Source organism: Puccinia triticina, chromosome 7A (assembly GCF_026914185.1).
Source record: "Puccinia triticina chromosome 7A, complete sequence".
In the NCBI taxonomy this organism is placed as follows: domain Eukaryota; kingdom Fungi; phylum Basidiomycota; class Pucciniomycetes; order Pucciniales; family Pucciniaceae; genus Puccinia; species Puccinia triticina.
Genome location: NC_070564.1, coordinates 4,728,829 through 4,873,007, shown reverse-complemented (window position 1 = coordinate 4,873,007; position 144,179 = coordinate 4,728,829). Strand labels below are relative to the sequence as shown.

Genomic DNA, 144,179 nt, shown 5'->3' with positions numbered 1-144,179 from the left:
AGTAAACTGAGAAGGGGTCTAACTTCTAGGGGGTTACATGAGTTTCATATGTATGCAATATCAAAACAGTGGCCAACTTGTGGTTGAGTGGAATCAAAGGAAGGAAATAAAAAAAACAAAGGAATTCAATATGAGGTATTCAATATCCTATGCAAAGTATCCTAGAGCTGATTTGTGTGTGAAATCATATGTGAAATACTCTGTGAACTGTCCCGGACTAGCATGTGAAAGGTGTGATCCGTGTATCTTCTGATCCAGTAGAGATATGAAAGTGGTTCCAGTTGGTGACTAGGGGTTATTTTGGCCGTAGATTCCATTTCTGCAGTCAATTTGTTGCTATCTTGAGGCGTTTAGAGAGTAAAAATAAAAGTTTTAATTTTTTCTCCTACAAACACAGGAATAACGACTACACCGTGATGCGTTCCGTTGGCCGAGTTCCCTTGTTAGTGTTTGGACCTTTCTGTTCTTGTTAGTGTTTGGACCTTTCTGTTTGTCAGCAGCAACCAAATCTCAAGTCGGACGAAACGGGATAGGAGCTGGGATGGGTTGTCTTTTGATACAATCTAAACGGTCTAGGATTTTCTGCAGGGTGTGTCAGCCGGGCTACTAGAATAAGTTAGAGCCCAGCTAACAATTCTACATGTGTTGCTAACTGTGCATACTATTCGCGGCGCAGAGCGCCAAGTAGTCGCAAAACCTACACAGCTTTAGCGACTACGACTTTTTGAGCACTGAGTGCGGCGCAGAGCGCCGCAAATAAGAATAAGAATATGCAAAAACCCTCCCCTTGAACAATTGATAGAATCAAGGAGAGAGTATACAAACTCCAGCCGCAGGTATCGTCCGGAGAAAGAATGTAGTTATGAGTGAAACCCGTTCTTATAACAAGAGAACGGGATACAAAAGCGTTCTCAAGCCAAGAGAACGAGTGCTAGACATTCTCCTGTCCTATTGTTCTAAGGAGTGACAATAGAACTGATCGAGTGGAGCCGGCCGGAGGAGAATAGCAATAAAGTGAACAGTCTACTCTCCCCCAGCCCAAAGTTCTCAACCGAGAATAGACGTCCTGAATGAAAAACTCTTCCTTGGACCAAGGAAGAGCTACACTCAATAATGAGAACAGTGAACAGGAGTGGTCAGAGTAATAGAACTCGAGATCACTCCTGTCTGAACTAGCTATGTCCCCGGCCAAGAAGCCGCGAGTAATTTGCAATAGGAACAGCAACCCTACCGGTCGCCGCAAGAATATATAAAGGGAGGCTTCTGAGCAAGAAGAAGCCTCCCCAGATTCATACCAACCACCTCGTCGCCATACCTGCCCCGCCCCGTCTACCCGACCGGTCGCTTGCCAGTATAGTTACAATTTCGGTTCTTTGAGTCGTCTGCCGTCTTCTTTTGCGGACCCTCTTTAAGAGTAAGTCCGCTGTTTCCCTCTTTCTTTATCGGGATCATATCCCTTGCCCTGGGAACGTTAGTACGTTCAAAAAACACCCTTAATTGGGCCCCAGAAGTCACAGGTTCCATAACCACCCCTGCGCATATTGTGCGCAGGCCCTGTAAGACCACCGGAGGGCACTTAAATACCCCAGGCGCTCCTGGCCCCTCCGTTACAACCCTTTTGGGTTTTCTCTTAAAAATAACTTTGAGTTATTTTTTACCCTTCTCACCGCGCTCTTATCGCGCTTACCACCGCACCGTGCTCTGTCGCCGGTGTAGCTAGAGGAGCTATATTGCTCTTGGCATCACCGAGCCTGACAGGGTGTTTGTGTCTGTTGTTGCTGAGTTGCTGTTGCCAATGATAGCTGATCTCAGTTTGGCAAGGGAGATGATGAGATTGATGATTTGGCCTTGATCGAGGGATTGCGTTGGGTTTTTGTCTGAAATTGCATCCGTCAGGAATCTTGTGATGCTATCTAGAATTGGAAGGGGTGTCTCCGGTTTTTGTCTTGTTGATAGAGGAGGGGGATCCGGGAGAGGTGGAGGAGACATGAGAAGTGCTGAGTTTGTCGAGTTGAGTGTATTTTGAAAAATTTGTAGTGGTTGTGATTCAATCTCCGGCCAAGAACTCGCGGGTACATATGTTGCTTTAAGATTTTTGCAATTCACAAAACTCTTACCTAAGCCCCATGTATCTACATAGCTGTACATGGGCTATGTAGATACATGGGATATATTAAAAGTTGTACGTAAGAGTTTTGCAAATCACAAAACTTTTATGTCATCGAGTTCCCATACATACCTCTTCAACCGGAGGAATGGAGGAGGTATGTACTCCTCAACCGGAGGAATGCCTCCGGTTGAGGAGGTATGTACTCCTCAACCGGAGGAATGCCTCCGGTTGAGGAGGTATGTACTCCTCAACCGGAGGAATGCCTCCGGTTGAGGAGGTATGTACTCCTCAACCAGAGGAATGCCTCCGGTTGAGGAGGTATGTACTCCTCAACCGGAGGAATGCCTCCGGTTGAGGAGGTATGTACTCCTCAACCGGAGGAATGCCTCCAGTTGAGAAGGTATACATACCTCTTCGACCGGAGGCATTCCTTCGGTTGAGGATTTGCCGAGCAATGCCTGGTAAACGCCTGGCAAATGCCTGGCAATGCCTGGCAAATGCCTGGCAATGCCTGGCAAATGCCTGGCAATGCCTGGCAAATGCCTGGCAATGCCTGGCAAATGCCTGGCAATGCCTGGCAAATGCCTGGCAATGCCTGGCAAATGCCTGGCAATGCCTGGCAAATGCCTGGCAATGCCTGGCAAATGCCTGGCAATGCCTGGCAAATGCCTGGCAATGCCTGGCAAATGCCTGGCAATGCCTGGCAAATGCCTGGCAATGCCTGGCAAATGCCTGGCAATGCCTGGCAAATGCCTGGCAATGCCTGGCAAATGCCTGGCAATGCCTGGCAAATGCCTGGCAATGCCTGGCAAATGCCTGGCAATGCCTGGAAAATGCCTGGCAATGCCTGGCAAATGCCTGGCAAATGCCTGGCAATGCCTGGCAATGCCTGGCAAATGCCTGGCAAATGCCTGGCAATGCCTGGCAATGCCTTGCAAATGCCTGGCAATGCCTGGCAATGCCTGGCAATGCCTGGCAATGCCTGGCAAATGCCTGGCAAATGCCTAACAAATGTCATAATGACATGTTGCAAGATTTATCCAAGAACGCGCAGTGGTTATTTCTACCAAAGGTAGCAGATCAAAGGAAGACTGGCAGTTGCCAGTGTGAGATAAATAAAAAATCCTTTACCAAGGATGTGAGCAAAGTAAACAACTTCAAATAGCAATTAAGCAACTTAACTCTGTGGTTGAGAGTAAAGATCATAAGCTGGTCCATGTAGTACAAACCCTGGACGCCAAAATTGAGAGTTTGGCGGCGGAGATATCCATTTTTGTAAGACAGACCGGAGGATAAACTGCAACCAGATCAGAAGGATCAGAATGTATTAGCAAGCAAAAGGGAACCTAAAGATAGCAATGTCATGCTCAAGAGATCAAGAACCTCACTGCGGCAATCCAGTCTAAAAACAAAGACACAACCGCAGCAAAGGAAGTTAAAGGAATTTTAAGAGAATTAGATGAAGCCCATCTCCGGGACATAAGTGCAATAAGCCCTAAACTGGACAGACTCCTCAGCCAATTCAGAGAGGATGGAGCGGAAGTGCAAGCAAAAGTGCAGGAGATTAACCAACACCTTGATGAGGCATTGGTTGGATCAGAGACCTTGTCAAGACAACACTCCCCTAGGAGAGGAAGGCCTCAACCGCCAAGTCCAGAGGTAATAGACTTGCCACAAGAAAGAAGACAGCCGGAACATCATATCACACACCATACAGGCGGGATGTCTGAGATGCAGAAACAGCTGTGGGGAGCAATTAACAAGATGGACTGGCCCAAACTCTCTGGGCAAGGAGAATACGACCACTCTGAATTTTTCAAGTGGATTGATACTTGCTGTGCAGAAACATCAGTACCTGACGAATACATACAGGTTAAACTCCTATCATGCCTTACGGGAGTAGCTGGATTGTGGTACAAATCCATTAGAAAAAATCACCAAGATAAGAAGTGGGACTTCCGGAAAGAAGCCATTACAGCTCAGTACGGAACATCTAATTGGATGTGTAAAAAGCAAGAGGCCTTTGATAAAGACTGCTTCTCAGCGGGAGAAACTCAGGTTTCAGCATGGGTTATGGGGCAATATAAGAGACTTTGTGCGTTTGAACAGCAACTGTCCCAACAGTCCATTAACTTTGGACTATTGGGTTTAATGAACAGGGAAGTTGAGTACACAGCCAAGAAGGCAATGAATTTGACGAGACATGATATGAGCTCTTTAATCAATGTACTTGAGGACATTGCAGACAAGACCTGTCTAGGCCGTAGAAAATTCACGTCTAAACCACTGCTATCCAAAAATTTGGTCACTAAAGCAACAGATGGGAAGGATAAGGGCCAGTCGGGAGTAGGGGAAATTAAATGCTATACTTGTCAAAAAACAGGGCACACCTCGAGGAGCTTCCCTAAGAAAATTAATAATGTAGGGGAAATAGATGAGCCTTTAGAAGAAGAGTCACAAGAAAGCAAAGTGTATGATGATAATAATTTGGTTATTGGTTCTAAACCTTCCTGTGCAGTCATAGCACCCAAAGGGAAAAATAATCTAGTTATTATGTCTTGCGCGGGGAGTACCTGTACTGTTTTGCTCAACAGTGGAGCAGTCAAATCAGTGGTTAGCAAAAAGTACCTAGAGTAGAGCGGTTTTGCAGACTGGAGGAAATATATTCTCCCGGCAAAACCGGGCAAATTTCATAGCTGCACCGGGGCTCTGAAACTGCTAGGAATAGTTAAGGTAAATCTATGCTTTGATTCATTTGAGTTTACCATCAGATTCGTGGTGATGGATGATATGCCTGTTAGGTATTTTATTCTAGGCAATGACTACTTATCACATTATAATACATCACTTCTCAAAAATGTAGGCAGAAAATTCTACATGAAGGGGAAGACCTTTGAGTTTGATAACTCTATCAACTCCATTTTAGCAGTCAGAAAAGAAGCACAAACATTTAGGAGAATATTAGATCTCCTCTGGGTTTTTTAGCAAACCAAACCTGGAAACAGTCCCCCGCTGCTTCAGGCACCCTAAAGTAAACACCCCTGCTCCGCAGGCCCTGGAAACTTACCGGAGGGCAATTAAACACCCTTGGCTCCTAGAGTTAAGCCCCTCCGTGAATAAAATAAATATACCTTTTATCTTTGCCAGTGTTCTAATCCAGAAACCGCGCCACTGTTCCTTCCCCATCAGCCAGTGTAGCTAGAAGAGCGCGGCTCTTAGTATCACCACGGCTGACAGAATTCCTGCTTGGAATGAATATCCGGCGCTTCTCCGATGTAAGACTCAAAAGTGGTTGTGGAACCCTTTTGCTGAATGGAGGAAGGTATGGATGAGGTGCAAACTCTGCCTTTCTATGTATCAGAAAACAAGACCACCAAGGTAAGCTTGGCAATTTTATTTAGTGATAAGGATGTGTTCGAAGATGAAAGGTATAGTTGGATGATATATGATATGTTGACTGGTCAGAAAAGACTTGATGACTTAGGTGGGGCTTGAACCCAGGTCCTTGGGCTGAGGGTATATAAGGCTGAAAAGATGAAGCCAAGGTTTGAGAGCTGTGCTTTGGCTAGGATTGGAACAGAGGGCTTTAGAACTTGTGAAAGGTTCGTGAAACTAAGTATGACTGTGAATTGCAAGTAAATACCTGTGATATGTATGTGGAATAAATAACTGTGACAGGTGGATAAAAAATATGTGGGTGCCAGATGGCATGAGGGAGGAAACAACTGGCAGGCAGAGGCCTCCTTATATAGTAAACTGAAAAGGGGTCTAACTTCTAGGGGGTTACATTAGTTTCATATGTATGCATGGTCAAAACAATGGCCAACTTGTGGTTGAGTGAAATAAAAGGAAGGAAATAAAAGAAACAAAGGAATTCAATATGAGGTATTCAATATCCTATGCAATGTATCCTAGAGCTGAGTTGTGTGTGAAACCATGTGTGAAATACTATGTGAACTGTCCCAGATTGGTGCGTGAAAGGTGTGATCCGTGTATCTTCTGATCCAGTAGAGATATGGTGGTGGTCTGAGTTGGTGACTAAGGGTTGTTTTGGCCGTAGATTCCATTTCTGCAGTCCATGTGGTGATATCTTGAGGCATTTAGAGAGTACAAATAAAAGTTTGAATTTTTCACCTGCAAACACAGGAATAACGACTACACCAATGGCCTTCAAATCAATCAGACGCAATACATTGAATGTAAGACTTAACCCCAGAGAGCCACTCAAGAAAGCCACTGCTCCCAAAATCAACCTGTTCAGCAAAATTGACATTAATTATTGAGCGCTAGTGGGATCCCAAAACTACCTCAGTATCCTGACACATCCGGACATATTCTTTGCAGTCAGCTCCCTATCACAGTATCTTGAAAGCCCCAGAATCAAACATTATCAAGCAGCAGTTCAAGTCTTTCAATACTTGTTGGGTACTAGGCACGTCGGATTGACCTTCAACAGGTCAGAGAAGGCTCAACTTCATGCATTCTCCAATGCTGACTGGGGCAATTGTCTGGACACTAGATGTTCCACCTCTGGCTTCCTAGTGGCGACCTAATAAACTGGAAGTCATGCAGACAGCCAACTGTCTTGCTATCGACGGCGGAGGCCAAATACAAGGCAATGTTGGACTTGGGGCGGGATCTTGCCTGGTTCGCAAGCCTCATCACCAAAGTTCAGCTGCAGAAATCTGTCAGCAACATAGCAGTATTGGTCGACAATCAGGGCGCAATCAATCTAGCAAACAGAGAAATGACACAGAACAGCTTCAGAACAAAGCATATGAACATTTGTCTTCACTTTGTGCGCGAGCTAATCACACTCCGCCTCATCAAGCTTCATTATGTCAAGACCAAATCAAACACGGCCGACTTCCTCACCAAGGCGATTGGAAGATCAATCATTCGGCGCTCCCTCAGCCAACTAGGAGTCATCCAAGTCTCAGAAGCTGCTTCTAATCTTACGACTAGAAGCATGCCAGGCTGTAAGAATACAGCTCCAGACCCCCCAGACCACCCGCAGCATTCAACTAGAAAGCGTGCGAGGTTAAGCCAAGCTGCGCAAATAGGTATGTCCATTTGCCGCAGTCCAGACCAGAAACCTAACCCAAGTCGTTGCTGATGTATCGCATGCTGTTTACAGAAGCAAATGCAGAAGATCAAACCTTAGTGGTCAACGCGCGGGAATCGGAATCAACAGACTCAGACAGAACCTTGTGCGTACCAAGTGATGATAAAGTCTGCCTTCAACAAAGCTGACTGATTTGCAATTCTTAACAGAATCCTCACAGAGCGCCTTGGCCCCAAGACAACTAGCAAACTGCTAAGCATGATCACTGAAGACTTTGACATTTGTGGGTCTTCAGGTCCTAGAAACCACAGACCAAAACAACAAGCTAACAGATATTTGATTCTCATTTGTCATTCAGAACCAGACCTTGCTGATTTATTCAGGCAAGATAAAACAAAGCTATTCAAATAGCATTTGTATATTTTTGCAAGTCCCAGACATTCAAAGCAACAGAGCCAGAACAGACAGAACTAACAAACACCTTGTGTCATAGTTCTCAAATTAGTCACATTGACTATAGCGCCAAACGCTTAATCAATTCTCAGCGCAAAAGCAAAGTAAGGGAGAGCTAGTCCTGTGAGACAGATAGAAGCACGACTGACCCCGATTGTGCAGATTCTTCTCTTCTCTCAATTCTCAGATCAAAGCTTTCTTTCTTCTCTCTATCCAGCCGTTAGGCAAAAGACAAAGCTAGCGCGTTCCTGCTTTCAGGTGATTTCTATTCACTATTCAGAAGTTTCTCTTCATCATCAAAGGTTTTCATTAGCTAGGGGAGTCTTTAATTAGAATTATTATTTTCAGTTGCTCCTATTTTTTCAGTTTGCCTGTGGAGTTTTGCTCCCAGGAAGACTGCTTTAGCAGTTTGCCTGTGGAGTTTTGCTCCCAGGAAGACTGCTTTAGCAGTTTGCCTGTGGAGTTTTGCTCCCAGGAAGACTGCTTTAGCAGTTTGCCTGTGGAGTTTTGCTCCCAGGAAGACTGCTACAGCAGTTTGCCTGTGGAGTTTTGCTCCCAGGAAGACTGCTACAGCAGTTTGCCTGTGGAGTTTTGCTCCCAGGAAAACTGCTTTAGCAGTTTGCCTGTGGAGTTTTGCTCCCAGGAAAACTGCTTTAGCAGTTTGCCTGTAGAGTTTTGCTCCCAGGAAAACTGCTTTAGCAGTTTGCCTGTGGAGTTTTGCTCCCAGGAAAACTGCTTTAGCAGTTTGCCTGTGGAGTTTTGCTCCCAGGAAAACTGCTTTAGCAGTTTGCCTGTGGAGTTTTGCTCCCAGGAAAACTGCTTTAGCAGTTTGCCTGTGGAGTTTTGCTCCCAGGAAAACTGCTTTAGCAGTTTGCCTGTGGAGTTTTGCTCCCAGGAAAACTGCTTTAGCAGTTTGCCTGTGGAGTTTTGCTCCCAGGAAAACTGCTTTAGCAGTTTTCCTGTGGAGTTTTGCTCCCAGGAAAACTGCTTTAGCAGTTTGCCTGTGGAGTTTTGCTCCCAGGAAAACTGCTTTAGCAGTTTGCCTGTGGAGTTTTGCTCCCAGGAAAACTGCTTTAGCAGTTTGCCTGTGGAGTTTTGCTCCCAGGAAAACTGCTTTAGCAGTTTGCCTGTGGAGTTTTGCTCCCAGGAAAACTGCTTTAGCAGTTTGCCTGTGGAGTTTTGCTCCCAGGAAAACTGCTTTAGCAGTTTGCCTGTGGAGTTTTGCTCCCAGGAAAACTGCTTTAGCAGTTTGCCTGTGGAGTTTTGCTCCCAGGAAAACTGCTTTAGCAGTTTTCCTGTGGAGTTTTGCTCCCAGGAAAACTGCTTTAGCAGTTTGCCTGTGGAGTTTTGCTCCCAGGAAAACTGCTTTAGCAGTTTGCCTGTGGAGTTTTGCTCCCAGGAAAACTGCTTTAGCAGTTTGCCTGTGGAGTTTTGCTCCCAGGAAAACTGCTTTAGCAGTTTGCCTGTGGAGTTTTGCTCCCAGGAAAACTGCTTTAGCAGTTTGCCTGTGGAGTTTTGCTCCCAGGAAAACTGCTTTAGCAGTTTGCCTGTGGAGTTTTGCTCCCAGGAAAACTGCTTTAGCACCTGCTCAGCGAGCAGGTTGACCTACTTGCCGAGCAGGTAAAAGCTCTCCGAGCAGGTACTTTTACCTGCTCGGCCATCGGGATGACCTGCTTGCTGAGCAGGTACAGTTACAGGTACCTGCTCCGGCTCGGCCAGCGGGTCATCCTACTGGCCAAGCAGGTAACAGCTCGCCGAGCAGGTATTTTTACCTACTCGGCCATCAACCTGGTCGCCGGGCAGGTACAGTTACACGTACCTTCTCCGGCTCGGCCAGCGGGTCATCCTGCTGGCCAAGCAGGTAACAGTACCTGCTTGGTGAGCTTTTCCCTGCTCGCCGAGTAGGTCAACCTGCTCGCCGAGTAGGTCAACCTGCTCGCCGAGCAGGTATTTTTACTTTTACCTGCTCGGCCATCAGGATGACCTGCCCACCAAGCAGGTGCTTTTACCTGCTTGGTAAGCAGGTTGACCTGATCTTCAAGCAGATACCTGTAGGCGCTTCGAAGCGGGAACAAGTACCTGCTTGCCCAGCAGGTACTGTTACCTGCTTGGCCAGTTGACCTGCTGGCCGCGCCGGAGCAGGTACCTGTAACTGTACCTGCTCAGCGAGCAGGTCATCCCGATGGCCGAGCAGGTAAAAGTACCTGCTTGGCGAGCTTTTACCTGCTCGGCAAGTAGGTCAACCTGCTCGCCGAGCAGGTACTATTTCCTGGCCAGCAGGTTGAACTGCTGGCCGAGTCGGAGCAAGTACCTGTAACCGTACATGCTCAACAAGCAGGTTATGCTAATGGCCGAGCAGGTAAAAGTACCTGCTCGACAAGCTTTTACCTGCTCGGCGAGTAGGTCAGCCTGCTCGCCAACCAGGTACTGTTACCTGCTTGGCCAGCAGGTTGACCTGCTCGCTGGCCAGGTACCTGAACCTGCTTCGCCTGCAGGTTGACCTGCTCGGCCAGCAGCTTGACAGGTTAACCTGCTGGCGAAGCGGGTATAGTACCTGTACGTGATCGGGCAGCACTGCTCGCTAGTCTGAGCAGTCTGCTTGGACCGGCGAGTCGAGTTCTTGGACCAGCGAGCAGACTGCTCCGGCCACTGTGGCTCGACGTGCTAACTGCCGGAGGGCTCCTCCCCGGGAAAGTTCTCCGAGGAGGGTGGAACAGCCGATGATTCAAAATCATCGGCTGTTGACTCACCGATGATTCGAAATCATCGGTGATTTACCCACCAATGATTCGAAATCATCGGTGATTTACCCACCGATGATTTGAAATCATCGGTGATTTACCCACCGATCATTTGAAATCCTCGGTGATTGACCCACCAATGTTCATTTTACTCGGTGGGTCCGTAACCGAGCTTTCATATCAGATGAAAGCTCGCTTGAGCTGTCAACCGAGCTTCCATTGCTTGGTTGGTGGCGGCCGAGGTTAACTCGGCTGGCCACTGATCGAGGAATTTACTTCGTCGGTCAGACAGCCTGCCGATTTTGGCTCGGCCGCGGACCAGCCCAGTTTGAATCGGGTGGCAAAACCCTTGGGTTACTGTCCCCCAATGTCAACTCGGATGCGGATTGCATTGGATACGCGCAACCAATGTTAAATCGGTTGCGTGCATCCCAGATTAACGGGGATGCGCGCATCCGAGGCTTAAATGCTGGCAGTGTTTAGATTTCACGTTTGGCCAGTTGGCGAGAGTGTGTCCCCTGTATCGTTGGATCGCCTCACTAATTGAGCTGACATTTTCTTTCGTTATTGTACGATGGCTCAACATATGGACGATGTGAACTAGTTTTACCAAGTTGTCTGATAATATCTTGTGATCCTTGTTTGCATTGCACAGGTTCCACAAAGGCAATAATACAAGTGGGTAGAAAACGGCGTACAAGATCCCCCATCCGGCTGCTTTAAGGGAGCCTGCACTTGCGGCGCCTAACTGGTGAGGTAGACGGTCCACCCAAGATGGTAGTGAGGTTTGCTCAATTGCCCTCCGCACACTGAGAAGCTCCTCCGGGAGTAGACTAGGCATCAGATCATCTAAATCCCGGTCCGCAACACTGTCCTCCTCGTCGTTGGTTTCCGCTTTGCTCGCCATGCTTTGAGATTGTCTGGATCCTTGGCTTTGTGCTCTGCGCGGATGGGCTGTTGCTTTACTTGACTGACTGTTATTTTGGTTACTTAGGCAAGCTCTTAGACTGTATTGATGCACTGTTGCCACGGACGCTCGCGATCCTCGCGATGAATTTGCTTGTTGTGCATCGGCTGAAATCGCCTCCTGCTGAGATGTGGCGGCCAACGCTTGAAGATTTGCTGTAGTCAATCGGCGCTTTGCAGGGTGTTCGTCCTCCTCGGCAGGACGTTTCTTGCTCGCAGTTTTCCTCTCTAGTAACACCTCAAACACGGTGGCTTTGGCGCTTGGCTGTTTGTTTGCAAGCTTCTTCAGATCGGCCTCAAGTTTCTTGCCTGTGACAGCTAATCCAAAGTAGGACAGGGAATGGTCTTTCAGCACGCCTAGCATTAGGGCATGCATAACATCAATAGTTGAGTGTTCTAAGGGCTTCCAATACGGAAGTTCGTTCAATGGGCTATAGCGGACACCTTGTTCCTTGACTATGGCCGTCTTGCGCGTACGGTCTGGGCTATCCAGCCATTTTTTGGCCCATTCGATGTGATCTTCATGCTTTTGTGGAGGAAACTGCTGTGGATCTACGATGTCGATCTTCGACCGAAGGAGCTTACAGAAAGAGCAAAATAAGGTTGCTGAATGAGAAGCAAATCCGGCCACCTTACGCAGTGCTGGGAGATCAGCGATCAGGGGTAGCATAATCGCGCGTATGGTTTGTCCAGTGGGAAATTGTGATGTTTCATCAAAGTGTACCCCAGTAGAAAATGCCAAGAACTCGTCCACAAGCGGTTGCAGGACATTGTATATGTGATCGGCTGGGGGCTGGCCTGGAGTAATCCCAAACAGAAAAATGTTTTCCTCTAGATAGCGTTCGCCTGGAGGCAAGTTTAGACACACCAGGGTTATAGCGCCGGCCTCCAAGCACTTGCCACCTATCTTGTTGCAGTGAGGGTTGAACCAGTGTGGTGCTCCATTCCAAACCATAAGTAGTATTTTATTGCTTTCTTTTACATATATTCATCATTACATTGAACATTTCTCCATAAACCTTCACAAATACCTCATTATTATTGCATATTCAGATTCTACATCAAATTTCACATATAGTCCCTCATACATAGTATACCCTTATCTTCAATGGTTCAATAGTTATAGAGGATATAAGACTTACAGATAATCTACAGTCTTCATTAGTTACAATACTCAATTCATTAGTAACTTACTGGAATCATTACAGTACATCCCTTTTACATAATTACTTTCACATACTAAACCCTTTACATACATTCTTCATTATGTACTATGGCTATTGTACACATTACATCATTAGATCTGTGCTTACCTCTTTCAGTAGTGCTCATCATTACAAGTTGTTACTATGTTCTCATCACTTTTCCCCATTAGTACATTCTTTTATTCCCATAACCAGCATTCCCTTTTCAGCATTGCTCATCACTACATACTGTTACTATGTTCACATCACTCTTCCTCATTTGTACAACCTTCATTCTCATAGCCAGAACTCTTCATTGTCTGTGCTCATCCCTCCTTACTATAAGAATTGTCTTCCCCCCCCTCACTTGTACCTCATGCAGAGAAATATATACAGAATTTATAGATAATTTTGGATACAGAAATTATAAGTTCCCCACTCTCATCAATCCTCCATCTCTCTTACCCTCAGTAGTCAGTAGTTAAAGCTCATAGTACTAGCTCCTAAGATCAAGCAGAAATCAGCCACACCTTTTCTTCTTTTTTCTTAGTGTTACTCTCATCCCCTCAGCATTAGTCAGGAAGGCAGCCTCATCAGCACCCTTGCATAGCTTACATTAGTACTAGTGTTGCTATCCATTTACCTTCCAAGCTCTATTCTCCCCTTTGAGTAGTTCCACACCAGTCGACGTACAGACTGAATACGAGGTTGCCGGATTTGCTTGCGTACAGTTCCGAATCGGTGCTGGAGAATCGGAGAGTAGTCCATACGCTGCCATCCCAAAGATCCCTCATTACACCATCTTGCCGTGCGTAACGCAACGGTGCATCGATCAGGTCCTCAAAGTTGGGGCAGATAAGCTTCCTCTGCAGCCAATCTTTCAGGTTCTGGTAGCAGAAACCCTTAATTGGCCGCCAAGCAGGTTTCCCAGACGCTGTGAATTCCTTGAAAACCGGCTCTTCACACTTCCTGATTTGCTCATTTGATGTCGATAGGCTCCTTGCGGTTGTGAAGAATCGAGCCGTACAATGAGTTGTCACGGTAAGGTGGATCTTTTGTTTAGCCCAACTTTTGGTATCTGGAATTGCTTCGTATAGCGTCCAACATTTTGGGCAAGCTGCACGCTCTTGAAAACTACAATCTAGCCCCAGACGCCGTGTGACCGTTCTCATTTTGGCCGGTATGTTCTTCAGCATGATTGCCATTTGAAAACCAAACCTGTTCCCCAGCGTGTTAACTTCTGCTTCTTGTCTGCCAGGAATCTCTTGCAAGCCGCTTCGCTCACGTAATCCTCGAAGTGGAACCGGCAGGCTTGAAGCAAAACATGCAGAACATGTCAATCAAGGAAGCGAAACTCCTTGTCCAGACGCTGTGAATTCCTTGAAAACCGGCTCTTCACACTTCCTGATTTGCTCATTTGATGTCGATAGGCTCCTTGCGGTTGTGAAGAATCGAGCCGTACAATGAGTTGTCACGGTAAGGTGGATCTTTTGTTTGGCCCAACTTTTGGTATCTGGAATTGCTTCGTATAGCGTCCAACATTTTGGGCAAGCTGCACGCTCTTGAAAACTACAATCTAGCCCCAGACGCCGTGTGACCGTTCTCATTTTGGCCGGTATGTTCTTCAGCATGATTGCCGTTTGAAAACCAAACCTGTTCCCCAGCCGTGTTAACTTCTGCTTCTCGTCTGCCAGGAATCTCTCGCAAGCCGCTTCGCTCACGTAATCCTCGAAGTGGAACCGGCAGGCTTGAAGCAAAACATGCAGAACATGTCGATTGAGGAAGCAAAACTCCTTGTCTAGATCTCCACTTTGCACCGCGGGGGGATTATTGTCGGTAGGGTGAAGGCCGCGGCTCGGACCAGCAGTGGTGGATTGCAATATAACAGCCACGTCGTTAGTGTTCAGTCCCATTGGGCGGTTATCCTGTGTGACGGCAGCTTGGTGTTGTGGATTTCCTGATCCTGTTGAACACATTTCGGGTTCGACGACCAGGGACCTGCGCTGTGGGGTAGGATCTTGGTTATTGGCAGGTCTCGTTCCAAGTAAGACGTTCAATTCTGCAATTCTTTGGTGCTTTCGAAAAGACACGTCCAATAACGGGACCCCCATTTGTTTGACACCACTTTGGTCCCGGTAAACCTTTTGCCGGCACCCCGATTCTTCGCAGCTACACACCCTCATTGACTAGGATGCAAACAGTCAGCATTCTTACCACGCACATTTCAGCTAAGGGGAGATGTGGGTATACTTACGAGCGGTGGTGTCGTTTTTGTTCTGTGGTTGACTTGGCCAATGGCGTTCAAAGTTTTCCGGAGATATACTGCAAATATTCTGGGCAGTCAGGCTGCACAAGCACTTTGTGCGAATTTGAGTGTGGGTTAGTCAGCATACATTGGCCCCAAATTACCCCGGCCCAGCCGGGCCCTCGACAAATACCTCACACACGTACACTGCCAAGAACCCGACCAGCAAACCATCCAATCAACATCATGGACTTCGATTCTGGCCATCCGTCTTCTGATACCAAATGGATCTTAGAGATACTACCACCAATGGCCTTGGCGGAAGATCATGTTGTAAGTGGTTGGGGAACAGTTCTCTAGAAATCAGACTAATGCTTGGTGACTTGTGCCTTACGGCAGAATTCCTTGCCTCGTCAACCAACTCTTCCAGGAGACCATCCGCGCAGTTCAGCCACCGTAGTTTACAACAGAACTGTACTTTTGGAAAACCGCCAGTCTGGTACTGATGGGCCTCCTTCTACGTTCTGCCGCCGTACAATCTTTTGGAACAAGCGCTTGTGCGTTGATCTGGTTAAGTTCTTTGCCGATTGGTTTTTGAGACACCAGGAGCTCGTCAAGAAATCCTCCGCATTCCTTGTGAAGGCCACCTACTCCGCCAACTTTGCAGACGTCTTGCAAGCATACCCACAACTCAATGGGTTTGTTCAAATCGTGGAGATGAAGGGTCAATACACTCATCTTTGTCAGATGCGGAAGGTAAGTGGCTGCTTTCCATGGATCATTCACGTAATCAACAGACCCAAGCCTCTAATCAGCCACATACTTTGCCAGACCATTACAGAGCAAATGGAGGTCTCTGCGGGGGATCCCATTCCCGTTGAATTTGCAGATTGCGTCTTGAGAGCTGGAATGAGCCCTCTAGTGAGTAGTCAACCACACGACCAATGTGCCATGTTCCCCTCCGCCTCTAATGCCATCATTCTGTCCAGGTTTATGTCTTGCTCAAGGATGCCATTGGCAAACATCGACACATTGAAACTGCTTGCATAATCGCGGAGGCCCCTGCAGACAAAATCTCAAAATCTACAGCCGCATGCGCATCATTCTTGATCAAAGGACTTCAGGCCGAATTATCAGCCTCCCAGTAGTATTCAGAGGTTCATTTCTTTATCTCACCGTTTCAGATCTACCCAGCGTAACTTAGGACCATCACCAGATGCGCGAGTTTGAAGGTGGCTCCGACCAGTTGCTTGTTTCCTACACTTTTCCCATGTACTTTTCCCCTTTGTATCAATGTGGAATGAATCTGGAAGTTTTTTCTCACTTGGACGATCGTCCAACTGATGTGTTTCACACGTCCCAGTCAAACGCTCCTCTTCAGGTCTTACTTCAGAAAGAACCATTGTGATGTACATCCCAGTATCTCCGGCAAACAATAATCTGTTGGTTTGTCTTCCCAGCCATCTGATGTTACCTATCCTCACGTCACCTACCATCACTCGACACATCCTGTTGAGTCGAGTTACCTTGTCAACTTGGACAATCGTCCAAGTCCATCAGAGACGTAGGCAGAGCCAAGACGCTCCTACTACCAATGTTGCTGCCACAAAACACACAAAATGTAGTTCTGTAAGGCGTAGGGATTAAAATTGCCCCCTATAGCTGCTGGAAGACTTGGACGATCGTCCAAGTGACAATAATGTCTTGATTTGCGCAAACATGCCAGCCTCCCACATCCAATTGGGCATGGTGCATTTTGGAGGTGCCTACAGAATCAATGGGGATCTTCACGCATCAATGGAAAACCACTTTCCAAACTACCCATTGTCTGGTCAGGCCACCGCCGCCAGCCGGCACACATTGCCCACCGCAACAGTATTTGTCTTCTGCTGCCCCCGCCGAGTTCCCCATTACAGTAAATATTACTCCGACTTGTCACACCCTCCGATATGGCCAACCCGACTGGCCTCCAGAATGGCTTGATGCCAACGACTGTCTCTAACCTCTGTTCAAAACTGCGCACAAGCGGCATTCCAACTGGCAATTCCGCATTCGCTCGGTCCATCCACGACTTCACCAGGGTTGTCCTTGGGGTCGAAGCTGCCAAGAGTGACCTTCCTCCTGCGCCACCACAATCACAACTTTTGACTTTCAAGACTCCATCAAACGAGGCATCCGCTAGTAGTGTTATCCTTGCCCGCTTCCGTTCATACCTCTCAGAACACAATGTTGCAGACCTCGAAGTTGGAGGGAGAATCAAGTGTATCCCTATAGTTTGTCGCCAATTTTTCGTGCAAGATATGGCCCACTTCAATGTTCAACATGTTAGCTTTGCATGGGATCAATCGCCAGATTCGCCTTTTAACGCGTGGTTCGCCAGTATGATATTGAAGCATTGGACTTTTGCAAAGAATACCGGCCTCTTGTACAAATACGCCATCTCACCCAACGACGACACAGCTGCTCACGGTCAAAAGGTTCTGTTCCGTTGGATTCACGGGCGTCAAGCTGATCTTCGACAATTGACTCGAAACGTCAACTGGCGTCAACTCAAGGCCGCCCGTGAAAAACGTAGCAAAAGGAAGAATCAGGTCTGTCTCAAATCTAGGTTTCTCACAACAGCCGCAATCTTTCTGACTGCTAATCTCTTTTGTTGTCACTCGCGCATCTTTGCAGTTAAGTGATCATCGCGTGGACACTTGTGTGGCATTGGCTCTCCCAGCAACTTTAACCCGGATCTTCATGGACCCCGCTTGCACATCTGACACGGAAGAAGATGAAGCAGGGAACCTCCATCGCATGCACGTGCCGTGGCGCTCTCAAGAAATGACTCAATTTGCTCACAAGTTGGACGAGGCCACGGTGGATCGTTTGCGCAAGGAAAAAGGCGTTCAATACGTACAAAGGGCCAAATTACTTGAACTGCGTCGACGCGATCCTATCCACATACCCGAAGTCTTCCCAGTACCTATCGGTCTCCCGCAAAATTGCTACGCTCCCATCTTCCTCCAATCCCAAGGCCAGGTTTCCCACAAAGTCTTGCACACAGACAATCAACCTTGTGAATTTCCTGCTATCTGATGCTGTTTCTGTTGTTGTAGATGAATGGATTCCATCATGATCCTGACCGCCTTCTTTGTGCTCTCACCTGCTTGATCCAACGCTAAGCTGTTTGTCCGCTCTCATCAGTTTGAGATGTGTTTGCCCATATGTAAAAAGAAATGTCTTACTGTGCTAGCTCCTTTTTCCTTTTCTGTATCTACAAATGTTGACAAGTACATATTCATTCAATCATTTTGAACCTAAGATGTGAAGAGTCATGTATATAGCGCACCTCGATCATATTTGCTTCAATGCTTCCCTTTATGAAGTAACAAACAATCTGTGTAGTGCGGTGTTGGCCTAGCCGATAGGCGCGATCTGTTGCCTGGTCTTCCACACTTGGATTCCAGCAGGGGTCCTGCAGCCGTGTAGGCGTCAATATAAGTGTGCCAATGGCCTTTGCTTTGTATCCTGGACTCACCATCAAGTAAACCTTCTGCGTACACGTCAGGTCAATCCCCACTCCACCTGCCCCGATGGTGGCCAAAAGCACTTGAACATTAGGCTCATGCCTAATTCTGTCTAAGCTCTTTTTCCTCTGCTGTAATGAGCGGCTCCCATCTAGTTGTTCAAAGGCAATCTTTTCTGCACCGAGTGCATTGCCCACACTGGAAAGAATCCTCAGCAACATAGACATATTTCTATAATCAGGTAAAATGTTCACATCAGTCAACTCACATCTGCAGGAAGGATGTCCACTGAGAGAAAACAACCGCCTTGGGAACTTCGCCACCTTGCTCCGAGTATAAGTGCCTCTTCAGATCCGTCATCAAATGTAAAATTTTTGGACTGTCACGCCACGTTGTCTCCTTCTTTGGTAGATCGTATTGCCGTCCATCAATCAACCCTGGGTGATCACAATATAGTCGCAGCATCGTTAATTCTTGAAAAAACTCAGATGAATCCCAGCTTCCACCGCCTCTGTCCACTCCGAATTTGGCGGCAAAATCGTGATATTGGTTGTGGTAGTCTTCTTGCCAAGGTTCCGGGAGTGGAAGGCCTACATATTCTTCGACTTTAGGCGGGAGGTGGAGAACTTCTTTTTTCAGTCTCCTCAACAACACAGTGGCCAGTAGCTGTTGAAGCAACTCGATGGCCTTTGCAGATTTACGTTGTATGTTTGGTTCGATAAATGTCTGCCACACTTCTTCCCTCGACCACAGGTCCACTCGTATGAATTTTAGTAAGGTGTACAGGTCACTCAAGTGATTCTGCAAGGGTGTTCCGGTCAAGCAGAGTGTTCTTTGCGCTTCCAAAGCTATAATGGCTCGGCTTTGCTTGGTTGCTGCGTCACGTATCAGACTAGGAAGTAAAAAACAATCAGCAGTGTCTTCCATAAAATTCCAAGGATCAGAATTAACTCACTGGGCCTTGTCCAATATGGTGCGAAACCAGGTCACTTCAAACAACGCCTCACACCTGGAATCATAAAGATTTGCTACAGTGTCATAAGTGACTAGAACGATATTGTTGGCCCACAGGTTTGGAGCTGTCCACTTTTTTCGCTCCTCTCCATGATACACCGCGTATTTTGTGAAACTCAGGTCAAGGTGCTTGCGGATCTCCGCATCCCAATTGGGTAACGTTGATAATGGGCATATCACTAAAGTCGCCCTCACTTCAAGGATAATTAAATTTCCCAAAAAAAATACTCAAAGTTTGAGGTTGGGAAAATCATTGAAAAAAATCACTCCGTACTGAAAAAAAATGCAAACTGAGCGTGCTCAGCCAAAAAAATAAAAATGTGTCAGACTGAGTAAAAAACAATGGGGCACATTTTTGGGTTGATTTGTTGGACGGGCCTGCACAAGGCCCGCATGGGCCCCTAACAGGCCTGTTGGGCCCATTGAAAAAGTAGTATTTGTTTGGAATTCCCATGCTCTGCTAAAATGTGAAATGGGTTGAAATGAATGAAAAATGAGGGGGTACATTTTTGGGAAGATGTTTTGGACGGGCCTGAATGAGGCCCACATGGCCCCCACAAAGCCCACTGGGCCCATTGAAAGAGTAGCCTTGGTCAAGAATGCCTATGCTCAGCTACAAAACAAAGATGTGTCAACCTGAGGAAAAAACATGGGGCCACACTTTTGGGGAGGGCTTATTGACAGACCTGCATCAGGCCCGTCAGGGCCCACCCAAAGCTGGTTTGGCCAACTCAGAAGTAGTATTGCTTAAGAATGCCCATATGATGTTTGAGAACAGCACCAATTGACCACTAATCAACAGAAGATATTGAAGGGCTTCTGACATCTGTGTGACATTTGTGCATTCACAGAATGTATGTCCAGGCCCTTTCCTTCCCTTGGAAATCTGTTGGCCCATACGGGCCTGATGCAGGCCCGTCCAGAAAGCCTCCCCAACAATGTGCCCCTAGGGTTTTTACTCAGTCTGACACATTTTTATTTCTTAGCTGAGCATGTGCTTTCTTAACCAAGGCTACTCTTTAAATGGGCCCAGTGGGCTTTGTGGGGGCCATGTGGGCCTCATTCAGGCCCGTCCAAAAAATCTCCTCAAAAATGTACCCCCATGTTTTTTATTCAGTTTGACCCATTTCACGTTTTAGTAGAGCATTGGAATTCCAAACAATTACTACTTTTTCAATGGGCCCAACAGGCCTGTTAGGGGCCCATGCGGGCCTTGTGCAGGCCCGTCCAACAAATCACCCTAAAAATGTGCCCGTTGTTTTTTACTCAGTCTGACACATTTTTATTTTTTTGGCTGAGCACGCTCAGTTCCCATTTTTTTTCAGTATGGAGTGATTTTTTTTCAATGATTTTACCAACCTCAAACTTTGAGTATTTTTTTTGGGAAATTTAATTATCCTTGAAGTGCCTTGTGTTGCGCTCTTTCATTGTAGCAAAGGATTCGGCGGCATTCATTGATGTTAAAATTAGCGCTAGGGAAGTTAAAGTCTTTCCAAGCCCCATATCGTCAGCAAGGATTGATCCTTGACTGTTGTGATTAATTTGCTTGGTCGTTCTCCCGGTAGTTGCTGTATGGTGAAATGCTTGCCTCAGCCACTGACAGGTCGATGAACGCCAAAACGTTGACAGTGTTGTTGATTCGGGGGATTCCAACTTCAGAATGAACTCCATGGCTTGTAGCTGGTGCGTCAAGAGCCGTGTTTTGCAGCCAGGTACCGATTTCCCAGGTGCCGCACGTTGCCCAACCTCGGCATGCAAAGCATGGGGAACCCCTAAGCATTTTTCGGGGCAGTAACTTTCGATGATTTCGACTTTCAGATCGCTCTCTTCAAATGTCCGGAGTACCTCGGCGGAGTGTTCAGAAGCTGAGAACAGCATCAACATTACGGTCAGAGTTGGTGTCGGTGAGGGAGAAGCGAAAACGGTGGCATCCATAATGACTGTGGGGTACGATGTCTTTGGGGGGTTCTCAAGACCTAAAAAGGTATTCAGCTCCATTGAAACCGTGCCGGTAGGGCCCACAAGCAACTTGTTCAAAACGTCCGATAGTGGTCGGCTGACATGACCGACCTCTGCGCCAGGCCAGGTAAAAACTTTGATGGTTTCTGGTCCTTTTTGAAGGAGCGCTTGTGTTCTGCTGGGGTATTTGATGGATCCTCAAAGGCGATCGACCATGATGCAATCACCGGATATCGTGCCAAGGCATTCGAGGTTTTGCGAGTTGGTGTGTTGGGTGTCTTGCTCTGGGTTCATTTGTTTCAAGAAGAAAGTGGAAAAGGTTACTGTTTAGTAATTATAACGGATACATAGATGACAAGAGTGTAGCAAAGCACAGCGGATATATACTTACCTCTACTGTCTGGCAATCCAAATCAAGTTTATGCATTGGCTGTGTGGCAAGTGGCATCAAGCACTCGGATCGGCTGTCTCGGAAGGGCACTGAACTTTGGTTGAGCGTAGTCTTGTAGATTTGTGTTGAAAATTGATGCTTGGATCTTTTTGCTTGGCTGAATCAATCTCGACCCTTACTTGTGTGTGTGAGCTCAGCATGTACTCCCAGAGTAAACAAGTCAAGCATTCTCATGAACTTGAAAGTATATGCATACACTTTGTACATTTGCTTGAAAAAGACCGCTAGGTACAAACTAAACACTGACCCAATCTAGGAAAGCTTGTTGCAATCCTCCCTCAACTTCGACATCCAGATTCAGTAGTGCATTATGCTTGAGAAGTTTAGATGTAACTCAAATTTATCCCTCTCTTATCTCGACTTTGAAAAAAAGGAAGATCAAAGGCATTCATCTTGCTGCATCTCTGTCACCCACACAGTGTCTTGTGGGTTCCGCACCAAAATCCCCAGTTGAATTCAATGGGAAGAGGAGTCGAGTCTTTGATCTGCTCTTGTATTCATCCATTAGTCCTCCAGGATTCTAAGTCAAATAACACATCCTCTGTATTTATTTATTTATACTTTTTTTTAAAAATCTGAGCAATTAAAACAAGTGATTACTTTAATTTGGAAAATGATAACTTTGCACTCAATGTTTACAATTAAAGAAATTGATTGATATATATACATATATCCCCTCAGATCAATTGCTAATTGCTGAGGGATACTTGAAAGTTTTATTTTTTGAAGGTAACGTGTACTTTTTGAGAAGTTGATATTATTTGTGATTTTAGCTGATTTTGTTGAGTTTCTTGGTTTCATTAATTCCTTCCTGCTTGTAATTTTTTTTACTTCAACTATCTTATAATTTATTTGATAGTCTATATATTCCATTTTGTCATTGTCATTATTATTTTGTTTCATTGTATTATTTATTTTATTACTTATTTTACTATTTATTCTTTTTTCATTGTTATGTTTTGCTTTTTTGTGAGAATGTCTTCTATGTGTTATTTATGTTTTGGAAGCAGGCTGTCTTGATGATATATTCACCTAGAAGTCCCAGCATTTTAGGCCAGTCAATCATTGATTGGATTGGATTGGATTGGATTGTCATTTTTTTGCTTGTTCATGTCAATTTGATTTACACCATCACTTGGCTTCAAATTTTTGTATTGTAGTAAATCAATATGTATTTACAAAAAAAAAATAAAGGGAATTCAAGCCTTAAGGCATGTCTACTTTGCCTACATAATCTACCAGTTTATAGAGTAAAGGCAACAATTTACTTTTCTAAAAATTATTCTTTAGTGCTCAAAATAAGCAGTGGAATTTCAAGAACACATTGATGGATTGTAACCTTGTGCTACACTGAACATATCAACAGAATTCAAATGTAGTGATATCAGTGCAACTCAAGGCTATCATACAAGTGATTCTTAGCTAATATCAATGTTTTGATCATGGCAATGAGCCCACATTGCCTTGCTTTTGGGGGTGGTGGAGGGGGTTTTGATTTACGACGGTGTTGAGTGCGCGTCGGCGGGGTTGTGAGTTGAGGGGAGGACGGGAGAAAAACTGGGATGGATGAGGAAGGTTTTGGATGTGGGGGGGATTGTCGAAGGGCGCCGGAAGGCGGGGTCAGAAAGGATGAGGATCTACAAGGAAAACGCCATGTGCGTGATCAAATAGTATCCCGATTGTTGGGATGGATAAAGCTCAGAAGGCGCCCAGGGAGCGCTGATAAAGTGATTGATAAAATTTTGATGTGATTTTCTGGTTCAGAGTCAATCCCATGCCGCCCCATCATCTGAGTTCAAACTGAACTCAGACTCCGGGGTTGTGACATGCTGCGGGACAGCTCATTATGCCCCGCGCGCGCAACAAACAAGAAGAGGAAGAAGCAGACAAAAAAAAAGAAACAAAACCAAAACAAAACCAAAACAGGACAAACAAACTCAGACAAAACCCACCCACCACATAGCCAAACCATCCAACACGCGCAGATAAGAAAAAAAAACAGGAGACAAGGGTAGAAATAGAGGATAGAAAGAAACTGAGAAAGTGGACACCAAACTACATAGAGGAAAAGAAAACCTGCACGCCAAACCGTGCGTCATCGCGAATTTTGATCTTGATACTGTGTGTACCGGATAGCGCACCACACCGTGCAATATGACCCTTGTTGCCGCAATGGAAGAACAGTCCAGCCCACATCATAGTGGCCTTGTCCAAGCTTGATAGCGCTCCCCTCATTGCCGAGATGTCCATGGCGTTAGGGTTGGTTGAGGTAGGGTTATGGTCACCCGTGTAGTGGTTGGCGCCGTTGATTTTGTTATTGATCTTCAGGGCCAGCTTTCTGAGGTTGGTGAGGGCTGTGAAGTGGGCCCGCGCGATGACAAGCACCAATCTAACGTGCTTCTTGAGCCCCTGCTGGTACTGGCTCATGAGTTTCAACATTTCCCACCCCATGTTAGAGGCGTGTTGGTTGAACTGGAACGTGTAGTGCGCTACCAATTTCCTGCTTCAGCTGTTGAAGTGCTTTCCGTTTGGTGTTGTAATACATCATCTGGAATGCTGTGGCAAATTTGAGGTACAAGACTGGTTGCCCGGCAAAGAGCTTTGTTGTGAACGGTTGGGCCCACTTGCTAGCTTGGCCGGTCAAATAAGAGATGGAGAAAATTACTTTGCTACGGTTGTTGGGAAACATTTGGGGATTGGAGAGCACGTATAAGCCAATCTGGGTCACATAAACCTCCGCCTTTTGCCCCTTTGTGCTGTTGTACTTGTCTGGGAGGCCAACCTTGGGTTCTTTTGCAGGGGCGTCATCTGGAGCCTGTGGAGCGTTCTGTGGTTGTCCTGGGAGGATGGGCACTACCGCCGGGACAAACATGCCTGCCCTAGCCGCTGCGAGTTTGGCCTTGGCCCTTTGTTGAAGGCTCTGTTCTTCTTGGATGGAGGCCTCAAGCTCTTCAACTCGGGCCCGGAGAGCTGCAGCGTTGTTGTCCATTGTGGGGGTTTGTTTGTGTTTGGGTTTGGTAGTCTTTCTGTTTTGTTCTTTTGTTGTTTGTTGGTTCAGTTTTTCTTTGTCGGCCTTGTTCCCTGTGTATGGATCTAGCAAGATGTAATGGGCTGTCTGTCGGGGTGGGGAGGCTGTCCAGTGATCCTAGCTAGATGGGGAAATAGATGGGATCTTCCCCCTGCTCCTCTTTATGGTGAGGAGCGTGAGATGTATGTGTAACTACAAGACATGTCCTGGAATGAGTCTGGCGCGCGGGCGCAGCTCATAACAAGGAGGAGTGATATCATGAGGGGAGAATAGCCTGTGGATTCATATGTTTCATGTGGGATGTTTAAGGTCATTTTTTACCATCTGGAAAGGGGAGGGGGATTTACTATTATCCTGTGACTGGGTGTGCTTTTCTGGGGGCCTGGTGCTGATTGACATGTTGCTGGGGGAGGGGCTTGAGGGCTTTTGAGGTGTGTGATACTGCAGTGATTGATGCTTGCTGATTTTCTGATGTGATCAGGATTGGCTTACCACAACATCTATACAGCTCATGACCCTTCCTTCCCACCACTCATCTTCCCTCTCCTGTGGTGTCCCTTTTCTATTCTGCTCGCTATCCCGCCAGCCCTATGTCCTTCCATTTCATCCTCCACTCTGGCACCCACCCTCCCAGTTCTCAGATTTCCTGTACCCTCTCCTCCACATCCCATGTTCTATCCTTGTTATGCTTTCTTTTCTTTTATAGGAGGGGAGACTGTAAACCCCCCTCCTCTTTTGGGGTTCACAAGGTTGTTGAGTTGTCTGTTAGTCTGCTACCATGATGTATCACCACAGTATGGAGGGCTGTTGGATCAACCCATGAGCACTACCAACCAACCACCCAGCTGGCAGCCACAAGCGTCTGTAGCCTAGTTGGTAAAGGCAGCACTCCAGTATGTGTCTCAGCATAGCTGAGGTCGTGAGATTGACTCTCACCAGACACATCTTCATTTTACAGTCTCTACAAAGGTTTCATCAATGGAAACCTGCCCTGTCACAGCCTTGTATGTAGTCTGAGCTCCTTTCTTCCCTGGCTCAGCAGAGATCTGTTTCTCTCCTCTCTGAGTCAGGTAAGTCCTTTCCCCTTTCTTCTTGTCTCTCCTCTCTCTCTTCCTCAACTGAGAGATCTGTTTCTCTCCTCTCTTAGTCAGTCCTAGCAATCAAAGCCCCCAGTTTGGTCCTAGAACTCCTCCTCTGTGCCCCATTCCACCACTCCTCTGTCATCAGCTCAGTGAAGGGATTCAACCCCTACAAGAGGCTCATAGAAACAACGGATCAATCAGTTCCTGATCACCTTTAGATGATTTGAGTGCTCATGAAAGGTCCCCAAAAAGTTACATCATAGCCTAAAAAATACATCATAGATTAGCAAGGCATTTTGGCATTTCCAAGGAGGACTTCCCGTTGCCCGCTTGTCTCTAAACCTTGTTGGCTGGTCAAATCGTGATCAAAATTTCTCAACTTGTACCTGCTTGATGCTTACCTTCACCTTTCTGCTAATGCAGGACTTCCCGTCACCTGAATGGCTTAATGTAGAGGGAGGCACTAAACCTTGTTGGATGGTAAAATCTCAATTAATTTTCACCAGCAAGTAAGGTTTAGCCTTTCTATCTCAATTGGTGGGTCTAGCCGACGGGAAGTTCTAGGAAGTTCTTCAATCTGTCATATAGGTTTGCCTCGTCCTGCCGTTGTCACCGCTCTCGCTTGCTTGTGCCTAACGGATCACATCATCAACGACTCGCTGTCTTATGATGGAAAATTCAATCTTATCCAAAGCCTGGTCCCTGTTGCTGGGTTCTTATGCTCTCAAAGTTTTGCCACTGGGTAGGTTGCGTCGGCATTGCCCACACGAAAAGAGTGAAGCTTCTTGGGCGCAGTCAAAAGTATCAAACAAGTCCTATCCAGTCGATGCGGCGCGTTTCTGGTCGTCAAGAAAAAGAGGAGCCCGATGGCACTCCTTTGGAATTTTTCGGCAAGAGAACTCATTCGAATATAATGTTGAAACTTATTCCGTATAATTATCGTAAAAAAAGGATTGCTGCTCGCCTTTCGATGGTCAGATCTCGTGATTGCATTGTTTGACAGCCATGAGGCAAAGTGTTTCGTCGAGCTTTCATCCTCCAATCCGACAGCATGAGTCCCAGTTGAGATTACTTCGGTGAATCTCAGAGCCATGTCAAATAATTTGGAGCAGGAAAGCTTCGAGCCTGACTCGTTCCTCTAAATTTAAAGCTACTTTCTGCACGCAAAATTTGGTGTGGCTCAACTCGTCGTGATCAGAGTGTTCAACAGACAGATAAATTCACTGCATTCAAATCATGCTCGTCCCACGTGCAGGGAAACGAGCCCTACTTTCTCTTTTAATATTAACTAGGGAGTTATCCTGTGAAAAGCGACTCAACGTTACACAGAATAGGATACGAACTTGGGGTGCTCGCGGTGGGCAGATCTCATCTAAGTTCTCGCCAACATTGGTTTCTACTAGTTTCTGCGCAGAAAAGCTGAGGTTCAATTTCAATTTTGATTGTGACCGCCAGCATTCGACATTGACAACGAGCCTTGCCATAAGATTCCCTTGACACCTGCTTTGTGGTCTCAACTTCGAATGAATGATTATCTGGACAATTACCCCGGCGGATCAAAGATAACTTTGCAGGTAAAAAAAGAACACTCCCCTCATACCTGACAAAATCCATGCAAGAACATCACTTCGTTACTCCGAAAAAGCTAACCAATTGATTAATACGACTTTCTTATGCACTCCGATGTGGGGTAACTTCTCAGGAGTACGCCAGTCATGTGGGCGCGACAGATTTCTCAGCTGGGATTGGCGAGCATCCACATAGTGGCCAGGTCAGTTTCTGTCCAGAATTGTCAACGCAGATGAGAAAAAAATATTTAGAAAATCACATGAGGCTGAATGAAGCTTACTTATTCGTGGGGGGGGAACTACCTCCAGCTGTGTGAAGCCGTGAAAGGTCGAGATTGGTATGCGCTTGTGGCAGCTCAGAATTGGAACTCATTTGTCAACAGTCTGTATGATTCTGCCGGTTACGCGTCAGTGGGTTTCAGCTTCCTCAATCTGCGCGTGTATGCAAACGGTGGCAGCTTCTCTTGATTTATTTTCTAACATCTTCAAATATCTGCTGTTAAACTACAATTCATCATCCCTCAGCTTTGGAACAATGTCAGGTATGAGCCATCTTTGCGGATTTTTACAGAATTAAAAGCTGAAATGGTATGTGTTATAGGTATCATACCTGAGATGGTAAATCCAATTATTCAATGCCATTATAAAACCCGCCTATAGTTTAACTTGATTATTATCTTTGAATGTGGCTCAGTTGATCGACTTCGAAAAAGATCCGACTAGGGTGTATAAGACTGCGGTAATTTTTTTTTTGTATCCTCTTCATTTCAACAAATTTTGATTGGAAGTACCATCATTTTTCCCACTCTTCCAGGCGTCTTATGTGGGGCTTGTCACCACTTGGGTGACCTGCTTCCCGGGATGTATATTTAATTCCTGGGCTCCGATTACCAGTACAATGTTTGCCTCCTGGGGAGAAATTGCATGGGTTTCATTTGCAGGGGGGTTGTATGTCTCTACTTCGTTTGCTTTTATAAACTCGGTCATATTTGTTGGAACTGGTGAGGATCGTTTCACAAGGGTAAGTATCCAGCTCGCTGGTGTTATTTAGCATCAAAGATTCACGCTTATGTATGTTCCGCATTCTACTACAGGGAGCAAACATAGCGACGATGATGGCTCAAGCTCAACGAGCGGTCCATTCAACTATCTCCAATATCACCCAAAATGTCATAAATTCACCAATCAGTAATCTTGAGGGTCTTGCCGGGATAAATCGCGATGGAAGTTTTCTCAACGAGGTACCGTCTAATTTCCAGAACAAATTACAAAGAGAGTTGGAGCTTGCTTTGAAATTGAAATCATTGGCGAAGTTCTGGAGAGTCCAGGTGAGGAGAAATTTGCCAATTTTGAGGGACATGTTTCTTAATTTGATGAAAGGGGCATGCTTTTGATCTCTTCAGAATGCCTTCATTGTCCGCGGTAGTGTATGTAGTAATTCTTCTAGAGAAATATTCTAGGAGATTAGATTGGTCAATCCGCTTACAAAACTACTGATTAATTCTGCCTCGTCAGGATCCTTGTATCTACTCAGGAGTCAATGGGGCCTTTGATGATGCTGACAAGCTATCATACTGTGGGGAAGATGACATGTGAGTATGAATGTTCATTTGCACTAATCACTGCCTCAAATCACCTAAAACAAGAGTATCTATCCCATGAACTAAACCAAAAAAAACATGAAATATTATAGAATGATGAACATTGTCAGGGCAGAGAAAAATGGAAATGGATATGATCCAACCATCTATCATGCTTCTTTGGTTGAATCAAAGTATGGATATTCTTCAAAGTTTTTGACAACTTTGGCCTGGGAATGTCAGTCAAAATATGGTGTATTTGAGTATGATTGGAGTTCTTACCACAACAGCAGGTAAGTGTTCATTTTGAAAAAATTGCAATTTGATGCTACTGCATGCTAAACTTGATGATTTGTCCTACCATGAAGTACCACCAACCAATCAGAGCTGAGGAATCTTTCCCAGGCAGGAGACTGCTATTTCAATCTTCCTGTATGTGACTTAACCCGCCCCAGTAAGTTTTTGATTACCATTTTTCTACTACCTGTGCCAATCCTCTGAAATTTTACAAGTGAGTTAATGGAACAAATACCTCCCATCAAAATATTGTCTATCATATGTTGATCAAAAAAATAAAGACCTCAAAATTCTAAGATCTACCACCAACAAAACTTTGACTCAGATCTGCCGGGAGGCAGGAGGATTGCCAATATGACTGCTACTGGATATGATAATAAAAAGATCTATGATTCATTATATGACATCATCAAATATAGCATAAATTTTTGTAACAAGTTATCCATTGTGGAAGAATACTTCATGAGAATACTTCAAGTTTATAAAGGTGACAAGAAACTGAATAAACTTGAAACTTCAAAATATTTTTTAAATTTGCTAAAAAAAAGTGAAATCAATTAAGGAAGGTTTAAAGATCCTTATTAAAACCATTATTTTTCAAATATATAAAGCAAGAAAATTAAGAAAACTCAAGAAGATGGAACAAGTTGACCACATGTGTCATGCATGAGAAACCTCAGCTGAAACAATGATGGGGTGAATAATGGTTATGTCAAGTGAAAAATTGGATGAACATTAATGAATTTCAACTCAAGTTCAGAGTGTATTCACTAAAAGAAAACCTATAAAAGCTGCCAGCAGTTGATATGTGGCACACTCCAGTGTAGCTGCCATTTTAACTCCACATGATTACATCATACCCTTTCATGCACCATCAATGTGCAATGTGCAAAGTAACTGTGTATTGAAGCTTGATTGAAATAACCATTGAAAAAGGCTGGAGTATCACTGGCTGAAAATAGAAATGTGGAAAACCACCAGTGGCATTCTGGAGACTTCCTAGAATTCAGCTCACATAAAATGTAAATACATTAATACAGGTGTATTGCAATTTCATGAATTTGAACTAGGATACTCCCAATCTTACCAGTTTTGCTGTCAGTGCTTTACACATTAGGACATTCACTGTATAAACTAACTGCTTGGACAGTCTTTTCCAAGCAGTTGTCAGACAGAGTTTGTTGGGCAAATTAAGCATTTGGCCCTCCAGGCCAATCAGATTGCTGAGCTTTTGTCAGCAGCTGTCATGGCAAGAGAATAAATCTTCTAGCTACACCGGCTGCAATCTTTGCCGTGTTAGTGGGTAAATTTGAGAGACTGCACGGTATGAGAACCCTCAGAAGTAATAGATATACGGATTTAATTTTCAAACTGCAAAAAACTCGTCGCACACTGCAGGGGGCGTCCACTGATCTGAAGAAAGAAGCTGCAGTCCCATTTGCTCCTTGACGCAATGCGGCGAAATCAGCGGCCACTGCCGTACAATTCAAAAAATCAGAGCATCCGCATCGGGTGCTAGGATTAGGCTAGGTTAAACCTCCAGGTTTAGCCCGGACTAGCGCTAATCCAGATGGTCAACCGCATTGGCTGAGATCATCTCCACAAATCAAAAAGCTAATCTAGTCTAACACTTGCACCCGCATCAATCAATTCCACCGGCTCCCTACCTCCATGGACAAAAGAGAAGAAAGCTCATCAATACAACATCATCTCCAGCTTGTTTGGCAGATGATTCAAGATCTCCTCAATGACGCAGAAACAGTCTGAACCCTCATTGATGAACTTGATTCTGACTTGGATGGAGAAGTTGAAGAAGTTGAAGAAACCACCAGACAAAGGCCAAACATTGACCGTGACTGATATGATTTCCACAATAAGCTCATGGCTGATTACACTTCAAGGATAATTAAATTTCCCAAAAAAAATACTCAAAGTTTAAGTTTGGGAAAATCATTGAAAAAAAATCACTCTGTACTGAAAAAAAATGCAAACTGAGCGCGCTCAGCCAAAAAATAAAAATGTGTCAGACTGAGTAAAAAACAATGGGGCACATTTTTGGGGTGACTTGTTGGACAGGCCTGCACAAGGCCCACATGGGCCCCTAAAAGGCCCGTTGGGCCCATTGAAAAAGTAGTATTTGTTTGGAATTCCAATGCTCTGCTAAAATGTGAAATGGGTCAAACTGAATAAAAAACATGGGGGTACATTTTTGGGGAGATTTTTTGGACGGGCCTGAATGAGGCCCACATGGCCCCCACAAAGCCCACTGGGCCCATTTAAAGAGTAGCCTTGGCTAAGAAAGCATATGCTCAGCTAAGAAATAAAATGTGTCCGACTGAGTAAAAACCCTAGGGGCACATTGTTGGGGAGGCTTTTTGGACAGGCCTGCAGCAGGCCCGTACGGGCCAAAAGGGTTCCAAGGAAAAGGAAAGGGCCTGGAAATACATTCTGTGAGTGCACAAATGTCATACAGATGTCAGAAACCCTTCAATATCTTCTGTTCATTAGTGGTCAATTGGTGCTGTTCTGAAACATCATATGGGCATTCTTAACCAAGAATACTTCTGGGTTGGCCTAACCAGCTTTGGGTGGGCCCTGACGGGCCTGATGCAGGTCTGTCAATAAGACCTCCCCAAAAGTGTGGCCCCATGTTTTTTACTCAGGTTGACACATTTTTGTTTCTTCACTGAGCATAGGCATTCTTGACCAAGGCTACTCTTTCCATGGGCCCAGTGGGCTTTGCGGGGGCCATGTGGGCCTCATTCAGGCCCGTCCAAAAAGTCTCCCCAAAAATTTACCCCCATGTTTTTTATTCAGTTTGACCCATTTCACATTTTAGCAGAGCATTGGAATTCCAAACAAATACTACTTTTTCAATGGGCCCAACAGGCCTGTTAGGGGCCCATGTGGGCCTTGTGCAGGTCCATCCAACAAATCACCCCAAAAATGTGCCCCATTGCTTTTGGGTCAGCCTAAATGCACTCCAAAAAAATCCCAAAAGCACTCCAAAAGTGAGTGTATGGAGTGTGCACTCCAATGATTGTTGGAGTACAGACTAGAGTACTCCAACTTGATTGGAGTGCAGAACCGGGGACTCAAGAATCTTTGGAGTGCACCACAAAGGACTCCAGTGGCCAGGAAATGTAATGAGTGCCCATGAGTCTCACTCCATCAGATTGGAGTGCATTCCCCTAGCACTCCATTCCTGATATTTCTCCTCCTCAAAAGGGGAGTGCAGTACTGTGCACTCCAGCCAGAGCTGGAGTGCCTACAACTTCAACTGGGCTATGTACAAACACACCCCACTTGATCCTCCTGATATCCATGACCGGTACAGACCGGCATTGAGCGGATTAACATCTCCTCTCAATGACCGGTCTGTACCGGACCGCCAGTCATTGAGGGAAATCACACCTCTCGATGACCGGTCTGTGCCGGTCATTGAGGGGAGTAACATCTCCTCTTGATGACCGGTCTGTGCCGGTCATCCAGGGGAGTAACATCTCCTCTTGATGACCGGTCTGTGCCGGTCACCGAGGGGACTCACACCTCTTGATGACCGGCGCGGACCGGTCACACCTCCCGATGACCGGCACAGACCGGTCATCAAGGGGACTCACACCTTGATGATTGGTCACCACCGGTCATTGAGGCTAATAACACCTCCTCTCAATGACCGGTCATCACCGGTCATGGAGAGGGCTCACACCTCTCAATGATCGGTCAGTCCGGTCATTGAGGGTAACAACACCTCTTGATGACCAGTCATCACCGGCCATCGAGGTGAGTCCCATCTCACAATGACCGGTCAGACCGGTCATCAAGGGTAATAACACCTCTCAATGACCGGTGATGACCGGTCATCAAGGTGAGTCACATTCCTTGATGACCGGTCAGACCGGTCATTGAGGGGACTCACACCTCTTGATGACCGGTCAGACCGGTCATCGAGAGTAGCACCTCCCCTCAATGACCGGTACACACCGGTCATCGAGAGGTGTGACTGATGACCGGTCCGCGCTGGTCATCAAGAGGTATGAGTCCTCTGGATGACCGGTTGTGTGCCCCTTGATGACCGGTCCAGACCGGTCATTGAGAGGTGTGATTGTGGGCACTCCAAAAAAAGGAGACATTGGAGTGCACCCCAATGCACTCCATTTGGTATTTGCCAGCTGGAGTGCAAAGCCAAAATCCTCCACTGAAAAGGTGGAGTGCTTGGGCTTGCACTCCATTTTTTTTGGAGTGCATCTAGCTGCACTCCCCTATTTTGGTCAATTTTGGAGTACCCAGTTGTGTACTCCAATAAACATGGAGTGCCCATCTGGGAACTCCATGTTTTGGGAGTACAAAATCAAGGCACTCCAACTTTTTTGGAGTGCTGGCCCCCCAAAGCCAAAAATTTGGAGTGCATGAAGTAAAAGTTTGGAGTGCATTTAGGCTGACCCTTGTTTTTTACTCAGTCTGACACATTTTTATTTTTTTGGCTGAGCACGCTCAGTTTGCATTTTTTATCAGTACGGAGTGATTTTTTTTCAATGATTTTCCCAACCTCAAACTTTGAGTATTTTTTTTGGGAAATTTAATTCTTGTTGAAGTGTTACCTTAACAAGAATGCAAGGTATGATAATGAAATTTTTTTCATGTTCATTGTATGGAAGACAATGCTGATCATTATTGACACTGCTGCTAGGTATAGCGACAAGGACTTTTCTTGACGGTTTCAACTCAACAAGGAAGTCTTCAGGCGGATTCTTTACAACCTGACCTCGCATTACCCGTACTTTGTCCAGGAAGCAGACTGTACCGGAAAGCTCGGACTCAGCCCAGAACAGAAAATCACTGCTGTTGACAGCTCTGTTTATGAAGCTTAGGGCAAAAAACCCGTCAAAATAAGGGTTTTGGGCCCTAGCACTATAACTGTGCTGATGTAAACATCCAAGTTTACTAAAGACAGCCAATCACGAAAAAAAAGATCAAGGGTTTCCCCTGCAAGCATTACAAAATCCAAACAATGGGTCTCCTTCCAAAACCAAGCCTCCATAGACACAAGCCCAGCACCCATCCCCGGCTAGCAAGGCTTAAAGTACTGGGCGGTTGAACCCCAGCGCGCCGCAAGAGCAATTGCAAAGGGGGGCCAACAAATGTATAGACCCTCAAACCGCGCAAACGCAACGGCGGAGGGGTTTTGAGCATGACCCCCTGCTGGAAATGCGGCAAGGGCAATCTCCTCAAACCGGGCAAATGCAACGGAGGAGGGGCTTGAGCATGACCCCCTGCTGGAAATGCAGCAAGGGAAAGCCCCTCAAACCGCGCAATTGCGACGGCGGAGGGGCTTGAGCATGAACCCCTGCTGGAAATGCAGAGAGGGAAAGCCCCTCAAGCCGCGCAATTGCGACGGCGGAGGGGCTTGAGCATGACCCACTGCTGGAAATGCAGCGAGGGAGTCACCTGCCGAAGCTACCCAACACAACCAACGACCTTTTATATCTGCCAACCACCCAGTCTCACCGTCCCCACATTATCACACCCCCAAACACTGCCAAGGCAACCATTCCTGCTGCGAATACCCCGCCCTCAAAATACCAATATACCCTGGCGACGCAATCCAATCCCCAGGTTGGCCGCGTTCAACACCAGGTACAATACACAAGCAAACTTGACTACACAACACCCAACTCAAAGTCATGCAACCACACCGGCCATCAAATCAAGCGTCTGATCATTCTGCACGGTTCCCGCATGCCCGTAACAGCTACAATAAATTCTACCGCCTCGGCCGCCGTCTTCCATTGAGTTCTGGCCTGGTACGTTGAGTTGACTATGACCTATACCAACCAAATTGGCCCAAATAGACAACATGCACCCTTCATTTGCCTGAACCGCCAGCCATTCCCAACTCGCCAAACGCCCTAACCAACCAAACTCCAGCCAGAACCAGGCAAGTCATGTCAGCCCAGCGAGTTTCAGTAACAAGCAAAGTAGCCAAGCGCACGACTAATGCTGGAGGTGTAACCATGATTTAAGGTACAAATACACCCCCGCCCCTCACCTCGCACTCCTACTCATCTGCTTATAAAACTTCCTTCTCATCATTGGAGCTATCACACTTGACCTCAATTTGACCGGTCGTGCTCCGGCCTCCATCTCACCCATGGGGGTATATATGGGGTTTTCCTCCGCGTGGCATCTGAGACTAAGCCAAAAATGAAGGCGCGCAGGACGTACGCTATATCAGGTGAAATTGCCTGTTATACCGGTCAAGTACTACCCAACTTCATGTGCGTTGACATTGCGTATGCAAATACCCAAATGGAATATGAGTGTCAAATTGGCCTCCGGTCATCATCAAGGCGGTTGGTACGGTGCTTTCTGTACGAGCTTATCAATTGAAGTGGGAAGGCGGGGGGTTCATCCGCGATGTTACTATGTCTCATCAGTCAACTGTGAGTCATTGCGTTAACTTGGCGTGACAAAGTCATCTAACTTGCTGTTTAGTCCGGTGATAATCACTTTCTGCAAGCGCGTTATTTGATTGAAACTACGCAATGTGATTTGTCAACGATGGACAATTTGGGAACAGGCTCTTGGGCTTCTTTTGCTGGCGAGCTCGACGGAATAAGTTGGACTACTGGCGAACTCGTGATAAATGTGAGCTCCCTGTTGTAGTTGATTGTTTTCACCACTTATACTCATGCCAGCTGTTAGTTTTTGACCGGACAAATCAATAAACCATGAATTCAATGAACTTGTTTACTAATTGGTGGCCGGTCACATTTTATACTGTTATCCACGACGGTGATTTCTGAGCAGAGCTTGCTCTCTTCCTGTTGACTGTAATACAGTACTGAATAGTTTCTTGGAGGGAATTCTCCGCAGCGTCTGAATCATTTGACGTCTACAATTATAAATTTAACATCCCAGAAATTCTACCGTTGAGTCTTGGGAGGTTGGCGAATCCATTATCATGTTAATCTTTTCGTGATATCAAACTAAATCCGCAACCTGAGTTTGCGGCGATGGCTGTTACTTGCCCTTGTTAGTACTCAATAGGCGGTTAGTGACATTTGACCTGCGAGTTGTGACGCAGCTGGTGTGGGAAATCTTTTGGATAGTGGTCAGTAATGTAGCAAACTGTAAGATTATTTGGGTTTCAGTGAGACTGAAAGCAAGTGTTACTCATCAAATCTTGAGGTCATGATGGGCCCCGTATCCAAAAATGGGTATTAATATTTACTCGAAACAGTGTTGACCTCCGACTTATCATGCATTTGGGATTTATATGAGTTAAGATGAATTTCCTTTTTCAATGGAGATTCAGGATTTTCCGGCAAGTCGGTGAACCCGCCAAATGTGAATTTGGGAATTGACATTCTTATGGTAGACCATATGGAGCACTTCCCTCAATTGCCAGTTTTTGCCTTGCTGGAAGCTGGTTGGCTTTTGGGGCACGAAGCGCGTTGGGTTAGCAGACTGCGTTGGTAAGAACTGCGTCACTGGGCTTCCGGATGTTTGCGCTCCGGTGGTGGAGCGGCCTGGAGGGATGCTGGGCTGGAGCTGATACCATGGCTCTGCAGCGGCGCAGCCGCCTTGGCCTCTAGTTGGTGATTTAAATTACCAAGCTTGTTACGTGGCAAATATGGCCACTACAAGGGTTTAAACTCTCTGTAACAGAGGAAGGATTAATTATGTAATTATTAATTACATGGAAATCAATTTGGCGTAAAAGTAGGTGGTAAGCGCTTAAACTGATTGGATGCTTGACAGAGGTGGAGGTCTTACGGCAACTACTTATAAGGATAAATCTTTAAATATGCTAATGAGGGATTTTTGATGATTTAAAGGCTTTAATCCAGTGGATTTTACGTGCTGGGGATGGTTTTAAAGGAAAAGGGGCTACAGTAGTAGCAGAGGAGAATATTCACGGCAAACTTACAGTTTATGGGCGGTGAATGGTCTTGGGGATCTTTTCCTGAGGGCCAAATAGGCCTCTATTTATAGAGGGGACTTCAGTGGACGCAACCACTAAGTCCTTTTCTCCCTATGGGAGTATCCTGAGGTGTACACGTGAACCAGGCTTGGCTGTGGGCAATTTATTTGTATTACTAGAGGCCAAGGCGGCTTCGCCGCTGCAAGTGTATAGGCACCAGTGAATTGAAAGTTTTTTACCAGAATGAAGTATGTCAATTTCAAGGTGTAGAATTAGATTTGTGCCATGTGGCAAAGCATTTAAAATGGTCAGGAAGCATTCACTGCTTTGCATGTAGGGTTGGGTTCTGGATTTCTTCATATCTATTTAACTTACACTCCAAGCATTTGCAAATCTCTTAAGATACCTTTTACAGCATTCAAGTTTGTGAAACCTGCAATTCCAATTTAGCTGAATCATAACTGTTGCAGTGTCTTTCTATGTACCTAATTGATGTTCTGTTAGCAGAGCATCCTGTTGATATTTCAGCACATGCCATTTTAATAATCAATATGTATGGCATTTGTTCCCAGTTTTCCATTAAAAGCAAAGGGAACAGTAGTGAAAGAAACTTTGACAGTAAAATTCAAGAAACAAAACAAAATCTGCAATGTGCATGTTGGTATTTATCTTGTCTCAAACTAATGGCCTTGGCCCTGGGCTAGGTGTGAATTCAAAGATGGAGAATGGAAAATTGTGCTGACCTGCACATGCAGGGAATCTTGCTTTTCCACTATCATATCATGTTCATCTGCCAAGCATATTCCCAATTGTCCAATTCTACCTTGTGGCTCCCTGGGTGCTCCCTTGATATGATTCTTATTCTTTGTTATTAAAGATTATGAAACCAATATAAGGTGTTGGAACACTATTTTTACAAACCACAGGGCTCAAGCAACACTTGTTGAAGAGGACGTGCTTGGAAGTCCAAGGGGTCAAGTTTAAGACCTTGGTGCCAATGATTAGTGTTTCTGATCAGCCACAGCCAGGCCTCAAGAATTGAAAAAGACAGGGAATACCAAGGGATGACCAAGGCTATAGCTCCATGATCATCCAACACATTGATTTTAAGTTCTAAGCTCTTAGATTGGCCATGAAAATCAATTTGTTCAGCTGCTCCTGTTGACATTTTAAGCCTTACTGGGCTTGCTGTTCCACATCAAAAATATCTCAAGCATATTTTTCCAGTTTGAGAGACACCTTTGAAAATCAGAATTCAAGACTGCCCCATCTGTATCCCAACCACCCTCAGTCATCTCTACAGGAGAATGACAGACAAGCTCAATTGCAGAACTGATTGGGGCCTAAAGTATTCCCTATGCATCCCCATCTCTGTAGTCAAACTCCAATACATGTGTGTGAGCTTGGTCAGACTGGGCTGTCGGTGGCGGCGGCGCCTGTGGAGAGCAGGAGGCAGAAATCACGCAACCACTCCTTCTTCTACTGCTGTTGGCCTACTGCTTTGGCTAGGAATGGGAAATTGTCCGTCAACAAGCGCAACTGAAGCGCCTTCTGCTTCTCCAAGGCTGCTGGGCACATGATGTCCAAGCTCAATTCAAGGATCAAGTGTAGGATTTCAAACTTGCTCACGCCCTTCAAATAGTGTTTCACAAACCTACTCAAATGAAACAGATGGTGTTTTTGTTGCAGGATGGTCTGTCAACAAGCGCAACTCAAGCGCCTTCTGCTTCTCCAAGGCTGCTGGGAACATGTTGTCCAAGCTCAGTTCAAGGATCAAGTGCAGGATTTCAGACTTGCTCACGCCCTTCAAATAGTGTTTCAAAAAACTACTCAAATGAAACAGATGGTATTTTTGTTGCGGGATGCGGTGGGATGAGGGGACAGAAGGCACGCACAAGAACTGCTAGATTTGTGGTCGCTGAATTTGCATTCCAAAGTAAGACAAAAACCCTGCAAATAAAGCTGTATACAAACCAGGACAACAGGGATATCAGAAAAAAGGGGGGCAGAAAGAAAAAGTCAGCGGGCAGTTATCAGACAAGGTGGGATGGCTAGGCTTGAGGCTGCGTCCTCGCCAATGGAGCAGTTTGTCTGCAAAGAAGGTTTGGTCTTCCTCGGTTTAGTGCGCTCAGAGGATATATTAAGGTACATGAGTCTGGGGCTGAAGGAGGGGCTTGAGGAGGGGAACAAGGGCATGCAGTTAGGCCCGCGGGAGAAAGGGCGGAGGTTGGCGAGCAAGACTGAATCTGTAGAGCCAGAGGAGGGGAAGCCTTCAGCGGAGCATTGAATGGCCTTGGCAGTGTCAAAGGCTGCCTGGCCCATCGCCTCTTCAATCAGGGGTCCCAGGACGCCCGTGCTCGCAGGCGCGGCACACATCTTGTTGTAGGTGCCATCCGTCTTCCGTTATCTTTTTAGTCTTATGTATTCTGCGGGAGGAGGTTGGACGACGGCAGGCTGGTCAGTATCCGAGTTGGAGAAGTTGGCACCCCAGACCAGGAACTGGACCATCTCCAGACTTGGCCTCAATCAAAGACCAACGGAGAGGAGGGCGCTTTGGTGTCTTCTGCGGGCGGAGGTCGGACAATGACAGGCTGGTCAGTATCAGAGTTGGAAAGGTCGGCACTCCAGACCAAGAACTGGGGTATCTCGGGACTCAGCCCCACTCAAACACTGACAGACAGGATGTCAGATTACGGATTCGGAAGCAACCCGATTCCTCAGCTGTGAGTGTTCCTCTTTGGGAAATACCAAGCTCTGAACAAACCAGTTTGAAGTCCCAAACTAATGTGATGCAACTCGTATCCCTTGTTACCGCAGCTTTAGCAGGCGTTGTTTCAGCCCAAAACGCCGTTGTTTTACCGGATGTGGCGCAATCAAACCCTGAACCCTGATTTATCAGTGAGAAAGGAAGCTCGTCCTTGCGGACTTTGTACCTGTAAGCACAGAGAATCTTGGCTATAAAAGCAGCCTCTTGGTTCGGCCAATGAACTAACTTCAACCACCATTTGCTATTTTGAATTCATCAGACAGCACCAAGCCAATCCCCTAATCGCCTAAAAAACTCTGTCTGCGTCTATCAGCAATCACAATCTATCCCCCACTCTTTGTTCTAAACCAAGACTTGTCCGAATTCTATTTTCCTTTTTAATACTTGCGCACTCACTAGCAATAATCTCCCTCTTCAGAGTTCCTCTTAAAATACTTAAAAACTCCAAAAACATTTCATTTACATTCTGCTCTTTCTTCATTTACTCTCACTCGTAACCTCTTGCTGTTTCCATCACAGTCTAGTAACCTATCTACCCCTGCTCTTAGGTAAGAGCTAAAACTGTTTCTACTCTCTTGATAAATCACCAGTTTCTTTGTAAACCGAATTCTGACGAAATAATACTCTTAGTCAATTGAAATCTCACACAGGAGGTGTCAGCCTGTATGTAACTAACCGTGTCTGAGAGGGTTGTTACTATCAAGATGATGGTGTAAGATGCCAAGGATGGGCCAATGGGTTCGTGGTAAGACCTGTAAAAGGTTTCACTCTATCAGTAATCTTGACTGAGAGGCTTGCTCAATTAAGGCGCATCCAGATCAACACAGAGTGTTAATAGGCATCCAAGGAATAACTCAACTTGGGTTTGTGGTTTTACCTACAGAAAGGTAAGGGTAATCAAGAGTTGAGAGTATTCCTGAATTGAATGATGGGTGAGAATGAAAGCACTGTTTAACTATAGTATGGGTTAAACTTTGCTGTAATAATATTCTGAGGGATAAACAGTCCTGGGGGGCGTGTTTATATAGAAGGGAATGAGCAGGAGGGAACATGAGGCGCTTGGAGGTGCTTCAGGACCAGGGGGGAACTGGAAGCGCTCAAGGGAAGCAGATCCTCATGAGGATCAACATTGGAAATGATCAGGGCAGTGTAATGATCAGTACTGATCCTGGATCAGTAGCTGTGTACACTAGCTGATCATAACCAATCATTGATTCCATTCAGTGCTCTTTGAATAGGATTACATCATGTATTGTTTATGTATTTATATTATAACCAATATGTTATGTAAATAGGTACTGAGGCGTAACAGGGGATAAATGAGTGATACCTGTCTTGGTGTATTTCACGTGTACAGTAATATTACAATGTATTGTAATCTTACTGTTGCACGTAACTTAACTCTCATAACAGCAGTACATTATGGTAACTGTATTTAACTATGGTTATCTGTAATGTAATGTATAACAGGAGTACATTCTTAAGCTTGTATCTAATGATATACATATGTAATAAAGGCGTAAAAGGTAATGTACTATATGTAATGTGAACAATTGCAGGTACTTGGTACGTGTAAGGTACTGTGACATGTACTCTGTGGCTGACACTTCCTCCCTCCAAAAAAGGCTGATCAAAAGAATTAAAGATTTCTTTTATCAGCTCTGTATTGTCTGAGGACTTTTTCAGAGTCTGGAATTTGGTCAGTAGTGAGCCATTCATCTTATTTAGAACCACTATATCTAACTAGATATTGTTTAATGTCCACATTGTTTTTTCTGATTTTTCTGTGTTGTAAAACCTTCTTTATTTTCACAACTTCTTTCTCCAGTCTTGGAATTACAACTTTAATGTTGTCTTTCCTTAAAGGGAAATTTTCATTGTTACTAGGCACGTAAGGTTTGATTAAACTAACAGGAAAAGTACAATGTTTTCTTTCTAATTCACCTGTCAGTATGACTTCAACAGCATTCTTTCCGTGTAAGGCTTTAATAACAAATGGTCCTACAAATGAGTCTCTCAATTTCTTAGGGCCAGTTAGGTTGGTGAAGTTAAATGTAGAAATAAGAACTTCTTCTCCAACTTTAAACTGATGAGGTTTATGAGTCTTGTCCCATCTAGTTTTGTTGTATTCAAAGGATTTTTTAATGCATTCTGCTGCGTAATTAGCTGTCTTAGTCATCATTTGATGGAAGTCTGTTGCATTAGGATGTATTGTTACCAATTTAGATAAAACTAAGTCTTTGGGGAACCATGGAATCCATCCTCTTTCTAATTCAAAAGGAGTCATATTGGTAGAGCTATGTTTGCTGGAATTGTAGGCAAACTCAAGGGCTGGTAAGAGTGAGCACCAATCATGAGTATAATTATCTTTGTCTTTAAATTCCAATCCATAGGCACAATATCTTCTGATCATGTCTTCGAGAGTTTGAATCATCCTTTCAGCTAATCCATCAGGCTGTGGGTGATAAGCTGTGGAGAACTTTAATTGTGTACCACATAGATCATAAAGTCCTCTCCAGAATTCTGACGTAAATTTAGGATCTCTGTCTGTAATAATGTATCTTGGGCATCCTACATCAGCAATTATCTTTTGCCAAAACAACATAGCTATATCAAAGGCTGTATTCTCTTTATGACATGGAAGGAATTTGGTTCTTTTGGAAAATCTGTCTACTACCACTAGTACTGAGTTATAGTTATCTTGTCCTGCAGGAAGTAATCCTGTAACAAAATCTATATTAATGACAGACCATCTTTCAGTAGGTTCTTCAATTTCCTGTAATAGTCCATATCTCTTTCCTGTAGCTTTGTTGGCTTTTTGGCACCTTTTACAAGATTCACAGTAGTCCTTGGTTTCATTCTTAAAGTTTGGCCACCATGCAATGTGCTTTACTCTCTCTGTAGTGCGCTCTACGGAGAAATGCCCAGCAGTGATATTATCATGGCATTCTCTAAGAAATAAATTGATATGTTCTCTTTGCACCAGTACTACCACACTAGTATGTTTGGTTCTATGGTAAAGTAATCCATCAAGAAGGGAAAATTTGTCTTCTTTAAAAGCTGTAGCCCAGGGTTCTTCTAATGAGTTAATTAAATCCATATTCTTATACTTACTCTGTAGTATTTCTTTGATGGTAGAAGTATTCTTATTGGTATCATAGGATTTTCTGATTTCATCCCAGAATTCTTCTTCCATTTCAAATACATGTAAACCAAGGATATCATAATTTTCTGAAGGAGCATCATATGCAGGATTATCTTCATCATTCTCCAGGGGAAATAAAGCCATGATTTTTGCAGCAACTTCTCCGTCCCATGCTGGGTTCTCTGGTAAATTTTCTAGAGACCATCTGCTAAGACCATCCGCATTTTTATGGACATTTCCAGCTCTGTGGATAATAGTCATGCTTCCCCTCCAGATCTGAATAGCAATTTGCCATCTAAGCATATGTCTATTGGGAGTTTTCATACCTAAGAGACTTTTAAGGGCTATACAATCAGTAATGACTTCAAAGTCACATCCATCCAAGTAGTAATACAATTTTTCAAGTGCCCATACTAGACAAAGACATTCTAGCTGGCTGGCTCCATATCTTTTTTCACTGTCTTTCAAGGTGCGTGAGATGTAGCATATGACTCCTTCTCTGGGGACTTCAAAATCCTGTATCTGATGTAATGCAGCGCCTAAACCTTCCATGCTGGCATCTACATATAATCTGTAAGGTTTATGGGGATCAGGCATGAACAGTATTGGTGCTGATGTAAGTTTTTCTCTCATTACATTAAAGGCTTCAACTCTAGTAGTTGTCATCTCAAAGGCAGTGTTGGGACTACTGAGTTGATAAAGTGGGCCACTTATTTTTGCAAAATCCTTAATGTGTTGTCTATAGTAACTTGCAAAACCTAAGAATGACTGTACTTCCTTCAGGTTAGTTGGCATAGGTTTGAGCAAAACAGCTGCTACTTTATTCATGTCTATAGCTATACTGAGTCCTGATACTATATGTCCTAGAGCTTTAAGTTCTTGAAATCCAAATTGGCATTTACTCATTGATATTTTCATGTTCATTTTAATTACTCTTTCTAAGACTATGGTCAACTTCTTGAGGTGTTCTTCCCAGTCTTGGCTGAATATGATAATGTCATCAATGTAAATTATAAGCCACCCCTCACGTAATTCTCTGTGGAATTCAGTATCCATCATTCTCTGGAAGTGAGATGGTGCATTTTTAATTCCAAAGGGCATTCTGAGATATTCATAAATACCCATATGTAATATGATGCGCAACAAATGTCTACTGTCTTCATGAATTACATTTTGATGAAATCCTTTTAGTACATCCATGCAGGTAATAAATTTTGCATTCTTGAGTTGCGTGATTGCTTCACTAATCTTGGGCATAGGATACCTATCAGGGATAATGTAGGTATTGAGGGCTCTAAAATCACCAACCATCCTGGACTTATCATTATGCCACGCAATGATTACAGGTGTTGTAACTTCCACATTCTCATTTGCGCCAACCTTGCGCAGAACTTTCATTCTAACTAATTCATTTACATGTTGTTGCAAGGCTTCTCTGCTTCTAGGGGATGCTGGGTAGGAGGCTTTTCTCAAAGCTGGTGGATAAGGTCTGGAAGTATTAAGATTGATTCTTACTTCATGTCTTTTAATGCATCCAAAGGGTTCATCAGCTGTAGCAAAGGCCAATTTATGGTTATGTAGTAATGAGACTAATTTGTCTGTTTGTTCTGGTGTCAGATTTGGTGAAATTCTGGCGTCAGATATGGTGTTAGAGAATTTTGAGGCTTCCACAGCATTACATTCTAGTTGCTCTAATGTAAATGTTTCCGTAATTCCTAGTTCAAATTTAGTCAAGAGATCTCCATTAATTGTAAAGTATCTGCCATTACTGTTAATGACGTCAATACCATAATTAATAATGTAATCATTACCAAGGATAATGTATTTCATCTTGAAATCTGCCATTACTACTAGCTCAACTGTAATTTGTACACTAGATCTTGTGTGAGGGAAAATAATATCTAGAGTAATGATACCTAGTGGGGACAATTTGCTATTGCAGCTGTAGAATTTCTCCTTCTTGACTGGGGATAGCTTGGTCTTCCAGTCAGGCATAATAGTGTCTAATAATTTGGGGCTAATTATTGAACAGAATGCTCCGCCATCAATGAGACATTTGAGTTTATACTTGTTACATAGTATATTAGTAGTGTTGGTTCCTCCTGTAGTGTGCATATTACCTATTTGGTCAGGTTTAACTACTGGTAACTTCCTAATATTATGTGGGGCTTTATCCTCTGGGATCTTGGAAATATTAGATATAAGCCTGTCTGCTTTACATGTAATGGCGTGATTAGAATTGCTTGCTGATTCATCATCTGAGTCATCAGAATCACTAGGAAGGGATTCTCCTGAGGAAATGCTAATAGTGTCACATGGTAATTGGTTATCCTCACTCTGAATCACTGATATCTTCTTGCTGATCTTCTTGGGAAATTTGGTAGACTTATGCCCAGTCTTACCACATTCATAGCATGTAATTTCTTTAGGAGCTGCTGGTTCTTTGGTCTCAGGTCTCTTATCTTTGTAATTGTCTCTTCTGCTTGTTTTGCTTCTAGCTTTGTCTTTCTTACAAACATTCACTATACTTTCAAGTTGGTTAATGAATTCTGAAGTGTCATCATTAGTTCTGATAGCTAGGCGCATTTTGTACTCAGTTTTGGGGTCAAGTTGAGACAGTAATTTATCATTGATAGATTGGTTATCCAAGTGTCTTTCCACAGCTTGTATCCTGTTAACTTGGCTGGTAACCCATTCAGAAGGCTCAGTCTCACCATACACGTCAAATTTAGATCTTCTAAAAGCATCTCTGACTTTTCTTTTCCATTCAGGGGAGCTATATTTCTTAATGATTTCTGCTTTCCAGAAAGCCCAATCTTTTGGTCCTTGAACTTCTTTCTTTCTATTGTTGTACCATATGTTTGCTGGTCCTGTAAATATTGAATTAAGTTTGGAACAAATGATTTGATCTGGTGCATTTGTATCATCCTGTAAACTGTCAATCCATTCTATAAATTTGTAATGGTCATATTCTCCTTTGCCAGAAAATGTGGCCCATTCACTTATTTTGGGTAAATTGGCTAATACTAATTTATGAATGGCTTTGTCCTCTTCATTTGTTGGAAAATTACGTGGAGTAGAAGATGTTGTTCTTCTGTTGGGAGTTGGTAGTGGAATTTCTACATCACTATCATCTGAATCTGAATTTTCTGCTTTGTGAGATGGGGAGTTCACATTAGGTGCTCTGTCAGATTTCACTCTTGTTGAACTGCTGCTGGCCTGCATATGGGGTGGAGTATCTTTATTCACGCTCTCTTTCACCGGGGGATTAGGTGATGAGTGTCCAATATTGTTAATAGAATTTATTACTTGTAAAATTATAGTTTCCAATTTATCTTGTTTTGATGCTGTGTCCGTGGTTTGCTTCTCAAACCTGTTTACTACATCTTCAAATGTGGTAAATTGTGATGTAATTTTATCTTTAGTATCATTCTGCAGGGTTCTGAAGCGTGATTCCAACAAATTCAATTTTTGTAATATTTCTTGGTTGGTATTTTCTTGATCTTCAACCAGTTCTTCAGTTCTAGCCAGGGATCTAGTAACTTGGGTACTCAATATTTCAAGAGCAGAGGGCGCTTCATCAAGCTTCTTATCCATACTCTCCAATTTATTCAAGATGACAGTGAAGGCATCATCTTCAGAATTTACTTGCTCATCTACACGCTGTGTAACTTTGTGGCACAATTTCTTAAGATCTGATGACAGTTCTTTGTTACTTTGCGTAATTCTTTCTACAACAAAGTTAAGATTCTCTGTGTACACATGTAGAGCAGTTTTGAAAGGAGTATTTGGATTGTTAACAACATTTAGAATTTCTGGGACATGTGATGTGTGTTCAGAACCAGAGTTACTATTACTACTAAAAAATTGGGAACTATTTAAGGATCTAGGTCCATCTGACGCTCTTGGCGGGCTATTTTGCCCTGCTCCAGATGTTGATAAGTGCCTTGGAGGGATCTGCCCAGGCGTATCATTTCTTCGTAGATTTGACTGCGCCATTGTTGATTGCGCCCAGTATTCCGCGGGTGTCTGGAATTCACATTTCTCCCCCTGCGTGATTGGGGTCTTGAAGCTGGTCTGCGGCGCGGCGGGCTTCTTAATGGAGAGTGGTTTTGTCTGCGGGACGGCTGGTGGATTAGGAGGGATTCTGAACTGATCTCCATTGGGTTCCAATCCTTCGTCCTCTTCAAGGTGGATGTTAATCCTTTGAGATCTATCATCGCCTGGAAATCCGCCCGGCAATACTTGAGATGCAATATTATTGCCGCGTGGCTGCTGCGGTTGCGCACGTCCTTGAGCCACGTCTTGTAGCCTTTCATCCTGTAATAGTAGCGCTCGAACTTCTCTTCCGTCGAGACTGTTAGGAGAAGATAGATTCTTAGTTTTTCCTTTCTTTGTAGCGTATATAATTTTATCTGATACAGGTTGTTTAGCAGGTGGAAGAACTGACGCAGGTGGAAATCCTCTGCCTGGGTCTGATGAGCGTGTTCTTCCATTATAACCTCGAGTTCTGAGAGAAGGAGGAGACATAATAGAAGTATTTTGGTTCAGTAGGTATTTTTGTTTTTATTTAGAGAATTTCTTCCGGTGTAATGTACCTGAAGATTTATCAGAGATGGCTGGGGAATCTGCGCGCTGATTAGTATCAGTGGTTTCCTCTCTAGCCTCACGGGGTTGCGTGTTTTTGTCCGTAACTCCAAGGGATTGAAGTTCTGGGGTGAGGGTGTCAACGTTGGTGGACACTGTACACAATGAAAAACACAAAAATATTAGTATTAAAAAATACCAATCTGACGGGAAAAGGGTAAGGAAAAATATGTACTTTTCAGATTTTGGATTTTCTGAGTACTTTTAAAGTTATAGTGATTTTGCCGGAAAATCAGTGTAGGAATTTTTTCCTGTCGATGGAAAGGTCTGAATTTTTGTTGAATGAAAGCTGAGATGGTGGCGCAGAAGTGTATCAACTTGGTTTGTTGATTGCTCAAACGGCGTGGAGTGGAGGTCCTTTTAAACTCTTGGAACAGCGGTTCTACAAGAGGAGGGAAAGTATTGATGCGCTTGTACAGCGCTTTTGGGATCTGAAGGCTAGGTATGTTACTTCTAGTCTGATCCGCTAGGTTTGCGCGGTTTGATCGGCGGTCCAAGATCGTCTGTAGCTGCTCTAGATCAGGAGCTACAGGTGTTACAGTGATCCTGCTCGAGGGTTGCGGCTCGAGGGGGGTATGTACGGTAGGTATGCGCCTGTATGCGCTCTCTAATTGAGTTAGGTGGAGTGCGTCTAGCGTGTAAATCCCTGTAGATCCTTGCAGATCCGGGGTAATACAGTAGTACAGTATAATTGAAATGTAATTGAGTTATGTAGATCCTGTATACACAGGATGCGCACGGTGTATGTAGTACCACTTAGTCCCGCGACCTAATGCGCTCTCGAGTGGGAATGCAGTACAAAATGCTTTCCTGCCGTAGGAATGGTAGAGTTTGGAGTCTCACGCAAAAAACCTAGTAGTGTAAATCGACCCTTGCGGTTCGATTGGTGTACTCAGAATTTTCGTATCTATTCTCCTTTTGGGGGGAACAAGAGTTCCGGTGTGTTTTCCGCAGAGAAAATGAATGAAATTCACTAGAATTTCAATGTGTAGAGTCAACCAAGTGTGTATGATTCAATTTCTATGGGTTTTTGCCGAAATAGAGACAATTTTTCCAGTACAAAAAGAGAGAGATAGTCAACAATAGGATGATTTTTTATGGATTTTTCCGGTTTTATAGAAGGAAACAGGGTGAAGAGTCTAGGAAAATGATGAGAAAATAAGGGAGAATCTAAGACACAATCACGGGAAATCTAGTTAATGATTTGACTTCTCTTTCTGCGCGTAAGTTGCGGAGGAGGGCCGTCAGAAGTGAAGGGGGGAAGCGTGGAGTAGGAGGTATGTTCTGTATAAGAGCAGTATTCCTTGTCAAAGGGAGGATATCCAAATGGAAAAGCTGTAAGTTGTGGTTTTCTAACAAGTTTAGTTTGTTCTTCTTCCACAAATTCTGATTCTTCAGTAGTATCAATAAGTTTACCGTCAGGATGATAGATACAAGTTATCCAAAGAGTACTGTAAGTAATCCAGGTACAGGTGTAGAATTGGTCCTCTCCAATCAGTGTATGGGTTTTTCTGACGTGTTCTTGGACTTCAAGGTTATTAGGGTCTTCCTTCGTGTATTTCTGTAATTTCAGGAGGTTGGAGTTGGGTTTGAAATCACAGATAATGGTGGTCATTTGTCTTTTAACAAGACATTTTGACGTAAAAATGGTAAGGAAATAGGTATGTTAGTATGATTTTCACAGTCTGGGAGTGAGAATCACGGATAAATAATAGGCCAGACCCCCAATTGTCAGCCTGTATGTAACTAACCGTGTCTGAGAGGGTTGTTACTATCAAGATGATGGTGTAAGATGCCAAGGATGGGCCAATGGGTTCGTGGTAAGACCTGTAAAAGGTTTCACTCTATCAGTAATCTTGACTGAGAGGCTTGCTCAATTAAGGCGCATCCAGATCAACACAGAGTGTTAATAGGCATCCAAGGAATAACTCAACTTGGGTTTGTGGTTTTACCTACAGAAAGGTAAGGGTAATCAAGAGTTGAGAGTATTCCTGAATTGAATGATGGGTGAGAATGAAAGCACTGTTTAACTATAGTATGGGTTAAACTTTGCTGTAATAATATTCTGAGGGATAAACAGTCCTGGGGGGCGTGTTTATATAGAAGGGAATGAGCAGGAGGGAACATGAGGCGCTTGGAGGTGCTTCAGGACCAGGGGGGAACTGGAAGCGCTCAAGGGAAGCAGATCCTCATGAGGATCAACATTGGAAATGATCAGGGCAGTGTAATGATCAGTACTGATCCTGGATCAGTAGCTGTGTACACTAGCTGATCATAACCAATCATTGATTCCATTCAGTGCTCTTTGAATAGGATTACATCATGTATTGTTTATGTATTTATATTATAACCAATATGTTATGTAAATAGGTACTGAGGCGTAACAGGGGATAAATGAGTGATACCTGTCTTGGTGTATTTCACGTGTACAGTAATATTACAATGTATTGTAATCTTACTGTTGCACGTAACTTAACTCTCATAACAGCAGTACATTATGGTAACTGTATTTAACTATGGTTATCTGTAATGTAATGTATAACAGGAGTACATTCTTAAGCTTGTATCTAATGATATACATATGTAATAAAGGCGTAAAAGGTAATGTACTATATGTAATGTGAACAATTGCAGGTACTTGGTACGTGTAAGGTACTGTGACATGTACTCTGTGGCTGACAGGAGGGCGCGTCGGCGTTGACGGTTGGAAGGCGGGAAGGCTGTGCAATGAACTCCAGGAGCAGGGATTTGATCTAGAGCCATGGCGATTCCTGGTTTGTTGGGGTCAGTCAAGGGTTGATCTATGAATGTGGGTCTTCTACAAGGATCTCTTACTGTGGCTAGGGTGTTGAAGAGGCCTGGGTCAATGAGTGGCGCCGCGGTCGTCAACAAAAGATTCCAATACATTTGCGGCCAAGACTCAATGCATGGCAATGAGGAGCGGCCGCGAGATGGTCTGCAACGGTTTCGAGGGTTTGGCGAGGCAGTTTTCAGTTTCCAAATGGAGATGCCGAGGGGACCAGGGGAGCTGTATGATAAGTGCGATAGCCAAACGTTCCAGGAGTGCTCATTATAAAAGGGGTGGTATTTTCCAGCAGCATTGTCCCCCCAGGGGTTCTGGTTTTGTCCTGGCCCCTCCCTGCAGGCCCCCTACTTCGCTTGGATAGGCCCCTGCTTAATATTAAAAAATGCTGGCTCTTTTTTGCTTGTTGCACTGTCACAAGCTGGAGAGTCTATCCATGGCACATAGTGTTCGGGGATAATCTATTCAACAGTGTGTCAGTGGCCATTATTTGGCTGCACACCAAAACTTAGATCTTTTTTGCTATGTTTTTGTGAATTTAATAAACTTGGATAATAGACTAATTTCCCTGACTCTGTCACATGACATGTTTATAACCAATTGTCATGTGAAAGAGCTTCAGTAGAAGTCTACATAATACTTTCACGGGGTATTTTTACACAAGTAATATTATTCTTTAATGTAAAAAAGTTTCTTTTTATGTACTTTGTTTATTTTTACTAATTTTTGTATGTAAAACTATTTTTGGGCGCTTTCTGGGGCCAATTCTTATTTATACAATTAGTACATGAAGGAATAGGAATAAGGGGTTACTTTGAGTGGGAGGCCCCCTTAATTTATGATGAGGAATCTGATTCTGCAACAATAATTCACTAATTATTATTATTTACTAAGTTATTGCAGTCTTTTGGATACTTGATGTATCTCTAGTGCTGACAGCTGTCCTCCAACAGTTAGGCTATGCGATCCCATTTGATGCAACCAACAAATATTTCTGCCTGGGCGAAACAACAGCTTGACAAAATATTTCTGTCTCCTGCGGTGCGATCCAAGAACTCTACAGCCCGGTGTACTTGTGAAGCCCAACAGAGGAGGATCTGAAGAGGATTCTCAGTCAAAATGCTGCAGGAGGCTTTCCAGGATGCCTGGGAAGCCTTGATTGCATGCATTAACCACCACCAAAAGCAAGGGAATGGGTGCACATTGCCATGATTAAAACATTGGTGTTAAGTAAGAATCACTTGTATGATAGCTTTGGGTTGAAACAACACTGCAAGAGCTATGCTTCGCTACAAAAAGCGGCGCTTTTGCGTAGCGAAGCGGAAACACGCTACTCTGGATCCAGAATAGCGTTAGCGCTAGCGGAAAATCGCTACTTTGAGCGGTAGCGAAGCGCCAGAACCGCTACTGCAGTTTTGGCCTGCGCGTAGCGAAGCGCTTTTTTTGCCGCTTCGCTACAGTATAGCGCAGCGGAAAAATTGACGCTTTTTGGCGCTAATAGCGCTTTTTAGCGCCAAAAGCGTAGCAAACCGGGTCGCTTCTGTGTCAAAAGTGTAGCGGGCATCTCTGCCTTTTGGTGGAAAATGCCAGAAATAGTACACAAACATCAATCCTCCATCATTTTATGATGTGCAGTATTGATGTTTGACTGGTGCTATGGTAGCGCAGCAAAATCGCTACAGTAGCGTTTTTTCCGCTACTATAGCGAGAAGCGTAGCAAATTGCCGCTACTCTGCGCTAAAAAAAGCGTGCTATTTTCTTTAATTTTTTCCCCTTAAAAAATGTAGCGAATAGCGAAGCGCCAAGTCCGCTACAAAAAGCTTAGCAAAGCGAGGCTAAAACCGCTACGCTTTCGCTACGCTGCCGCTTTTTGTAGCGTAGCTCTTGCACTGTTGGTTGAAATAATATCAATACCTTTTAATTCTGATGTGATTTCCAGTTTAGCTCAATTTTACAATTCACAAACACATTCTGAAAATTCCTGAGCTTTTTTTGAGTACTCAAGAGCAGCTTTCAGCAAATTTATTGTGATACAAGTATTTTTCTTTTCTGCCCTTACTCTGAAAACTGGTAGAAATTTTGTAGGCAAAGCAGGCATGTCCTGAGGCCTGGAGGTCACCTTTTTTTTCTTTTACAATTTGTATTGATCTCAAGACCAAAACACAAAAAACTGTTATAATCCAAAGACATATTGAGGCAGGATGCCTAGAATGACTATTGTACTTTGATTGAGATGAGATGCTTGTCAGGATTGCAGATCTGAGGGATGATTTGATCTGTGCTCAAGAAACCGGGTAATTCTATCTTCACAGATGATGTTGAAAAAACATTCAGTTGTAAACACATTCAAAACTCTCCTATAAACTTTTCACCCAAAATGTACAAGTTAACCCAGATGTCAAAGTTAAGGGAGAACTGCAATGAGCTCCCAGATTGGGTGATTGTTCTATATCACATCAAGTATTTGAGAGTTGTTTTCAACCAAACTATCCATGTGTATGTATTGTGTGTACACCTTCATGTTCATGAACTCAAATACTTTGCTTTTTGCTTTGGGGGTACAGGTCGCTGACCAATGCTTACGGAGGCGGCACACACAGATGTGTTGATAACAATTCAGCCAAACAACGCAATCATTGGATGGAGTTTTGGCACCAATCCACAAGATTTTGCTCAACCAAAGGTGGTGTTTACGTTCGCAAGCAGCCGATTGGAAAGCTTGGTGCCACACAGCCAATCCGAAAGCTTGACTTAACTTGCCACACAGCAGACGTAACTAGGTATCCGCTCTGTTTTGCTCATCTTCTGTCATCTATCTATCCACTATTTTTGGTAAATACTAACTGTCCATTTTCTTCTAAAACAAAATGACCCCAGAGCAGCAAGATACCCGAACCAAAAACGTGCAAAACTTTGAATCACTACCAAGATGGATGAATTTGCGATGTCGTATATTGATCAATATAGCGTATATTGATCAATTTTTTTTTTTATTCCTCTTGATACCTTTGTCTGTTTTCCATGTCTCCTTGATACTATTCTATAATCTCTCTCTTTCTGCCTGTGTTAGCTTCAAGCCACAGGAATTTTTTTTTTCCTTTGCCTGATAACATTCATAAATTTCTACATACACCACTCAATTCTTCCTGAAAAAAAGACGTTGCAAGTTTTAGGATTAATCCAGGGTAGCTGGGGGTCTCAAATTCTTTTTCTTTTATTTTTTTACTTCAACAATTGATGTTATCAGAAGTCTCCAAATCGACTTTTTTTCAAAAGAGGAAAAACATTGACCCCTGACCTCTCTCATGATACCATCCTGCACACATTTTTAATTTGGTTGGTTGAACTTGCTCAAGATATTGCATATCATACTTGAAGCGCTACATGCATAGAAGGCCTTTTTGAAATTAGTTTACCATGGTTTAGCATATTTTTGTCAGGTTCTTTTTATTATCTACTTTTGTTATCAACCACGGATTAATGAGGAATATTTCCACATGAAATTTCATTGGACAATTTTTCTGCATATAAAACCCAGAAATATTTTAAAATATAATTTATTTGAGGTTGCATCCATTATGCAGCAGCAACAATGTGATCAGTTCCCAAATATCACTAATTTGGTAGTTTCTGGCCCTTTCTGCCACTATATATCAACACAGCGTGGGATTTCTTCCATGATATTGGTATCAAAATGATCAATAGCCCCCAAGGATTCATTTTGTACCTTAAATTACCAGATAACCCAAATGTAGCAGCTACAATCTGATCAGTTGCCAAATGTCACTAATTTGGTAGTTTCTTGGTGTTGCTGCCACTATATCTCAACACAGCCTGGGAATTCTTCCACGATATTGCGATCCAAATGATTAATAGCCCCCAAGGATTCATTGTGTACCTTAAATGACCACGAAACCCCCTAATGTAGCCCCTACAATCTGATCAGTTGCCAAATATCACTGATTTGGTAGTTTCTTGGTGTTTCTGCCACTATATCTCAACACAGCCTGGGAGTTGTTCCATGATATTGGTATCATAATGATCAATAGCCACCAAGGATTCATTGTGTACCTTAAATGACCACAAAACCTCCAAATGTAGCAGCTACAATCTGACCAGTTGCCAAATCTCACTAATTTGGTAGTTTCTTGGTGTTTCTGCCACTATATCTCAGTGCAGCATGGGAGTTCTTCCATGATATTGGTACCAAGATGATTAAATGCCCTCAAAGATTGATTGAGTACCTCCAATGACCACAAAACCCCCAATTGTAGTAGGCACAATGTGATCAGTTGCCAAATATCACTAATTTGGTAGTTTCTTGGTGTTTCTGCCACTATATCTCATCACAGCATGGGAGTTCTTCCATGATATTGGTACCAAAATGATCACATGCCCTGAAAGGTTCATTGGGTACCTTGTGTGACCACAAAACCCCTGAATGTAGCAGCCACAATGTGATCAGTTGCCAAATATCACTAATTTGGTGTTTCTGCCACTATATCCCAGCGCAGCATGGGAGTTCATCCATGATATTGGTAACAAAATTATCACATGCCCCTGAAGATTCATTGTGTACCTTGAATGACCACAATACCCCCAATTGTAGCAGCCACACTGTGATCAGTTGCAAAATATCACTAATTTGGTAGTTCCTTGGTGTTTCTGCCACTATATCTCAGTGCAGCATGGGAGTTCTCCCATGATATTGGTACCAAAATGATCACATGCCCTCAAAAATTCATTGTGTACCTTGAATGACCACAAAAACCCCAAATGTGGCAGCTACAAAGTGATCAGTTGCCAAATATCACTAATTTGGTAGTTTCTTGGTGTTTCTGCCACTTTATCTCAGCGCAGCGTGGGAGTCCTTCCATTATATTGGTACCAAAATGATCAAACGCCCTCAAAGATTCATTGTGTACCTTGAATGACCACAAAACCCCCAAATGTAGCAGCCACAATGTGATTGGTTGCCAAATGTCACTAATTTGGTAGTTTCTTGGTGTTGCCGCCACTATATCCCAGCACAGCGTGGGAGTTCTTCCATGATATTGGAACCAAAATGATCAAACACCCTCAAAGATTCATCGAGTACCTTGGACAACCACAAAACCCCCAAATGTAGCAGCCACACTGTGATCAGTTGCAAAATATCACTAATTTGGTAGTTTCTTGGTGTTTCTGCCACTATATCTCAGCACAGCATGGGAGTTCTTCCATGATATTGGTACCAAAATGTTCGCATGCCCTCAGGAAATTCATTGAGTACCTTGGGTGACCACGAAACCCCCAAATGTAGCAGCCACAATGTGATCAGTAGCCAAATATCACTAATTTGGTGTTTCTGCCACTATATCTCAGCGCAGCATGGGAGTTCTTCCATGATATTGGTAAAAAATGCTCACATGCCCCTGAAGATTCATTGTGTACCTTGGATGACCACAATACCCCCAAATGTAGCAGCCACACTGTGATCAATTGCAAAATATCACTAATTTGGTAGTTTCTTGGTGTTTCTGCCACTATATCTCAGTGCAGCATGGAAGTTCTCCCATGATATTGGTACCAAAATCATCACATGCCCTCAAGAATTCATTGTGTACCTTGAATGACCACAAAAACCCGAAATGTAGCAGCCACAATGTGATTGGTTGCCAAATATCACTAATTTGGTAGTTTCTTGATGTTTCGGCCACTATATCTCAGCACAGCCTGGGAGGTCTTCCATGATATTGGTACCAAAATTATCAAATGCCCCTGGGGATTCATTGTGTACCTTGAATGACCACAAAACCCCCAAATGTAGCAGCCACAATGTGATCAGTTGCCAAATATCACTAATTTGGTAGTTTCTTGGTGTTTCTGCCACTATATCTCAGCACAGCGTGGGAGTTCTTCAATGGTATTTGTACTAAAATGATCACATGCCCTCAAAGATCCATTGAGTACCTTGGATGACCACAAAACCCCCAAATGTAGCAGCCACAATGTGATCAGTTGACAAATATCTTTAATTTGGTAGTTTCTTGGTGTTTCCGCCACTATATCTCAGCACAGCGTGGGAGTTCTTCCATGATATTGGTACCAAAATGGTTAATCACCCCTGAAGATTCATTTTTTACCTTGAATGACCACAAAACCCCCAAATGTAGCAGCCACACTGTGATCAGTTGCCAAGTATCGCTAATTTGGTAGTTTCTTGGTGTTTTTGCCACTATATCTCAGCGCAGCATGGTAGTTCTTCCATGATAGAAAGATTCATTGAGTACCTTGGATGACCAGCAAACCCTCAAATGTAGCAGCCACAATGTGATCAGTTGACAAATATCACTAATTCGGTAGTTTCTTGATGTTTTGGCCACTATATCTCAGCACAGCCTGGGAGTTCTTCCATGATATTGGGACCAAAATGATCAAATGCCCCTGAAGATTCATTTTGTTCCTTGAATTACCACAAAACCCCCAAATGTAGCAGCCACAATGTGATCAGTTGCCAAATATCACTAATTTGGTAGTTTCTTGGTGTTTCTGCCACTATATCTCAGCGCAGTGTGGGAGTTCTTCCATGATATTGGTACCAAAATGATCAAATGCCCCTGAAGATTCCTTTTGTACCTAGAATGTCCACAAAACCCCCACATTTAGCAGCCACAAGGTGATCAGTTGCCAAATATCACTAATTTGGTAGTTCTTTGGTGTTTCTGCCACTATATCTCAGCGCAGCATGGGAGTTCTTCCATGATATTGGTACCAAAATGATCACATGCCCTCCGAAACCTATTTAGTACCTTGGATGACCACAAAACCCCCAAATGTAGCAGCCACAATGTGATCAGTTGACGAATATCACTAATTTGGTAGTTTCTTGATGTTTCTGCCACTATATCTCAAAGCAGCCTGGGAGTTCTTCCATGATATTGGTACCAAAATGTTTAATCTGCCCTGAAGATTCATTGAGTACCTTGGATGACCACAAAACCCTCAAATGTAGCAGCCACAATGTGATCAGTTGACAAATATCACTAATTTGGTAGTTTCTTGATGTTTCCGCCACTATATCTCAGCAGAGCGTGGGACACCATGAAAAATATGAGGGGACTAGGTGTCAGGTGATGTGACACTATTTCCAGCCTTTATTCCAACCTTACTCCGAGGAACAATTGTTGAAACCCCCTGATAATGACAAGGGGACCATTGTTATTCAAGGGGTGTTTTGTTGGACTACCACTGGACTTTCAACACATGTTACTGCATGTCACCTGACACCTTTTCACATCAATTTTTTCATGGTGGGAGTTCTTCCTTGATATTGGTACCAAAATTATCAAATGCCCCTGGGGATTCATTCTGCACCTTGAATGACCACAAAACCCCCAAATGTAGCAGCCACAATGTGATCAGTTGCCAAATATCACTAATTTGGTAGTTTCTTGATGTTTCTGCCACTATATCTCAGCACAGTGTGGGAGTTCTTCCATGATATTGGTACCAAAATGATCTTATGCCCTCAAACATTCATTGGGTACCTTGGATGACCACAAAACTCCCAAATGCCCCAGCCACAATGTCATCAGTTGCCAAATATCACTAATTTGGTAGTTTCTTGATGTTTCTACCACTATATCTCAGTACAGCGTAGGTGTTCTTCCATGATATTGGTACCAAAATGATTAATCACCCCTGAAGATTCATTGTGTACCTTGAATGACCACAATACCCCCAAATGTAGCAGCCACACTGTGATCAGTTGCCAAATTAGTGATATTCGGCAACCATTCACATTGTAGCTGCTACATTTGGGGGTTTTGTGGTCATTCAAGGTACACAATTCATCTTTGAGGGCATTTAATCATTTTGGTACCAATATCATTGAAGAATTCCCACTCTGCGCTGAGATATAGTGTCAGAAACACCAAGAAGCTACCAAATTGGTGATATTTGGCAACTGATCACATTGTGGCTGCTACATATGGGGGTTTTGTGGTCATTCCAGGTACTCAATGAATCTTTGAGGGAATTTGATCATTTTGATACCAATATTATGGAAGAAATCCCACGCTGCGCTGAGATATAGTGGCAGAAACACCAGAAACTACCAAATTAGTGATATTTTGCAACTGATCACATCCTAGCTGCTACATTTGGGGGTATTGTGGTCATTCAAGGTACACAATTAATCTTCAGGGGAATTTGATCATTTTGGTACCAATATCATGGAAGAACTCCCACGCTGCGCTGAGATATAGTGGCAGAAACACCAAGAAACTACCAAATTAGTGATATTTGGTAAATGATCACATTGTGGCTGCTACATTCAGGGGTTTTGTGGTCATCAAAGGTACTCAATGAATGTTTGAGGGCATGTGATTATTTTGGTACCAATGTCATGGAATAACTCCCAGGCTGCATTGAGATATAGTGGCAGAAACACCAAGAAACTACCAAATTAGTGATACTAGAGGCCAAGGCGGCTTTGCCGCTGCAGATTTCAGGTTCAGTCCTATAGTCTTGTGCTTAATCTCCCTGCAAGTATGTAGTGTGAAGTTCACACCACATACTTGGCCCATGCAGCCCCCAAATCTCTCAGACTTCCCACTCTTAATCTCCCTTGAGACACCTCCCCTGAGTTTCCCTCCCTGGGGAGGACCACCCTACCCAGTACCCACCCACCCACCTGAATCAAGTTCAATAAAAATCAACATTTTTTTCTACACCTCTTTATAGATTGGTCTTGAACTTCCTACTATCATCAACTCTCTGATTTAGGATTGCTTGTGACCTAGCTATTCATGGCATGAGGGAATATGAGGCCTCAATTATGTGTTGGTAGCTTAGTTTCCTTAGGTGCTACAATATGTTTATTGCAACTTCACATGGAGTTGAGCTGGTTCCTTGAAAATTAATGCTTGATCCCAAGGAACATGCTCTTGAGGAATTGCTTTCAAATTAAACAATACAGAATTTATTTAACCACAAAAGAGCCTACCTGCATACAATTTGTTTGTGATTTACATGCTATTGGCTCAAATTTATATGCAAACATAGCCAGTTTGGATACCAAACTATGTTTGGAGATGATACTTTTGTGCTTAGTCTTGAGCCTTGATGGATGCTGTCCTCAAGAAGTCAAGTGCAAGCTGACATGTATGTTGTTAAATTGCATAAAATGATTGTACAGCTTTCATGACTAATCTGGAATTAATGGGCCTGTAGGTACAAGCATTGGCAGCGGTGGAGGCAACCAAGTCGTTTCGAGCCGTTTGATGCTCCACATGAAGAGGTGGTTTGGCTGAATGAGGATGTTGAGTCTGCGGGAGCGGACCATGAGGTACGCGGACGTGAGGTCGAGCCAGCAATGTTTCATGACGTGTGCGATGACGATGGAGGCGCTGCGACTGACGCCGACAAGGCAATGCACGAGCACCTTTCCCCCGGCAACGCGACAGGCCTTGATGAACGCCATGGCGCGCTCAATGTGCGGCCGGATCAAGTCCATCCCGTCGTCCGCCACGCCCTTCATGTCCAACATCTCCATAGGTCCGCTCTTCCATTCGTGCCACAGCGAGTTCACGACACGCGGCGTCGGCTGCAAACGGCGCCCCAAAGCGGCCGTTCTGTTGGTGCTGGTGGTGTGGGGCGACCAGCGCGGACTCGCCCATTGAGACCACATGGGTGATCCCCAACGCATTCGATGCATGGTTCAGGTTGCCCAGATAGACAAAGGGCAGGATGCGCGAGGGGAAGTGGCCGTCGAAGCGGGGGTCGTAGAACCAGGGATGGTGTGCCCGGGTCGTCCGCGGGGGGGAGGGCGTTGGGGCGGAGGGGAGGGGTGGGTGGCGGCGGACTTGGCGCTGTGGACAGAGGAGACGCCGAAGGAGACCTAGCTTAACACAAGCCCCTCGTTTCAGAGGGAGGCGGGTGAAACACCGCCGGGCGCCTCTCGCGGAGCGAGCCTCTGAAAGAGGAGCTTGTGGGGTATCCCTGACTTTTGGCGTGAGCGGTTTTCAAATTTAGGTGGGAGGAATTTGCCTCTGCTTGTTCCCTATCTTGCAGAGGGAATTTCCCGAGGCCTGTTACACCAATTGAAAGGCCTACATCCGGCCCTTCCCATGCCCAAGCATGGATAAAATCCAGCAAACCATCCGGTGGCCATGGCCCTTTGAAGTTTTACATTTTTGAGACGAGTGACCGGCAGATTGTTCAGGGCTTGCACTGTATGAAGCCCGCCAGTCGGATGCATTCCATCCTTGCATGAATTGCGGCCGTCAATGATCTGAAAAAAAAAACTGATGGGCTGTATCTTCTAGAGTACAGCTCCATGTGGATTCCCATTCCTTCCTGCTCCGAGCTGAGCTCCAGCTTTCAAGAGCTTTCAAGTCTCAGGAAAGTGATATTTTTCTAAAGAATGTTTAATAAAAAAAATACCAGCAGGAAGGCAAGATGCCCGCCTGCTGGGAAATGTGCATCTCATCCGAGGGGGAGCTCAGATGAAGACGCCATCCACGGTTGAAGTGAATATTACCCAAAATACAGCGAAAATGGGAAATCTCTCACCCCAGGACGGGCACTTAAGTTGCAAGCCCCTCTTCCAGAGGCTCGCTTCGCGAGGCGCCCCCGGCGCGCCGGTCCCTCGGCCCCTGGAACGAGGGGATTGTGTTAGGCTAGGAAGGAGACGCATCCGCGCAGGAACAAGCTGCGGCTTGGCTCATCGACAGCCATCCGGTGCATCTGCTGTGCCTTGCGTTGCTCGTGCAGCTCCTGCTCAATCCAGCTCTCCACCCGGCGCAACAGCTGGACGTCCGCTGGATAGACAAAGAACGAGCGGTTCTGGTCGTTCTGCAGATGCAGATAGGCGTCTGGAAGGGTGTATCCCAGGTCGTACATGATGTACGACGGCGCAAAGAGGGACGTCTCTGTACTCAAAGTAGAGACAAGATTAAAAAAAATGAGCTTTTTTTGGATGATGCGCTGGAGAGGAGAGGATAGAACGTACTATCCATCGTGACAGTGAATCAACACTTTTCGGCCAGCCCTGCCTTTGCCGGGTTTCGCGATCTTCTTGACCCATGTGCACAGGTCAACCAAGTAGCGCACAAGCTTATCGCGGGACATGGCCCCTGAGCAGCTTTGGCCGGTGCTCGGGACTTCCATGTGGATGATCTCGGCAAGCTCGGCAGACAGGCTGCTGTTCTTGGCGCGTTGCTTGATGCTGTCGAGATAGTTTTGGTTGAGATGGAATTCGAGCGACGAGGTGATCACGGCCTGGTTGTGCGCTTCCACACACACATTGTACGGCGCATTTCCATACTCGTCTGTCATGGCAAAGTGGGAGGTCACCATTGGTGGGCGCTCATCAAACGCAGCGCGCTGAGGTGAGGACGATAGATCCTCTTTGGTAAGCGGGACATCTGCAGAATTGCCGAGCTGTTGCGACAATGTTATCAGAAATTGATCTAGGAAGGAAGAAAGAAGAAAGGATGGACGCACCCAAACGTTCTGGGAAATCTCCGAGGCTCTCGTTAGAGCCGCCATCTATTCTCGCTCGCGCTCCAAGAAGTCGATCTTGTTGCGACGATAGCCCCAGCTGTCGACAGCAACAACATGGCTGAACTGGCGTTCAAAGACCTCGAAGGGATCAGAGGCGCGGCCACTTGGTTGGGGAGACTGGGAGGAGGACTTGGTAGTAGTGGTGTTGGTGGTGGTTCAGGTGGTAGAGCAAGGGGCAGGCTCGGAGTTGGCCAAGACAATGGTAAAGGCCTCTGTAGCGCGGGAAGTACCGCGCATGGACACTTGCAGAAGTAGGAGGCTTGAGGAGTGCCGGGTATAAGTGGGGCCAGGGGAAGACAAGGGACTCTTCAACCCGGGAGACCGAGGTCATGTACGTGTCGTGGATCTCAGCGAATTCGGTGGAGCTGATCATCTGGATGGTCTGTTGAGGGGTTTGGATGGATGAGAGCAGGGGTAAGTGTTTCACATTGAGCTGGAGACCTGGTTGTTGGCATGGTTCTCAATGGTGAGCCCAGCACCATCGGATCCCGGGCTTCCCAGCGCCGCGGTAGATTGTGGCTGGGGTGAAGTGTATTTAAGGGTGCTTGTCGGTAGGAGTCCTAGTTTGCCGAGTATCTCGCAACGGTCGGGAGGCTTGCGGTGGCAGTCTTGGTGTTTTCTTGCAATGGGTGACGGTCAGGAAAGAGAAGTGAGGGTGGAGGGTGCGCCTATAAATAGAGCGGCCTCTGGCAAAGTGGAATCGCCAGTCGACTCGCTGTGCTGCACTTCCAGCCAGTGAGTTGACTCAAGCCCCTCCGCTGCTGCGTTTGCACAGTTTGAGGGTGAAAGGTGATGACTCCCCTTTGCAACTTGCCTTAAATGCGGCGCGCTGGGGGTCATCTGCCCAATACTTGCACCCTCTCTAGAAGAGGATGGGTATTGGGCTGTTTTTTATTTTATTTTTTATTTTTGATTATTTTGTAGGGGAAACCCTTGATTTTTGTTTTTGTGATTGTCTGTCTTTAATAAACTCAGATTTGGCAACTGATCAGGTTGTAGGGCTACATTAGGGAGTTTCATGGTAATTTAAGGTACACAATAAATCCTTGGGGACTATTGATCATTTTGAAACCAATATCATGGAAGAACTCCCAGGTTTTGTTGAGATATAGTGGCAGAAACACCAAGAACCTACCAAATTAGTGAGACTTGGCAACTGATGAGATTGTAGCTGCCACATTTGGGGGTTTAGTGGTCATTTAAGGTACACAATGGATCCTTGGGGGCTACTGAACATCTTGATACCAATATCATGGAAGAACCCCCAGGCTGTGTTGAGATATAGTGGCAGAAACACCAAGAAACTACCAAATTAGTGATATTTGGCAACTGATCAGGTCGTAGGGGCTACATTAGGGAGTTTTGTGGTCATTTAAGGTACACAATGAATCCTTGGGGACTATTGATCATTTTGAAACCAATATCATGGAAGAACTCCTGGGCTGTGTTGAGATATAGTGGCAGAAACACCAAGAAACTACCAAATTAGTGATATTTGGCCACTGATCAGATTGTAGCAGCTACATTTGGGGATTTTGTGGTCACTCAAGGTACACAATGAATCTATGGGGGCTTTTCAAAATTTTGGTACCAGTTTCATGGAAGAATTCACAGGCTGTGTTGAGATATAGTTGCAGAAATACCAAGAAACTAACAAAGTAGTGAGATTTGGCAACTGATCAGATTGCAGCTGCTGCATAATGGATGTGACCCCAAAAACACTATTTCTGGGTTTTATATCCAGAAAAATTGTCCAACAAAATTTTATGTGAAAATATTCCTCATTAATCTGTGGTTGATAACAAAAGTAGATAAAAAAAAGAACCTGACAAAAATATGCTAAACCATGGTAAACTAATTTCAAAAAGGACTTCTATGCATGTAGCACTTCAAGTATGATATGCAATATCTTGAGCAAGTTCAACCAACCAAATTAAAAATGTGTGCAGGATGGTATCATGAGAGAGGTCAGGGGTCAATGTTTTTCCTTTTTTGAAAAAAAAGTCAATTTGCAGACTTCTGATAACAGATCAATTGTTGAAGTAAAAAAAAAAAGAAAAAAAAAATGAGACCCCTCAGCCACCCTGGATTAATCCTAAAACTTGCAATGTTTATTTTTCAGGAAGAATTGAATGGTGTATGTAGAAATTTATAAATGTTATCAGGCAAAAAAAAAGATTCCTGTGGCTTGAAGCTAACACAAGGGGAAGTAGAGAGATTGTAGAATGGTATTAAGGAGACATGGAAAACAGACAAAGGTATCAAGAAGAATAATAATAAAAAATTGATCAATATACGCTATATTGATCAATATACGCTATATTGATCAATATACAACATCACAAATTCATCCATCTTGGTAGTGAATGCCTAGGAACGATATCTAGCAATTGCATCATGGTTGATTGCCTTCGAGGGTCAATCAAATACCCAAGCCAAACACAAGCGCTCCTTCAAAAAGGACCAGAAGCCATCAAAGTTTTTACCTGGCCAGGGGCGGAGATTGGTCATGTCAGCAAACCCCTATCCCAAGTTTTGAGGAAGTTGCTCGTAGGCCCTATTGGCACATTCTCAACGGAGCTGAATACCTTTCTAACTGGTCAAAAATCCGCAACATCACACCCAACGGTCATTGTGGATGCCTCCGTTTTCGCGTCCCCCACACCAACACCAACGCTCACCGTAATCTTAATACTTTTCTCACCTTCTGAACATGCTGCCGAGGTACTCGGGATGTTTGAAGAAAGTAATCTGAAACTCAAAGTTGTTGAAGGCTACCGTCCAGAAAAATTCTTGGGCATTCCCCATTCTTTGCATGCCAAGGTTGGGCAACAGTCGGCGCCAACGAAATTGGTCCATGGCTGCAAAACACCCCTCTTGACGCACCAGCAACAAGCCGTGGAATTCATTACAAAGTTAGAATACCCGGAATCAACAATACTGTCTGAATTTTGGAATTCTTCAACCTGCAAGTGGCTGAAGCAAGCGTTTTACCACAAAGTGAATACGGGGAGAACCCAGGAGCAGATTAATCATAACAATCAAGGATCAATTCTGGCTGACAATATGGGGCTTGGAAAGACTTCAACTTTGCTAGCACTGATTCTAACTTTGAAGAATGCGGCTGAATCCTTTGCTAATAGGAAAGAGGAAAACGCAAGGGCAACCTTAGTGATATGCCCATTATTGACCTTGGCAAATTGGGAGGCGGAGATCAAAAAGCACCTTGACCTGAGTCACACTAAATACGTGGTTTATCATGGAGAAGAGCAAAAAAAGTGGACGGCACTAACTCTTGGGGCCAACGATATTGTTCTAGTAACTTACAACACTGTAGTAAATTATTATGAGTCCAGGTGTGATGCGTTGTTTGCAGCAACCTGGTTTTGCACCATATTGGACGAGGCCCAGTGAGTTAATTATGCTCTTTGGGATTATGTAGAACACACCGCTGATTAGAGTTTTTTTGACTAGTGTGATCCGTGACCCCGCAACAAAGCGAAGCAGGGCTATTCTGGCTTTGAGGACGCAACAAAAACTATGCTTGACGGGAATGCCTCTGCAGAATCACTTGAGTGACCTGTACACCTTACTAAAATTTTTAGGAGTGGACCCGTGGTCAAGGGAAGAAGTATGGCAGCCATTCATCAAACTAAATATACAACGTAAATCAGCAAAGGCCATTGAATTGCTTCAACAACTGCTGGAAAATGTGTCGTTGAGGAGACTGAAAACCAATGTGCTCCAGCTCCCGCCTAAAGTCAAGGAATATGTAGGCCTATTGCTGCCGGAACCTTGGCAAGAAGACTACCGCAACCAATATCACGATTTTTCCGACAGGTTTGGAGTCAACCAAGGCAGTGGTAGCTGGGATTCTTTGGAATTTTTTCAAGAATTAACAATACTGCGACTGTATTGTGATCACCCAGGTTTGATTGATGGACGCCAAATATATGACCTGCCAAAGAAGGAAACAGCTTGGCGTGATAGTCCAAAAATCATACATTTGATGACAGATTCAAAGGGACACTTGTACTTGGAGCAAGGTGGAAAAGTTCCAAAGGCGGTCATTTTCTCTCAGTGGACATCTTTCCTAGAGATGTGAATGTTTCAATTGGTGTGAAATTTTTATGTGAAATATATAAACAAGTTGCTGAAGATTGTTTCCAGTGTGGGTGTCGCACTGGTTGCAGAAGGGATTGCCTTTGAACAACTAGATGTCAGCCGCTCATTACAGCAGAGGGAACATAGCTTAGCCACAATTAGGCATGATCCTAATGTTTGAGTCCTTCTGGCAACGATTGGGGCAGGTGGGGTGGGGATTGACCTGACATGTACACAGAAAGTCTACTTGATGGTGAGTACAGTGAGTGTGAATGCAGGGCATTCAGGCACTTATAAAGACGCACTCCAGGACCCGTGTTGGAATCCGAGCCTAGAAAGTCAGGCAAAGGATTGTGCCTATTGGCTAGGCCAAACCTGCACTACTCAGATAGTTTGTTACTTCATACAAGGGAGCATTGAAGTAAATATAATCAAGGTGCGCTATATACAGGACTCTTCCAAATTCAGGTCTAAAATATATAAACTGATGAATATCTACGTGTCAAACTTCATACACAGATCCAAAAAAGGAAAACGGAGCTAGCACAGTAAGAAATTTCGATGCACGTCCAGGAAGATACCAAGCTGATTTGAGTGAATAAACAGTTTAGCGTTAAATCAAAACAGTGACATCACAAAGCAGGTTGTAAAGATAATGATGGAATTGATTCATTGACAACGGCAGGAAGAAGATCAGATAGCCGGAAATTCACACGGTTCCTCCTGAGTGTTCAAGACTTGCTGTGGGACGTGGCCTCTGGATTGGAGGAAGGTAGGAGTGTAGCAGTTGCAATGAAGACCAATGGGGACTGGCACAACGGAGGATGTGTTGATAGGATCACGTTGACGCAGTTCAAGTAATTTAACCCTGTTCACATATTGAGTTCCTTTTCCCTTGCGCAAAGGTTCCACAGTGGCGACGTCCAGTTTGTGAGCAAATTGAGTTAATTCTTGAGAGCGCCACGGCAAGTGCATCCGATAGAGGTTGCCTTCGTCGTCTTCTTCTGTGTCAGAGGTGCAAGCCGGATCCATGAAGATCTGCGTTAAACTTGCTGGGAGAGACAAGGCCACACAAGTGTTGACACGATGATCACTTATCTGCAGATATGCGTGCGTCAAGGGTAGGGGAAGAGCAGGAGTAAGAGAGATTGTGTGTTTTGTGAGCAAGCTAGCTTGGAGACGGACATGCTTCCTCCTTTTGCTTTGTTTTTCACGGGCGGACTTGAGTTGACGCCAGTGGAGGTTATGAGCTGATTGTCGAATTTCATCCTGGCGCCCGTGAATCCAACAGAAGATAACCTTGTGACAGTTGGCAGCGGTATTGTCAGTCGGTGAGATGGCATATTTGTGCAAGAGGCCGTTGTTTTTTGCAAAAGTCCAATGCTTCCATAGCATACTGGCAAACCATGCGTTATAAGGTGAGTCTGGGGAGTCATCCCATGCAAAGTTAATATGATGGACATTGAAGTGGGCCATATCTTCAACAAAAAATTGGCAACATATTACCGGGATACATTGGATTCTCCCTCCCACTTTGAGGTCAAAAGATTGTGTTCTGAAAGGTATGTGCGGTGTGGAACTACTCAAAGGGGAGAATAGAGCTTGGAAGGGAAATGGATAGCAACACTAGTACTAATGTAAGCTATGCAAGGGTGCTGATGAGGCTGCCTTCCTGACTAATGCTGAGGGGATGAGAGTAACACTAAGAAAAAGAAGAAAAGGCGTGGCTGATTTCTACTTGATCTTAGGAGCTAGTACTATGAGCTGACTACTGACTACTGAGGATGAGAGGGTTGGGGCAATGGTTGAAGGGGGGAAAGCAATGGCAATGATTCACTGGCAATGGGTTGATGAGATTGGGCACTACAATTTCTGTATCTAATAATTTCCATAAATTCTGCATAAGGTACAAGTGATGAGGGAAAGACAGTTCTTATAGTAAGGAGGGATGAGCACAGGCAGTGGAGGCATTCTGGCTATGAGAATAAAGGAATGTAAAAATGGGGAAGAGTGATGTGAAAATAGTAACAGTATGTAATGATGAGCAATGCTGAAAGGGGAATGCTGGTTATGGGAATAAAAGAATTTACTAATGGGGAAGAGTGATGAGAACATAGTAACAGTATGTAATGATGAGCACTACTGAAAGAGGTAAGCACAGATCCAATGATGTAATGTGTACAATAGGTATAGTACATAATGAGAAATGTATGGAAAAGGTTTAGTATGTGAGAATAAATATGTAAAAGGAATGTACTGTAATCATTCAAGTAGGTTACTAATGAAATGAGTATTGTAACTAATGAAGACTGTAGGTTATCAGTAAGTCTTATATCCTCTATAACTACTGAACCATTGAAGATAAGGGTATACTATGTGTGAGTGACCATAGGTGAAATTTGATGTAGAATCTGAATATTTAATAATAATGAGGTATTTGTGAAGGGGTATGGGGAAATTTTCAATGTAATGATGAATATATGTAAAGGAAAGCAATAAAGTACTACTTATGGTTTGGAATGGAGCACCACATCCTCCCCCAACTTATTGTCTGTCCCCAGGCAATACACCAAAGAGAAAGGTGATCCAGAATGAGTTGAAGAGTGTTGAGTCCAAGGGTCCAAAGTCCAAAGTCCAGTGTTCTTCCTCCAAAAGGTGAAATACAAAGTCCTGAGTAGTAGCCCAAATCCAGAGTCCAGTGTCCAAAGTCAAGGAGAAAGAGTCCAGTGTCCAAAGAAAAATAGAATCCAAGTATAATCCAAGTCCAGTATATCTGAGCCCAAGGTATCCAAGTCCAATCCAAAGTCCAATAGTCCTATGTATCCAGAGTATCCATAGTCCAGTATCCAATCCAAAGAGTCCAGTATCCAAAAGAAGGTCCAATTATCAATGAGGGTTGAATGTATAAGAAGATCTCACTCTTCTGAAGGCAATATCCTTGAGACAGACACATATTAGACTAAATTCCACTCTGATGAATACAATAATTTTCCCGCCTAACTGAGGCTAAGGAAGAGCAATGCAATGATGATGATGATTGATGGGGTTGATAATTGTAGTTTCTGAAGGTTGTGAATGATTTGGGGTTGAATAACTGAGTTTCTGAGTGTCTGAATATATAATGTAAAGTCCTTTGACAAGAATTTGAAATCCAGGGAGGTTGATAAGCTGTCCAAAGAATGTTATTGATCCAATGGGGTGGTTTCTGAAATTGTCCCAGCAGTAACTAGAAGTTCAACTAAGCTCTTAACAGGCCTGGATAAATCAAAAAGGATGAATGAATTATCTGAAAGCCATATGCCAGTACTACTAGTTTGCCTAATTAATCCTCTGTGTGCATCATAAGTGATTAGCTGGCACCTCCTGATGGTGTGACCACTCTGAAAGCAATATAAACATCTATACTTCCTGTGTTGAGAGGGGGTTGGATAAGGCTGAATCCCAGGAATGGAGTCAGTGGTGGAAGTAACCATCATGGGCGGAATAATAGGATCCATGAATGGTTGATGGATGCCAGGATCAATGATTTCCTGCCTCCCCTTGGGTGATTGGGGAATTAAAAGTGATTCTATGGAGCATGGGATGAATCCCTGATTTCACGATAGAGAGGAAAAAATGTTTCCTTCTTTCTTCATTTCAACGAAAAAAGTCCTAACATTGCCTCGTTGGGGAATGGAACCCGTGTCCATGCGCATGTGCTGTCGAAAGAGGGGGTCCGTTCGTCTGAGCGGGGGCTCCAAGCGGTAGGCGCGCGTGTGGAATATAGAAAAAAAGAAGGAAATAGCCGGCCTGTAGCTTCGGCACGACTCGATGGATTTTCTTGAGACCTAGCTCAAACGAAAGAGGAGATTCTGAAGATGAAAATGGTATATAATAGATATTTTTAAGAGAGGTGTAACGATTGTGTGGAGTAAATTGAAGATTCAAGCTAGGTCCGCGGCCGCGCGTAATAGGAACGCCGTGCATTTAAGAGGACATCTTCATTCGCATATAAATCAAGGATCCATCGATGAAATTGGCTGATTCCAAGCTCAATAGAACGGCAGAAAGGAGAAGATGAAATGGGAATAGATGGATATTGAGAACCCTTTCGGCCGAGGGGTCGCCGCAAACGCTGATTGAATGTCGTCCGCAGGGCCACGTAGATCCTAGGGGAACTTTGAGACGTTATAACTTGTAAACCGCTCGATAGAATCGGCTAAAGCCGGGTCCAAATGAAAGGAGAGATCGGAAAGATCAAACCTGGATCCAGTAACGTTAATTTTGAGGCTGGCCGAATTGATTTTTGAGGCCGTCCAAAGTTTCATTATGACTTTCCGCGGATTCCATCGTATAGGAGTTGAAATGAGATGAATACAAAATAAAATAGCCATCAGGTCGCCATGGAGCTGTCCAAATGGACTCCTGAAGCTGGCCGATCCAATGGAAAATATCTTAAGCGAAATGAATGACGTTAAGGTGGTCCATAAGTGATCCAAAGTTTTTAATCAAACTGGGTTGAACACCAGAGTCAAAATTAATGAAATGAAAGAATAACCGCGCCAAACGATTCTGAGCGGTGAAGGCGTCCATAGTGACGTCATAAAGTGAAGAAAGAATAGTATCTATAAGGTCCAGGTCATCGGTCAACGGAAAGTCCCCGTTATTGCTGTTCGTTATCCGTAATGTTTTCCTCCAGCGCCACTTCCACGCCCTCATTGCCGAAAGATAACATTGATTACTCGATAGACTATTCGTCCAATACGTCCATATCCTCTTCGCAGCTCGACGAGGAGGCCGCTATTAGACCTGCGCATGAATTCCCGTTCTCTATCCAAAGAGCGCACTTGTTTGTCAACAACGTCCCCACGTACAACACTTTCACAAGGGATAGCTTTAAGCCCAAAGAGGTCGATGCCTTGCGTCATTATATCCAGCAAGGACTCCTTGCCTTTGCTCGTGAGGACCTCGATGACCCGGTGACCGCACAAAACGCACGACTTAAGTTGTATAGCCGGTTCCACGACGCCTTTGCACATGTATGTCGACTGGATTCTGTATGTATATGAAGAAAATTTAGAAAGAAAGAGTTGATTATAATACTAATATTTTTTTTATCCCTGTTTTTATTTTGATTTATAGATCGATACTCATTCCATAATAGATGCCATGGTTGAGGAAACTGAGGAGAGGAATGCCCTGGAGCTATTAAGGATGAGGGACCAAGTGGAAGAAGAGGAAGATGGGTGGAGAGTAGAAGCAGAAATGGAGAGGATAAGGGCTGATGGTAAGTTATATTTTTATTCTTTATTTAGGATTTCTACTAATGCTATGCCTTAATTTTCTTTTATGTCTTTTGATTTTTATTTTCAGATAAGGAGAAGGGAAAAGAGAATGAGAATGAGGGAGAGGAAGGAGAAATGGAAGAAGATGATGTAGTGATAAAAGAAGAAGAGGTGAGCTTTTTAATTTTTATTTTAGTTATTGTTATTTGAGAGTATTTGAAGCTGATTGATTTGTTTCTGATTTATTTACGGACTTACTTCGCGCACTGCGAAAAGCTCTTCGCGCACTGTGCAGTGCGCGAAGTTTGCAAACACTTCGCGCACTGCGCGTGAAGGGCGCAACTTTTTCAAATTATTTTTTGACCAATCAATAGAAAAGCTTATTATTGTCCTCTGTGAATTTATTTGGAGTTTTTTGAAGCTTCCTTGTATGCTTAAAAATCCCACCAATAAAAAAAACAAGTACAGCCATTTGGGGACCTGGAATTCATATTCCCACCAGTCAAAAAATCCAAATAATTTAGTGAATAATGATACATATGAATTCAAACTTTTTAGAATTTTTTGGCCACTTTGTGCAAGAATAAGGCTTTCAAAAATTGGGAAAGTTCACCACTTACTGGCGCATTTTGGCATATCTTGAGAAACAGTTACTGGTTTTTGAAAGCCTTGTCCTTGTACAAAGTGGCCAAAAAGTTCTAAAACTTTTAAATACATGTTTAATATGATTCAATAAATTAATTGGATTTTTTGGCCTGTGGGAATATGAATTCCAGGTCCCCAAATGGCTGTACTTGTTTTTTTTATTGGTGGGATTTTTAAGCATACAAGGAAGCTTCAAAAAACTCCAAATAAATTCACAGAGGACAATAATAAGCTTGTCTATTGATTGGTCAAAAAATAATTTGAAAAAGTTGCGCCCTTCACGCGCAGTGCGCGAAGTGTTTGCAAACTTCGCGCACTGCACAGTGCGCGAAGAGCTTTTCGCAGTGCGCGAAGTAAGTCCGTTTATTTATAGATTTGATTTTTATTTTGTTTTTATGTTTTTGTGTAAGAAGATGAGAGAGAGAAAAGAGAAGAGAAAATGAATTGATTATTCCTTATTTATTGTTTTTACCTGGAGTGGTATTCCTTGACATGAGTTGCAGCAAACCTTCTGGCCAATTCTGTGCCATCCAATTCTTCCAAGATGTAAGATCCTCCTGGGTTTTGAGCTTTGATTCTGTAAGGGCCATTCCATTTATTTTCAAAGAGCTTGCCAAACTGAGAGTCCAAAGATTTATTATACACTACTACTAATTGACCTTTCTTTAGTGGCTGCCTTGATGTTTTCTTCTTGTTCCAATAGTCCACAGAGTTCTTCCTGGAGTCCATAAGCTGCTGGTGTGCTTGCTGCAAGATGGTATCCCTGTTTTCAAGCTGCTGAGTCCTAGCCAGTAAAAGATCCTGAGTTGATTCTACCTTTGACCAGTCCACTCCAAAGAAGGTTTCCAATTCTAGGTCAATGGGTAAGATGGGGGGCTGTCCAAGAACTAGTTCATAAGGTGAGTAACCAGTTGATCTTTTGGTGGAAATTCTGTCTGCAAATAAAACCAAAGGTAAATAATTCCTCCACTTCTTGCCTTCTTTTCCACAGAGCTTGACCAAGGTATCCTTAATTGCCTGATGTCCTCTTTCTATCATACCATTTGCTTCAGGATAATAAGGAGTGGTGACTTTGATGTTGATTCCAGATTCCAGAAGGGATTTTTGAAATTGTTGTCCAAATTCAGAGCCTCCATCTACTGTGACTGACCAAGGGGCTCCATATCTGTAGATCCAATTGTCCAAGAACCACTGAGAGATTTTCTTTGCCTGAATCTTTTCTAGTCCAACTGCTTCTACCCATCCAGAAAGGTCATCTCTTGCAATTACCAGGTATTTCCATTTGCCAGCTTTGATGTGAACTGTATCCAAACTGACTCTTCCAAAGATGGTTGCTGCTCCTGTAGGTTTCTTGGGTTCCATTGGCAATTTTGATGTCCTCTTCTGGCAAGTTACACAAGACTGGACCCACTTGGTAACACCTCTCTTGAGACCTGGCCACCAAAATCTGAGTTTAATTCTTCTGTAGGTTTCAACAATACCCCTGTGACCTAAGGATTCATGAAGGGAGTTAAGGATGGAATTCTGAGCTGAAGGAGAGGTGACTACTATCTGGGAGAATGGTTTGTTGATCCTGTGAAAGACTCCATTGGAAAGGAAAAAGTTGGCTGATTTGTGCAAAATTTGCTTGAATTCCAGGCTGCTGCATCCTGGAGGTTTGTTCATGGTTGAAAGGTATTCCTGGAGATGCTTCCAAATTCCTTGCTGCAAGTTGCTTACCCCCTCCCCCAACTGAGCTGATGTCCCCAGAAGCAGGCCAAAAGAAGAGTGTTTAGTTCCAAATCCAGGGTGAGGTTTGATCCAGGTTCCATCTTCATCAAAGCTAGGACAATCATCTTCATCAGAATCAGGGGGCCTTCTTGAAAGTCCATCAGGTAAGGTGAAAGTTTTTCCAGGAGTGTGAACAAGGTCATAGGAGAATAACTGAATAAATCCAATCCATCTGTTCATAGGGGCATTGGGAAGTGAAGGGTTGTTGATCATTCCAATAAGGCACTGGGCATCCACTCTGAGTTGAAAATGAGTTTGGTTTGAAGTTTCTTGAGGATCTTGGCAAAACCACAGAGTTCTAATTTGGATTGTGAGTACTTTGATTCCCTGGGTGAAAAGACTACTGAATCATATAACACAGGCCTATCCAATCCATCTGAATCCTGTTGAGTAAGTACAGCACCTGCAGCAATAACACTGGAATCCACTGAGAGTTTGATTAAGCCAGCATCAGGTCCATAGTACAATTTCTTCAGGGTGATGTCAGTTCCAACAATCCTCTTGAGGTCTTCAAAGGCATCCTGGCAATCTTCAGTCCAATCACAAGAGGAGTCCTTCCTGGTGAGTCTTCTGAGTGGAGCAGTAATGGTTGAGTAATTTTTAATGAACATTCTAACATATACACAGATACCTAGGAATCCTCTGACATCTGAAGGAGTGGTGGGAGTTGGCCAGGTTTCAATCTTGTTGAGCTTCTTGATGGATATTCTTCTTCCTTCTTTACAAACCACATGGCCAACCAGATCAAAAGCAGGTACACAGCAAGCAAATTTCTTTCCAGAGATGGTGAGTCCAGCTTCTTCAATTCTGAAAAGGATCCTTTCCAGAGTAATGGCATATTCATATATAAATTTTCTGATCTGGGGGTTGTCCTTTAGAGTTTCTTCATTGTAGTCAGAGGTTGGTCCTTTTATACCTCCATCATCCACAAAGGTTCCCATATGTTGAGGTAATTCATCCTGGAGTATCCACATCATTTGGGCCTGGTAAACTGCAACTGAATTGGTGGCTCCTTGGGGTAATCTGGTAAGTTGAAATCTTCCAAGGGGTGTTTCAAAGGTGGTCAAAGGTCTGGATTCTGGAGCTAATTCCCTTTCATCATATCCTCCCATAATATCACCTAGTCCATAGCAAGCCCTTCCAGTGAATGATTCAATGAGTTCCTCTGTCTTTGGTGGTAATCCAGCGTCCTTAATGGTGACTTTGTTGAGTTTCTGAATGTCATGTGCAATTCTGAGCTTACCATCCTGCTTCTTTACACAAAATATAGGGCTGGAATAACTGGAAAAGGATTGCTCATAGAGGCCAGTGATGAGTCCTTCCCTTACCAATTCTATAACCTGATCTTTGATGGGTGCAGGGATTGAAATTGGTTTCTGTTGCCAAGGTTCATAGGGAACGACTGGAATGATATAAGATTGTCCATAGGTATGTTTGAGAAGGCCTCTTTCTGTTTCTACAAAAGCCAAAGCACCTTGTCTAATCAAAATTACCCATACCAGCAGGAGATATTCTTGAGGAGAGAGCCATCCAGGAGGTCCAAAGTTGATGAGGTCCAGCCTTTCTTGGGTAATCTTGGAGGTAGGAATGAATGGTGGAGGAAAAGGGTTTAAAGGAGTGAGGTAAGGATCCCTGGAGAGTGGTGGCCTTGATAATGGAGGATTGAGAGCTAGTGGCATTGGTTGGTTTACTGGTTTTTTTTTTTTTTAGAGTTGATTTATATTTTGCTGAATGACTGACTACAGTTTGTTGCTTTTGGTTATTTTCCAGGGTTGCAGTTGTAAGAGAGGGGAACTGAAAACCTGGTCTCAATCTAAAAAATTTACCAGACCAGAATTGGAAGGTATGCTGGTTTCCCACTTCTGATTTCTAGGGAGAATGATTGGAACCAAGAAAGTCTGACCAGCTGAATCCATGATTGAAAGTGCTTCTCCTCTGGCTCCATTGTAGTTGATGTTGGCTGAGACATCCATCAAGAAAGGCTTTCCAATAATCATCTGAACTGGTCCTTTGGCTACCCAGAAATGAACAGTCCTGACTACTTTTCCAATGGTTACCTCCACATCTTCAGCAATCCCAGGAATATCAGTAAGGTGGCCTCCAATTCCTTTGAGCTTCATAGATTTAGCAGTGAGCACCAATCCAAGTTTGTGTGCAAGAGTCTCAGGAATAATGTTGACCATAGAGCCAGTGTCCAAGAGTGCTTGCTGTTTCTCTCCTCCAATAGTGATGGTGATGTATCCAAGGGGACAGGAATAGTGGGTAGTGGGTGGCTCCTGTGCTGGTTCTTCTTCATCCTCCATGTCTGTGAAGTTTGCTGATTTGACACCATCCAATGGGACCCTTCTGTTGGTGATCTTCTTCCTGATACAGTCAGTAACTCCTGGTGATATAGCAAAGATTTCTCCAAAGGCCAACTCCATCTTTCCTGCAGTCAACATCCTACTAGCCACTTCTTCTTCAATTCCTGGGTATTCCTTGGCCAGATTCTTCTCCAAATAGGTCTTCTTAACTGGTTTGTCCTTAGGCGCAGTGGTTGATTCCTTATCCTTTTCCTGGAATCTGACTTGAGGGGAGCCTTTAGAAGCAGTAATTTTGGAAGCACTAGGAGTGGGGGGCTGGGCCATGTGAAGTAGGTCCTCTGTATCCATGTCCATTAGGTTCTGTTTTTCCTTTCTGATCCTTTTGTCTGACTTGGCTGGTTCCTCTTCATCCTGATCCTTAGAGTTGTTTCTGGTCCTCTTTCCAAGGTCTGCTTCATAACTGTGGGATTGATTATAGGTTGGGTCCTCCTCTAGTTGGCCAAAAGAAGATGTAAGCTTAGTCTTAGAGTACTCCTCCACTGGGGTTCTGATTGGTCTGCTTGGAATCCAAGGAATAACTGATTTTTCTGGAAGTCTGTAGTCCCTTCCATCCCTGATAACAGCACCGCTAGACACGTCCTGAGCCAGTTGGGAGCAGCTGTTGGTTCCATGGTTTTCCTGGTGAAAATAATAACATTTGAAAGGCCAGGTCCTAATAGCAGGTTTGTCCATGTGGGAAGGTAGTCCTTTTCCAGCAGTGAGGGATGAAAACTGTTTAGTAAGGAGTTCCACTTGTTTGTCCAGAGAAGTAGAAGTAGTAGGAGCAGTTCCCTGAGTAGCAGGTGTGGGTTTGGAGATCCTATGTGAGTTGTCCAAAGTGAATTTCTCTTCTGCCCTCCATTCAGTCCTTCTATTGACCACTGATCTTGAGTAAACCTCCTGGTGAATGTAGGTAAGAAGGGTTTCAGTGTCTGGCAAGATATCACCTCCATCTTTTGAGGCTAGCATTTGATTATCCTTCATCAGGCTCCTAGTAACCCTTTGGTCCAAATCCTTGTGGAGAGTTTCCAAAAGAAGATGTCTGAATTCCTCCAAGCTGGTACTGTACCCCATTCTTACCAAATAGTGAGTGATGGTTTCAAACTTGTTTCTGAATGTGTTGAAGGTTTCCAAGGTGCTGATTCCTCCATCCTGAGCAGATTTGTAGACTAGTTTCCTGAGATCCTCCCTGGTGTATCTGACCAAAGGCTGAGAAGTTCCAAACCTGGTGAGTAGCTGCTTCTTCAAGGTTTCCCAATCCAAGTTTTCATGGCCTGACATGTCTTCCACTTCATCTTTTAGGTCCAATCCTTTGATAAAAGCAATGATTTGTCCAGCAAGTTCCTTAGAGTTAGCACCATCATCTCTCCCAGAACTTTCATACCTTCTAATAAACTTCTCCACAGGCATGTTGGTTCCATCAAAGAAGAGCTCCTTGTCCATGGGTTTAATCTTGACTTGCTGACTGGATCCTGGTACCTTGGCATGGCTGGTTCTCTGTTCAAGAAGTGAATGTTGGACCTAGTAGAGTGAGTTGAATGGTCCCTTTGGCGCTGGAATCTGGGAAAGCGGGGTGGTGGAACATTTAAATCCTCTGAATCATCTGATGGCTGATTGGTATCCCTGTATCCTGTGAATCTAGGAGCACTGGAAGTCTGAGGTCTAGCACTGCCAGCATATTTGGCTGGGTTGAAGTCATCCCAGTTTAACTGGGATGCACTCAACCAATTTAAACTTGGTTGATCTCAACCAATGTAATATAAACCCAAGGGGGGTACCTTGGATTTATATTCCATCAGTTGAGATCACCCAAGTTTAAATTGGTTGAGTGCATCCCAGTTAAACTGGGATAACCTCAACCCAGCCAATTATGCTGGCAGTGTAGGAGGAGGTCTGCAAGAACTGGAGTTGGCCTGTGGAATAGAAGAACCCTGTGGATCTGGAGCATTGGAAGGAGCCTGAGGACCTGGACCAGTAGAAGAAGGTTGGTGACCTGGACCAGTGGGAGGAACCTGAGTCTGACCAGCATTGGAAGTGGTGGATTCCTGAACTGCAGCATTACTGGAAGGATCCACTGGAGGGTAAAGACTGGGGGCAACATTGGTGTTGGGAGATCCTTGGGCAGACATGGTTAAAGTAAGAGATTATGAGGCAAAACTAAAGGTTGAATTTTAGTGAGATGAAGAACAAGAATAGAACAAGAATATAAAGGAACTGAAATGAAGAATACCTAAAGGACCGCGTGGTAAGCACAAGACAAGGAACAAGGAAAAACAAAACAAACAAACAACAAGGACAAGAGACTGAGAGCAAAAATTCAGTACAAGAGAAGACAGGACACAACAGGAAAGAGAGAAGAAGAGTTACCACCACTCTTTATCCAAGATACAGGTGACCTTGCAGCAACGACGATTGAGACTGATTTAGGGAATTGGAATCATTCGCTGGTGTGTATCGGATGCTGGTGGTTCCGGACGAGATGAGGAAAGGTTCAGTGGGTGCGGGTCCGTCTGAGATACAAGGGGTCCGCAGCGCTTGCTGCGACAGAACAACGCGCGCGCGCTTTCCAAGCTGAAATTCTGACATGAAGCAGGTAAGTTGAATCTGAATCTGAAGGGTGTTGAAGGTTGATAATGGAGGTGCTGATAGTGTTACTGTTGGTTGAAGTTGATTCTAAAAGCAGAGAGTTGGTTTATAAAAGGAGGAGTATGAGGAGTGTAGGTGAAGTAGTATGTAGCTGATGGTAAGAGTGTTACTAGAGCTGAAGATATCTGAGGTAAAGAAAGGCCACTGTTGGGACACCACTTGTGGAACTACTCAAAGGGGAGAATAGAGCTTGGAAGGGAAATGGATAGCAACACTAGTACTAATGTAAGCTATGCAAGGGTGCTGATGAGGCTGCCTTCCTGACTAATGCTGAGGGGATGAGAGTAACACTAAGAAAAAGAAGAAAAGGCGTGGCTGATTTCTACTTGATCTTAGGAGCTAGTACTATGAGCTGACTACTGACTACTGAGGATGAGAGGGTTGGGGCAATGGTTGAAGGGGGGAAAGCAATGGCAATGATTCACTGGCAATGGGTTGATGAGATTGGGCACTACAATTTCTGTATCTAATAATTTCCATAAATTCTGCATAAGGTACAAGTGATGAGGGAAAGACAGTTCTTATAGTAAGGAGGGATGAGCACAGGCAGTGGAGGCATTCTGGCTATGAGAATAAAGGAATGTAAAAATGGGGAAGAGTGATGTGAAAATAGTAACAGTATGTAATGATGAGCAATGCTGAAAGGGGAATGCTGGTTATGGGAATAAAAGAATTTACTAATGGGGAAGAGTGATGAGAACATAGTAACAGTATGTAATGATGAGCACTACTGAAAGAGGTAAGCACAGATCCAATGATGTAATGTGTACAATAGGTATAGTACATAATGAGAAATGTATGGAAAAGGTTTAGTATGTGAGAATAAATATGTAAAAGGAATGTACTGTAATCATTCAAGTAGGTTACTAATGAAATGAGTATTGTAACTAATGAAGACTGTAGGTTATCTGTAAGTCTTATATCCTCTATAACTACTGAACCATTGAAGATAAGGGTATACTATGTGTGAGTGACCATAGGTGAAATTTGATGTAGAATCTGAATATTTAATAATAATGAGGTATTTGTGAAGGGGTATGGGGAAATTTTCAATGTAATGATGAATATATGTAAAGGAAAGCAATAAAGTACTACTTATGGTTTGGAATGGATCACCACAGCGGAAGCGGGCAAGGATAAGACTGGCAGCAGATGCATCCTTTGAGGGAGGCTTGAAAGCGTAAACTTGTGATTGGGGGGGCGCAGGAGGAAGGTCACTCTTGGCAGCTTTGATCCCAAGCACAATCCTAGTGAAGTCGTGGATAGACCGTGCAAATGCCGAATTGCCAGATGGAATGCCACTTGCGCAGAGTTGTGAATGAAGGTTGGTGGAGGTTGTAGGCATCAAGCCATTCTGGAGCCTGGGAGGGTTGGTGTTCATCTTGGTAGATAGGAAATGTTGGAGTGATAATGAGACACTAAAATGAGCGGGGAAGGATGAGTAGAAAGACTTGATTTGTTTTGGTTGGGTGACCGTGGACGGCAATGGCCTGAAAAGGTGTTTTGGGGAAGCTAGTTTGCCATTGAAGTAAAATCCCCTTTGATTGTTTGGCGCCTCCCAAATGAAACCTGCCCATTTAGGGGCGAAAGGCCTGCATATTTTTGGAAGACGCTCTTCATGTGCACTTGGACAATCATCCAAGTTGTCCAGCTGGAGTGTGATAAAATGCAGGGATGGTCAGAATAGTTTGTTTATATGGCTTGAGAATTGTTTTGGGCGGTGAGGCCTTGGCTCTCCCAACAGCTCAAATCAATTTGGACGATTGTCTAAATTGATCCAAGGGGGCTCAACAGCACTCAATCCATGTAAAGCCTGGGGTTGGGTTGAATATTGCTTGCTTGAGATACCGCGATGGACATCTCAATGGACCGTTCATTCTGCTTGGAGCAGGAGATTTAAATCACATGACATTATGAAAGGGATTGATGAGAAATATGTCCCCCAAATTAATTCCACATAGATGGCAGAAACGTATGTGGGTAAATCCTAAGGAAACAAGCATATCATCTCGGGGGAGCCATGTTTAGACTTGCACATCTGGTGATTGGCTAAGATATACTCAATGTAGATCAGACACAGGGAAAGCAACGCAAGAAACACTCCACTGGATACTACTGGGAAGCTGATGATTCAGCCTGAATTCCACCAACCAAGAATGATGCACATGCAGCAGTTGACTTCGAAATTTTGTCCTTGGGGGAATCTGGAATTATTGAGGGCGTTTCAATGTGTCAATGTTCTTCAATGGCATCCTTGAGCAAAACATAAACTTGCACAAAAGTATGGAGTTCAAAGTAAGTGTAACAACACACGTTGCTAAGGTAATGGACTACATACTTGGGGGCTCATTCCACCTCTGGAAACGCAATCCAAGAAGTCAACAGGCATTGGATCTCTGGGGGATACTTTCATTTGGTCTGTAATGGTCTGGCACATCATCAATCTGATTAGGAGATGGGTCTGGATTACGCAAATGATCAATGGGGAGCAGCGACTTACCTTCCACACTTTACAGAGATGAGTGTATTGAGCCTTCATCTTGATGATTTTAACGTACCCATTGAGTCCCGGGTATGCTTGCAAGACATCCTGGAAGTTGGCAAAGTAGGTTGCCTTGACAAGGAATGCGGATGATTTTTCTACTAGCTCCTTGTGTCGTGAAAACCATGCGCCAAAGAACTTGATCAGTTCAACGCACAAGCGCTCGGTCCACCAGATGGTACGGCGGCAGAACGTACTAGGCCCATCCAAGCCGTACGGGGTATTTATTGCAAGTACAGTTCTGTTGTAATGTATGGTGGCTACACTGCCCTGACCATCTCCTGGAAGGGTTTGTTGATCAGGCCAGGTATTCTGAAATATGGGAGAGGTAACAAAGTGTTAGTCTGGTATCCAAAGCACTGTTCCCCAGCAACTTACATGACAATGTGGTGGTAAGCCCACTGCGGGTAGAATCTCTAATACCCAATTGGTATCAGAAGCCTCTTCCCCAGGATTCAAGTCCATGTCGTGTAGAGGATGTTGGCTTTGTTTGGTGTTGTTGGCGATCTACCTTGTTTCAATCCTTCTGTGGATACACTGAATTCAACCCAATCCCCCGGAAGGACTGGTTGGGGGATCGGGTTGAATTCAGGGACTCAGCTTCTACATAGAAATATCTTGTAAACCAAACCGTGTGCGGACCACCCCAAACTGTGAAACCTGGCGCCTCATTACCGGTACAAACTTGGAACAAACATCCGCCAAAGTTAAATTGAACCAACGACATCAATAAGGCCACAACAACCCATTGCGTGAGTATGTACCTCTACACCCTCCACCTAGTTGAAAATAACGCTGAATGATTGCATCTTAGGCAATGCAAATATGCAGATGCCAGGAATCTGGGTGCGGAAAAAAAGTTTACCGGGACGCAAATGGCATGGAACGAATAGGTGTTCCGTTGTCAGACGTGTGTTTTCAAAAACACCAACGGATCTCTCAACTGAATATCTTACTTTGACCTAGACCTAGTGCCAATCAAGAACCCTGCGAAATTCCTGCAACCAGATCCCAAAATCAACAAGGCCATGCCCAGGAGAAGTTAACACGGCTGGGCAAGAGATTTGGTTTTCAAACGTCTATCATGCTGAAGGACATACCATCCTCAATGAGTACGGTAACACGGCGTCTTGGGTTAGATTTTAGTTTTCAAGAGCGGGCCGCTTGCCCAAAATGTTGGACGCTCTACAAAGGAATTGCAGATTCCGAAACTTGGGCCAAACAAACAGTACATACTAACATGACAACTCATTGTACTGCTCGATTCTTCACAACCGGCAGGAGCCTCTCAAAGTCAAATGAACCAATCCGGAAGTGCAACAAGCCGGTTTTCAAGGAGTTCACAGCGTCTGGGAAACCGGCTTGGCGACCAATTAAGGGTTTCTGCTACCAGAAGCTCAAAGATTGGCTGAAGAGGAAGCTTCTCTGTCCCGAGTTTGAGGACCTGGTTGATGCTCCTTTGCGTTATAAACGGCAAGATGGAGTTATGAGGGATCTATGGGACGGTAGTGTATGGAACACTCTCAAATTCCCCAGCACAGATTCTGAACCTTACACAAGCACATCCGGCAACCTTGTGTTCAGTCTTTACGTCGACTGGTTCAATCCTCACGGCAATAAGATAGGTGGGAAGTCGTTGGAGGCAGGCGCTATAACTCTAGTTTGTCTCAACTTACCTCCGGCTGAACGCTATCTAGAGCAGAATATCTTTCTGTTTGGGATTGCTCCGGGCCAGCCTCCAGCAGATTACATATTCAATGTCCTCCAACCGCTAGTGGACGATTTCTTGGAATTTGCAAACGGGGTTCACTTTCAAGAAACCACACGCTTTCCGACGGGACGAACTATTCGCGCAATTATGCTCCCATTGATCGCTGATCTCCCATGACTGCGAAAAGTAGCCGGATTTGCTTCTCATTCAGCAACCTTATTTTGTTCTTTGTGTAAGCTCCCTCGCTCAAAGATTAACATCATAGATCCGCTGCAATTTCCTCCGCAAAAGCATGAAGACTACATTGAATGGGCAAGAAAATGGCTCAAAAGCCCCGATCATGCGCGCAAGGCGGCCATAGTCAAAGAACACGGTGTGCGCTACAGCCCGCTTAACAAATTACCGTATTGGAAGCCTTTGGAATACTCAAGTATTGATGTTATGCCTGCCCTCATGCTGGGTGTGCTCAAGGACCATTCTCTCTTGTATTTTGGATTAGCGGTGTGGTGTTCTGATTTGGCGCGGATTTTTCCCTTCCTTTCCCCAGTTTCTCTTCCTCAGTTCTTTCTCCCTTTTCTTTTCCCTTCTCTCAGGCTCTACTGTGGTTGTTGTTCCCTTTTCTTGGTCCTAACACAGATCTTCTGTGGGTTTGTTTTTGCTCTCGTTGGCTTGGTTTCTTTTCTTTCTTTCTCTTTTTCTCTCAAGCGCGCGTTGGAAGGTTTTGGAGGGGTGGGTTGGTTGTTTGATTTGTTGTGTTGTCTGTTTTCTTTCTCTATCTCTCGTGGTGGTTGTGTGCGCGGTGGGCCAGGATGACTCTTTCCAGAAGTGTCACGGATCCCGGAGTTTGAGTTCAGTCCGAACTCAGGCGATGGGACGGCACGGAATTCGTCTGAACCATAATTTTAGCTTCTCAGATCATTCTTAGTCACTGGAAATCTTATCCTTCCTTGTCGATCATCAGAAGTTTTCGGAGCAAGAGGCTCGCAACCGTCAAACCCCGCATCAAGAACAGCTGCCGTGATCACTCAAGGAGTTCTTCAGGCGCTTATTCTCAACAAAACCTCACCACCACCGCCGACAAGTATCATCACTCGTCGTCTCAGAATAAATCCCCCCCCCCATTCTTGCTAATTTTCCTACATCACCGGCCAATCCTTAGACCATCCGTGAAGGCAGCGCTGACGCGCAATTCTCCCTTCCCACTAACTGCCTACCGCCTAGCACGGTCGGAGTTCCATATTTGGTCCCCCGAGCCGGGATCGAACCAGCGACCTCAAGATTTACAGTCTCGTCTTTTACGGATTTCAAGATGGTTGGCGGTCTTAGGCTGTTTCTACTGGCGATTTTCATTTCTTGTTTCATTGTTTTTGTGTTACCAGCGGGGCACAAGGGTATAGAAGTAAGTCCCCTCCAGTTGTGCACCTCCTGGGTCTATCTACACACCGTCGAAGCATTACCTGCCACGCTGTGAGCCGCCCCGCGGGACCGTTTTCATCCATTTCCGTCAATTCCAGGGAATTCTAGCGACTCGAGATGGCCGACGCAGCAGCGGTACAGCCCGGCATCAGAAGGGTGAAGATCAAGCCGCAAGACCAATCCTTGAAGTTTACGGGCACGCGCATTGAGGCTTTCATCCGCGAATATGAATTGGCGGCCGACTTGGACGGCGCCTCCCAAGAGGACATGGTCCTGCAGGTCACCTCTTTCATGGGCAGCGAAGACCTCAAGGACGCGGTGTGGGACATGGGCGGATACACGAGCAAGTCGTGGACCGCGCTGAAGGAGCAGATGATCAAGCGTTGGGGTCAGGTCGACGTAGTTCGCTACACCGTGGCGGACCTTCAAGCCCTCAAAGACACTTGGATTGTCAAGGGCGGCGTCTCGACTCTGGAGGATTACCGTCTCTTTAAGTCAACGTTCGACGTGATTTTGTCGTATCTGATCCGGTATCAACATCTCTCCTCGGAGGATCTCGCGGTGGATTATTTCTTCTTCTCGTTTGCGGCCGTCTTCCAACAGCATATCAAGTCGTATCTGATCAAAGAAAAGAAGATGGTCAAGACTCTAGACGGGCAATATTTGCTTCCGGCCTTGAAGGAACTTCGTGTCACAGCGACCTCGGAGATGGAGGAAGAAGTGGCTTTCACCTCTGAGCAGGTCAGACCACAGGCCCCGCAGCCAGGAGCCTCGACGTTCAAGGAGTCCAACGACATCATGAAGAAGATGGAGGCAGATCGTCGGCCAAAAGAAGCCACAACGCAGTCCAAGCAGCCAGCGACTGTGGACGAGATCTCTCGGATGCTCCAGTCTTTTGAGCAGCGCTTAAAGCAGGAGCTGTTGGCGACGCCGTCGGCCGCTGCACCCCCATCAGGATCACGGGGCCCTCTAGTTTGCTGGTACTGTCACCGTGAAGGGCACGGGACCGCCCGCTGCCTGGAGCTCAAGAAGGATAAGGAAGAGAAGCTTGTCAAGCAGAGGGGCAACGACTTCTTCCTGCCGAACGGAGCGTTGATCAACCGCGATCCGTCCCGACCAATTCGTCACATCGTAGCGTCATACCTTCCCAAGACAAGCGTGGCCGCAACCGAGCTTAGGACTTCTTGTGGTTCTCTGGATCCTTGGGCGCCACCTTCCGTGTCGTCGCAGGCTTTTTCGGGGCTCTACCAGTCAGATCCAGCACGCAAGAGACATGAAGTGCCCAAGCCGTATAAGGCGCCATCGGTTCCCGCTTCGGCTGCTAAGAGGCCGGCGAGAAAAGTCCCAGCGCCGACGTCGGGCTCGGACACAGAAGATATGGAGGCAGAGCCAGAGTTATTCGAGCGTTCACCGGCGGGTTCGTCCCCGGACGCATCGGCTACGGAGCCAGCAGCCGCGGACCAAGCCGGCAAACCTGAGGCCGTGCAACCTAAGGTTCGTTTTGAGAGGGGAATTTCAAAAGATCACCCAGACGCGGTGAACAGAATACTCAAGAGGATTTCTGATCTACCGGTCGAGGTGACGGTCGCGGAGCTGTGCTCGGTTTCCACAGGCATTGCGGACGGCATGAAGAAGTGGGTGTCGCGGAGGAGGGTGGAGGTAGGCGCCGGCGAGTTTAAAGTGGCGTCTGGGACTCTCGTGGAGGATTCAGGCCCGGAGGGTGAGAGACGGCTTTACTCGTGCCCATTGGGGCATCTCCCGTGTGTTCTGGGCGACGACAGCGGAAACGCCGCGCCTTTGGTGTATTCCGGTTCACAGCTGAACCTGATCTCCGACGCTCAGGCTACTCGACTTAACCTCAGTCCAAGAGTGAATTTCAGCTCGGCCGTCTACGGGATCGGTAATCAGGCCTGTGAGCTGGTTGGCGTGGCTGAAGACGTCCTCATCAAGATCGGGAAGACTATCGTTGGGACGTGCCATTTTTGGATCACGCGGATGGATGGGCCAATCATCCTTGGTAGGCCTTTCCTCATGGACTTCAACGCGTCTCTCAATTTCAGTGGTCAGTTCGGCGAGAGGCTGCTCCTCCCAGACTCGAATGGACGGAGGATTGAAATCTTGTTGTGCTCTATCGACGCTGGCCTCTGGGAACGTGACTTTCCTGGTAATGGACGAAAGATGCTACTCAACCGCGGCGGCAAGGCACGCAATGACCCGGTGGAGGGCCGACATTTTTTATGAAAAGGGCTGATCCTCAGAGCGGCGGATTTAATATTCAGACTCGCAGTCCGGCCGCGGGATCAGCTCAACCTCCAGAGTCTCAACGTTTCTATTCCTTGTTTCCCTCTCATCATTTTTTGGTTTCATCTCTTGACAAAATCATCAAACCCGAAAAACATCAAGAAAACGCAAAACCGCAAAAACATTCCTCGTTTCATTTCAAGTTAGGGTCGTTTCAGGATTTTCATCAAGGTTGTTGGCAGGATTCCTTGGAGTTAGAGGCCAAGGCGAGTGAGGTGGAGTTTGGTACCCCGCGGAGGCATGGAGAACTAAAAGTAAGTTCCTCCCAAAGTTGCACCTCCGGGCTGGATGCCACCAAAATTTCGAAAAACCCTACTTCAGCCACTCTCGTGAGCCGCCCCTTTTCTCCGATCCTTTTCTCAGCTTCAGTTGGACCATCATCCCATCCGGAGCGTCTCCGCGATGAGAATAAACTAGCCCCTCAGCGCCGCAAGCCAGTCCCGAGTAAGAAGACGTTTCAGGATGTTCAGACGAAGCGAGAAGAGGCACCTGGCGAGTTTGAGGAGTTTCCCATGGGTTCACAGGCCCGGGCGATTGCGGAGGAGTCTGGTATTTCGCGGAGGTCGGGAGAACTAAAAGTAAGTTCCTCCCATAGTTGCACCTCCGGGTTTGGTACGCTCCCCTTGTCGAAAGCATTACATGCCACCGCTGTGAGCCGCACCCTACGTTCTGGTTTCTTGGCTTCTCTAGGTGGCACGGAAAGGTCGGACGCCCAGCTCCGCAACGAGGATAAACTACCCCCATTTAGTTTGGAATGTGAGGGAGGCAGGGTATTTTTTGGATTGTTGCGGAGGCTGGGAGAACTAAAAGTAAGTTCCTCCCAAAGTTGCACCTCCAAGGGCTCCACTACACGTCGTCAAAACCCTACTTCAGCCACACTTGTGAGCCAAGAACCCGCGTTTGGTTTTCCCTTTTCAGAGAAGGCGGCATTTGAGGATGGCGCGGAGCACCGAACATGGCGTTTGCTTGAGCACGGTCTAGGTCATCGCGCTCAGCTGGCTCTTGCGCATGAATGGAGAGAGGGCGGCTTTCTGGCTCTCGCGGCCAAGTACAAGCCTGTAGCTCGGAAGGTCAAGCCCGTCAATCAGCCGATGCCACAGGGGCTCAATCCGCCTTTGCAGCGCCCACCGTTGTCCCGCGATCCGTACCGGGGACTGTCTTCCACTCTAGCCGGGCCCTTTGTTCCAAGGGGCCGAGTCACTGAAGAAAGCCTTAAAGTCGTCAACTTTGGGCCTCCGGGTTGGCTAAGGGACGCCGAGTTGGATCTCATCAAGAATGTCTTAGCAGAGCGTAATTTGGCCATAGCGTTCGATGAGTCTCAGCGGGGCCTGCTGAAGGATTCATACGGCCTGCCCTACGTCATTCCGGTAGTAGAACATGAACCCTGGCAGAAGCGCAAGATCCCCATCCCCGCGGCGAAAATGGATGAGTATATTCGCCTCATTCGTGAAAGAGTTTGTACCGGGCTTTATGAGCAGTCAACCTCAAGCTACAGTAGCCCGGTATTTTGCGTGGTCAAGAGCAGCGGCAAACTGCGTATCGTGCACGATCTTCAGCCTCTCAACAAAGTCACGGTCCGCGACGCGGGAGTTCCCCCAGCTACGAAGGAGTTCGTGGAGTCGTTTTCTGGGCGCGCTTGCTACGGCCTCGGTGATATTATGGGCGGGTACGACGAGCGCTCCCTGCATCCCATCTCACGGCCACTTACCACGTTTGACACGCCGTTGGGAAGGTTCCAGCTCACGCGGCTGCCCCAAGGCGCGACAAATTCCGTCGCGGTGTATCAGGCCCAGATGGTTTGGATTCTTCAGGACGAAATCCCCGAACATGCTGGCATCTTCATCGATGATGGCGGGATCAAAGGCCCCTCTTCTGACTACAACGATGAGGTCTTGGATTGGCACCCAGGAATTCGGCGCTTCATCTGGGAATACGCCGAGACCCTGGAACGCATCTTGTTCCGTATCGAAGAAGCTGGACTCACGGTTTCCGCCTCAAAATTAGCGGCGTGTGTACCAGCCCTGGAGATCGTGGGGCACGTTGTTTGCAAGGAGGGGCGGCGCATGGCGAGGAGCAAGGTCAACAAGATCCTATCATGGCCGACCCCGATGAACGCTACAGAAGTTCGCGGTTTCCTCGGTGTGGTAGTGTATGTCCGCATTTTTATTCCGTCTCTGTCGCAGATTTGTCTTCCTCTCAGACGTCTGACGCGTAAGGACGCGGACTTTGTTTGGAATTTTGATTGCGAGGATGCCTTCGAGGCGCTGAAGCTCATCGTTGGGAAGGACATCGTACTGGTCAAGATTGACTACAGCCCAGGCGCGGGAAAAATCAAGCTGGCCGTGGACTCTAGTTTCCATGCGGCAGGCGCGGTGCTCACCCAGGAGGATGCCAACGGTCTGGATCGTCCGGCGCTTTATGAATCTCTGTTGTTTTCGGACGTGGAATCGCGCTACTCCCAATCAAAACTGGAGCTTTGTGGGGTGGCGCGGATCCTTAAGAAGCTGCAGACTATCTTGTGGGTCCAGCATTTCGAACTGCAGGTGGACGCGCAGTCCCTCATTCAGATGATAAATGCGCCGAGCCTGCCGAACGCTCCGATGACGCGATGGGTCGCTTTTATCCAGCTGTTTTCATTCGATATCATCCACCGCCCAGGAAAATCCTTTACAATGCCCGATGGGCTATCCCGACGTCCGAAAGGAGATGATGACTCCGATCCGCCTACTTCTGAGTTCGATGAAGACGCTCCGACAATTCGACCAGTCCATTCCTTTTCTGTCACCACCGACGCTGGATACTCCGGGTACCAAGAGGGTTTCTGGAGGCGGCTAGAGATCTTTTTGGCGACTCTCACGCGACCAGAGGGCTCCACCGCGCAAGAGTTTCGCGCTATAAAGCGCAAGAGCTCAGAATTCTTTTTGCAAGCCGGCCGTCTCATGCGGAGAGGCAGCCCGCTGCCTCGTATTGTTGTCACTATCCCAGCCAAACAGGAAGTTATTCTCCAGAAGCTCCACGAAGATCTAGGCCACAGGGGCATGGTTGAAACCTACCGGCGAGTCGCCGAGCGATTCTGGTGGCCCTCGCTCAAGCAAGCAGTGGTGCGTTGGTGCCGGAGCTGCGAGCCCTGTCAGAAGAAAGACCTCAGGCGGCCCCAAGAGCTGCGCTACCCGACGGGCGAATCCACAATCTTCGGGCGGGTATCCATGGATGTGGTCCATCTCAAAGCCAGCGGAGCCAAGTATCTAATCGTTGCCCATGACGATTTTTCAGGATGGGTCGAGGCTAAGATCTTAAATAACCTCACTGCTGAAGCCGTGGCTGCCTTTCTCCAGGAAAATTGGACGATGCGCTATGGATTGGCGCGCTTGTACTCCACCGACGGAGGGTCCGAGTTTGGCGGCGCGCTGGCGGATATGTTGCGCGATCTTCCCGGCCAGCATCGAGTTTCGACCCCTTATTACCCCGAGGGCCAAGGGATGGTTGAGCGCGGTCACGGCCCCCTTAAAGCTGCATTGGTCAAGCTAGCGGGAGAGAGTGGCAAGAACTGCCGGAAGTTTCTCCCGTTGGTCCTGTTTTCCGACCGAATCTCGACCAAGCGGACCACCGGCTATTCCCCTTACGAGTTGGTGTTTGGGCAACGCGCTGTGCTTCCGCTGGATCTGGAAATTGAGTCATACCTCGGCGTGGACTGGGACGCAGTGGAGACCACAGCTGACCTTCTTGTGGCACGCTCCATTCAGCTGGAGCGCAGCGAGGAGACCCGTGGGATCGCTTACCGAAAGATGATGGATGTGCGAGGCGATTCCATGCGCTACTGGGAGGAGAAGCATGCGTCCAGAATCCGGGAGCCTCTCAAGCCCGGCGATCAGGTGCTCGCGTACAATCGGTCTTTGGAGACGCAGTGGGGGCAGTTATTTGCTCATTGGTGGAACGGCCCCTACCGCGTCGTGAAGCAGGTATCTGGCGGCTCCTATGTCCTCGAGGAGTTGGATGGTACGGAGTTGAAGCAAAGGTTCGCCGCGGATCAGGTGAAAAGGTTTTTTCCCCGTGGAGGCACAGAGGAGTAAAAGTAAGTCCTCCCAATTGTGCACCTCCAGGGTATTTTCTACCGTTGTCGAAACCCTACTTTATGCCACATTCGTGAGCACGGCGGAGGCCCTTGGTTCTTTTTTCCTGCCGTCGGATCTCTAGGCGCGGATGTTCAACTCTCTTGGCGATGGTGCGCGCGCAGTCTAGGGACAGACTGCAAGCGTGGTGGAGATGTGGCGTTCTGATTTGACGCGGATTTTTCCCTTCCTTTCCCCATTTTCTCTTCCTCAGTTCTTTCTCCCTTTTCTTTTCCCTTCTCTCAGGCTCTACTGTGGTTGTTGTTCCCTTTGCTTGGTCCTAACACAGATCTTCTGTGGGTTTGTTTTTGCTCTCGTTGGCTTGGTTTCTCTTCTTTTCTTTTCTTTCTTTCTCTTTTTCTCTCAAGCGCGCGTTGGAAGGTTTTGGAGGGTGGGTTGGTTGTTTGATTTGTTGTGTTGTCTGTTTTCTTTCTCTATCTCTCGTGGTGGTTGTGTGAGCGGTGGGCGCAGGTGCAGGATGACTCTTTCCAGAAGTGTCACGGATCCCGGAGTTTGAGTTCAGTCCGAACTCAGGCGATGGGACGGCACGGAATTCGTCTGAACCATAATTTTAGCTTCTCAGATCATTCTTAGTCACTGGAAATCTTATCCTTCCTTGTCGATCATCAGAAGTTTTCGGAGCAAGAGGCTCGCAACCGTCAAACCCCGCATCAAGAACAGCTGCCGTGATCACTCAAGGAGTTCTTCAGGCGCTTATTCTCAACAAAACCTCACCACCACCGCCGACAAGTATCATCACTCGTCGTCTCAGAATAAATCCCCCCCCCCATTCTTGCTAATTTTCCTACATCACCGGCCAATCCTTAGACCATCCGTGAAGGCAGCGCTGACGCGCAATTCTCCCTTCCCACTAACTGCCTACCGCCTAGCACGGTAGGAGTTCCATAGCGGCAACAGGCAAGAAACTCAAGGCTGATCTGAAGAAGCTGGCAAAAAAACAACCAAGCACACAAGGCACCGTGTTTGAGATGTAAATTGAGAGAAGAAAACAGAAAAAAGAAACGCCCTGCCGAAGATGATGAACATCCTGCAAAGCGCCAATTAACCACACAAAACCTGGAAGCGTTGGCCGCCACAACTCAGCACAACCCGGTTCCGGCGGTTCCCCAGCTGGCAAGTTCTTTGCAAAGATCACAAGCCTCCTTGGCTACAGTGCATCAATACAGCTTCAGAGCGCGCCTAAGTAACCAAAAAACAAGTCAATCAAGTGAAGCAACAGCGACTCCACGTAAGGCTCCCAGTCAAGCATTGAAACAATCTCACAGAGAAAGCATGGCCAGCAAAGCGGAAACCCACGACAAGGAGGACAGTGTCCCGGACCGGGAGTTAGATGATCTGATGCCTTGTCTGCTTCCCAAAGAACTTCTTTGTGTTAGGAGAGCTATTGAACAAACCTCCTTACCATCTTGGGTGGACCGTCTGCCTCTCCAATTAGGCGCCGCAAGTGCAGGCTCCCTCAAAGCAGCCGAGTGGGGCATCTTGTACACAATATTTTACCCACTGGTGTTAATGCCTTTGTGGGACTTGTGTGATGCAAACACTGATCACAAGATCCTATCAGCCAACTTGGTTCAGTTGGTTCAAATTATCCACAAGCTGAACCATTGTAAGATCACAATTGCAGATGTAAGCTCCATTGACAAGGCAATCCAGCAATATAGGAAGCACACGCTCACAAACTGGCCAAAAGTGAACTCCAAACCAAATATCCACATCCTACAACACTTCCCCACAGTAATTGAACGCTTTGGGCCGCCGGCTGCCTTCGCGGCTTGGGCGCAAGAGCGCTTGAACGGCCTCCTTGGGAAAGCTAAAACCAATAATCACCCTGGTGAGTTCTTTACTTCTACTATGCAATGTATACAACACAGAAACATATTAACTTGCTGTGACCTGCCTGTGGGGACATTGAGCAAGACATTATTTTGGCGATGGATCCAGCGAGCTACATTGAAGCATCTGGGTGGCCTAACCAATATAAACATTGACGAGGCCGTCGAGGAGTCAAATGGAACAATTGATGCGACCCCAATATCGGGAGAGATATATGACCAATGGCTAGATCACCTCAACACATACCCCCCATACTCATCATCCAAATGGATTCGTGAAGGTCTGGCAAGTGATCAAAGCCATTCTACAATTCTGAAACCAATGGCGGTTCTGCAGCCCAGTTTTAAGGATCAACAGAAGAAGAACTACACCGTCGAAAAGGGCCATGCTGGAAACTTGTATATCCACTTTACACTGGGAGGCAAGGACTTATTCGGAAGTATACAAACCCTTTTTTCTACCAAACAAATTCCTAACGCCACATTTGCACAAGTAGCCCTGTTTGTGGACGTTGATCAGGAGGTCCCTCAAATCGACCCTTACCGCAACCTTTAAAGCCTCCATTACCAATTACTTGCAAGACCAAAGACCCCCAAAACAATGGTGTTATGCATCAAGCATATCATTGGACATGTGGCTGTGTTGAAAAATGTTTCAGGAGTCTTTGGAATCAATACTGAAACGGTTTCAGTTGCCATAGTTCATCATTCAGTAAGTGACCCACACGTTCTAGCAATTAACTTTTGCGTAGCATAAACTGAGATGAATCTGTCATTCTCAGGGTGTGACACTGGATTAACTAGTTGGCATGCGTTTATCCCTCGTGACTTTTTGCATGTCCTCCGACCTCTGCAACATTCCATTCCGCTTTGGACGATTGTCCAAGTCACAAACAGCCAGCCTGCCAATGTATCATCTTCAAAACTACCGGATCCACGCTTTTCTCCACACTTGCCGCTTTGGACAATTGTCCAAATTGGCAAACACTCAAAGTCCACACACATGACCAGTCTTTGTTCCAACACCTTTGCCTTGCCCCGCCGAGGACAAAATTTTCAGATGTGTACCCCGCCCAGTGAAACAATCGTCCAAGTTCAGTTTGTCTATCATTTTATGTTGTGCCTGCCGACACTCCATGCATTATCTTGGAATGTATTTCTTCTTCCGCAAGTTTCTCTCTGCGCGGTGTAACCCACCCCACTATCTCCACTCCACCTATTGCGTTCCACGTGGTTCTTCAGGATTTGCTTTGGAGCATAAATCATGGTGTGAACGCCCCTGCTTCACTTGAAGCGTTGCTCCAGATTCTTCAGCTGCAGGTGACTCAATGGCAATCAGCGTGGCTGTTCGCCTGTACAAACACCACTTCGTTCCAGATCTCAAATAAAGGAGACCTCACGGTTGCACTGTGCCCATTCAAGCATCTTTCTCACATTGCCCACCTTACACTTGACCAAACTTGTTAATGGCCGAGATAAACCCTTTGCTACAAGGCAGTGCCATCACAAAGAATCTCACCCCTGCCCAGGAGGAATGGTTGAACGGTGTCATTGCATCAATGAAGCAAAAAATTAATACACAACTGGAACCAGACAACAATCCTAGGACCCCCCTTGAAAAGGCCCTGGCTGATGATCATGCCCTAAATCACATGGATTTTTACTACAACGGCGCAATGCAGGAGGCCCGATTCATGGAATTGGGCAGTTCTCAAATGCCCAACTTTTACTCGCTATGGGTAGCTCGGCAGAGGTTAGTATTGCTAACCACAAATCCATCGCGGCAGTAGGTGGCGGCAGCACGTATAACTGACCTTTCTTTCAGGGCAGGACCACCTCTCCCAAAGGAGCAAGCCCCAGCGTACATTTTGTCCATCACAAGAGATGAAATCCCGGAGGGCACCCAATCCTGATGAACGGTGGAAAAGACTGTTTTTTTCCAATTCATAAACCTCTACAAATCTCATTTGGAAACCCCACCTATCTAAGTGTATTAAATCCACACTTTTGTGGAAATTGGGATCATGGGTTCCCCCTCCCTCTTTCTGAAAATCCCACAAATCCCTTATTTTTCAGGCAAGAACATTGGCGATTCATTGCTGTGAAAAATTTAATTTTAAGTCCCCCAACATAAAATATGCCTTGGACTGACCCCCCAGTCCGCGAACCGCAGACAAAAAGGGGCCGGCGTCAACCTCTGTGGCCTGTTGCAAGTGCAAGGGGCAGACAGGGGGAAGAAACTTGGAAACAAAAATTTGAGATAAATAAAGTAATGAACCCGCCAAGAAGCAGGACTGGAAATTTGGTACTTCGGCCTGTGCAGGTGCAGCAGGGGAAGGATAAAATACAGTTTAATTGACACTTGCAAGTGCAAAGTGCTGGTAAAATATTTTCCAACATGCGCAACTGCAACAGGGGGTTAAATTTGTTTTGGCTTGACACCGCCGGCTACCTGCAACTGCAGATAGGGGAGATGATCAAGGACAAGAAAGCATCAACAAGCGCAACTGCAACTGGGGACGACAATCTGTGGGGGAAGCACGAGTTTGCTCCCCCCTATTTATGTCAAACTCAAGGCTCCAGGAAAACCTGTTGCTTTCCAGAATACTCCACTGAAACCCTGCCACAATTGTTTTCGGAGGATGAGGACAACTTGTTCTGGCGATTTCCCACTACATGTAAGCTGTATGATCTACTGATGTCGAAACTTCTCCGCCCTTTTGTCATGGTACTGACGCCTCCCAATATTGCGATGGAAACATTGTCCTTTTGACTCGAGGAGTCCGACATGTCTCACACAATTTTCAATGCACCTTTGACTCCATGCAATCCAGGCCTCTATTCGTACTTCTCCAGCCCGGCCATCCAAAAACAGGCGCTCCTCATCCTTCGCGCTCTGTTCAGCTTACCCTGCCGGAGCTGGTTTGACATCTACAACAACTTGAACTACCAGCACAAGTTTGAGCTTGTGGGCCGCTTTCTCAATGCGCTCATGGTCGTACAGGAAGGCCGAACCCTTCTTGAGATTGTTGGGATCATCAACCTGACTTTGGACCAAGTGGGTGCCTGGGAAATCAAGAACAGGCTCTCCCAGCGCAAGTCGCTGGTCCATGCGCGTCTGCGCACGCGAAGAATGTTTGCCCGGGCTTGATCCCTTGGACAACTAACAGGCCGGGATGGAAAAAGAGGCCGTGGTGAAGTAGACCCACAGAGCTCATCAATTATCAAATAAATCATCTCCCTCGTTGCGGCCTGTGTGCCCAGCTCAATCCATTGCATGCCCGCCCTCCGCCAGCTCAACACAATCTCCAGGCTGCTCTTTGACGCCCCCATGAGCCCATCCTCCTCCTCAGCCAAAGCCCACTGCTCACGGGCCAACAACTACTTCCTTGCCCTGCCCTCCATCACTGTTGAGTCACATTGGCTGGCCCTCTTCCACCTGCCCATGTTCTACACCGGCTGGGTCAAGAATGTGGGTCCGTGGAGGAGGAGTCCTGGGGTGACAGTAAATGGAGCTTGAACCATGTGCCCATGTGTCTGCAGGCCCTGATTGCCAAGCTAGACGGAGGAGCAACAGCGTCCTGCATGTGGTCGGATGGAGGGGACGGGGGGGAGTCAAAGATCTTCCAAAATGTGTCAATCTCTTTTTTGGGGGCCACCGTTTGACATGTCCTCCTGCCAGACCTGCTGTCCTCGCGCGGGACGACCACCGGCGCTGGTGCCACAGCTGGAGGAGCTGTTACGGGGCGTGGTGGAGGGGCACTATGCGCTCAAGCAACTTGCCAAGAGCTCTGCGGAGAGTCTACTCCAGGCCAACCCAGCCGTTTGGCCCCTTGCCCTTCCCGATCCCCTGCTTCTCCTCGACAACGACCACTCAGATGCCGCCGTCCTTGACGTCCGCGCCTGGCTCCTCCAGTGACTCGCGCTCATCCAAAACGCTCACACCTGGGTGAATCCCTTGTTGAACAACAAGGCCAACACCACTTTATCAAAATCAACCGACGACTTCAGGTAGAACATACAATCAATGTGATTGATATCATTGCTGCTCAGATCCAAATTGCCTCTGGCGCTGGATTGACCCCACTGGTCTTGATGAGGAGGCCGTCTCGAAAAGGGGACATGTGATTCAATGTCGAGTAACCACAGAAGACCTGGCCATGGGATTTGAGCCAGACACCGGGAGGATCAAAGTCTATTGTTCTGCAGGTGGTAACGCTGTTTGACTGGACACCTTCTCCGGATTCCCGTGGTCAGATCACACCTCCTTACAAAATTTTGCGCACAAAGGTCACATGTGAGAGTGCAAGGCGGAAGATGTTGAGTGCATTGGTTGAATTTAGAATTAGAGTAGTCAAGAGCAACATCCCCTTTCTCTTCTGAGTCTTCTGCCACAAGAACTTTTTCACCTCTCAAACTTGGAGGATTGCAAGTAGATCTTAGGTAACCAAAATATTCCAATCTATTTTATCCTTTTTCACATTAGCACTGATCATCTCTCTGCAGTTTATCAACAACACTCCAGTTCTATTCCACCTTATCAGCAGTCCAAATTTGGCACAGAGGGGTTGCGCTTGGTTCTAGCCAGCATCCCTCCAACAGAGTCTACAGTGAGCTAATACTAACTATTGCAACCATCAGCCACAAAGATTTGTTCTTGAACAATTTGGTCATGATTTTGTGCATGGTGCTGATTGTAGCAGAAGTCAAAAAGCAATCATTGTAGTGTTGAGAAAGTTTTCTATTTGCTGAGATTTCTGAACAACAGTTGAAAATATCATCAAGTAACAAAGTCCTTCAGCCGTAAATTGTATAACATCACTCATTTCTTGTTTTTGTGGGCCTTTTTTATTAGGCTGCTGGAGACCAAGGTTTTTGATTCAAATAAAAGTACTAAAAACTTGGAGTGTGTTGTTGGGTGGAGTTGGCCTTCTTCTGCTTGGCTTAGAATGCAAATGGTGGGTTGAACTTGTACCCCCGCAGCGGCGTAGCCGCTTTAAACTCTAGTACATACATAAAACAAGAACAAACCCCCATAGGATATCCCCACGTCAAAATCTTCACACATGTACCTACCGCCAAAAATATTTACACTATTATACAATATATACAAGTCAACCTTGCCAGACAAGGTTATCATGCATCAGAAGATTTGACAGGAGTTGTAGGCACTACTGTTATCAATTTTATTGATCAAATCTATGTACCCGCTGATTGTAAAGAGTTTGAAAAAAAGGATGACTATTTGCTATCACTGTTGCTGTCCACAAATGATTCAAACTGCAAATTTAGTCCGTACCGTGCGCCAATCATTCTCTGCCAGCCATTTTACCCCAGATCAACCAATCCATCTATAGAAAACAATTTCAATTTTAACACAGACGCACCTCTCTATCCTGAAATTTGCACATCTGGGCCAGAGGACCCCGTCTGATTGCCTGGGCCTGAGGACCCCGCTAGATTCCGGACAGCCGGGGCGGGTTGATCAGCCGCGGACGGACCAGCGGAGCCATTGTTCACAGGGGAACAATATCTGGTATCAAATGATTTCGCAACCATCTCCTTCGCGAGATTGTCTATATCCATTGCATCGCTAGTGAGATGTTCTACTTGAAAATCACCCTCTTCACGGAGATAGTTGGGGTCGTAGGCGTCTCGGGGGAAGCGGGTAGGAATTGCTTGATCAATCTGTTCTCCAGCAGTTGGCGCTCGAGTGTCCTTTCGGGCCAAAAGGCCTTTCACAGATAGCTTCTTTTGAGTGGTTTTGGCACGCTTCAATGCAACATGGTCAACAGAGCGAATGATGTTTTCCATGGCGGGGCTGCGCCAATGTGCGCTGATTCGTCGGGGCAAGGTGTTCACATTGTCTTCTTCAAAGTCAGAGACAGCATCAGGATCACGAAGTAAGTGTCCCAGGATCTTCCTCGCCAGGTACAGCGCCAAAAAGGTGTCCGCGCGCAGAGTGGCAATCTGGAATTTGTGAAAGGAAGGATTGGCTCAGTCATTTTGTTGAGAACAACAAGGAGACAGCGGAGTGGTGGCACCATTTCTTAACTTCCTCTTTGTAGATCTCACGTACTGTCCATGTTTCCTCTGTGCGGCAACATCAGCAGGGGTGAACTGCGCCTTCACCCTGGACAACCCTTGATTGGTGATCCACTGGAAAAATCAAGTTTTGATGCCTGGGATTGATGATTTGGCAACATCTACATTTGTACGCTTTGCCCACGGGAGCCAGTGCCGGACCGTAATGTCAACCGCAACCGAGTTCCAAACGACATCATGTACAAACGAAGTGTTCCAATTAAAAGTGAACCGGGGAAATCCATGCTTGGCTAAATTGGCTTCCATTTCCTTCTTCACATGAATTGAGACTGCCGAGCTGGCGGTAAAGGGAGAACTTTTGAAAGAAACTGGTATTAGGCGACTTTTGAGCTGGGCGATCACACTTTTTCTGATGTGGTTTATTGCCTGTTCATTTGCGGCGGAATGTTGGTTGGTCGCTTCTTTCAATCGCTTACTAAATGCGTCCTTGCGGCGCTCCCTCCAGGTGTCCCCAGATTGGAGCTCTTCTGAAGTTACCAAGCTGGGAAGTTCATGCGGCTTAGCATTAGGCGCCAGGCCCATCATGGCCCGAGTGAAAGTTTGAAGACTACGCAAAACTCTGTCACAATGATGAGGTTTCTTGTCAGCTGCCTCCGTGATAATTCTAGATGAATTATGATCAGTTTGCCAATGCTGAGTTCGATTTTTGGCAGTTGTTTGGCGACAATTGCTCCCCTCAGCTAGTGTTTCCAATGGGACCTCTGCAAAGATAATATCGCAGCAACCAACAGGCGTCAGATAGTTGAGTGCAAATGGATAGTTGCAGAGAAACAGGCTATCACCTCCGGCCGGTCTCTCAGTCTGATCACCATTGTTAGCGTTATCGGTGAAGAAAAAATCGTTGGTATCCATGATAAATTGATCTTGAGGGGTCCAAACTGAAGCGGGCAAGGACGTTAAGCTAAAGAATGGCAGAAATCAGAGCGCGTACACAGTTGAGATGGTGTTGAGAGGAGGTGAACAAATCCAATTGGTGAGCAGATGATGGATACAGGGAAAGAAATCAAGGGACAAATCAATACGTACCAGCAGATGGGCCTTTTCGCAGCTTCCCTAAACCTACGATCCACTATCAAAGGTTTACTATCAATCAAAGGGTGCTACAAGCGCCGGACTACTTCCGATGGACACAACAAGGCAAAAGACCATTCTTCTTTGCATGTACAGTCTTGGTGCCCATAGTTTTATGTCAGTTTCATTAATACACCATCCCTCTCACCCCGTCTCTCTAGTCTGATTTCACACGTGCTTTACATGTACAATCTTGTGATTTTCATTATCCAACTGCATCCTTATCCAATTACTTCAGTTGTGAATGGGGTGGTTCTTGAGCTCTAAAGGATACAATTGTGAATATACATATTGGGCGGCATCCATCTGTGAGAAATACTGTTGACTACATAGGGTGTGATCTCCAGTTTACCTCATATACAATATTCAGACAGCAAGTTTACTCGCAGAATGATAGCAGGCACAGGTTTAGCAGGCATAGGTTGGGAAGGGCGCTGCATGAGAAGGCAAGGGGAGCCAAAGAGCCCATGGATACGTTGAAGTTTGACGGAAATTATTTGTGGCATGCAAGACCACTAACCAAACCCCACAAATGTCAATCTCCTCACCATTTCACCTTTCATGCCAGTTCCATAGCCGCCCTTCTCGTGGCTGTAACCAGCAGCCCAAAAAACCGCGCACCCGCATATTCAGGCAGTTCCAGAGTGGGGAATGCAATTTCCAACTGAACCTTGCAAGACTGGGAAATGTGGATGCTGTTTGACCGGGGTACATATGTGTACCCCCATGGTTCATTGGAAAACCCTCAACGACTGTTGCTGCGTGGAGACAGGCAGAGACCTCCTTCACTGACCGGTCAGCAAGGAGAAGCTCCGCAAGCACTGGCTCTGGTAGATACATACTAACTGGGCATCAAGTAAATCTGCTATGAATGTGGTAACCACAGTCATCAACCTTTGTGAGGGATAATCTTCAATTATTAATGACTGGTAAACCCACAAATCTCAAGACAGCTTTCTGGATAGCCGGTGATCCACCAATGATTGAAGGGAACCTCCTCAATGGTCATTGGGAAACTTATGTACTGGATTAGATGCTTTACCAACGTCCAATTGTGTGTATCCAAGTCCCCAGGAAGTTCCCCAATGGCCACATGTGCGCCTCAATGACCAGTTGTTTACCAGTCATCCTGGAAGTTTTCCCCAATGACCAGTTGGTATTCCAGTCATCAAAGAGGTAGCTCCTTGATTTTGGGTCATCTATTAATTTTTCACTTGATGAAAGGTTGGTGTATCAATCATTGGTGAATTCTACATATTGAGGAGACAGATGTACACCCACTGGTCAATGAGGAACTGCCTATTGACCTGTGGGTGTACGTCCCGGTCCAAGAGTAGTTCCTCATTTTCCGGTTTTGCAAGTTTCAGTGCCAAATTGCAGCCCACGAGTTCCTTTTCCAGGCCACTCTCGAACCGCCGAGAGGCGGGTGGGCGGCTTTTGGGCTGCTACTTACAGCTGCAAGAAGGGTGGCAATAGAACTGGAATACATACCAGGGGAAACGGTGAGGAAATCAACATTTCTGGGGTTTGGTTTTTGGTGACACAAAAGCCGTCTGTCCAGGTCCACCGCACATCAAAGATGTTGAGTGCGAGCCAGACTACAAATTTGTATTCTCTTTAAAGAGGTGGTCACTCAATGTATCAATTTGGCGACCCCAGCACTGTGGTGGGGCAACACCCACTTATCTCTTGTTATTTTTGTGCAGAAACAAAGTCTCAATGACACATAAAAGCCAAGCCTTTTGGTGAGTTCCCCCTTTGGCCGATTGTCCAAAACAAAAACAGACACACACGGTCTCTCCAAGGAATGCTATGTGTACATATATCCTTCAAAGACAGACTTCGTCCATTTTGGTCTTGTTAATTAATTGTGCCATCCACCTCTGGTGTCTCTGAGGTCTCATTGCTCTGGTAAGCGCTTAAGCTTGATCATTTTACCTACATATGTACTCGGAATCTGGCCAATTCTCCAAGTTGAAGCCACACCAAAAGCATTTGTGAGCCTGATCTTCCTTGGTACTTGGTTTTAACATATTGCCATTTGGACGATTGTCCAAATGGCACGATGGTGTCAAACTCAGGTCATGCTTATGTTGATGGCCACGGCGGCCGCGGCATACAGTACCAAGATGGCTTGTGCACCCAAATTCCTTATTGGAAAGCTCTCAAAGGTCATTCAGGCGGCTTCACCCTGCTGGTGGTACCTCATTCCGTTCACACATCAGCTTATGTGCATATGCACATACACGTCACCACAGTGCGCCGCCATGTTGCCCTGGCCAAATAGTCTGATCTAGCGCCGGGATGATCACCAAAAGCCAGTTTGTAGGTATTTGATGACCAATCTACTCTAATCTAATCCTGGAGAAAGTCTGCTGCATTCATAGATGCTTCGCAGTGATCACCAATCCTCTCGCCCTCCTTGTGGCCCGCTAACGTTTGTTTTGCTTATTTTCACAGTTAGGCTCTCACAACGTATTGATGTCATCCATTATCAGAATTTTGTCTGAGCCCCCTTCAAAGTTTCGCCATTGGGGAATGAGCTGATTGATTTTCATTGCTTTTGTAGCATTGAAGGTATGTATGTCTCATCTCCTTTCAAACTGTTAGGGTTGTGGCCACAGAACCTTTGAAGTCAACTTACTCCCTTTGCTGCCTGTTCAAACTTGATGATCAAATCATCATCTTGGCTACTTTTATTCTTAGGTTCACACCTTCCTTTGACGCGAACTTTCTTGCAAACCCCTCACCACAATGACCGTTTTGCCTAGAAAATCATCATCTGTGAGTAGATTATCTTTCTGGCAATTCCTGAGCTGCATCAGCTGTCCCAATCTCTCCTGTCCCAGCACCCGGTTCCCAAGTATAGAACGCTTCGACTCCTCAGCTCCTCCCCACCTCTCATTGGATCTTCCCTAGTCTTTAACAGCTCCATCCATCTTTTCTCCCTGACTCAAAATCCCTTTGCGGTGATTCTTGACCGTGTACTCGCGATTTGGCTCTCTTCACCTGCCACTCAATCACCATGGCTTCTCCTTCCAACCACTCACTCCTATCCAACCCATCCCTCCCGCCAAACAAAACTGCACCTGATGCCCAAGAAGACGCAGGGAACGTGCAAGAAGACGCAGGGAACGTGGTTGCCACTTCCCATACGTATGATAGTGCCCTACCTCACTTGATATGTCTTTCCTCATCACTGTTTTCTGATTGTGTAGCTTTAGATACACTCAAAGGGTCAGCCCCTTCGCTTGAAGCGTATGCAAACTTCAACTCGATTGCACCACCCACGCTCCTTCGCAGTGAGAGAAGGCAAGCTGGCAAAAAGCAGTACGTCACCAGTTGCTCCAAGCTCGAGGAAATATTGGAGCAAGCCTTGGGTCTCTCGGAATCTATCCCGGTACCTCTAGCAACAATCATTTCTGGGCTTCGACACATGCATGAGCAGTGCCAAAAAAGAAAACAAGGTGTGTTCAATTTCTATTCCACTATTGATCCCCCACTGATTGTACCGTACTTACTCCCCCACTTCTTTCAGATGTGACCGAAGGGAAGCCAATCCCTCCTGAGGATTTAATTGACCTGACCAACGAGCCCAACAAAGAAGAGGAAGCGGGAAGCTTCCCTGAAGGATCTTCTGCGTCCAAATCACCTCCAAAACGTAGGCGCATGGATGACAACAAACGATTGGACCAAGTAACTGTTCCCCACCAACTTCCCCCCGACTCGTCCAATCCATCCCCATCATTAGGCCAGCAAAATCCCAAGCATCCTGGTGCTGCAGGAGATGCACCCCAGTCACCCATCGGACCTACATGTAAGTTCTCAATCGCTCTTCTTCATGCTCAAAAGTTATAATGGGTACTTATGTCTACCCCTTTTCATTAGCACCTCCGACCAATCAAGATTCCACTAGACTTGCACCTGATCCCGCCGGCTCGTTGAACGCCGCCACCCCTACCTCAACTGCACTAGAGCTTGCTACCAATCAGTTATCATCCAGCTTCGCTGGTGAGGGGGCAGACCTGCCTCCGTTCAACCCCAGCTCAACTGCACCCAATATCCCAATCAATCAGGCCTCACCAACGTCGACTGCACCCAATGTTAATCCAAATGCGTCCAACGCAAGCTCAACCCTTCAGGCCAGACAAAAATCACCTGGGCCGACGCATCAACCCCCGCCAGCTCCCTTCTTCATTCTTAAACCCGCCTCAGCCAATGACACCAATACCAATCCCACTGCGCCTCCAGGTCGAACCGCAAATTCCAATCCTTCTCTCGATCCTTCTACATCTACACCTCAGCCTCGTACTACTAGTCTCATCTTAGATGATGCCGTCAGGGCCCAAGTTCATTCCATCTTGCAGACCTTCCAGGGCAACCTCAACCGTCAAAAGTTCAAACAAGCCCACCAGGCCGTCCACACATTCATCGATTGCCGCGCCCAATCAATGCACAAGAGGACATCACCACCCGCACTCCCTCAGTTCTGTTTGGTCCAGTCGGAATCTTCTCACAACACATGTCTGAAAGAGATTCAAAAATATTGTAAGTTTTTCTGTCATAGTTCCTGATTGTTGGGTTTTCTTTGAAGTTCAATCCGCTCAAATTTCCTTTTTTGACTCCAGTGGAGACTCTATTATTACCGGCCAATGATGAGCCTTGGTATGAGCCTGGATTGATCAATACCTCATTCAAGTCGGCCAACCTGGCCAATTTGAAAGCCGAAGCCCATGTTGAATATCCCCTTTGCCTCTTACTCCTCAAAAGCCAAAAACCATCAAAGTTCTATTTGTCTCGATGGTCCAACGTGATTGCATCCTCTATCCAGTTGACTGCACAGCAATTTGCCGTTAAACCAACCTCATTGAGCAACCTGAACAACAACAACATCGACTCTCATTTGCGTATTCTTGAATATCTCAATAGCTGTAAGACTTCCGCATCGGCATCAATTTCGGAAGACGGAAAGATGCGTAACAACATGACTCTTAAGCCCTTGTATCAGTTACACAACACAATAATTGACATTTTCATCACTTACTCAATCATTCAAGGGTCGGCGGTTGCCGGTGTTGAGCCGGATGTAAATTCTGCTGAAAGTCAATCATTAGTTGTGCAAAAGAAGGAACTGGACAAACACCGCTCACGACACAACTATACCCCTTTCTGCCTTTACCTTGTGGCCGGCGTGCGTGGTCTTATCTTGGCTCCCCACAATAGGCAGTTCGCCTCTGGGGCATCGGCTTTGGGTTTCTTGAGCGCCGTGGAACACATCTTCACCAAAAATATTCCCTGACGCGAGGCTTTGGAACCCGTTTGGAAAAGGCTTGGCACGTATATCAATGGTCTCTTCATTGCTTCTTTTCTCACCTCCAACTGCCTCTTCAATTTCCGCCAGCCGGATATCATTCAACTTGCCCAAGCAATTACGTCCGACTTCCTTGGATCCGTTCAAAACCAATTCCCAAAGAAAAATTTTACTATTCCGCGAGCTGTCACTGCCAAATGAGAAGCTAATCTGTGTTCCTCTGCAAAACATCAACCCTCCCCAGAATTTTATCTTGTCAAATTCTATCCCTTTCCCAAACTAACCACTGACTGCTTCATTTGTGTTGTATCTGTTATATTTGCTATGTTGATTGATCAGTTGTGCCTACTGAAATCAAAGATGCACCACCTTCCTTGACTTGTGGGCTCTCAGAAATATTATCATTGTTATTGATTCATGCTTTTGAAGTGAACTCGGATTTTTGCTGCCAAAGTCCTTTGATTTTTGCGGGCAAAGTCCTTCTGCCTGTCAAGAAGGCTAGCTAAGTAATAATTGTTGAGAATCCACCACTTGTGGCCATCTTTCTTCCTGTTTTTTAGATTTTCAATGTACATTCTGATTCAAGGATGATGAAACTGCCAAAAAAACCTGAACATTTTGCCAGAAGCTAGAAAAATGGTTGATATGAATTTGAATTGGCATTTTTATGGTGGTGGAGAGCCACACCATTCATGAATACCTAGTGCTGTGTTTGTATGAATTTCACCCAGGAACCGGGTGAGATGCCATTAGAGTGAAAATGGTGACATTCCCACAACATATTGAATTATAGACAGAAATATACAAGAAATTTTCAGGCAAACTGCTTGTGAGGGGTTTTTCAAGGTGGAATTTGGAAATATATCCATACAAGGTGTTGTAGAATTTAGGAAAGAATAAGAAACATAAAAGAAAGTTATATACCACTTGTTTTTTTTTGTTTTTTTTTTTATACAACTAGTTTGATGTAAATGTTTGAGCATGGCAATGTGCACCCATTGCCTTGCTTTTGGTGGTGGTGATTGGGGTTGGAAGAACTGTCCAACTGCGCATGCTGGGCATTTCAAAGGAAAAGAGAAGGGGCTGACGCTGGTTTTGGAGGCAGTTGCAACAAAAGACACCTGGATATGGCATTCCTTTTTTGGAACGCCAGGCGCACTGGAGGCCTTCCCTTCGATTTACACGGCCGTGTAAAGTCAAATTTGGCACTTGTAAAGCCAGATTTTTACACCCTGGTTTTACACACACTTTTCAGCGGCTAGATCAAACCAGAACATCCCTCTCAATGGCCGGTACAGACCGGTCATCAAGAGTACACAACCCTCCCGATAGCTGGTCTGTACCTGCCATCCAGAGTACCCAACCCTCTTGATGCCCGGTACAGACTGATCGTCGAGGGGACTCAACCCTCTCAATGCCCGGTACAGACCGGCCATCAAGAGTACGCAACCTTGATGCCTGGTCTGTACCGGTCATTGAGAGGATTCAACCCTCTTGATACCCGGTCTATACCGGCCATCGAGAGTACGCAACCTTGATGCCCGGTATAGACCGGCCATCAAGATAACGCAACCCCCTAGATGCCTGGTCTAGACCGGCCATCAAGAGTACACAACCCTCTCAATGGCCGGTATAGACCGGTCATCGCGAGGACATAGCCCACTCGATGACCGGCCTGTACCTCCAAAGGACACATCCCTCTCAATGGCCGGTACAGACCGGCCAGCAAGAGAGAGGGCACCACCCTCTTGTCAGGATTCGGGCCATGGCCCGACAGGCCCGGGCGCAGCTCCTGAGCTCCTCAACTCAAAGGTAGCCAAGACAACCATCTCGTCTCCTGTATCAAACACCCACACACCCACTTGTAAGTACAACACTTCTTCATTCTCCTGTCTTGTTGTACCAAAGCAACCAAACCGGTCCATATGATAGAAAAACTAACCAGTTCGTTGCAATACTGTCCGCATTAGACAACGAGAGCATGGACCGAGAAACAAATCAGAACATACAGGAAGAGACAACCCTGTCGCCTGAACCAAACCAGCTACAAGCAACAACCGAGCGCACCACCCGACTCGTAGAGAAAACTTTGGACCCTGTGGCTTAACCAGGCCATCAACAAACCCGTGAGTATCAGCAGAAGCTCCACCTGCTACTCGGGTATAAAGACTCTAACCCTCAACCTTGTCTTTATTGTTCCTCAGTCCTCACTTCCTTGTTCACCAACCACACATCGGCTCAACCATATCACCTCTCCTGCTCACCAAAATCAGATCACACACCTCAGCACACTCAACAAACCACAGCTCTATTCTCCTGTTCTTCCATTTATTTCTTTGTTATCATTGACAGCTTGCAACGACCTCGTACCACACTCTTGTTCTTCTCAGACCGCGGTTCTTTCTATTTTTCATTCTCACTTTGCCTACCACTGCCCTTAAGATACACCATCACAACTTGTCTTTCTTTGTATCTCATGAAGATTACCATGAGCTGACCAAAGTGAAATATAATCCTTAATTCTTGCCATTCTCACAGATTTACAGTCTTGGTGCTTTTGAACAAACGACCCAACTCCCTCAATCGAACGACTTAAAGGGCAGCAAAGAAAATGGCATCAAACATCGCAACCAAGGAAGAGCTCGCCTGCCTCCTCACCCTACAAGGAGAAACCAATTACGCCCTCTGGTTCCTCCGCATGCGAACTTTCATGAAGAACAAGGATTTATGGGGTGCCATCAACGCTGAACCTGGACCAAATCCTGCGCGCGCGCTAAAGAAACAGCTCAACGACGCCGCTGGAGTCATCAGCATGAAAATCTGCAATCGACTTTACCCCAGCCTTGTCATCAAAGACATTGAAGACAACGGTTTCCTCTTGTGGCGGAAAATCACTACTCAATACTCAAGGTACACAGCTCACCAATACACAAGATGCACCACGGCATGGGAAAACCTCTGATTCAACGGCCACATGCTTGACTTCTTGGATGATCTCAACCGTTGTCTGATCACCAACTTTGCTGCTATTGGAGAAGCTCGCGCCAGCAGAGACATATGCGGATACATTGTTGCAAAGCTCGGAACCTCTCGCCGGGCGCTCACTGACTCTTTCATTATGCAACCGGACCTCATGCGCAATCACGAACTCCTCATAAGCAAGCTGAGGGATATTGCTGAAGAGGAGGAACCTTCCAAACGCAAGTCATCCTCTGAAAAAACCGCCACCGCACTCAGTGCCAGGACCAGACCTCCGTCCGGATGCAGGAACGGCCGTCACAATCCGGAAGCGGCCCACACCAAGGATCAGTGTTGGGCGCTCCACCCTGAGAAGCATCCAGTCAGGAAACCTAGGGTCCCACCCACCCAGCACAACACGGTAACCACAGAACAACCCCCGGCGACCGTTTGTCCGTCTCAGTTTGAACACCCTGCCTTTGCCAACGTCACCACGGTCAGCATGTTCTTGGTAACGCCACTCGTGCTCCCTACAGTTCTGGACTCAGGGGCTTCCCACCATATGTTCAACAACCCAGCCTTCTTCTCCAAAACCTCTGACTGCAATATTCCCATCAGCACGGGAAAAAACTCAATCGACTTGACGGCCACCAAAATTGGCACTGCCAGCGTCATTGACTCCTGGGGAAAGATTGTCACTCTCAAGGAATGTCTATGAGTTCCTGGCCTGACTTGCAATTTGCTTTCCATGGGTCTGTTCCTTTGCACCTCCGTCAACATCTCTAGGATCAATGATCTCTGCACAGTGGCGATCACCGGGATGGCAACCTTCGACTGTGTTCTTTGCAACAACATACACGAGCTCAAAGACAACATAGGCCCGCTACCTCCGGCCACATCAGCACTCGTCACTAAAACACACTCTGGAGGAACCACCGCCTTCAAAACCTGGAATGCAAGACTTGGACACGCAGGAGTCGCCAGAATAAGGGAAGCCACATCTGATCCAAATCTCGTCAACAACTCGGCTTGCAACACCTGCATGAAAGGAAAAGTGTGCCGTTCCCCCTTCAAGAGCCACTTTGACAAGACCTCTCATCCCTTGGAGGTTGTTCACCGTGATCTCGTTGGACCTATCACTCCAGCGACAAATGCTGGGTCCAGGTACTTTCTCACTCTTGTCAATCAACACACACCGGATATATCAGCGTCACTCTTCTCAAGCGGAAATCGGATGCGACACCGGCAATTGCCGACTTTCAGCGCTTCTTTGAACGACAAACCGGCCATCATATCAAGAAGTTTGTCACTGATGGTGGTGGGGAGTTCTGCAACCAAGAACTCTCTGACACCCTTCGCAACGATGGCATCCAACATAACGTCTTACCGCCCTACACCCCTCAACACAACGGCGTTGCTGAACGAGCAAACAAGACAATCATTAACATGTCCCAATGCATGTTGGTCCAATCAGGCCTTGAAAAAGAGTGGTGGGGCGAGGCAGTGCTCACAGCCATGGCCACCACCAACTGTCTCCCCTCATTGGGCAAAAGCAAAGTCAGCCCGCTTGAACGTCTTTTTGGAAAGCCTCCCAATATGTCCTTCTTTCGACCGTTTGGATGCAAAACCTGGGTTGTCAAGCCCAACCAACTCCGTGCGGCCAAGTTCGACCCCATAGCATGGGAAGGTATCTTACTTGAATACACAAATGACTACTCTTTGTACAGAGTGGTTCGCCTCGATGACAAGAAGATCATCAAAACTTGGAACGCATACTTTGATGAGTCTGTTTTTCCCTCCCTCTCGGCACTAAACCCCAGCGTCAACATGTACCCCGAAGATTGCCTTCCGGACTTCTCTGGGGTTGCACCCCTTCCTCTCACGACCTACGACAGCAATGATGAAGATCACTCCGCACCTGTTCCCTTGTCCAAAGACTCGTCCCCACCTGAGAACCCTGAAGATGATGATCACATGGACATCGAAGATGACTCTGAACCTGAACCGCCAAGGCAGCGCCTCATCCTTCGCCTGGGTCCTCACCCCACCAGGATTTCCAGCGACGTGGACTCCTTGAACATCGTGAATCATCCTCGACAACCTGCGGTGACCTATAGCACGCTCACCGTTGAGCCCAGCAACCACTTTCAAGCAATGCAACGTGATGAACGCAAACATTGGATGTCGGCCGAGCTGAAAGAAATCCAGAACATGAAAGATCACAACGTTTGGATCAAAACTCCTCGGCTTCCTTCTCACTCAGTGATCCCCTTGACCTGGGCCTACAAGAAAAAACTCGGATCTGACAATCAGGTCACCGAGTACAAAGCAAGGATCTGTGCCCAGGGATTTTGTCAGACCTATGGATTGAACTTCAACGTTAAATATGCCCCCACGGGGAAACCCTCGTCGCTGCGTCTCCTTCTCTCCCATGCTGTTTCCAACTCTCTTCTGATTCATCAACTGGATGTCAAAAGCGCTTTTCTCACGTGCGACCTGGAAGAGACAGTCTACATGCTTCCGCCTCCTGGCTACAAAACCGACGAAAACATCATGCTTCATCTTCAGAAGGCCATCTACGGCCTCAAACAGGCTTCTCTCGCCTGGTACAAACAACTTAGTCGATTCCTTGTCTCCATTGGCTTCGTCATCTCTATTGCCGACCCATGCGTCTTTTGGTGCACCTCCCCCAGCCCTCTCTGGATCTTCGCCCACGTTGATGACCTCATCATTGTCGGCGCGGACCCTGAGTCCTTTCGCGTCCAAATGGCGGCGGAGTTCACCATCAAGTACATGGGGGATGCGTCGTTTCTCCTTGGAATGAAGCTCGAACGGTCACTGGGAGGTTTCGTCCTGCATCAGGCGCAGTACATCGAAAGCAAGCTAGTTGAATTCGACATTGCTTCCCTTCCCACCGCGTCCTGCCCTCTTGATCCGCGCACCCACCTCGCCAAAGCTAGTCAAGCCGACGTTGCCCAACTTGTCCCGCTCAACGTTGACTACCGAGCTCTCATCGGTTCACTCAACTACCTCAGCATCTTGACATGTCCCGACATTTTGTTTGCCGTTAGCAAGCTCTCTCAGCTTCTGGAGAGCCCTGGGCTCTCGCACTTCACTGCAGCGGTACAGGTTTTTTGCTACCTTAAAGGATCCATCAATCGTGGATTGCTCTTTTGGCCGTCTGTTTTGACTCCCCTGGTTTGCTCGGTTGATGCCGACTGGGGCAATTGTCCCGACTCAAGACGCTCTCACACGGGCTACATGGTACTCTGGAACAATCACCTGGTTTCATGGAAATCGACCAAGCAGTGCACCGTCTCCTTGTCATCATTGGAGGCGGAGTACAAAGCCCTCACGGATGCTAGCAAGGAGCTCGCATGGATCAGCAATCTCATGAAGGAAATCTTCTCCAACTCCCCGCAAACGACTTCCATCATCCGCGTCGACAACCGCGGTGCCATCGACCTTGCTCGCAGTGAGACCAGTCAAAACAGCTTCTGAACCAAGCATATGGATCTTCGCCTTCACTTCGTGAGGGAACTAATCCACCTCAAGACCATCAGCCTTCAGTATGTCCCTTCCTCCAGCAACATCGCCGACTTCCTCACAAAGCCGGTCGGTCGCAGCAAGATTGCTCAGGCGCTTCAACCCCTCACTGGGGACGCCACCAGCATCTCTGCTTCGCGCTCCGACGCACGAAGCACGGCAGCCTGTCAGGATTCGGGCCATGGCCCGACAGGCCCGGGCGCAGCTCCTGAGCTCCTCAACTCGAAGGTAGCCAAGACAACCATCTCGTCTCCTGTATCAAACACCCACACACCCACTCGTAAGTACAACACTTCTTCATTCTCCTGTATTGTTCTACCGAAGCAACCAAACCGGTCCACATGATAGAAAAACTAACCAGTTCGTTGCAATACCGTCCGCATTAGACAACGAGAGCATGGACCGAGAAACAAATCAGAACATACAGGAAGAAACAACCCTGTCGCCTGAACCAAACCAGCTACAAGCAACAACCGGCCAACCACCCGACTTGTAGAGAAAACTTTGGACCCTGTGGCTTAACCAGGCCATCAACAAACCCGTGAGTATCAGCAGAAGCTCCACCTGCTACTCGGGTATAAAGACTCTAACCCTCAACCTTGTCTTTATTGTTCCTCAGTCCTCACTTCCTTGTTTACCAACCACACATCGGCTCAACCATATCACCTCTCCTGCTCACCGAAATCAGATCACACACCTCAGCACACTCAACAAACCACAGCTCTATTCTCCTGTTCTTCCATTTATTTCTTTGTTATCATTGACAGCTTGCGACGACCTCGTACCACACTCTTGTTCTTCTCAGACCGCGGTTCTTTCTATTTTTCATTCTCACTTTGCCTACCACTGCCCTTAAGGTACACCATCACAACTTGTCTTTCTTTTTATCTCATGAAGATTACCATGAGCTGACCAAAGTGAAATATAATCCTTAAGTCTTGCCATTCTCACACCTCTGGTAGATCTGTGCCTGTCATCGAGAGGACACAACCTTCTCAATGGCCGGTACAGACCGGTCATCGAGGGGGTACATCTGTACCGGCCATTGAGAGGCTTGAGTCCTCTCAATGAACGGTGTTGTGTCCTCTTGATGTCCTACCCACCGGTCATCGAGAGGCATGTGTCCTCTCAATGACTGGTAGAGGGGACACATCTGTACCGGGCATTGAGAGGACACTGTACCCTCTCAATGACCGGTCCTTACCGGGCATTGAGAGGGGTCTGTACTCTCGATGACCGGTCTGTACCGGCCATCGAGAGGGACAGGCCGGTCATTGAGTGATTGATGACCGGTCTATACCGGCCATTGAGGGGGTTGTGTACTCTCAATGACCGGTCTTGACCGGGCATCTAGAGGGTTGCGTACTCTTGATGGCCAGTCTATACCGGGCATCAAGAGGGTTGTGTACTCTCGATGACCGGTCTCGACCGGGCATCTAGAGGGTTGCGTACTCTTGATGGCCGGTCTATACCGGGCATCGAGAGGGTTGAATACTCTTGATGGCCGGTGTATACCGGGTATCTAGAGGGTTGTAAATCTGGCAGGTATTCTGGCATCTCAAGCCTGCGGAAAAGCTTCTAAAGCTAAAAATTACAAGGTGAGTCAGATCTGGCTTTACAAGTGCCAGATCTGACTTTACACGGCCGCATAAATCGGAGGGAAGTCCTCCACTTAACAATATCAACGTTCTCAACCAATCGCCACTTTTTCAATCATCACTAGCTGGCACATCCTGGAATGTTCAATTTGAGGTTCAAGGGCACAAATACAAAAATGTGTACTATCTAGTTGATGGGATTTATCCCCGCTGGTCAACGCTGATTGAGTCAAAAGGCTTGTTGGCCCGCAATCAAGCAACAAAATACTATACCAAGTGTCAGGAAGCTGCTTGGAAAGATGTCGAACGCGCTTTTGGGATCTTGAAGGGTAGATGGAAAATCCTCACAAAGCCAGCGCTCCAGTGGTATCCAGGCAACATTGCCGCCATCATGAACACGTGCATAATTCTGCACAACATGTTGGTTGAACATTGCTATCCACCAAGGCCATACAAGCTTGATCACTTGTTCCAACTTATTCCACCTTGCGCAAATCCTTTCCCTCTTCAAAAGCAGCTCATTCAAACAATTAAAATGAAGTCGCCAGCAATCCATGACAACCTCCTCAGGGACCTCATTGTACATACTTTGAGTCTCAGTGGTAGATCCAAGGACAAGGAACCCAGCCAATATGAATTTGACTCAGATGAATTCAGCGAGTCTGATGCAGACTCCGATTCCAAATAACCATTTAGTTTTCCTTTTTTTGTAATACATTGATTGGTTTTAAAAGAAATGAATGGTTTATTTGCAAATTTTTTTGCATTGCCGGAGTGAGCTCCGTAATAATAATATGAAGTGAGATAAAACATAGTAAGGAAACATGCATGAAGATAAATTGAGATGAAATGCATGAAGAAAATTGTTTTTAAAATAAGTAAGGGTTGATATTTGGGTTGCTTCCGGCCAAAGGGGACGGAAGCTCAAGGCTCCCCTTGAAAAAGGGATCTTGGGAACTTTCATTGCCAGCTTCACCAAGAGGAAGTTGTTGTCAGCGTTGTGAAGGAATTGGAGTACCCAGTGTATTGTTGTCCTGAGTCTAGGCTGGATCGTGCAGTTGATCTTCTCTTTTGTTTGTACCATTAGCCGAAGTCAATACCAAAGCATTTGAGGCGGAGGGGCGGGGATTTCTGATCTTCTCCATAATATCATTCCTGCGAGCACAGAGATATTCTCAAAGTTTGTCATCTGCACAGGAAGCAACATTCTGTAACATCACCTTGAGCTCAGTGTTCTGCTCTTTGGTGGCTGCAAGTCGCTCTTGAATGTCATTCATACGCATTGCTGCCGCGATTCTTCAGTTGGTGTCCTTTGTGGCTTTCTCGAGAAGTTTTAACTTTTGACACCGGAATTTGCTTTCCTCAACCCGTCGCTTCTCTTTCTTGATGCCATCAGGCCGTTTATACTGAGAAAGAGGAGAAGCAGTAGTCTGACTGGCTTCTTGCAATGCTATGTTGGAGTCCCCAGGCGGTGAGAATTGTGAGTCAAGATGATTGGACATCGGCGCTGGCGCGGGGTTTACCGAGGGTTGGGCGCCGTTTTTTGCTTTTCCGTCAAGGATTGTCCGCCACTTTGGTGACACCTTGAGGAGATTCCACGCATTTTCATAAATGAAAGGCTTCTTTTCCGTGCGGAAAAACATCTCCTTCGCGTCCGTTAACCAATCAGCGGGTGCGGATCCGGACGCAGGATTTTTGGAGATTTGATCATGGATCGCCCCGAATCGCAGGATTGCAGGTTGAATGATCTTCCACCTAAATAGATCCACCAGCCCAAAAGATGTCAGGACATGAATGAATCAACAAGGAGAGACAAAAAAAATACCTCGACTGCAGCTGATTAGCATCTCTCTGAGCTCCTGAATTGTAGGTGTTGTAATCTTTGGCAATCCGAGCAAAGAATTTGTCTTTGCTCTGTTGATTTGATTGAATAGCATCCTCGGAGATGACAACCCAGCTCTTCGCAAGTTGGACATCCTCTTCGGAAGTGAAATTTGGCGCCCATTTTTTTTTCAATGAGTCTTGCTCGTTGTTGTTGCCAGACATCAATCGTGCTTGGATGTGATTGAGGAGCATGGTTGATTTGTTCAAATGCAATATTTCAAAGATACATGGTGTATGGACTTGGAGGAGGATAATCCACCTTGATCCTGCCGGTGTTGAATATTCATTTTGATTTAAGTCCCAGGATTACCTGGGGCTAGATTTATACCTGGCTAGCTCCACAGGGAGCTCTGGGTCAAGTTGATCCTGTCTTAATCTGGCCCAATGCGGTTGCCGGGTTGGGCTAAGTGCCCTAATCCGGGCTAACTTAGCGCCCGGTGCGGATGGTCTCAGGGTTAAAGCGGCATAACCACTTGACAAACGCCGCCCAGCTTGCAGGTTGCATCCTCGCTCTCATGGCGAAATTCAAATCATCCCGAGCCTTCCCGTTCAAACAAAGGAATCCAACTTGGTGCCAAATCCCAGCATGCACACAGCGGAGTATCCAATTTATTGAGCCAATTCCTAGCCTCTTGTGCGTCGGTTCCCTGAAATTCAGGGACTTTTTGGAGGTTCCAGTTCTTCATTGCCTTTGTTGTATCTGTAATATAAGGTTGTTGAGGAAGGGGACCATAAGACGCTACGTCCGGCATAACAATATTTGGAGCCGGAACAGATTGAGGAGCAGGAGTCAAAAACCCTTGAGTACCGTTCGCCAACAAAGACACACAAGGATACTCTTCACGAGTCCTCCCGCCAACATGCTCACTAGATGCCTTCACAGTGTCGGCATCATCGCAATCCATCGGACCAGATGTCATAGTTGGATTGGTTTGACGAGGCACGAAGCCCGTTACTTTGACCTTAGTGTCCAATCCTCTGCTAGACGTATGATGCCTCCAATAATTTTTCTGAAGCTTTGCTTCCTCATCTCTGTGAATTAACTTTTTGCGATAACTCGGAAACTCTTAGTTATCTAGGGCTGCCTAGGAGTTTTTACTTGACTCCCCGAGCTGCCCAAAGTATGAGTTAAAGGGTGGATGGTGAGGACAGCCTTTCTCTGTCTCCTTTCCGTCTCCCTTAGGTGGTTTATGACCATTTCTAAGGGAATATTTAATGAGAGTAGGAGAACTGGACTGTGACCCCCACTCATGTGGTGATCTCCTCCTCATTCCCTAGGCTGCTAAGCAATCACTAAGGTCTGAGCCCGCGGGGCGGGTGGGAGCTTCAGCTGGGTGGGTGGGTGGGGCGAATTTGTTTTCTTTCTTCCAGCGAACGGCGAGCAGTGTTGCGAACAGGTTGGCGAGGGTTCCCCTTAGCCTTAGACCGCCAGCCGGTACCGGTTGCTTTCCATCAACTAGGTTACGGCCGCTCCCGCCGCAGTCAGCCAGAGCACGCGCATGGGTCTTATTGGCGGCACCTTGCCCTCCTTGGTGCGGTGCCGCCGGGGCACCTCCTGGGCGCGGTTCCTTGGACTTAGCCCACCTTCCGCTTCGCTCCCGGTAAGAAGCAATCAACAGGACTTTTCGCGACCACAGGTTGCCGATTTGCAAAAGGAGCGGGATTGTACACATTTTCACCCCGGGTCGCCTCCACATGCGGCATTACAGGATCATTTGTCCATTTTACGGCTGGTCATTCGCCAATGAAGGGAGGCGGAAAAACCGCCTCAGCTTCTAGAGTAATTACTCCGGTTAATTTCAGCTCCCTAACTTAGAGCGCTTGGACAAACCCGGTAGCTATCACGATAGGTCCTCAAGTTTGCCCGGTACGGGCTGAGGGGAGTAGTTTCTTTCCTTCTCCCTTTCCTTCTTTGCCCTGTGTTCACACATCAGGGTCAGGAGTCTTTCCTTTAGGAAGGGGAGATATGGTGTTTTGGGGAAAAGGAGTTCATGACTCTCTCCCAGAAACCTATACTCAAAAGAGGTTGGGATCTCTGGCTTAGCACAGAGATCTCTCCCAAAGGCAGGAGCCCGTCGGGCGGGCGGGATCCACAACTGGGTGGGCGGGTGGGGGCGAAAATTAGTCCTTGGAGGTACTGTCGGCGCGGAGTGTTACCGGTGGTTGGTTTGTTGGAAGCGGCGTTAGGACCTGACAAACTAGGTTGCCCTTGGCCGGGAGTACCTCCGGTGTGCCCCGCCTTGTGGGTTGCAGGCCACAGCCGCAGTGCCCTCCTTGCGTCCTTTTGCGCCGCCACGCAGCTTCACCACGCCATGATGGTGCCGCGCTGCCTGCGCGCAGGGTCCAGCTCATTGGGCGCCGCTCAATGGATCAGGCCCACATCCGCTACGCTCCTGTAAACTAACAAGATGAGCCGACCCTCCTCCATCACATCCGTTTGGACAATGATAGGATTTCCAAAAGGGTTGGTGTCCGGGTTGGCGGGTGGAGTAAAATCTTGCTCGTCATCCACCTCGTCGTCCGTACCACCATAGAAGTTGCTGGTCCAATAGGTAGGGTTGTTTATGATCCAAGCAGTTTGATCCGCCGTAAACAACGCTAACTCGTCATCCGTATAAGTCTCTCCGTTTGCAGGTGGAGGAGCTCCAGGGATAGCTCGAGACTGACGACGTCCAGAACGTCCAGTGACATTGAAGTGACCAGAATACATCTTTTCTATGCGATACAATTGGCTAGTAAGATGATGTTTCACGAAGAACACAACAAGACAACCAACTCACCATAAACCAAAGACACTAGCTTTTCAACGCTAATAGGACCAAATATGCACCAACAAAACAATGAAAATGTTGATGGATACCGCAGATAATCAAAAAAATCAAACATTAGCACATAGCTCATATATTCTTAAAACCCTGCCCGCCCCAGTGGAGCTATCAGAAATAATGCGCGAAGTATTCTAACAGCAGCCTTACAATTTTAACAAAAAAGTAGCTTACGCTTTAGTTAATGGCAAAAAATTCAGTTAGATTTCTCGAATGTCAATGGATGACTTCAGAACGCTTTTTTTTTTCTACACCACGGCTGCAAGAAATGTTTCTTGAATCCAAGGTGTAACGTTTCTGGGTTAGAGCATTCCATGAAACCCTAGGCCACAGAGGAATTTCAGAAACCTACAGAAGAACTAAACTCACATTTTGGTGGCCAGGACTTAAAAGAGGAGTTACCAAGTGGGTCAAATCTTGTGAAGCTTGCCAGAAAAGGAACTCAGTACTACCCATGGAACCAAAGAGGCCTCCTGGATCATCAACAATCTTTAGAAGAGTCAGCCTGGACATATTACACATACAGGCAAAGAAGATCTCTCACTGGTTCTTGGAAAATTGGATCTACAGACTTGTCAGCCTTAGAGCCAACTCAGCTGACCTAAAGTCTGCCTTTTTCTACTCTTTACATATGAATTACTTCATATCTTTTTCATCTTAAGAGCAAGGGTGAAAGCGCTGCGCTTCAAAAAGCGCAGCGCAGTGTGAAGCGCAGTGGTTTTGGTGGCCGCTGCGCTGCGCTGAAAGTAGCGACCCCGCCCGCTGCGCTACCGCTTTTTGGGTCTGGCAAGAAGCAGGGACCCGCTACTTTCAGCGGTAGCGCAGCGGAACCATCGCTGCGCTACCGCTTTTTGAGCTGGCCGCGTAGCGCTCCCCCACTGCCAGCCAAAAAAGCACAGCGCAGCTGTTTTGGTGGCCGCTGCGCGGCGCTGAAAGGAGTGGCCCCGCCCGCTGCGCTACCGCTTTTTGGGTCGGGAAAAATGCGGGGCCCTGCTATTTTCAGCGGTACCGCAGCGGTACTGGCGCTGCGCTCCTGCTTTTTGGGCTGACCGCGCAGCGGTTCCCCACTGCGCTGCGCTAAAAGACCGCTTTTTTGTAGTGCAGTGCAGCGTTTCAGCCTTGTTAAGAGATAACCTTGTTTTGACTTCATATTCTGTTTCCTCATGCAATTTTAAACTTATTTACAACTTGCCAATTCTTTGTAACTCTACTCCTTCCCTGAGTTATTGAGTTGTAGCGCGAATGCGCAGTTGTGATGTGTCAGCGCTACCAGGCGCGCCAAACCACATGTACATATGTAAATGACATAAGCAAACTGTGAAAAACTTTGTAGTCAGGATCCCCCTTGCCTGAGGCGGATCTACAGACTCCAGCACACCAGAACCACACCCCAGATAACCCCAGGATCACCACCTAAGAGTTTACAACACTCCCAGTATACCTACCGTCACAGGCGCCTAGGATATTGACAGTAAGTAACCTCTTTCACTGAGCCTTGTTTAGCTCAGAGGTAAAACTCTGTGTCTGCTTGATCTGCTCTTCTTTGTTGGCCTTTGCCTTATCCTTGATCACAGGGCTGCCCCTGCTTAAAATCATTCTTTTTCTGTGGTTTTTGTAATAAAAAAACCACATAGGTTTCCCTTTAAAGAACCTTGACTATCCAGAAGGAAGCTAAAAAATGTGGCTGGATTAAACTTGTCTAATCCAGAAGCCCTCCACGTTTCTTTGGTGAGAAATGGCTGTTGCACTCTCTAGCACAGCTTGGCAGCACTCTTCTAAAGAGGTAGCATTGCCAGTGGACGTGCATTCCCACCAGAATAACCTTGAAAATCTGCTTAATCTTGAATCTGCTCAGTCTCTTTCTCTCTCTCTCTTTCTCTCTCATATTTTTATCTTCTTTATCCAAAGAAATCCAAATATTCCCCTCTTCTTGTGTCCTGCTGTCACTATAGAGACTCAGGTTCACAAGACTAGAGGAAAAGGCGGCTGGGCCGCTAGGGACCAGGTGCCCAGCTCATCTTCTTACTCTGTGGCAGTAGTTCATGTGTCCATGTTTTTGAATTATGAATTTACAGAGGGTTTGGGGATATTTTTCATACAGGTTGATCTGTCTTTGGTGCCAAAAACTAGGCCTTAACCATGAATACAGTCAAACACTTGAAACCCCAAACCCCTTTGTGGACAGAATTTGCTATGTGGTTAGGCAGGTTATGTGGTTTTGTCAGCCTACGTGATGCCATGGATATTATCCTTCTAGCTACACTTGGTGCAAAGCAAAAGTTTAGAGTTGTAAAACTCTAAAACAAAGGTATAAGGGATAATTCCAACGTAAATGATGGGAATTATGGCGTAAAAAATAGGGCGATTATGGCCAATTAGACGTAATAGAATTGATATAACTAATTTTAAGAGGGGCCTGATAAATAAGGGGTGTTTAATTGCTCAAGAGTAAAGAACTGGGGCCTATAAACAGGGGTGTTTCAAATCCCAGAAAGAAATGGTGGAGAATCTCAAGAGAAGGGGCTTAAACTTACTGGTGTAAGACCCTGGAGTCACTTGAAGTTCTTCAGGCGTGAAGTTGGGCAGTTGGAGGCGCTCAGAGGAGGTAATCTTGAGGGCAGGGTGGTTACCGGACAGCTTCAGGGCGGAAATGAGGGCTAAAAATCACAAAAGTAGGTATTTTACCTGGCAAATCACAGGCTATTGAGGCTGTTGAAGGCGGGTAAAATTCCAATATGTAATTTAAAGCTGGGGAATCTCCTTTCGGGCGGAGAACGGGCCCTTTTTATAGCCTAGGCAGGCCTCCAGGGGCGCCCAGGGGACAGGGGGACACTTGTGAGCGCATTCTGAGGTAATTTGGTTGCGCTAGAAGGCGCTGTTGGTCGTGGAACCTTGGGGCTTGGATACAAGGGTTGCCAAGGACCATTTACAGAGGTTCTGCTTGTTTTTACACATGCTTTACACGTCATAGGGGCTGGTTTGGGGGTTCTGTGACACTCATTTCCGTGGAAATGTGCCACAGAAGGTACTAGAACTAGCTTCTGTGCACTTGTACACGTGTAAGCAGTGCTTTATAAATGTTCTGGAGGCGCTTATTAAATGCTCCAGTTCATTTGACCCCTTCTACATATTTACTACAGTTGTAATTTATGTGTAGTGAGGCTTGGGAGAAGCTGGGGCGCTTTCTAGTCTCTCCTGCGCATGCTGCAAGAGTCCTTTTCAGTCTAGAATGTTTTTATATTGAATGACGTGGTAATTACATCTTGTTTGGTGATTAATTACATGTGTACAAGACATATAACATATGTAATATTGCTATTGGGGCGTATTCTGGCCCATTCTTACTTACTGGTAGCCAAAGCGCTTTGGTTGCGGGCCAGTTTATGCATTATGCATATATTTACACCATGCACGCAGGCTTGAGCTCTAGGCAACAGAGCACGCGGGCTTGGGTGCGCCATGCAACAAATAAATAGCAAGGAGGTCCTGTTCAGTTTTTGATGAGCCCAACTGATCCTCAGTTCTGTCCAGCTGATACTCAGCTTTGGTACTCAGCTCATACTCAGCTTTTCTGTCCAGCTCATACTCAGCTTTTTCATGCAGCTCACTCTCAGAATTGGAATAAAGCCTTTTGACCAGCCCTTTCCCAGGTGATGCTCAGCTTTGTACTAGTCCTGGCGCAGCTGATGCTCAGATTTGTACCAGTCCTTGCTCAGCCTTCTCCTAGTCCTGTCCCAGCTGATGCTCAGCTTTGGCCCAGTCCTGGGGCAGCTGGCCAGCTGATTCTCAGCTTGCTGAGTATCAGCTGAGCCAGGCCAGGGAAAAAGATGGGAATCATCTTGGAAAGGATCAGAGCTGAAAATCAGCTAGGCTAGGGCCAAGGCTGAGCATCAGCTGAGCCACAGCCAAGGCTGAGCATCAGCTGAGCCACAGCCAAGGCTGAGCATCAGCTGAGCCACATTCAAGGCTGAGCATCAGCTGAGCCACAGCCAAGGCTGAGCATCAGCTGAGCCACAGCCAAGGCTGAGCATCAGCTGAGCCACAGCCAAGGCTGAGCATCAGCTGAGCCACAGCCAAGGCTGAGCATCAGCTGAGCCACAGCCAAGGCTGAGCATCAGCTGAGCCACAGCCAAGGCTGAGCATCAGCTGAGCCACAGCCAAGGCTGAGCATCAGCTGAGCCACAGCCAAGGCTGAGCATCAGCTGAGCCACAGCCAAGGCTGAGCATCAGCTGTGCCAGGGCCAAAGATGATCATCAGGTGGCCAGTTCCAAAGCTGAGCATCAGCTGGGCCAGGGGAAAAACTGAGCATCAGCTGAGCCAGGGTAAAAGCTGAGCATCAGCTGGGCCAGGGCCAAAGCTGAGCATCATCTGGTTTTTTCACATTGAGTGCTTTGATCCTGACACCTATCATGTGAGCCCCAGATGTGCTGGTGGAGAGGAGCAGCATTGGAGCAGTGTTGGAGCTGAAAAAAAAGCTGTTTCATGTCACTTGCCATCAAGTGACTACTTTTTTTTCCTGGTGATAAGTCGGTTGTTAGGGCAATTCAATTGGTGTCCTTTTCAATATGTCTGATAAGTGCCGCCTTTTGCTCGTTGAAAATATTGATACAATTGTTTTGAATACTCTTGCGTCCAGGAATGACAAATTGAGGCTGGGCCTCCTTCATCAACCGGATAAAACCTTTGTGTTCAGCCATGGCAAAAGGGTACTCATGCTGAATTATCATTTCAGCCATTCGTTCACGCGTCCTTGATTGATTGTAAATCCAGACGCCACAACTGCTAGGAGCTTGATTAGTTCCAGATGCGGCAAAGCTTAGCAGTCCTTGTCTTGGTCTTATTGCGCCTCCCTTTTCCAATATACACTTTTCAGAATGTCTCCAAAGGTGTTTAGTCCCTGCGGACAATGCTCCTGATAGTTTTTGATTGCAATAGTTGCACTGAGCTTTTTCTTTGCCATCAGATTCTACAAATCAGCCGCTGTAACCAATTTGATAAGTTGACTGTCTCGACACCCTGAACAAGAGAGAAAATGCCTTCAGGAATGGAAGTGAAAAGTGAGGGGCTGACCTATGACCTTTAAGAAGTGCTCCCATACACCACTAGTAAGTTTTCTTTTCTTTGAATTTGTATCATCGACCGAGTCACTTTCAGTAGGTGCTGGAGTCTGAGTGCCCAAGGTCTCCTTATCTTGGCTTGCATGTTGATTTTGCGACTCTGTTTGCAGATTCACTTTGATGTCAATATCCCCGGCGTCGGAACTAGCCATGTTGACAGGCCGCAAGAGGCCAAAGCGTGGATGTGGTCACGCGGTGGATGCCAATCTGGCAGATGTTGCCGCAGGTTCAAACAGACTCGTATGCCCGGGGGCACGCGGGGGCGCCCGTTGGGCTACCCGAGCCCGCCCGCCTCTGGTCACGGGTCTGTTGGGTCAAGCCGACTTCACAAATTTCCCCAAGAAGTCAACCCGAGCCCGGCCTGAACCCGGCCAGGTTCGGGCCGCCCGCTGGCCGGCCCGCCCAATTGCCTGCCTCCCACCAGCCAAGCAGCGCCCCCACCTGCCCTCCCGGCGACCCCTCCTGCACCTCAATCCCCCCCGGCCTCGAGCTTGTAGCCGTCGGGCTAGCTTGGTAACCCGACCGCTACTTAGCGGCTGGTTGGCCTGGCCTAGCCAGGCCCCTTAGCTCACCTTGGTTATGGTAACTCCGGCCCAGCCCAGCCTGGTCCGCGTTTCAGCCACGTTCCTTGTTTCCTCTCTGTTTCATACTCTTCCTTTGCTTATGTCATGCGCGCATCTATCCTTGTATCTCTCCTATAAAATGTTGTCTCTTTTGCACCTTCTTTTGCAAATCATCCTATTTTCAATCTACATACTTTTTATCTACAAACGTTCCAAAGCTAGAATCTATCAAGCCCACATCCTGTGCCCTGCCCGCCACAGTGGTAGCCAGTTCTCTTTTTAGATTTGGTTATACCTTGTTATCTTTCATACCCTCTCACCGACGCGACTCTCCAGAAAATCTTTTCTTAAACAGTCAACTGAAAAAGCCGGCCTTTTTTCCTCTCCCCAATTAAGATCCTCCTAGCTCTTTTTGATCTCACCCCTATTGGCAAACTCATTTGTCCTCGGTTCTGATCTTCCTAGCTTTCTACCTTTCTTACGTATATCGTCGAGCGGTTTTTCTACTTACTGGTGAGTATCTGATTGATACTAAGACGTTCCAAGTCTCCCGACGATAACCCTTTGGGCGGGTTCGGTTGATTCTTGTTTACTTTTTTTGTGTAGTATAAAAGACGTTAGGACGTGACACTGATTGTGTTAAAAACTTTATTTTGAATCTCTGAAGTTAGACTCATCAACGAGATGGCTATTCCCCGTTCCACTGTCCTTGGCTGTGTCAATGTTAACCAAGGCGGTCGGACTAGCCGTGTTGCTCCTCCTCCTCCATCGAACGGGCTGGAATCTTCTCCTGAGGAGCTTGAGTTGCTTGATAACGAGCAACGTCTTTGGATCGCGGAACACCCTTGTTTCTGGATGCCCCGGACCCCTCTTCGTGAAGATTTGGACAATGATTTCCGTGACCCATTGGAGTCTCCCGCTGGTGGTTCGAGTGCCACCAACTCAACGGATGATGGTGATACCACCATGACGCACGACAACAGAACGGTGAAGGGAAAGGCTTGTGCGACTGATAATGGTTTGGGTCTCTCAAACATTGCTGGGTTGTCGGTTAACGGTTCCGGCCCCCTTCCGCCTTCTGTTCCCCCATTGACTCTCCCGGCCCCGCGTATCACCGAAATTCGTAACTCAGCGGCTCTTACTTGTCTCCATGAAGAAACTGTTTGACGGGCTGCTTTGGCTGGAGCCACTAGCAACGGCCAGTACAAGACAAATGTTGGCCGAGTTTTTAAGGACTGGTCTTTTATGAATTGCCCCCAATACAATGGTTCGGTCAAAGTTGATGTCAAACATTGGATCGGGACTCTTTCAGCTGTTTTGGACTCTCGTCAAGCTCACCCCGACATTTGGCACCTTGTTGGTTTTTGCTTGCTTGAAAACAAAGCTTTCTTGGATTATGAAGACGCCATTAACTCTGGCGGTCGTCCTGGAAATTGGGCCGCTTTCTGCTGTTTGCTCCTCAAACTTAATCCACTCTGTGTTTCAAAGGACTCGATTCTCGACGACTATGACCGACTTTATCAACAACCAAACGAAACGGCTCAGTCATTTTTCCAGCGTTTTCGTGAATGGCAACACAAGGCGAAAAATTACGGCTTTCATTACGAAGCCAGCTCAGGATTTGTGACCCGTTTGAATCGTGGACTCAAGGAAAAAGTGAAGGGGATTGTGGCGATGGAGCGCCGACGCGGGACTCCTCTCAGTTTCGACCAGATCGTGGTCACCTCCTTGGAAGAGGATCAGACTTATTGGCTTTGCACCGCCAACTCCATCGCCTCCGGCTCCCGCAACAACAAACGATCTGCAGATGCTCCTGTCGCCTCATCTTCCAAACGTACTGGCGGATCTGGTGGCAATGACGGTAACTCTTGTTCATGTTACAACTGCGGTAAAGAAGGCCACCTCAGCTCAAAGTGTCCTGCACCAAAGACGGCCAAGCAACTTAAATACGAGGCAAAACGCTCTTGAAATAGTGGCAATGGCTCTGGCTCTGGCGCGGGCGGGTCTTTAAATGCTTAGTCGGTGAGGAAATGTCTCTCCCGCCGACTGTTGTATCCTCTTTTGTTTCTGTTGTAAAAACTTGCAATGTTAATACACTCGTTGAACCAGAAGAAGATGAGCGCCCCCGTGACACTTGTGACGTGTCAAAAACGACTATAGTACCATTGTCTGATTGCCCAAATATGGGGACAGAACAACTCCCTCGGGAGTTTGTAAGTGTTGACGCATCTTGTGATGTAGTCTTTGATGGTTTGGGTTCTGATCACCCCTCCATAAATGTCTTGGCTCATGAAAGCAGCCTTCACACTGATTTTCTCCTCCGACTTGAGGGACGCTTAGCTAATGTCCTTTTGGATACAGGTGCCGGTTCATCTTACGTATCTCTCTCTTTTCTCTCTGATCGGGGTCTTAAAACCTTTTCCTCCAATACTCCATTCTCCGTTGCAGGAGCTTTTGGTGACGTAATTCACAGTTCGAAGATGTGTAAATTAAATCTGATCCTATCTGATCATGCATTCCCCGTGCTCTGTCGCGCAGCGCCCCTCTCTCAGTATGATGTAATACTGGGTCGAGATTGGATTGCGGCTAACGTTTCTAGGACAAATTGGGTTACCAACGAATGGGTTTTGAAATCACCCGATGGACAGCTATTCTCCTTTTATCCGAAGTCCTCCGACTGTTCCCCTTCCTCCATTCACACCCTTCAAACTTTTGTCAGCGACCCGGAACTCATTCCGCTCTCCCGACGAGCTTTCCGCCGAGAAATGAAGAAGTCCTTGACTCAGGTGTTTGTTTGCAGTATTGTGGAAGGTAGTCTGAATGTCCTTGGTCCTCGGGAGATCCCCGCGGCTTCTCTCCCGACCGTCTTCAGCTCTTCTGAACCGTTTGGCTCTTGACTTTGCTCTCTGGTATCAACATACAATTCTCTTTTTGCCCCAATCGACTCTGTCTCCCACAAGGAACGAGTAATTGAACATCTTATTGATACTGGCGACGCGAAGCCAGTTTATCAAAATGTTAGACAAATGTCTCCGTTAATTCTCCAGGAACTCAAGACTCGGCTTCATAAGTTGCAAAGCACCGGCTTCATCCGGCCTTCGACTTCCGCCTGGTCTTCTCCCATCCTTTTTGCAAAAAATGCTAGTGGTTCTCTTCGGTTTTGCGTCGACTATCGCGCGCTGAACAGTGTTACGAAGAAAGATCGTCATCCGCTTCCTCTGATTCAAGAGTGTTTTGATTCTCTTCAGGGCGCTAAATATTTCTCGAAAATTGATCTTCAGCAAGGGTTTCATCAGATGAAAATTGCCCCAGCTGATGTACTCAAGACGGCATTTGGGACGAAATATGGACACTACAAATGGCTTGTTATGCCGTTTGGACTCGTGAATGCTCCCAGTAACTTTCAGAGGATGATGACGCATATACTACGTGAGTATATTGATGATTTTGTTCAGGTTTATCTCGATGATATTTTGATCTATTCAACGTCGAAAGCTGATCATGAAATGCATGTAAAAACGGTCCTCTCTGTCTTGCAGGCTGAAGAACTGCGATGCAGCGGACATAAATGTTCCTTTGGCCTTGAAGAGATCCAGTATGTCGGTCATCTTGTTTCTCAAAATGGGATCCGTCCAATGCCGGATAAACTCGAGGCGGTTGATAGTTGGCCGCGTCCATCGAATGTTCACAATGTGCGTAGTTTTCTGGGCTTATGCGGATTCTACAGATGTTATGTAAAGAATTTTGCTAAGATAGCCTCTCCCCTGCACGATTTGACAGCAGGCAATGTTACGAAACGTCAGGTTGTGGAGTGGTTTCCTCTGCATGAGGCCGCTTTCCTGGAATTGAAGAAAGCCTTGGTCACGGCTCCTGTCCTTCTCACGCCGGATCCTTCTAAACCTTACATTATCGAGACGGACACTTCTGACTTCGCCATTGGCGCGGTTCTCCTGCAACTTGGCCTCGACAGCAACAACCATCCTGTTGCTTTCGAATCCAGCAAGCTAAATTCCGCTCAACGGAACTACCCTGCTCAGGAACGCGAACTGCTCGCCATCATTCACTCTTGGCGCAAGTGGCATGTGTATCTGGACGGCGCCGTAGCCACAACCATCGTCTACACGGATCACGCCTCTCTCCAGTATCTTCACTCCCAGAAATTACCTTCTAAACGCCTCTCTCGGTGGATCGAGGAGTTCTCGGAAATGGATATCGAAGTTAAATACAAGAAAGGCTCCGAAAATATTGTTCCCGACGCTTTGTCCCGACGTTCCGATCTTCTCATCATGCAGGAAGTTCCTGCCGAACTCCACCCCTCCGATTGGCCCCTGCTTATCCCTTACATTTTGGACGACACCCCTATCCCTTCTTTTATCTCCGACGTTTTGGTTGAGACGGCTAAGGAAAACATGAAATATTTTTCTTATGATGCCGACGACGAGACTTTAATCTACATAGGACGTCCCGGGAGAACTGAAAAGTCTCCTTTTTTTCCTTTCCTTCATTGTTTGGACTTGCTTACTCAGGTTCATGACTCTCTTGGCCATCGAGGTCGAGACGCAACCTTATCGCTTCTTCGTGGCCGAGGGTGGTGGCCTCATAGAGCCACAGACGTCAAGGATTACATCCGCACTTGTTCGGTTTGTCAAACTTTTGAACGACCTCGTCACTCACAGCAAACTTCCGAGCAGGTCCCTTTGCCCCTGGTTGGACCTTTTGAACGCTGGTCCGCTGACTTTATCTCGATGCCCGAGAGTAAGCCAAGCGGATTTAAGTGGATTCTAACGATCATTGATCACTGCACTTCTTGGCCAGTGGCGGTTCCAATGAAGGAAGCCACCTCCGCTGCCATTGCAGACGCCCTTCTCCAGCATGTTATCATTCCTTTCGGCACGCCAAAAGAATTTCTTACCGATCGTGGTTCCAATTTTCTCTCCAAAGGGCTTCTCAAATTTCTCGACAGTGGAAAAATCAACAAACTCAACACTTCGGGATACCACCCTCAAACAAATGGAAAAAACAAGCGCTATAATGGCATACTTGAGGCGGCTATTTTTCGTCTCAACACAACTGGGGACCCCGCACAATGGGAATCTGTTCTGCCGATTGCTCTCTACTCGACTCGGATTCACGTTAGCGACAGCAGTGGTTTTTCCCCTTTCGAATTGACCTATGGCGTTTCCCCACCTCTGGCGTTCGAGCGGAAAAAGATGATTGCTTCCAATCCTGTCTGTCCCGGAGAAACTGAACTCCGTAATAAAATTAAATTACTCAATGAAACCCGCTGCAAGGCTCTCTCCGGCGTAACAAAACGTTCTCTCAGAAACAAAAAGGCTTTTGACGACAAACTCGGTTTGGATGTTATTACTTATGACTTAGGCCAATCGGTTAAACTTTGGAATGAGAAATATGCCAAAGGACAACCTCGTTGGTTTGGCCCTTTTGAGATCATCGACAAACTCGACAACAATGTCTATATTCTCGAATCTCCGGATGGCAAAAAATATCCCCGTCCCGTTAATGGCAATAATCTCCGCCTTGTCTCTCTACGCTCCCTTATCTCGAATGATATGTGGGCGACGCCTTTTTCTATAGCGAAGGATATTCAACAAAAAGACGCGCGAGTGGCTAAGGAAGCCCTTGTGAAAACAAAAGCTATTGCCAAGCTTAAGATTCCCCCTCGACGCCTCCGTGTTAAATTTGATGGTAAATTTATCGACGGCGGGACTGGGTCAGCCCCTTAACTTAAGGGGGGGGATGTTGTAGCCGTCGGGCTAGCTTGGTAACCCGACCGCTACTTAGCGGCTGGTTGGCCTGGCCTAGCCAGGCCCCTTAGCTCACCTTGGTTATGGTAACTCCGGCCCAGCCCAGCCTGGTCCGCGTTTCAGCCACGTTCCTTGTTTCCTCTCTGTTTCATACTCTTCCTTTGCTTATGTCATGCGCGCATCTATCCTTGTATCTCTCCTATAAAAGGTTGTCTCTTTCGCACCTTCTTTTGCAAATCATCCTATTTTCAATCTACATACTTTTTATCTACAAACGTTCCAAAGCTAGAATCTATTGAGCCCACATCCTGTGCCCTGCTCGCCACAAGCTCCCCCTCGGCCTCAGACAGACCCGCGCCATCGTCGGATCCGCCGTCCTGAAGGCCCTCCTCCACTCCTGGCTCTATCGCGCGGAAGTGATAGAGGTGCTCCAGCTGCTCAAGGTCTATCTGGATTGGCTCCAGGACGCGGTCGAATGGAGCGATCGCGGCTACAGCGTACGTCCTCTCCTCATCTCATCTCCTCCTCATCTCGCCCTGCCTGACGCTCAGCATGGGGTCCTGTGTTGTTTAGCCGGGCTTCCCCTTTGCAAGCGAGTCGAGCCCGGGCGACTGGCAGATCTTCGGCAACTTCCTGCGCCTCGCCGTCCCGCTCGGCCTCTGCACCGTTGACCTATAAACCCTCCTGCTCGACTCGCTGGGAAACTGTGTGATGCAGAGCCCATCCCTCCCTTCCTTTTGCTCTCGCCTCAGACCTATCTTTCTGTTCGCGGATGTTCTCAGCAACCTGGGAAGCTGACAACTAGGGTCCAGTCAAGTCATCTTGGTCAATAATAAAATCGAGTTTCATGCTGTCACATTCAGCAAAGACCGCCGCAACGCGACCGTTGGTAAGCACCCAACAATACTTTTCTTGTTTTTATCACTGGAAAAACTGAAGAATCTTATCTACCCATGATGCTATAAAACAAGATCTTACGGAGACTCTTGAGGCTAGATTTGCCCCCTGTATTGAATAAGCGCCACTTCATCACAAGGGTTGACATGCGCCAGGAGAGAGATGGTAAATATGCATATGCCAGTCCGTTTTTTGTACTTGAACAGATGATTCTCTTTCTATGTTACATTCAGTTGGATAGACAGTGACTTGAAAAAGATAGCTGATTAAATTTTAGTTTGTCGGGGTTTGGTGTCCCTTTCCAAATGGGGCTCATTACAATCAAGAAGATAACTATCAAAACGACCTCAACATAAGTTAGAGAACTGGTCTGGTTTCCTACTGAACTCAAGAGGAGGAAACATGACAGGATGTATCTGATTATTATTGAGTTCAGACTCTACCACCCTTCCACAATCATTAACCCTCAATGGTTCCATCTCAATTTTTTGTTGACCATTATCTGCCCTACTTCCTTTTTAGTTTTTCTCTGACTGTGTTTTTGAAGTTTTTGAATAACACACAGAAAACTAATCCAAAGCGAGGAAATATGTTTCCCTCAGTAATATATACATATGGTTTGGTAGAAGAAAACATAACCTGTTGAGCTCTCACCATGTTGAAGTGCACAATTTCTGAAATGGATAGAGCCCCTGGGTGTGAGATTTGTGTTCACTGGAATTCAAACCATGAGGACTGGATGACAAGAAGGTGCATGTCAATCTGAGTGCAATGAAATTGGGCTGCAAGCTTTGTTGCTGGCTGTAACCTGTCCAACCATGGCAGCACTCAACAATTTGAGTTGACTTGTAGGAACATTATTGGCCTGCATTTGCTGTAGAGACTGTAAAATGAAGATTTGTCTGGTGAGAGTCAAACTCACGACCTCAGCTATGCTGAGACACATACTAGAGTGCTGCCTTTACCAACTAGGCTACAAACGCTTGTGGCTGCCAGCTGGGTGGTTGGTTGGTAGTGCTCATGGGTCAATCTGACAGCCCTCCATACTGTGGTGATACATCATGGTAGCAGACTAACAGACAACTCAACATTTGCACCTGAAAATTTCAATTTATCTTGAAATTGGTCAAAAATAAAAATCAACTTAGTTGGAAAAGTGGGGTGAGTAAGACTTTGAAGTAAGTGATTTAATACTGTGAGCAATAGTTTGTTGGATTTTGGTATCCAAAATTTTTACATGGAATGATTATACATTTGATGTAGAATATAAAATTATTGTGTGTAATACTGGAACACTGAAAGACATGAACTTATTGCATAAGAGGGGAAGACTTTGATCCCTGCAGCAGCGGAGCCGCCTTGGCCTCTTGTACATTATTGCACATCACTAAAACCTAAAGATGGCACAAGGTACCCGTTTTCTGGTACCCGGCACCTGTTTGCGGGTACTTGTCAAGGTTTGGCGGGTACTCGCCGGCGGTTGTTGCCGGCAGGTGCGGGTGGCCTGATTCTGGGGTAAAAAAATGGCGGGTACCCGCGCCAAGTACCCGCCAAACACTCGCCCTGCCCACGCAGCCAGATTCATGTATTGCACATATGTATATTATGTATATACATATGGCATAACTATGTATATTATGTATATAGATATGGCATACCTATGTATATTATGTATATAAATAGGGATGAAAACCATCCTGTCCGTTTGCGTGCAAAAGGACAGGCCCAAACACCTGACTGGTCCGCATATCCCCCCCTTGAAGGATTGTTCCCGCGCGCGCAGGGGACATCCTTCAAGGGTGTGTTACACCCAACCAGCGGCATGCCAAACTTGCCAAAAATGGCAGTTTGGCTGCTATTTACAGTCGATTGACTTTGCACAAGTTAATTGACTTCGTTCCTCTTGTCAACTTTTTTTCATATCCCCCCCAAGACCTAACCCAGGACCTAACCTAAGGGCTGGTTGGGGTGGTTGAGAGGTGGGATGTTGTTGAATTCCAACTTTGTCAAAATCCGAACTTCAAGTCGCGCAAGGTATGGCAGCCAAACTGCCATGTTTGGCATGTTGCTGCTCTTGTATAAAATACCCTTGAAGGATGTCTCCCGCGCGCGCGGGAAAAATCCTTCAAGGAGGGAATATGCCAACTACTCAGGTGGGCCTGACAAACGTACAGGATGACTACACCTCGTCCTGTCCGTTTGCATGCAAACAGACATGTGAGCCTGAGTCTCTATAGTGACAGCAGGACACAAGAAAGAAAGGGGGAATATTTGGATTTCTTTGGATAAAGAAAATACAAATATAAAAGAGAGAGAGAAAGAGAGAGAGAAACTGAGCAGGATCATAATAAGCAGATATTCAAGGTTATTCTGGTGGGAATGCACGTCCACTGGCAATGCTAACTCTTCAGAAGAGTGCTGCCAAGCTGTGCTAGAGAGTGCTACAGCCTCCTCTCACCAAAGAAACGTGGAGGGATCCTGGATTAGATAAGTTTAATCCAGCCACAATTTTTTAGCTTCCTTCTGGATAGTCAAGGTTCTTTAAAGAGAAACCTATGAGGTTTGTTTCTTACAAAAACTACAGAAAAAGAATGCAGTTAAGGAGGGACAGCCCTGTGATCAAGAATGAGGCAAAGGCCAACACAAAAGAGCAGATCAAGCAAGACACAGAGTTGTACCTCTGAGATAAACAAGGTTCAGTGAAATAGGTTACTTACTGTCAATATCCTAGCCGCCTGTGACAGTAGGTATACTGGGAGTGTTGTAAACTCTTAGGTGGTGATCCTGGGGTTATCTGGGGTGTGGTTCTGGTGTGCTGAAGTCTGTGTATCCGCCTCAGGCAAGGGAGATCCAGACTACAAAAATTTTCACAGTTTGCTTATGTAATTTACATATGTACATGTGGTTTGGCGCGCCTGGTAGCGCTGACACGTCACAACTGCGCATGCGCGCCACAACTCAATAACTCAGGGGAAGGAGTGTAGTTACAAAGAATTGGTAAGTTGTAACTAGGGTTAAAATTGCATGAGGAAACAGAATGTGAAGTCAAAACAAGGTTATCTCATAAGATGAAAAAGATATGAAGTAATTCATATGTAAAAAGTATAGAAAGGCAGACTTTAGGTCAGCTGAGTTGACTCCAAGGCTGACATTCCCTACCACTAAAAGGTTTGGATTTCTGTAAGAAATTAAACCACAGGGGTAGACCTCTTCTCACTTCTGAATTTCCTAAGAAGGATAGCAAAGTCTGGAATGTCCTTCTCAAGGAGCCATTCATCATGATCAGCACTCATGCCTTTGTATCTAGCCAATTACATCATAACATCTCTGTTCTCCACTCTCAATCTTTTGTCTCTGAGAATCTTCTGTATAACTTTACTCTGAGGGGTCTTATCCATGGGGGGAATGACAACTTTAACCTTCTGTCTCAAGGGGAACTTATCTGGATTTGGGTCTCTGTATGGTTTTACCAAGCTGACAGGGAAGGTAGGATGTTTCCTGCTGAACTCTTCAGTCAGAATCACTTCTACAGCATTCTTCCCATGTAAAGCTTCCACAAGGAATGGTCCTGTAAAAGAGTCTCTCATCTTCTTAGGGCCAGACAAGTTGTTAAAGTTTGCTGTGGATATCAGGACTTTGTCACCAACTTTAAAGGATGGTTCTTTGTGAGTCTTGTCCCATCTTTCTTTTTTGTAAGAGGTAGCTTCTATTATGCATTGTTCAGCATGTTTTCTTGCTTTCTCAAAGATTTTCCCATAGGCAAGAGCAGTAGGATGAATGTCTACAGAGTCTTGTTTCAAGAAATTTCTGGGAAGGTTTGGGATCCAGCCTGTAAGCCCCCCTCCTCAGTTGTGCTTACAAGATGTCATTGGATGACACAAGCCTGTCACAGTATTGTATATAGCCCTCTCATCTTTCATCCCTGGCTCAGCAGAGAACTGATCCCTCTTCTCTCTGAGCCAGGTAAGCTCTTTCCTTCTCTCTTGTTGTTTCCTCTCTTCTCTCAGTTCAAGAGAGAACTGATCCCTCTTTTCTCTGAGCCAGTCCTAGCAATCAAAGCCCCCTCATTTTGGTCCTAGAACTCCTCCTCCGCGCCCATTCCGCCGCTCCTCCATCATCCGCTCCAGTGAAGGGACTCAACCCTTACACAGCCTTTCTCCAGGATTGCAGGAGGTTTTCCAGTGGTTGAATGTATGCTGGTACAATATGCTAGCTCAAGGATTGGTAGGAGTGAAACCCAGTCATGAGTGTATCCATCATTGTCTTTGAATTCTAGACCATATGCACAAAACCTCCTGATCATATCTTCCAGTGTTTGAATCATTCTCTCAGTCAATCCATCAGTCTGGGGGTGGTAAGCAGTGGAGAAGGAGAGTTTTGTTCCTAGCATGATATGTAAACCAGTTCAGAATTCAGATGTGAACTTGGGATCTCTGTCAGAGATGATGATTCTGGGGATGCCAGTTCTGGGCATTACTCTGTTCCAAAACAGTATGGCAGTGTCCATGGCAGAGTCATCCTTGAAGCAGGGTACAAATATGGGGGTCTTAGAGTATCTGTCTACTATTACCAGACAAGCATTGAAACTAGCAGCTCCTCCAGGAGACAAGGATGTTACCCAATCCATGTTAATCACATCCCATGGCTTTGAGGGTTCTTCAATTTTCATGAGCAGTCCAAATCTCTTGCCTGTGGCTTTATGTGCTTTCTGGCATCTATCACATGAAGAGCAGTATTCACCAGTGTCTTGTCTCCAATTAGCCCACCAGGCAGTATCAGCTACTTTCTCTAAAGTCCTGTCTTCAGAAAGATGACCAGAGTAGACACTGTCATGGCATTCATGCAAAATGGTGTTGATACTTTCTTTGTCAGCTAGGACTAGGACAGAATTGTGTTTTTCTCTGAAGTAGATGAGGTCATCAAATATAGAGAACTTTCCTTCATCATATAGCTTTCTCCATGGATCTTGTAGAGAATTTTTCAGCTGGGCATCTTTAGCATCTTTCAACAAAAGTTCAGACAATACAGCAGTGTTTTTATCTTGCTTGTAACCCTCTCTTACTGAGTCAAAGAACTCATTCTTGAAAGTAGAGACATGTATGCCCATGATGGGGATTCTATCATCATCTTTGTCTTCTGGGTCATAAGCAGGGTTACTAGGATCATTTGGCAAGGCCCATCTGCTAAGTCCATCAGCATTCTTGTGAATATTCCCATCTCTGTGGATGATAGTCATGTTGCCTCTGTATTCCTGAATGGCAATCTGCCACCTGAGCATGTGTCTGTTGGGAGTCTTTATGTTCAGCAGTGATCTCAAAGCTGTGCAATCTGTTACAACATGAAAGACACTGCCATACAAGTAGTAATGGAGTTTTTCCAGGGCCCAAACTAGACATAAGCATTCAAGTTGACTAGCACCATATCTTGTTTCACTGTCCTTCAGTTGTCTGGATATGAAAACAATAGGCCCTTCTTTTATCACTCCATCAATGACTTGGACTTGATGTAGAGCAGCACCTAAACCAGTCATACTAGCATCTACATATAGTGTGAAAGGACGGGCCCAGTCAGGAAACAGCAGCAATGGAGCAGTGGTCAGTTTCTCTTTCAACAAGTTGTAGGCTACTATCCTATGATGAGTCATCTCATATATGACATCAATCCTTGTGAGCTCAGTTAAAGGTTTTGCTATCTCTGCAAATTTCTCAATGTGTTGCCTGTAGTAACCAGCAAAACCAAGAAAGGATTGCATTTCTTTCCTACTACTAGGCACAGGCTTTTGGAGGACAGCAGCTACTTTGTTCTGGTCTATTCCTATGGCAATTCCAGAGACAAGATGGCCTAGAGCTTTTATCTGATCAAATCCAAAGTTACACTTTTTCAGGGAGATTTTCATTTTCATATCCAAGTATATTAAAGCCAGTAAATCATAGAATAAAACTTCAAGGGTTCTGCCTATAAATAAACAAAATCACAAAAAAAAAAAATCAAGGGTTACCCCTTTGAAAAACAAGCAAAAAAAAGAGGGGGGGCCTTGCAATAGACTACAAAAAACTCAAACACTACTTGTATTCTAACAGAAAATCCCCACGGCGCCTGCCACCCAACACCAGCAAGCTGGTGTATTGTGGCCCACTGCCCATCCTTGTCTAGCAAGGTCAAAAAGCAGTGGGAAGATGACCCCCAGCGGTTAAGCACATGGGGGGCCAACAAATATTCCCCCCGCCAAACTGCGCAAGTGCAACGGCGGACGGGGGTGAGACAACCCCCCGGCTGGAAGCCAGCCCAAGGAATTGCCTGGGGAAACAAATCTTATTTCAGCTGCCATATTTATAGACTTTCAGTCCGAGCCTCACCATTGCCTCAAGTTCGCACACATCGTCAATCTTTACAACAACCGAGCCACCCTGGCAACTGCCGCCGCTTCCTCCGCAAAATTCTGTCTGGTTGCTCCTCGTGACTTATCATTTCCACCCAACGCTGCCCAAACCAGACATGAAGTAACCGGTCAACTTTGGAATCACTCGCGCCTCGCCAAACAACCCTCATAAGTCCCTTTACCCAGTATGCCCAGCCACTCCGTTGTCGCATCTGCCACCGTATCAAGCTCAACCAGAGCGCGGCTTTGGTTTTTTTTCGGGACAGTTGCTGGAGTGGATGACGAGGCCAAGCTGATGCTCCATGGTCTCGAACAACATTTTGTGAAGATTGACAAGGTGGAAAACAACCGCAAGCTTAACGACCTGCTCAATACGCTTGAGTTTAAACAAGTCCATCCCCAAATCCACACATATCCCCATATCCCCAGGGGGCACTGAGTAGTTTTTTCGGATACAGGTGTGCATTATTGTCAAGTAGGTGTCCAGGGTCGTGCAGCTTGACCAGCTGCTACTCAACTGCAACTTTCTGTTGATCACAATCCATTTGGGGCTTGGCCAGGAAGAGCAGATTGACCGGGCCTTCGAGAAGCACATCCTTGTCTGTCCCTCTTCCCTCTTTCCTCTCTCTCTCTCTCTCTCTCTCTCCTCAGCGGCTAACCGATGGTGTGTTGGGTTATGGGGATACAGGTTGCGACAGATATGTTTGGTCGAGGCATTGACTTCTAGCCCGGCAACATCAGCATCAACTACGACACCCCCGGGGTGGCTGACTCGTATCTCCATTGAGTCAGGCAAGCCCTCCTCCTCCTCCTCTTTCCTGTTGGTGTTTGCGGAAAGAGATAGACTGATTGACGGGGGGGGGGGGGATCTACACGTGATGCCCGGTTCGGCAAGACAGGACTCGTGATCACCTTTTTGGCCAGCGAAGCCAACCAGACCATCCTTGACTCCATCCAGACGCGGTTCAAGGTCGCCATCACTGAGCTCCCTGAACAAATCGAGGCCAGCTCTTACAGTATGTAACCAGTCTTTTCTTCCGACTGGTTCACGGATCTGATTGACCTGGCTTGTGGTTTTTCTTTGAAATAAAGGCTTGACGGAATTGTGTTGGGCTTCCGACAACCTAGACCTAAAAATGATCCTCCTCTTGCTGCTCGTCGGCCTCTATTGCTGCCTTTTCATGGTCTCCTGCCTTCTCTCTCTCTCCCTTTATCTCGCCGGATTTCCCTATCTTTCTTCTTTCCATCTATCCCCCTAGGGCCCACCAGCCCGAGAAGAGTGCACACTCATCGCCTCTGTATTTCCACCTTGCCCAAGAAAAAGAAAGAAAAACTCATCTGAAAAAAGAATATGGACCCTCCGTCCGAGATCCCCATGCATAGTGCCCCCCCCCCCCTGGTGGCGAGGAGGGAGAAGAATCAGGAGCTATCGGGCACATGCAATGTGGTGGCGCATGGAGCTTGCAAGTTATATGTTGGCTATTTTCATACCTCCTCATACAGCCTGATGGGCCCCACAGATATCTGGTACCAGATGCATGATTCCCATGGCTTCTTTTGTGCAGTGGTGTACTGTGTATGTGGGGGTATACTGGTGGGTAGGTGTTGAAAGCCTTGCTCTCAACAAAATTATTCAGTCCTCCCTTTGGACTTGAAAGGCTCTAAAGGGGGGACTTGCTAGTAAGCAGTCAATTTGGGCCTGGAAGCTTAGATGAGCACCTCAACCCACTTGGCTGGTGTCAAACTTGACACCCCATTATAGCATCCAAATTGGTTGCGGATTAAGGGAGGATTAGAATAAAGAATCCTTCTTGGCAACTGCATTGGGTCCAATTTAATCATTCATTTAGACATTTTCTTATGTTATAGCTAAACACACTAATAAGATAAAATAGGGAACATATAGATATTCTATTCATAAAATGCATAAATTATCTACCTGATTTACATTATTGCAGTCAGCTGAAAATAGTAGTGTGGATTTTGAGTGGAATTCAAACAGGAGAATCAAATAAATAAAGTATGAAAACATTAATTTCACTGAACAACTGCTCTGAATTCTGTAAAAGAAATATTGTAAGTTCTGAAGACAGCTATAAACTAAGCTTAGGCTACAAAATGAAAATATCAATCTGAACATGGGACAAAATATCTTCAATTCTATCATAAAATTGCAAGATAAGTCAAATGCTTTATCCCATCCTGATAACTTGTTTTCACTTCCTTAGGCTCAACTCAGCTCAAAACAAATCTTGCCCTGGGGAGGTGAAGGTGTGTTTGTGACTATTGGGTGCAATTTCTGGGATGTTTGTATGTGGAAGATCAGGTTAAGATGGGGAGGGATCTCAAGCTGGGGAGATCACAGAATTACATAAATTGACCTCTGCAGCGGCGCAGCCGCCTTGGCCTCTAGTTGATGACAACTTTCAGTATCCTGTCTATCCTATTGAGGTGTTCTTCCCAAGTGTTGGACATAATGATGATATCATCAATGTAGATAATGACCCACTTCTCATCAATTTCTTTTCTGAACTCAATGTCCATCATTCTCTGGAAATGAGAGGGGGCATTCTTGATCCCAAAGGGAATTCTCAGGTATTCATAGATTCCTTTGTGCATAATAGTCCTGAGTAGGTGTCTGGAATCTTCTGCAATAACATTCTGGTGAAAACCTTTGAGTACATCCATACTAGTCAGATACTTAGCTTTTGCTAGGTTGTTCAGAGTCTCACTGATCTTGGGAATGGGATACCTGTCTGAAGCAGTATAGGAGTTTAAAGCTCTGAAATCTCCTACCATTCTGGACTTTCCATTGTGCCAGGCAATGATTACAGGAGTTGTGATCTCAACTACCTCATTATGGCCAACTTTCCTCAGAACATTCAGGTTTACCAGCTCTTCAATATGTTGCTCAAGAGCTTCTCTGCTTTTGGGGCTGGCAGGGTAAGGAGGTCTCCTGAGCAGAGGAGGATAGGGCCTCTCAGTTGTCAATTTGAGATGAACTTCATGACGTTTAATGGCACCAAGGGGCTGATTAGTGTTAGAGAAGGCAGTGTTGTTATTGTAAAGGACTTCAAACAGCTTCTCTTTTTGGTCAATGGTTAGTTTATCACTGAACTTGGCTCCACAAAGTTCTTCTGCAATAAATTGTTGCAGTTGGGGATTGGACTTCTTTACAGCAGAAATTTCATTTGAAGGACTCATTTTTTCTAGATGATGGGATTTGAAACTGAATTTCTTCCTCTTGTTCTCATTCCCAATGGTGAAGAATCTCTCTTTACTGTTTGTGATATCAAAACCATACAGAGACATTCAATCATTGCCAAGTATAAGGTAGTTGATTCTGGCATTTTTCATCACCACAAATTCTGCTAGAATTCTTATTGAACCTTTAGTATGGGGAAAAATCAAAGCCATTTCTATTATGCCCATTGGCTGTGATTGGTCACTACAGCTGTGGAATTTAGCATGGTTGATTGGCATGAGCTTGTTTTCCCATTCTGGTATTATATAATCTAGCAATCTGTTGCTGATGATTGAGCAAGAAGCTCCACTATCAAGAAGACATGAGTGTTCTCTGGATTCAATGAGGACAGTGGTGAGATTATCTTTCCCAGTAAGATGAGCTTTTCCTCTATCAGGCTTACATTTCATCAGTCTAGCATCCTCTATATGGGAAGACTGGCAGGATTTGTCCCAGGTCTGAGGTTGATGAGTTTCAGCTTGAATTTCAGCTATGGAGAAGTCCTGGTTTATTTCAAACTCTACAGCATGTGCTCCAAAATCAAAGTCAACTAAGGGATCATAGTTGGCACCATTTCCATTGTCCATGGCAAGGATCATGTGGTTGGTTCTATGATTCTCTTCCTCTTCATCTAGTTCTGATTCAGACTTTTGTGGCTCACCTTGATCTTCTCCATTGTCACTCTTGGGATCATCATCATCATCCATTCCTACATTGTTGATCCTGTTCTTCTTCTTAGGGCATTCCCTGGAGAAGTGGCCAGTTTGTTTGCAGAAATGACATATAAGTTTGTCCTTGTCAGTGGCAGAGACAGGATTCCTTTTTGAAGAGGACTCAGTTGGCTTATCAATTTTCTCAGGGGCAGGATTATTTCTCCATTGGGATCTGTTTGGAGTATTATAATTGTTTGTCACAGGTTTGTTCCTTTTCATTACTCTGTCTATGACTTCTTCAGCAATTATAACCATATCCTCAAAGCTCATTTCAGTAGCATCTCTTTTATATCTGCTTTTAATAGCATGCTCAAGGTTTGGAGGGCATTGCTTTAAGATCTTTTTACAAATAAGGTACTGACTGATTTCAGGTTGATAAGCTTTCAGTCTTTCTCTCTGGTTTCCAAACCATTTATGGATTTTCCTCCCATCATAGGCAAAGTGATCACTCTCAAACTCTTGTTGAATTTTCCATTTCCAGTTCTCAGTGCCAAACTTATTTCTGATGGCATTCTTCCACCAGGCCCAAGATTTGTTCCCATACTGATCTCTGATGCCTAGATACCAATTCCTTGCAGTGTCAGTCAACAGGATTGTTAGTCTACTGATAATTATCATATTATCTAGCATCAAGTAGTCTCTGACAAGGATATCAGTGTTTTTAATCCAGAGTTCATGATTGTAAGTCAATTCTCCAGAGAATTTCTCCCAGTCTCCATTCTTAGGAATACCTTTCCACAATTCCTTCCTCATTTCAAAGTCTACTGCTCCATGATCAATGTAGGGGAATTTTTCTTGATCATTGGCATCAGGAGTATTGCTTGTAGGCTTGGGGAAGTTATCTCTAGGTGGTCTCTGGGGTTCAGGAGTAGGAACAGGAGGAGGGGCTCTGTGTTCCTGATGTTGCTCATGCTGGACATTCTGAAAAGGATTATTGTATAAGAGATGTGGAGGCCGTTCTCTGTCCTCTGGTATTATCAGGGAATCCAGCTTTGAGCTCACAGAATTTACTACAGAAGATATGTCACTGAATCTTCTCTTAGATTGTTCAAATCTGTTGTGCTCATTTGCATGAAGATCATAGATTTGGTTACCAATGGATGAAAGATTGTTGCTCACTTTCTCTTCAAAATCTTTCAGATTTTGGCCATCTCATCTATGTGTTTTTTCAGTTGTTCTAACACATTGTTACTCACTGTGGATTTCTCTCTGGCACTTTCACCTATGTTGTTCAGTATTTGGTCAAGTAGAAAGGGAATGAATTCATTCTTAAACAGATCAAGAATGGAATGATTCAGGACATCTTTAAAATTGCTGACACAAGATTCAAGAAGAGTACCAGGGATGGTTTCAACAGTACCAGATAATTCAGAGAGAAATTTAGAGAACAAGACTTGTAATTTTTCTTCTAGAAACAAAGGACCACTTCTAGACATTTCAGTGTTAAGATTATTGAGGAAGAATTCTCTATTTGATGGGTCAGAGAGATTGTCAATATCTAAGCTAAGGCCTAATGGAGAATCACTACTTAAAGAACTTTTAGGTAAGGATTCATCTAGTAAGGGCCTCTTCCTCTGGCTCTCCCGCGTCCATAGCCTCTCCTCACTCCTCGTGTGGCTCTCATCAGATACTCTCCTATTTGTAGCACCCTCTGCGTGTTGTCCTGTGGTTGTCTCCAGTTCCTCCCTGATCCTCTCCAGTTGTCTTGAGGATGAGGGGGGTTGTGGTCTGCGTACCCTTGCGGCGTGCGAGGATAATGGGGTGGATTGTATCCGCCAGGCTGAAGATGTGGGCTGGGGCGGAATAGTTGAACCACCTCTCGCGGTATAGAAGCTGGCTGAGGCCTCACTTGGAGCGTCTGCGGCTGTAGTGCCTGCGGTGGCGGCGGCGTTTGAGGACCGTGGTAGTTCTGGTTCTCTGGGCGCTGTTGGAGTTGCGGCTGTGGACGAAAATCTTGAAGATTGGAGGGGGTAGGACCCTGGAACTCCTGCGCCAAGGATCTGTGTTGAAAACCCATAGGCTCTGGAGTTGGCGTGACTAGTAAGGGCTGCTGACTGGCGTGTGGTATTATTGCTAGCTGCGAAGGGGTTCGGATTGGTTGCGCGCTTGAGTTCGGCGGCACATTGCCGTTGTTCTGATTCATTAGAGAGGCCTCTAGATTGCTGATTTCCTCTCTGGGGATCCAATCCTGAAACAGGCGTATCCCGTCGTTCCTCCCAACGAGCTCTATGATCATTTCTTGAGTCAGTGAGGTTTGGGAGAGGAGACGCCTCATAGTCAATATGTCCTGCGCTTCCCGAGTGCGGACGAATAGGTCAAACTGTTTGTTGAACATGTTGATTAGTCCAGTTAGTTCCTCTTCCTCCGGTATAAGATCCATCGGGCCGGAGGACGTCTCTTGTTGATGGCTCTGAGTGTATGGAAGGAGGGCTAGATTGGGCGGCGCCGTGGGTCTCATACCCTCTGGGTTGGTAGGCTGGGAGGGCGGTTGACTCGTCTGAGGACGGTTCACCGTTAAATCTATCTGCTCTCTGTTGATAGGTCGCGGAACCAGCGTGGATCTGCTTGACGCTAGGGCTATAGATGTCTCCCTTGGCTGGTATAGAGCCAGAGGGATCCCAGTATCTGGGGGGAGCGGCTCCTCTTCTGGGAGATTGATGAAGTCCTCCTGTAGAGGCGGCAAGGCTGCTTCTAGCCCTTCGAAGCCGTTCTTCTGTGGCTGGGCTAAGGCGGTAGCGGAGGCGCTGTTCTGCGGAGAGATCTCTGCCATTTCTAAGGTGGGGAGGCATGGTTGTAACGTGTAAGAAGAAGGATAATCAAAGGTTTTAAAAGGAAATAAGTTAAATACCTGAGGATTTAGATTTAGCGGAAATCCTCTTGCTTTTCCTGGTAGTAGAAGACAATTTTTTTCTTATATTCCTTTGCGCTTGGCTTTGCTGAGGAATTAGAGGTCCACTCGACTATGTTGACAAGAGCTATGGTCCTTTTCCAACAAGTTTTTGGCGCTTTTTCATACTGATCAAATTGCCGTTACACTGATTTGCTACTATTTTGACGTCGTAGTTTTCTTTGTCTGCGCTAGTCTGCGCCGTCAAGAATGTTTTTACGGTAAACTGCGGTAATTGTAGATAAGAAGCAGGAGAATCCTTTGAGCATACTCTGTTTTTCACTATCTCTTCTTGATCCAAAGATATAGAGGGTTCTGGGGAGGATAAGTCCGACAAAGGGATAAATAGCGGTGCGGAAGAGTAGCAATTCTGCACTTTCACGAGTACACAGGATGTAATTTTTTTTTTCAAGGGTTCAGTTAGGAAATTTATCAATATAAAAGCAATTTTTTGATAATTTTAGAAGATTTTTAGCGTTAGTAGGATATGTAGAAAAAAAAATAAAGTTATTTTTTCA

General features: G+C 45.8%; 7 protein-coding genes across 7 annotated transcripts; 5 read left to right on the top strand and 2 right to left on the bottom strand.

The window, feature by feature from the left end:
- Window positions 1-15,010: 15,010 nt before the first annotated feature.
- On the top strand, window positions 15,011-15,912 carry PtA15_7A530 (uncharacterized protein; the record flags this gene model as incomplete). The annotated part of the gene is made up of 4 exons (XM_053171146.1): window positions 15,011-15,097; window positions 15,164-15,520; window positions 15,596-15,685; window positions 15,754-15,912. The coding sequence occupies 4 exons, from the start codon at window positions 15,011-15,013 to the stop codon at window positions 15,910-15,912; spliced, it is 693 nt and encodes a 230-aa protein (XP_053022356.1).
- A 5,411-nt stretch (window positions 15,913-21,323) lies between these two features.
- PtA15_7A529 (uncharacterized protein) lies at window positions 21,324-21,676 on the bottom strand (the record flags this gene model as incomplete). The annotated part of the gene is made up of 2 exons (XM_053171144.1): window positions 21,324-21,533; window positions 21,641-21,676. 2 exons carry the CDS (start codon window positions 21,674-21,676, stop codon window positions 21,324-21,326), a joined length of 246 nt encoding a protein of 81 aa, XP_053022355.1.
- A 5,746-nt stretch (window positions 21,677-27,422) lies between these two features.
- On the top strand, window positions 27,423-29,613 carry PtA15_7A528 (uncharacterized protein; the record flags this gene model as incomplete). Its single annotated transcript, XM_053171143.1, has 12 exons — window positions 27,423-27,440; window positions 27,513-27,581; window positions 27,688-27,785; window positions 27,921-27,996; window positions 28,073-28,117; window positions 28,193-28,399; window positions 28,473-28,706; window positions 28,782-28,805; window positions 28,894-28,970; window positions 29,072-29,251; window positions 29,327-29,412; window positions 29,537-29,613. The coding sequence occupies 12 exons, from the start codon at window positions 27,423-27,425 to the stop codon at window positions 29,611-29,613; spliced, it is 1,191 nt and encodes a 396-aa protein (XP_053022354.1).
- A 5,326-nt stretch (window positions 29,614-34,939) lies between these two features.
- On the top strand, window positions 34,940-35,921 carry PtA15_7A527 (uncharacterized protein; the record flags this gene model as incomplete). The annotated part of the gene is made up of 2 exons (XM_053171142.1): window positions 34,940-35,059; window positions 35,751-35,921. 2 exons carry the CDS (start codon window positions 34,940-34,942, stop codon window positions 35,919-35,921), a joined length of 291 nt encoding a protein of 96 aa, XP_053022353.1.
- Window positions 35,922-39,201: 3,280 nt separating this feature from the next.
- Window positions 39,202-39,558, bottom strand: PtA15_7A526 (uncharacterized protein; the record flags this gene model as incomplete). The annotated part of the gene is made up of 1 exon (XM_053171141.1): window positions 39,202-39,558. One exon carries the CDS (start codon window positions 39,556-39,558, stop codon window positions 39,202-39,204), a length of 357 nt encoding a protein of 118 aa, XP_053022352.1.
- A 56,027-nt stretch (window positions 39,559-95,585) lies between these two features.
- PtA15_7A525 (uncharacterized protein) lies at window positions 95,586-95,948 on the top strand (the record flags this gene model as incomplete). The annotated part of the gene is made up of 1 exon (XM_053171140.1): window positions 95,586-95,948. The coding sequence occupies one exon, from the start codon at window positions 95,586-95,588 to the stop codon at window positions 95,946-95,948; it is 363 nt and encodes a 120-aa protein (XP_053022351.1).
- A 126-nt stretch (window positions 95,949-96,074) lies between these two features.
- Window positions 96,075-130,219, top strand: PtA15_7A524 (uncharacterized protein; the record flags this gene model as incomplete). Its single annotated transcript, XM_053171139.1, has 5 exons — window positions 96,075-96,273; window positions 96,341-96,387; window positions 96,480-96,712; window positions 129,888-130,038; window positions 130,115-130,219. The coding sequence occupies 5 exons, from the start codon at window positions 96,075-96,077 to the stop codon at window positions 130,217-130,219; spliced, it is 735 nt and encodes a 244-aa protein (XP_053022350.1).
- Window positions 130,220-144,179: the final 13,960 nt, after the last annotated feature.